A 143303-nucleotide genomic window follows, 5' to 3' on the forward strand; every position below is an offset into this window, starting at 1 on the left:
CTTCCAAAAACGAACTACGGTAATTTCAAAGACAAAAGTGAATGGAAATTCAAATATTTCTGTAGGATATTCATATTCATAAATTCTCTGTATGTTTTAGTCAACATTGTTTTGCACAAAATCAATTAACTTGTCAAAATTTACATATTGTTGTTCAATCGCTAAAACTGCTGATCTCTTTAAATGATTTTGAGAAATAGTACAACATAATTAATTTTTGACTCTTTTAAGGGTGTTGAACTATCACTGATTGCATTTAGTATGGGTTTCTTTAAAAAATTGTCTCTACATTCGGAAATATAGCACTCGAAGCCTCAATAATGAGCTTGTAAAGTTCAGTGGGAGACTTTCATAATATATCTGTAGGTGTGTTTCAAAGGTGTGCTTTCAGTTAATGATGTGTACTGTACTAATAATTCAGGGGCCCTACTTCTGCGCATCCATTGCTGTATAGGTAATGTATTTGCCTGGTGGGAGGCAATTCACAGGCTGTGAATTCCACATGGAAGGAGATTAATCTTGTCAGGTACTACTTAAGCCTTGTTCTCCTGCACACCATCCCACTCCTGGTACTTAAATAAGTTGTTGGTATATTTGGTGCAATTGTTCTCACATTTGTATCGTATCACCTTTCTAGCTCCTTTTCTCTATGGCAAAATAATATGAGACTCAGCCCACTGCTTTCTCTCTAGTTCTTGGGAGTTCTTCCAACAAAAAACTTTAAAAAGATCTTCCAAGGATCAGGGGGCTTCAATGAATAACCCTCTTTCGGAGCTAATTTCATTATGTATGGGCTTTTGGGACAGCCTATGTGATACACACACACACAAATCAATAAATGCATGATAAAAATGAGACAACCTAATTCTGAACAAATCAACTTTAATTGCCACAGTGTAAACAGAAATTGGCATCACAGCCACCTACCCACCCTAAGTAAGCATGTTACACATGAGAAGAAGGGCAGAGGGATGACACTGTTGTTCTTGGTGCTAAGATGATGGAAAGACCAGTTGGTTGCAATACTAATGATTAGGCCAGGTTTGGGGAAACTGAACCTCCGGATGCTGCCAAACTAACTCCCACCAGCCCCAACAAACATGGTCAATGGCCAGAGATGATGGGAGTTGTAGTTCAGAAAAATCTGGAGGGCCAATGATTCCCCACTCATGGATATGGTCATTTGTCCTTCTGGAAAGATCAGGAGCAAATTGCATGACTGAATTGGATAAGTTCATGGAAAACAGGTCTATCTACTGCTGTTAACCACAATAGGTAAATGAAATGTAACAAAGCAATCTATTTCAAGCCCCATTTGTGAAGTTCTAGGCCAGGGGAAGCTAACATGGTGCCCTACTGGTGTTATTGGACTACAACTCCTATCATCTCTGACCACTGGCCATGCTTGCAGGGGCCAATGGGAGTTGCAGTCAAGAAGTCTCTGAAGGGCACTACATCGGCTATTCCTGTTCTCATCTCTAGTAGAGTTGTCCAGTGTGATGCCCTCTAGATGTGGTTGAAATTGCAAATCCCATAATCCCTGCTCATTGGTCATGGATGCCAATGGTGATGGAAGTTGGCATCCAACAACAGCTGGAGGGCACCACCTTGGCTTGGCTTCATTTGGAGCACTCTTCGCCAACCTTGTGCCATAGAAATGGTGAGAGTTGGGATCCAACAACATTTGAAGGGTCCTAGATTGCAGGAGACTGATCCAGAGACACTTGGCTGGCAACTCTTGGAAGACTGGTCTAGTTGTGATTTGGGGCCTGTTTCAACAAGGACATACTTAGGTTGTCCAACTTGGCATTCACTGCCAACACGGTGCCTTCCAGATGTTGTTGGACTACTTTAATCTCATGTTAGTTGGGGATGGTGGGAGTTGTAATCCAACAACACCTAGGGGGCACCTTGCAGGTGATCATCCTGACTTGGGAGCTGAGGCTGGAAAGCCAGATGATATTGAGGGCAGGCCCAGTGGCGCAGCCCTACTTCGCTTTTGGTAAGTGGATTCCCTTCATGTGAGCATCATGGAAAGACGATATTGACTCTCTGTTGGGATGGCCTGGGGTTCGGACTCAGAGGCTGAACCTGAGGAATCCCAGCTGAGCCGGGGCATGAGAACCAGCTGAGCCGGGGCATGAGCCTGAAGGGTCCTCACCTGTGCTGGATCCTCAGGTGCAGGCACCAGCTGAGTCTGCTCTGGCCCCTGAGGTGATGGAGGTGAGGCCCCTGAGGTGAGGCCCCATTGCCTGCAGGTGCTCCACTCTCAGCCCCATCAGATGAAGCTGAGGTTGCCTCTGGGTCCGGTAACCCTCCAGCCTCTCCTGAGCTGCAGAGGCTCAGGGCAGAGAGGCGGAGGGAACTAAGTTCCTGCAGGAGGAGTGCTCGCCTCCAGGACAGGAGAGGCAAGTCACCAGAGGATTGGGGCCGTCCTATGCCTCAGGGCAGATAAATCCAGTCAGCCACAGTCCCAGGTTGCGGGAGCAACGTTGTGGCTAGCCTGTTCCTGCCTGCACCCTGTCCTGCCCTTCTGCCAGAGTTCCTGACCCCACCCGATTCCCTGCTTTGGACCCAGCTACAGCTTTGACGGACAGCCTCCATCCTGCACCTTCAACCTCAGACTGGACTCGGACCTCCCCTCTCAGTTAGCCTCCGGGACCAGCACATTTGTATTCGGCAATCAAATGGGTGAATTGGGCAGTGGCCTTCATGCCACAATGTGGATCAAGTGTCACAACCCAGTCTTTGGCTTGCTGCATGTTTGGTGAATAGATGGAACATGAAGCGTTCTCAAGGGCTTGGCCAGAATGGGCTGATGCAGAGCCAGTTTGGGGTCCGTGTGAAAGTACACGAAGAGGCTCACCTTACATTCATATGAAGAGCAGGCCTGTGTTCTTTTATTTTCTTTTTTCCCTATCAGAGTGAAAAAGCTGGGTGATAAAGGGGGAAAGGAATCTATAATTTACTTTTAAAGGAAACTAGATAGCAGTGGACACTGGCCAGCCCAGCTACAGTATTACACTGCACTCCAAACGTAATGACTTTCGGCCCTGGTCCTGCATTACCTTATACCTGAGATCTCTTTTAACGTCCCCTTTGAGCGTTACCCTATCCATGCAATACCTTTCGCTTAACTGTAAATACTGCATCTGGTGGCATTACTGGAAAGGGAGAGAAGAGTGGGAAATAAAATGCAACCACATCAGTTTCCTGAACATGAAACCTTGAAAACTTTCTCAGCAGTGCGAATGGGCAAGTTTCCGAGTAGAAGGTGAGATGGAAGTCAGCCTCAGATGGTAAGACACAAAGGAACCGGGGGCTTATCTTTCATTAATAGATGCCGGGCTTTCCAAAAATCATACGGCTATAAATAACTCTGAATAACAAAGCACCCTCTTCTTTTGCAGTTTGGAGACTGATTTATGTCAGGAAGGCAGCTACTTTAACCCAAGACGAAATGGACAGCTGTGGCAAAGGCTGCGATATTTCACAGACAAATTCCAAACAGATTGTGGGGCTTTCAGAATCTCATTCTGTATCAGCACGCACCTCACTATGGAACCTATCCTTACAAGCCAGTGACAGAAATCATGCGCATATTTCTCCCAGATACCTATCTCTAGATAACTAGAAAAGTAATTCTGTTGCTGGGCACAATTCTGCTCTCTCCAGCACACTGAAAGCTGTGTGTATTTATCCAAAAGCCAGCTATATACTGTAATCCCCAAGCTGGCCCTTGGCTGAGTGTCTGTTATTAATATAAGTAATATAATTATTAAATTTGTATACTTGCCCTTCACCTGAAGATCTCAGGGCTGTTCACAGCATAAAAATACAAAATGAGAACACGAAATACACTATAAAACTACAATAAAACAAACCCAATAACCCCTCCTCCCACAAGGTCATAGAATGTTCCATCAGCCTAAGGCCTGATTATAAAAAACATTTTCATCTGACACCTAAAAATATGTAATGGAGGCACCAGGTGAGCTTCCCTGGGGAGAGCATTCCATAAGTGGGGAGCCACTGCAGAAAAGACCCGTTTACATGTTGCTGTCCTCCGGGCCTCAGAGTGTCTCAGAGGATGATTGCAGTGTTCGGGTTGGTTCATATGGAGAGAGGAGGTCCTTGAGGTCCTTTATAGGTAAAAAATCAGCACTTTGAATTGGACCTGGCAACTAACTGGCAGCCAGTGTAGTTGGGCCAGGGTCAGTATGTAATGTGCTCAAACCACCTTACTCCAGTGAGCAACCTGGCCTCTGAATTCTGCACCAGCTGAAGTTTCCAAACCATCTTCAGAGGCAGCCCCATGTATAACGTGTTGCAGTAATCTAACCTAATCAACTGGTGGGTTTGGCCTGGGGAGGGGTCTGGCCTAGGTAGAGTCCTGAGGACCACCCTTGGAGGCTGCATTCTGTCCCCAGGATTGAGTTCCCCCACCCCTGATGTAGATGGTCCTGAGGTGGCTAGGCCAATGGTCTCGTTCAGTACAAGGCAGCTTTCTAGATTCTTAAACCGCACTTGCTGTTGCTTACTGTAATCTCCACTCACCTAGCAGCTAATGGTCACATAACACACCCAGGGCTGAAGCCTGGGGTGGTGTTTATGGCTGCTCAAGCTCATAAACAGCAAACTGCAAAAACAATCCTGCTGACTTTGCAGTAGGGACTCTAGAAAATAATTAGCTCTAATAGCCCTGTCCAGACGGACACTTTATACTGACATGTTAAAGAGCAAACTACCTACCAGCAAAAGCACACATTATACCTAAGAGAGGGGGGTTGTATTCTGTACTCCCGCACACACATACTGTGCATTGTACTCAGTGGGAAGCTATTATCATTCTTTAATTGCATTCTTTAATTTTGTTTTTTCCTTTGAAAAAAAACCACAATGCAAAATCTCTCACACGGTGCTTAGACGAGCTCTATTTCTAGAATTTAATTACAAAAGGAAACCAGTGCACAAAATGTCAGATTTGGTCCAGGAAGATATTGTTCCAGGCATGGTCTCACTGGGTGACCATGGGCCAATCACTGTTGACCTGAGTTCTCCATTCATAAAATGGAGATGAAAATGACCATACTGGTACCATGTTGTAAGGAGATATTAAAGATATGGGGGGGGGGGGCTTGTCAGGATTATTTTCTTTCTGTATAAGAACAAGCATAAAAGAGGCCTCTTAGCCCTCTCACAGGTCTTTTATAAGACCAGTGATAATAGCTGACCCTGGAAAATATTAACCACTCTCAATTTTACCCATGGACTGCCATCTGTCCAGATTTTAATTTGCTCTGAACTAATTTTAAGATGTATTTTAATTAATTGTTTGCCTGTTTTTATGTTCTCATGTTCTTTGTATACTGTGTTAGTTTTATGATGTTAGCTGCCCTGAGCCCAGCTCTGGCCAGGGAGGGCAGGTTACAAATCATCATCATCATCATCATCATCATCATTATCATCTAAGCAGCCCAGGATGTCCATATACACTGCCCAGGCTTGCGCCCAGGGGAGGTCACTTCAGTGCTGTTAATGCAGTGGTTTGGCTTGACTCCCGAGGCACACTCCATTGTCTCTTGAAACAGACGGATGCCAACGGTGGGCCACAGAGTTCGATCAACCATTCTGGGGCTTCAGAATTCATAGGGGCACTCAAGATTTTAGATAGCCCTCTCTCCCTTCGTGCAATGGCTGCTGAGAGCCAGCAGAGGAGCCTCCTCAAGCTGCCCTGAGGATAAAGACCCAGCAACGAACTTGCTGAAAATTATCACAAAGCAACGGCTCATGTATGGAGCCTGCTTTGGGCATTCCCAACGTTGTACTTTGTCTAGTGTACCTTCAGTACTGTGGCTGATCTGCTTGGCAAGAAATGAAGTCACCTGAGTATCCTAGTTCAAAGAGGCTTGAGGCTCAAGCCATGCCTACGTATTAATATCAAATGTAGCACCAAAGAGTTGGTTTGTGGCTGGCTGTCAGTGCCTTGCTGAATATATGCCTGAGAACTGTGTATCATATTGATGATGATTAATCATTCCCCTCACTTTGAGGTGAACTCAAAGCAACTTACAAAAACAAATATCAATAACAAGTATAAAAACAGGGGTATAAACAACCTAAAATGTAGCATCATAAACCCACCTATATATCAGACTAAATTTGCCTTGCCTGAAGTGCTGTTTTTATGTCCTAATGTTTTACTCATGGTTTGGTGAACATTCAGTGATAATGTTTCTGGTGGGCAGTAATGGATTAATGGTTAAGAGCCAGTGGAATAGATGATCTTTAAGTCTCTCCTAGCCTTGTGAATTACAGAACTCCTCTGGCTTCATGGAAACAAAAATGTATATGTGCCCTTATATAAAAATAAGAGTAAATGTTAAGCCAAATATAAAATAGCTTTCTGTGGGAGTTATAAACAGCTATAAGTAGGACACAGCTTGTCTGTCACAATGCTGCCTTGACTAGGAAAAAGAAGGTGTGGGGTGTTTTTCTGTTTTTGCTTTTGGATTTCGCTGGTTAGATCATTAACTTCAGCTTGAAATTCAGTTGCTGCCTGAGAAATCTGGTGTGTTTTCACACCTTCACCAGTAACAGAAGCCTAAAGTGACTTAGGGGCATCATTTCCAAAGCCCTTTCAGAGCTCTTTAAATGACTGTGGCTAAGCTAGATCTAACCACCTGGAGGCTAAGCATGCAGCCTCTGCTTTCCTCTCCCTAACCAGAATACTAACCCCTGTGTTTGGGGGTTGGGGGAGAAGCACAACCAAGTTACAATGTGTGTGAATGTCAGAGGCTTGCTCTATAAATGCAGCAGCGAGGGGGGAGGAATTCTGAGGGGGTGATACCATTCCAAACTACAGAAAGAGAATGGAGTGCATGGGGGGAAAACAACAACTTCTTGCAAGTAAAAAATGAATACCTGGTAGCAGTGGCAGAGCAAGCCGATCGGGCCCCTGGGGCGGCGCGCGTGCCCTGCACCCAGGGGTGGGGCCAGCTGCCCGCAGGACAGGGTGAGCCAGAACAGGACACTCTATGGGCCCCCCAAGGAGTCTGCCTGCCTGCTCCCACTCAGCCACCCTACAAATGGGGGGAGGGCTAGTGAGCAGACCATTTAGGGCATTGTGGAGCCTGCAGGCGCCCAAGCCACTGTGTCACTCCCAGGAGAGATGCATGGCTTGGGCACACTGCAGGCCCCACAGTGAGTGCCGCCTGGCATTTTGTCACCCCTCTCAGTGGTGACACCCGGGCGCCCCACCCCCACCCCCTTCCTCCACCCCTGCCCGGTAGCGAGGTTCTACTCCATCTCATTGCCTATTGTTCTTGTTCCCTATGCGAAATATTCCCTACATACAGAGGAGCACAGTTTGTATTAACAAAGGCCTGACTGGCCTCAGTGAAAAGTTGCATGTCACCTATGGATCTGGCACATTATAGATGTGTGGGCCATTTGTGTGCCCTATTTAATTCATTTTTTTTTCTTCCTGACAGTCAAGCAGCCATTTCTCTTGTTTCTAAATCCAGCAGCTTCCTTACAGAAAAAATGAAGCCCCTGCTTTTATTGCATCCAGCACCTGACCCAATATGTAGTTGTTTGATAGCAGCTTAAGGCTGTGGTGCACCCACACCAACCCCCAGTAGATCTTCTACTGCTGCATTTTTTGCTCCCAGTTGCCATGGTCAGGGCCTCAAAGAGGGTGTTCTGAGGGCAGGGCAGGGCTGGTCTTCAATCTGCTGATGTAGTTAACGTGTTTCAATAAGGGGTGGCTTTTGACAGGCAGAGATCCACTGTACAGTCAAACCTCGGCTCCTGAACGGCTCCATTTTCGAACGATTTGGCTCCCAAATGCTGAAAACCTGGAAATAAATGCTCCGGTTTTCGAATGTTTTTCAGAAGCCGAATGTCCAACGTGGCTTCTGCTGAGTGCAGGAAGCTTTTACAACCAATCGGAAGCCATGATTCGGTTGTCAAACGTTTCGGAAGCCGAGTGGGCTTCTGGAACACATTACATTCGACAACCAAGGTTTGATGGTACAATAAAAAGGGGAAACATTGTTGTAGTCCTCACATCTCCTGCCATGGCAGGCCAGCAGGGCTTTCGAAGGAACAAGGGCTTTGGAAATAGCCTCTTCAACCCCATTTGGGATTGGTCTGCACACCAAGGAATAAAGTGCACTCAAGTTCCTCCCAGAGTAAATATGCATATGTGAAAATATTAAGGTGCGAACTTGCCCTTAAATGTACCGTTTGGTTCTGGGAGGTGCCATATTACCAGAACGCAAGTCACAATTGATCTCTAAAATAACATGTTAAGAGATCCAATTGCAATTAGTTTTCCGAGACCTCCTGATGAGCTGCTTCTTATAAGTGAACATTCAGAAATGATCAAAGCTGCTAATTGATTGCATTTCGCTCCAGAGGTGTCCTGCCCTCCTTTTCCTTCCCACACCCTAGCAGGGCAGCTACTGTAAAACTCAGGCGTATGACACAGAAAACAAGAACTGAAGAACTTGCAATCTTATTAAGTCTTTCAAGGAGAGATAGGAGTGCCTTGGATTCATGCCAAGATGACCCAATTAACCTCACCCTGAAGCGGCTGTGCTGATAACCTGAACATTAAATGCAAACATCGAAGATCCCCCGAAAGTGGAGCTCAGTCCATCATGCTTCCCCCAGTGCCCACATTTTAGGGCTTGCAAAACTGGCGGTGCATACACTGATTTTTAATGCCAGCTCTGCTGTTTCAACCTTATTATAAATGACCACGTCTCAACAATCTTTCCAAGCAGTCAGCAAGGCATAGGTCAAAATCGCTCTTAATCAGAATTAGAGTTGACTGCTGAATATAAATGGCAATGGCATCTACCTAACCTAAATAATATATTTTTTTCAATTAAAAGAGTGACCGTTGTTATCTCTTAATGAGCAGCAGCTGTGCATCAAAAGCTTAGAAGGCATACACGTACTGTAGTGTTTGAATGATTAGATGGAAGGATTTCAGTTGTTTCCAATCCACACTTTACTTGCTGATGTTACCCAGTCAATATTCCATAATACAGGAGTGGCCAAAATGGTACCCTCTGGATGCACTAGAACTTCCATCACCCTCAAGCCAACATGGCCAGGAATTATGGGAGATGGAGTCTGTAATGTCTTGCGGGCACCATGTTGGCTACTGCTGCCATAAGATAACCTTAGATCCGTTTCTTAACATATCATTAATAGAAGGAAAAGTTATTGAAGCTAAATTGGCTCCAGTTGTAAAACTGCAACAAAGTCTAATGCCTGTCTACACTGCACTTCCATATATATTGTTGTGAGAGTTGTTTTTATTTTTTTATGGGGGGTATACTGTATGCCCGAGCCCCTTCTAATGCCTTAATCCAGAAAGGATTCAGTTGTTGGAACAGCCAGACCAGCTTGTAAGTATGAGATGTCATGGTAACAAAGGCTTTGCGCCAGGGGGCAAAGGGCACATTTCCCTCAACTGGCTGGTATTGAGAAAGACAGAAGTCACAGCTGATTGTGTGTGAACGAGGCTAGAAGCAAGCGGAAGCCAGAGAGTGAGGGACACACTGTGACAAGGGGAGAAGCAAGAGCTTATGTGGTTTTAATGCCGCGAACCCCTCCATCCTAGGCTCAGATTGTATATATGTGTAAATAAACCATAAATCATAAAGACACCTGAGTCCCTCATTCCGAGGAAACCACACTATGGTATCTCATACCGCTTAGAGGTTGGGATGGTGTGCAACAATATTACTTATTGTGAGAAAGTGTTAAAGTTTAGTAGTCCAACAATCCTGTTGATAATTAAAAAAATAAACAAATCAGCATTGGAAATCAGTCTGTTCCTCTTCTGGTGGCTCAGCACTGCAGAGCTGAGGGAATAATGAAAAATCCAAAGGCAATGGGTGCCACTCACACTGTCTTCTGCATGGCAGGTACCTCTTATTCTTGCACAAGAAAAATCAAATAGTATTTTCCACACATGCAAACTTGTTCCAGATAGTTCATAGTGCACACTGCTTGTGCAGGGCTTGAACATCTGCACACAGACCTGGGTGAGTAATATTTTACTTCTTCCATTTCTGTGTCCAGTTCTGGGCACCACAGTTCAAGAAGGACACTGACAAACTGGAACGTGTCCAGAGGAGGGCAACCAAAATGGTCAAAGGCCTGGAAACGATGCCTTATGAGGAACGGCTAAGGGAGCTGGGCATGTTTAGCCTGGAGAAGAGGAGGTTAAGGGGTGATATGATAGCCATGTTCAAATATATAAAAGGATGTCACATAGAGGAGGGAGAAAGGTTGTTTTCTGCTGCTCCAGAGCAGCGAACGCGGAGCAATGGATCCAAACTACAAGAAAGAAGATTCCACCTAAACATTAGGAAGAACTTCCTGACAGTAAGAGCTGTTCGACAGTGGAATTTGCTGCCAAGGAGTGTGGTGGAGTCTCCTTCTTTGGAGGTCTTTAAGCAGAGGCTTGACAACCATATGTCAGGAGTGCTCTGATGGTGTTTCCTGCTTGGCAGGGGGTTGGACTCGATGGCCCTTGTGGTCTCTTCCAACTCTATGATTCTATGATTCTATGCTTGTGTTTATAGCCCAAAGATAAGTAGCTTTTTGTAGTTTTAAGTAGTCACCCAGCTAGCCATTCAGCCTGGCAAAGCAATCCATCTGTAACATTGATGTGTTTTTAAAAAATGGCAGATTGACACTCGTAACTCTTTGGCACAGAAATACACTTAGAACTCTAATAAATTGCAAGCAGCACATTCAAGTGCAAGGAGGTTTTTATTTTACTTTATATTTATCTTAGTATCTCTGTCTTATTGAGCTCTCTCAGGCAAGTTTCAACTCATTAGCAAAACTCATTTCTGTGAGGAACGCTTATATAACTTTAAAATAAATACACTAACACAAGAGTGTTTGATTAATCTGCTCTTCATTAATTTGTATGGAAATGAGCAGTGTCAAACCCAGCTGCATTTTCTAGAATTGAGAGTTCTGACAACATTTAATTATCCACTGACAAATGCTCCTTATTTGTTTACATTGAGTCTACTCCCGGCTAAACACGATAATTGCCGTAGATATACACAGTCCTCTGGAAATGGGCAATTTGAATAAAAGAACATGTCAGGCTAAGGCCAAGAGAAATATTCATTGGGTGGTTATTAAAAGTTTGAACAACTTCACAGTGGATAAGGACGGAAACCATTTTTGGATGACTACTTCTCACAGTGGAGATTTGAAATGTCAGGAATAGATCTTCCAGAACCAATAGAGAACTTTCATAGTGAAACTGAAGATGGTGAAGCTCTCCTGGTTTCTAACATCATTAAAAAACCTGAGACTGGCGATACATACTGAATAATTCACACTCGCTGTTGAACATGTACTGAGTATTTAAAAACAACAAACAAACAAGTGTCTTAATGCTAAATTGTCCCTTTGATTTCTTTTTGAAAGAGAGAGAAAAAACTTTTGAGTTACAACTATGAATGGTCAGAGATGAGGTTTTTTATTTTGAACCAATGTGTTTTAAGTTATCTCTGAGGCTGGAATTTATGTAAATCTTTTGAATTGCTTTCTAACTATAAGTTTGCTCCACTGCCATGTATGCAGGGAGCAAATTTGCCCCATTCTCCTACTTGCCCACCCTTACCAGAAAGGAATTAAAATGGAAAGAGTATTACTGATAGAGCACGTGTACTCAATGCTTAAAAGATCTGTAATAACAGCTGGGGTAGCAAAGAAAACCACAAACCTAAAAATGTGGCTGTTTCAGAGCGCTTAGGCTGATTCACCTGCTTCTTGGGAGAAAAGCAATGACAAACCTAGACAGCATCTTAAAAAGCAGAGACATCACCTTGCTGACAAAAGTCCGTATAGTTAAAGCTATGGTTTTCCATAGTGATGTACGGAAGTGAGAGCTGGACCATAAAAGAAGGCTGATTGCCAAAGAACTGATGCTTTTGAATTATGGTGCTGGAGGAGACTCTTGAGAGTCCCATGGACTGCAAGAAGATCAAACCTATCCATTCTTAAGGAAATCAGCCCTGAGTGCTCACTGGAAGGACAGATCCTGAAGCTGAGACTCCATTACTTTGGCCACCTCATGAGAAAAGAAGACTCCCTGGAAAAGCCCCTGATGTTGGGAAAGATGGAGGGCACAAGGAGAAGGGGACAACAGAGGACGAGATGGTTGGACAGTGTTCTTGAAGCTACTAAAATGTGTTTAACCAAACTACGGGAGGCAGTGGATTCAAGCACTCTCCTCTCCTGTGGTTTCCAGCAAGCAGTATTCAGAATTATTGCTGCCTCAAACTATGAAGGCAGAGCATAGCCGTCATGACTAGTAGTCATTGATAGCATGTGCTTAACTTCCCCCAATGCAACCAGTGGGATTTAACAGGGCTCAACTATGGGCTTAAGCGTGTTCCTATTTTTTCATCTGTGAGTTCTCATGAGCTGAATGTCGAAGTGGGTGTATATGTGTGTGTGCACTCACATTCACATGCTGTTCCTTTTTTCTGCTTTTTTAGTTGCTATGAGACCAGACTGTGCGGGTAGCTCCTCAAGACAGCATGACATTGCCTTTATGTGACAGTGACAATTTAAGAGAGTGACAGAAGCATTTGATCAAATTTACATACTTCTTTACACAAAGTATGATTCCAGCAGGCCGGCATGCAAACAGGTCGTCTTGTGTATTCCCCCCCCCCCCACTCAATTTACCTCAGAAGCATTGCACAGAGGAAGTGTTTCCATAGCAATGTCCTGTGGATGTTTGCACTTAGCTCCATTTGCTCCCCATTTTTCAATGCTAGCAAGCATAATGCGGCAAAATCAGGACTTGAAAATGGCAGAGATCAAGTCTTGACACGTGATGCTATTAAGGTCATGTAATAAATTGCAGGAAAACTCAAATGAAATCACCTTAAGCCCTTGGGAGCATAGACATACAATGCCATAAAAATGAATGGATTTTACTTAGCTAGCCATCTTTTGCATAGACGAGTGATTGGTTAATCCCAAATATATGAAGAGTAATTAACAGCCCAGTCTGTTAACAGCCATAAATGACTCACCAATGCCACCAGCATAGCTGTCAACATTTCCCTTTTTTAAATGGAAATTCCCTTATTCCGAATAGGATTCTTTGCAAGAAAAGGGAAAAGTTGACAGCTATGGCCAACAGTAACCCAGCAGTAAAACTGCTTTCGGTATTACTGATTCAGGGGTGTCAGGCTGTGCATCCTACTGACTGTAGCAGAAATGGTGTAAGGGAATACAGAAGTGCTGTATCTCCAACCTTGTTAAAAGTTGCCAAGAATGATACACATGTGAGGGGTAAACTACAATTCCCAGGATTCTTGGGGAGGGGGAAGCCATGTGCTTTAAATGCTCAGTGTGAATAAAGCATGTGTATTTCTTTTCTGTTTGTTATGCAGATATTCAAGGCCTCAGCACATCTGTCAAGGAAATCTAGCAACCCTAGATTATTCAGGCTGTGCTATCTGGCTAGAATTCTCAATGATATACACCAGTTTATCTACTTAATATAGAGCGGGGCATGTCCTATGTTTATTTGATGAATAGAAATCAATAGATGTGTGTTAAGAAGAAGGTGCATAGTCCTCTCCTGGATCTCTTTAGTAGAGTAATGAGGGAGGCTGGCTGTTTGAAGATCCAGCCTAAAGGGAAAATTATACCCAAGGTGAATTCTGAAACAACTGTGTCAAACAGAAACTGATCCTTCAATGATCCTTATCTGCAAACTATGGGATATTTGTTCCATTGAACGTCACAAGGATAAAATCAGTCTAAAGTCTCAAGTTAGCTATCGGCAATGGCGTAAAGCCAATAAACCTGGGGAAAAGCTTTATTGCTCCTAAAAAGTCAACAGAACTTTTGCGGCTACATATGCAGCAAAATCCTGCTACGTGAATGTTGTTAGAGGTTTTAAATTCTACCTAATGTACAGTTTAGCTGTTTTCAGTATGGGCACTACTACTTACTCTCAGGCCCCTCCTTGCAAATTTTATACCAGCAACGTATCAAGGAAATTCAAATTCTACTATAGACGTGTGACAGCTGATTCATATATTTGAAAAGGGCAAACAGTACATACTTCATGGAACTCAGAATCTTTATGGGGCATCAGCTTAAGTTCATTAAACATTTCTGTTTACTGATCTTCAGCAGTGGGTTCCCACAGAAAAAGCTGTCAGCAATTTTGAACGGCAGTGGCTTTGGCTAAACCTTGTCAATAAGAAAAATGCTTTGCTTTAACTAAAGGGTTGCAATGTTTTGTATTGCATACTCTTGAGTACCCTCAGAAAAAAACCACTTCTCAATCACATTTGCTCTACAACCTGGGTTTGGTGGTTTTATTCTTATGTTATGCCATAGGATGTGGCACAAAAGTTTGAATTACTACAAGCATGCAGATGGTTCTAGTACCAAAGACTAAAATACATAAAGGGCATTCATGTATGCAGGAATTGTAAGTGAGCCTATTAAAAACAAGGCAGATTTCAAATGTCTGTCAGATATTTAGATCAGGATTAAGAAGCGAGGGAACACGCTTAATAGCATTAATAAATAAATTTCAGCCTCTTAAATGCACAGAGCCTAGGGCTTGCCGATCAGAAGGTCGGCGGTTTGAATCCCCGCGACGGGTGAGCTCCCGTTGCTCGGTCCAAACTCCTGCCCACCTAGCAGTTCGAAAGCACGTCAAGTGCAAGTAGATAAATAGGTGGGAAGGTAAACGGCGTTTCTGTGTGCTGCTCTGGTTCGCCAGAAATGGCTTAGTCATGCTGGCCACATGACCCGGAAGCTGTCTGCGGACAAACGCCGGCTCCCTCGGCCTATAGAGCGAGATGAGCGCCGCAACCCCAGAGTTGTCCGCGACTGGATCTAATGGTCAGGGGTACCTTTACATTTACCTTTTATGTGGTTGTCGTATGTTGCCATGCAGGACTGGATATTACCGTGTTTATTTAACAGTATTTGGGGAGTGGGCTGAATGCCCACTGAAACAAAGAATCATCTGCACCCACTTGAGAGCGCAACACCACAGTCACACAGTCACACAGTCACATAGTCTGGAAAAGTTTTCCTTCTGGAAACTCTATTTACTTTGAAGAGCCTTATTGTGACAGAGGAATGAAATGCTAGAGCAGGGCTGGGGAACCTGTGACCCTGCAGAAAATAAACTCCCAGCTTCCCTCATCCCATGAGTTCCAGCTCATGAACCTCAACAAGAATATAGCTCATGGAATTCTCGAATTTGCTCTCTATACCAGTACTGAATTACTCCTTAGGTCAATTCTTTAGCCACTTGTCTGCATTTATCAGAACACCCAGAGAAGTAGATATACAATTCACAGCACACTCGTGCACATCTCTGTAAACTCTATTAAATGTAATGCAGGGCAGGAGTGTAGCCTTTATAGCAGTACTACTGGAGTACCATGTTTTGATTTGACCAAGTACTTCCTTGTCACTGCTAAAGGATGGGAATTAAAGCCATATTAAAGCCATGTTAGAGATTCTGTCAATAGTCTGGTGCTTTTGTTTTTTCCATAATGCTAAATATAGAAATGCTACCCTAATTAAAACGTTAATTGCATTTATTAGTTCCGAATAAGCTTTCATTTTAAAGAGGGAGCTTTTTCTCTCTTTAATTATAAGGAAGAACAAAGAGGAATCTTTGCCTGTTTGTGCTCAATACGTGTAACTACAAGGCCGACTCATACCTTTCATAAAGCCCATGATTGGGAAAGGACAAATTTAAACTTAATGTGGCTTAGTGCACGCTGAGATTTTTTACTACAATGTTCATTTCAGGCATTTTCTTTTAAAGAGCTGGGTCATCTTCAGTCTTTTAATTTCAAACACGGTTTTGGATCCTATTTACGGTAAGTTTTCTTAAACCATTGATTTGTAAACAATGGCTTTAAATCCTGCTTGTAGAATATGAGAGCATGGGCAAGAGATCTCCCAGACTGCCAGCAGTTGGGGCTAAGAACGCACATATTTTTAACTATGAAGTATGAAACAAGTGACAATGGAATAAAAGACAAAATAAACCAAAAAAACCCAAGGATTAGGTGCAATAGAGGCTCCTGCACAAGGGCTACAGAGACACAGCTCTCCCAGTGAGGATGTCAAGCAATTTTTCACAGCCCTCCAACCCCAGCCCCACCACACAAACTCTTTCCAATCCCACACATATTTCACTTCTCTGAATTTAGGGAGGATAATGGAGGCATTTCTGTCCATCTCCCGTTCTCTGGCCAATCAGTTCTCTGCACCGCTTAGCCAATGCTAAAAGTACAGCTATGGCAAAGATTCACCATAAAATATAAACATAATATAACACATGCTAATCTCTTCATCGTACTGTGCATACATAGAAAAAGTTCTTTTGGAGGAGATCTGTCGATAATTTTGCACAGTGGGGGAAAGCCCTTGCTCACCAAGAAAAGGAATGTATATTTAGGTTCCATTAATTCATGCTTGGTTAATCTGTGGGCAGCGGCCAAGAGAGCAACTGGTGTTAACCAGCCTGCTGGTGCATTGCCTGTAGCGCTGCTAACTTGTTAATCTGACCTTAAAAATAGATCTTGCATGATAAGTGAAGTTAACTATATCTGACCGGGCTAGTTTTAGCTGTTCATCTCGGCCTCTCTGTTTTTAGTAGAGGACAGCACAGGAGGCTGCAAACAGCCACAGTTTGATCACGTGCTCATGGACTGGTTGGCCATGAATCACGGTGTTGCAGACTCATTGATTTATTGTAGAGAATGTTGTGAAGTGGCCAGTAAGAGTGTGGCTCCCACCAAATCAGCAGAGCTGGTACCAAACATTTTGCCACCTGAGGAGGAGGAGAAGATGGTGACATCAACTTCATGTATAGAAGCTGATTCAACTACCAGTTCAATCTTGTTTTGATGCTGAAGATGGGCTAGTGTTCTTCATGAGGACAGCTTGGCTGGGGTGGGTGCAGGATAGGCTATCGTCCGACACCTCCTTGTGGCTCACTGTCCTCTCCAGCACCTGAACCAATGGATTCAAAGCTGAGCCAATGAATTCAAATTACAAGAAAGTAGATTCCAGCTAAACATCAGGAGGAACTTTCTGATGGGAAGAGTTTTTTGACAGTAGAACAGACTATCTCGGAAGGTGGTGGACTCTCCTTCACTGTAGGTTTTTAAACAGAGGTTGGATGGCCACCTGACAGGGATTCTTCAGCTGTGATTCCTGCATTGCAGGGGCTTGAACTATATAACCCATGGAGTCCTTTCCAACTGTACAATTATTCCATCTCCCTCACTCTGCCCAATAGTAAACCAACCTGTATAACGTGCTGAAAATACCAGCCATGCTCTGTAGTCCATCAGTTGTTTGATAATGCCTCTGCTTTTTCAGTCTTACCAAACTCCCCCCCCAAAAAAACAACAACTTGAGTTGAGTGAACCTTTGATGGGCTTTGTCTATACGCGGCCAGTGGGCTATGTTGATCAAAAGTTGTGAACATGTGCATTCAACGGAGGATGTGTCATTGTATTTTAGACAGCTCATTCCTGAAATTTGCTGAGTCGAGTTAACTAGCTGTGTGGCTTTGCATATGGAGGATGTTGCTGTCTGCAAAACTGCGGAGCTTCACGCAGCTCAGCACATTGCGAGGAGGAACTGTCTCAGATATCGTGACATTTCCGCAGTTTAGTGCAGGCTTGCAAAATTTCTGAAAATCCCAGCTAAAACTGCTGCTGGATAATATTCACATATGATCACTACTCCACCAGAGATGTCCAGTGTCTTTTTATAGTCTGCAGATGGAGGCTGCCAACCCACGCGATAAATGGCAGCCCTGGATGGCTGCCTGTTCACATTTGCAGAAATGCAGGTTTAGGACGAAAATGCATGTGATGCGGATCATATACTTTGCCCTTGAATGCAGGATTTCTCTTGCGGAAATAGCCAGTATTTTTTTGGGGGGGGGGGGTTTACTTCAAATTCAGATAAGCATGGGGCTAGGGGACTTTAATCCTTTGTGCCCTACTGCAGTCCCAGTCAGGATCAGTACTCCCTGCTCCCCAATGCTCTCAATTTTCATGGGAGGTGAAAGCATAGGAGTGAATGGGAGCTTTCACCCTAAAACCAGATGCCTCAGGACCAGTTGCTTGGCTTCCTGGCTGGTTCTCACAGCCACCACCTCCAGGGACACAGGAAAAGAGGAGTAAGGCAGCAAGACACAGGAACTTCAAGGTACTTGTCTAATATCTATAGCATGGGTAGATGAACTAAGACCTGTGGGCTGGATGCAGCCCAATCGCAGGCCCAGGAGGACTCCCCTGAGTGAGTGCTTGAGGGCCCTGCTCTTGCCACTTACCATCTGGCCTGGGGCGGGGCCTGAAGCCTCACAAGGACTGCATGCTGCTTGCTGCCTGCTGCCTGCTGCCCAGGAGGACTCCCCTGAGTGAGTCCTTGAGGGCCCTGCTCTTGCCACTTACCATCTGGCCTGGGGCGGGTCCTGAAGCCTCACAAGGACTGCTTGGTGCTTGCTGCCTGCTGCCCAGGAGGACTCCCCTGAGTGAGTGCCTGAGGGCCCTGCTCCTTCCTGCCACTTACCATCTGGCCTGGGGCGGGGCCTGAAGCCTCATAAGGACTCCGTGCTGCTTGCTGCCTGCTGCCCAGGAGGACTCCCCTGAGTGAGTGCCTGAGGGCCCTGCTCCTTCCTGCCACTTACCATCTGGCCTGGGGCAGGGCCTGAAGCCTCACAAGGACTGCGTGCTGCTTGCTGCCTGCTGCCCAGGAGGACTCCCCTGAGTGAGTGCCTGAGGGCCCTGCTCTTGCCACTTACCACCTGGCCCAGGGCGGGGCCTGACAGGCCTCACTAGGACAGTGTTACTGCAGGAGGGGCACAGAGTGTTTTTAAAATGCTTTAAAAAAATTTCTTTTGGATTTTTTGTATGTGGGGGTGGGATGGATGTTTGGTGGGGTTTGGGGAATTTTTTTTATTTTTATTTTGATGTTTTTGTAATTTTTACATTTTTTTTGTTTGTATTGTTTTATTGGTTTTGTTTGTTTGTATAAGTTGTTATTTTGTTCTTAGGGGGAGGGGTCAGGGCTGCCGGGGAGTGGGCCCCAGCCCACAAAATGGCTGGGGCATGTTCCACAGGGGGGAATGCACTGGGACAACCGATCTCAGTGATCACGGGTAGGAGGAGGAGTTACGCTAAGACCAGACCATGTCATTACAGAGGAGGCAGGTTAGTCGTTGTCTGAGGACTATTCCTGCCTCCGGGTCTGGTCCTGACCGGATGGATACTAGAATCAGCAAGGGATACCCACATGACCTGAAGGTGCTGCTGTGCAATGCCAGGTCAATGATTCATAAGACCACTGCCATCCATGACTTGATCATGGATGGAGGACTTGACCTGGCACGTGTAACAGAGACTTGGTTGGATGGAGCAGATGGGCCTGTCCTTGCCGCTGCTTGTCCACCAGGTTTCTCTTACGCACAGCAACCCAGGTCATGTGGGCGGGGAGGGGGGGTGCAGTGATTTTTAGAAAGTTATTAGTTTGCACCAGGCGTCCTATTGGGAAGACCCAGTTTTCTGAGTGCATGTTCTGGAAGCTGGGCAATAGGGGCAGTACAGGATTCCTTTTGGTGTACCGACCTCCCCGCTGCACCAAGGATTCCCTGCCCGAGCTGCTTCAGGTCGTGGCGGATGTTCTCCTGGAGACACCTAGCTTGGTCGTCCTAGGGGATTTTAACATCCATGCCGACACGACCTTACAAGGGGCAGCTTGGGACTTCGTGGAAAGCATGGCCTCCATGGGGCTGTCCCTGAATAAGTCTGGCCCAACCCATAGCCGCGGACATGCCTTGGACCTGGTGTTTACCTCTATGGATGTTGGTGATCTGACACTAAGTAAAAGTGAAACAAAAGAAGTGCCATGGTCAGATCACTTCCTGGTGCAACTGGACTTCTCTGTGACCCATCCCCTCTGCAGGGAGGTGGGACCGCCCCCGCCACTTAATGGATCCAAATGGTTTCCAGAGAGTGGTAGGGGATGCTTTATCCCATGTTGATGGCCTTTCAGCTGATTCCCTGGTGGCCCGCTGGAATGCGGAGTTAACCAGGGCTATTGACTGTTTGGCTCCGAAGCGCCCTCTCCGATTGCATGGAGCCCGGAGAGCCCCATGGTTTTCCACAGATCTGAGGGCAATGAAACAATCGTTGAGACGGCTAGAGCGCCAGTGGCGGATAACTCATTCCGAATCTGACCGGACACAGGTTAGAGCTCAACGTCGAGCCTACCAAGTGGCGATAGCAACGGCGAAGAAGAATTTCTTCACCACCTCTATTCCATCTGCAGAAAACAGCAGCAGGGGACTTTTTCAAGTGGTTCACAATTTAGCGGAACCACCTGTAACATCGGGGCCCAGTACGGGCCACATATTCTCCTGCAATGATTTTGCAAAGTTTTTTGCAGATAAAATCGCTCAGATTCGGGAAGAAGTAGACTCTACCGTGGGAGCAGGGCCGGGGCGGGAGAGTGCTAGAGTTCTGTCTAGTCAAGTTGAGTGGGATCAATTCCAATCTGTTACCTCCGAGGATGTGGACAGGCTGCTTGGACGAGTGAAACCAACCACCTGTCTCCTGGATCCTTGCCCATCCTGGCTTATAAAAGCTAGCCGGAAAGGACTGGGCGATGGGCTTCGTGGGGTGGTGAATGCTTCCCTCCGTGAGGGAGCCTTCCCAGACCCACTGAAAGAGGCGGTTATTAAACTGCTTCTTAAAAAACCATCTTTAGATGCGGCCACAATGGCCAACTATCGCCCAGTCTCAAATCTTCCATTCTTGGGCAAGGTGATAGAGCGAGCGGTTGCCGAACAACTCCAGGCAGAGTGGTGCATGCTCTGGTTATCTCCCGCTTGAACTACTGCAATGCACTCTACGTGGGGCTACCTTTGAAGGTGACTCGGAAACTACAACTAATCCAGAATGCGGCAGCTAGACTGGTGACTGGGAGCGGCCGCCGAGACCATATAACACCGGTCTTGAAAGACCTACATTGGCTCCCAGTATGTTTCCGAGCACAATTCAAAGTGTTGGTGCTGACCTTTAAAGCCCTAAACGGCCTCGGTCCAGTATACCTGAAGGAGCGTCTCCACCCCCATCATTCTGCCCGGACGCTGAGGTCCAGCGCCGAGGGCCTTCTGGCGGTTCCCTCATTGCAAGAAGCAAAGCTACAGGGAACCAGGCAGAGGGCCTTCTCGGTAGTGGCGCCCGCCCTGTGGAACGCCCTTCCAGCAGATGTCAAAGCGATAAACAACTACCTGACATTCAGAAGACATCTTAAGGCAGCCCTGTTCAGGGAAGTTTTTAATATGTAATGCTGTACTGTTTTTAACACTGATTGGGAGCCGCCCAGAGTGGCTGGGGAAACTCAGCCAGATGGGCGGGGTATAAATAATAAATTATTATTATTATTATTATTATTATTATTATTATTATTATTATTATTATTATTTGCCTTGTAAATCCGGCCCGCGGACAGTCTAGGAATCAGTGTGTTTTTACATGAGTAGAATGTGTCCTTTTATTTCAAATGCACCTCTGGGTTATTTGTGGGGCCTGACTGGTGTTTTTACATGAGTAAAACTTTTATTTAAAATGCTTTTATTTAAAATGCATCTCTGGGTTATTTGTGGGGCATAGGAATTCATTCATTCCCTCCCCCCAAATATAGTCTGCCCCCCCCATAAGGTCTGAGGGACAGTGGACCGGCCCCCTGCTGAAAAAGTTTGCTGACCCCTGATCTATAGGCAAGGTGTTCCACAGAGTAGGTGCTACCACACTAAAAGATCTGTTTCTTGCAAGTATGAAAGAAGCATTATGTGGCCCTTGTAGAAGTGCCAGCTGCACAGAATGAAGTGGTCCACTGGGCACATATGGAGTAAGGCTACACTTCAAGTAAACTAAACCATTAAGGGCTTTATATACTAACAGTAATGCCTTGAATTTGACCCAGTAGCAAAATGACAGGGAGCATGCACTTGTGCACAGATTCTCAGGCTAAATGTGAAAGTTGCTACCATACCTTGTGGTAGTTCCTGCCTGGATTGGGGCGAGTGTGTGAGTGTGCATGCATAGGATCTGGTGCCCTGCATGAAATATTCCCATTAGCCATTGACAATACTGTAGCAATAAAATACACCGCAGCACGGTTAAATTTGTGATGCGATGGATGGTAGGGCCATTAGAAACAGCACTGCAGGAATAATATAGCAATCCAGATATAATAGGCAATAAAGATAAACTTCCCATGAGTATGAATACTGAATCTTTGGGACTGCACCAGTAGCCAGATAACACTTTGCCACTGTGCTAGAGCATTGACGGAACTTTCTCATCACCTTCTGTTTGTTTAAACTTGCTACTTACATTTTCCATTCCAAGAATGTTGTAAAGGTCACTCTTTTCCATTAGCACACAGGGCTGTGTCTTGATCCTTGCTCTCAAAGGATCCAGTTCTGCCACTACATGTGTACCTGTGACCTCTTCATTTCTTTCTTTAAAAAAACAACATAAGTTTCTCTATATTTGGGGACATTTATCTGCTGCAGAAAAGACACAAAGTCATGAACTCCAGCATAGCTAAGGAAATGAAATCAGATTAAAGATTCAATGGTTTCAGATTCAGAACAGGGGCGCCACCAGGATTGTGGATGCCCACCGCCATAACGCGGCTGTGCACATGCACACTTCTGCACATAGTGCGTGTGACCTTGTGTTGTGTTTTGGGAGGGGGGTGATGGTTCTTCTTCCTCCTTCTCTCCACAGCCAGCGAGGCACCCTTCTCCATGGGGAGGGGCTCAGACTGGGAGGCAGAGAGACTCTGCCTCCACTTCCAAGCTTGGCCCCCCAAAAAGGGTGACTTGCTGGCTGGCTGGAGAAGATGGAGATGAACTGCCTCGGAGAAAGTGCCACAGAAGCTGGCTGGCTGCCACTCTCTGGCTTTGCTCGTTGACTTTGTGGGTGCCTGGCCCCCACAATTATATTATTGTGGGTTCCAAGCACCCATGGCTAAGACCCAGGAGTTGGCTCCTGCAATTGGGAAACAAAATGAATCGAGCCTTTGCAACTCTTAGAGTGCAATCCTAATATCCCCATGTTGATGGCTACTCAAGGTTTAGGATGGCTTGTAGTTGTCAAATTAAGTTAAAGTGTCTCTCACATCATGGATCAGTTGTCTCCCGGAAGCGGTTCCAGTGGGTCTCAGTATGGCTAGGATAATGAGCAGAGCCGACTGCTGGACTTAGAACCTGCTCATTATCCTGTCATATTGAGACCATCAGAAACGACATCTGTAGGGCAGCTGATCCAGGATGCGACGCACACTTTGCTTAACTGATACCTGATTGACATTTTATGCACAAAGCGGCCTTTTCACTGAACCACAGGAAAAGTATAGGAAAGTTACATTGATGGAAATATATTCCAGTTATTTCCAGTTTATATCCATGTCTGTCACGGGCCAGGAGTTGGCTTCACCTGCTGAGCAGCAGCCTGAAGGAGCAGAAGGCAAAGTAACTCCACCTGTTGCTGATCAGCCTTCCTGCTCCTGATGAGAACCAGCTGGCTCCAGCTTTCTTAAGCAGGGTTTTCAGTCTCAGTCATTAGTTGGAAACAACATTTGTTGTTCCTGGCCAGACTTTGCTGCTTCTTGCAACCATGGACCCTTGGCTTTCTTGACGCCTGAATATCTGACTATGTGAACTGAGACATTAGGACTGGACTGAACCTTGTATATGAACTCTGCCTCCAGGAAAGTACCCCTCCTGAGACTTGACTGGTTCACTGGCTTCTCCCTCCACTGAGCTCTACTGTGGCTGGCAGCATAGGGCTACGACAATGGCCCTGTGACCTACTATGGTTCCCTGTGAAAGGTATCAGCAAATATTCTGCACAGAAGATGCTTTGCTTTTTCTGCTCAGTTCCTGTTCACTTTGACTTGATCTCTCTGAAACGGACCACACTCACATCAACTTGCCCTCTTTTCATTGGATGCTGGGACTGCACACCCACCATTGCTTGTGTTTTGAGCAAAGGCAATTCTGGTTTTAAACGCAGTATAAGGAGTCTCTATAGGAGTACATTGTATTTTAAAATGGGGTTTCTGAGTTTTTAGGGGGGTTTGAATGTCTTATGTAGATTTTTCAATTTCATGGTTCTGTATGGGACATTGACAATAAAGATATCGTATTGTATTGTATCGAAGAGATGCCAAGAGTTTTTCTCTGTGAGCTAGCATGGTAGTGGCTGATGTAGCTGCTCCCCACCATTGATGAGAGGGCAGATGAGGAGGGCATGTCTGTACCATTTCATAGCTCTGCCCCCTTTCCCCATGTATTATCTACACCAGGGATCACAAATGCCTCTTCCTCCAGCTTTTGTTATAGTCCAACTTCCATCAGCCTTAGCTGATAGTCAATGGGTAGGGATGCTAGTCAGAAACTTGGTCTATGTGGACCGGCAGCAACTGTCCAATGGGATCTTTCCAGCCACATCTGGGGACTGAACCTTCTGCATAGAAACAGGAATGCAGCCAATGTTGGGAGCCTTTGGCCCAAAAGATGTTGCTGAAATACAACACCCACCAGCCCCAGCAAGCATGGCCAATGGCCAAAGATGATGGGAGCTGTAGTTCAGCAACACCTGGAGGACCAAAAGTTTCCTCACCTGAAGTATGGGAATACTTGCCCACCTAGACTAGCATTGCCAACACTGACTGGCAGCAGCTCTCCAGGCATTTCAGGCAGAAGTCTTTCCTAGCCTTACCTAGACTTGCTTGGGAGTGCACCTGGGACCTTTGGCTTGCAAGGCCGTTGCTCTGCCACTGAGATGGGGCCTTTGTTATACCGTAATTTCCAGCCAGGGTAGCCAATGCTCATAGATGATGGGAATTATAGTCCAACAACTTATGGGGACTGAAAGCTTGGGAAGGCAGCTTTAGAATGAGCTTACACATAGAAAAAGACCCTAGTTTCTAGAAAAGGATTAAAACTGATACGTTAAATAGTGAAAAGTAAAGACTGAAAATGGTATATTACATCTCTTGCCAGAAACCTGGGGCTGGGGCTGCATACACACCATACGTTTAAAGGACATGCCCCCCCCCAAAAAAAGAATAATGGGAAATGGTTACTTACGGTGCTGGGAATTGTAGCTCTGTGGGGTAAACTACAGTTCCCAGGATTTGGGGGTGGTCCATGTGCTTTAAATGTATGGGGTAGTATTCAACTAGTAGAAGTATTTCCACTTGTGCAATGGGTCTTTCTCCATCTCCTCCCCCCATGCTTGCTCCTTCCCCCCAGATCTTCTCCAGAAGGTTCAGGGAACCCCTAGAACACATTTTAGGCATGCACAGGGGGGAGAATGTCCCTCTGTGCAAGCAGAAAACTTTGCGCTGCTGGACAATTCATGTACCACTATGCTGGATACAACCCAAAGAGGGCAAGCAGCCTTCAAGTCAAGTTCATAGTAGTAACACTCGGCATGGCAGCAGATAACGACACTTCTCCTAGCACACAGGGTTGTGGGACTTTGCTTTCACACACACTGTCAGTGTCTTTGGTTTATGGATGGTGGGGTGGGGTTGCAGTGGCAACCAGAAATATCCATTTGCTTGAGTTCCCTCATGTTTAAAATGCAGGGACACAGAAGCTATGTTCTTGCAAATTTCAGCTGCTGAACCATGGGTGAAGTTCTTTGATGACTTTAATAGCTGCACCTTGAAGCTGTCACACAAGTTTCCATCACTGCAAGCAACCCAGTTTGCTGGGAAGTAGCACTTTGAGTCTAAAGAGACTTTTATGATTGCTGGCAGCACTTAAGATATTGTGCTGAGTAAGTTGTAAGTTCAGCCGTGTTATGAGATGAACCTATTCACCCATGCAGATTGTTTGCCTTCATTATTGGTTTTTCCATATTACGCTTTACTGAGACTTTAGTCAAGCAATTCCACTCCTAAGTCACACAGGGCTGACCTGTAATAAAGGAATTTGGGGTGAGATAAACCACTTTCCCCTCCCCATTACATTTGGAGGGCTTGGAATATCTATTAAAATACAGTCTTGCTTTTTAACAGTGCTTGAATGTGTGCTTTCCCAACCAATAATTATGCCCAACCTGATTCACACAGTACAGGGATTGTCTAGGACTGTATCACACTGGTAAGAGTACCGCATATATTCTTTGTTTGTAGCAATTTTAAAAAAGTCTATGGGTGAGAGCCAATGGTAGCCATACTTAAATTAAACCTATTAAAATAAATGGACATTGGTCTATTGATTTCAGTGGGTTTACTCTGAGAATAAGTCCAAGACTCAGGCCAGATATTGTCTTAGGGTAAACCCACAGTGAGAACCCAGTTCATAAATCTCACAGCGAACCCCCCCCCCATACCAATACAGCAGTACCTCGGGTTAAGAACTTAGTTCATTCTGGAGGTCCGTTCTTAACCTGAAACTGTTCTTAACTTGAGGCACCACTTTAGCTGCTGCCGCCGTGCGATTTCTGTTCTCATCCTGAAGCAAAGTTCTTAACCCGAGGTACTATTTCTGGGTTAGCGGAGTCTGTATCCTGAAGCGTCTGTAACCTGAAGCGTCTGTAACCCAGGGCACCACTGTATGTACATAATATGGTCTTCCAAGGAGCTTAGGGGAGTATACAGAAAGTCCCTTTACTGCATTTTATCCTCACAACAACCCTGCAAGAAAGAACAGAGTTTGTTCTGTAGCCTGGTGCTATGAAAAAATCAATGGTACAGATGCACATGTTGGAATATAGCCAAAGTGGAAGTGTAAGCTCTGGTTATCCTCTATTTGCAGCCTTGGCTCAGTTAGTTGCGTCTTAGTGGAAAGGGTGCAGGGAGAGAGCCTTGCATAATACGATGCATTTAAAAAGAGGAGCAGGATTCAGACAGCAATGTCAACATACAACTGATAGGCAGTTCTGCACCATCAGCTTTCTTTTTGACACCGACCATATTCCGTTAATACAACTGCAGAGTGCAATTAACTGTGCTCCATTCAAACTCCCTGCTCCCTGCTGATGCCAGTAGCCATGCTTTGTAATAAAAGATTCATTTCTCCAAATCCCTGGAAGGCAATTGGGTTATTCAGTCACCTAGGATACTCTTCCTGGCCTTGTGCTTGCAGTTCCATGTTCAAGCAGACTGCTTTCTTTAGACTAATGCTGGTTATGCAGCATTTCTAGCTGGTTCATTCCTGGCTCTTCCTGTTGGCCATATAAAACCTCAACAAAATTAGACCATATCTACTCAGTTTTCTGTTCTTAACAGCCAGATGCCTTCAGGATTCCCCACCCCAAATCTCAGTTTGACTCCAGGAGAGGGGTGAGGAAACTGTCTCCTCCCCAGGTGTTGCTGTACCATAATCCCTGACCATTGGACATGCTGGCTGGAGCCAGTGGTGTGCGTGGGAGAGACCACGGGGGCAGTGGCACCAGGTGCAAAATTCTTAGGGGGTGCAAAATTTCAACACTTGGTGCTGCCTCAATACAGCTGCTCACTTCCATAGCTGGGCTCCGTTGAAGATGGCTTCTCCATGTGAACTAGGACATGACCTCTCCAGACAATGGAACGACTCGTCTTTTCTTATCTCTGCAACTGTGACCACCTGGGTGACACGGACACCGTTAGGCAGTTGAATGTGCATGTGTACTCTGTCTGTTTCTGTCCCTTTCACTCACCCCCTCTGTGTGGCCCCGGGTGCTGGCAATGCATGCTATACCACTGGCTGGATCCAATGAGAGCTGGTGTCCAACAACATGGGGGGGGGAGTAGGTTTCCTACCCCAGTCTAGGATTCGGATCACCACCATTTTTCCCCCAGCTGTTCATGTGCTGATCAATGAAATTAGTGAACTAGGGAACTCAATGAAGTTAGCAGAAAGCGTTTATTGCTTGGAACATCTTGTGGATTTTCCTGATAGTAAGGTACCAGGCGAATGCTAAGCACATCTGGCTGTCCTCTGCCTCACCATCTGATAAGTGTCAACATGTCACCACTAAAAACCACTATAATTACTATATATATGGTAGGAGGTAGTAAGGTAAAGATAAAAAAAGGTAAAGGACCCCTGGACGGTTAAGTCCAGTTAAAGGCGACTATGGGATTGCGGCGCTCATCTCGCTTTTAGGCCAAGGCAGCCGGCTTTTGCCCACAGACAGCTTTCTGGGTCTTGTGGCCAGCATGACTAAACCGCTTCTGGTGCAATGGGACACCTTGATGGAAGCCAGAGTGCACGGAAACGCCATTTACCTTCCTGCCGCAGTGGTACCTATTTATCTACTTGCACTGGTGTGCTTTCAAACTACTAGGTTGGCAGGAGCTGGGACGGAGCGATGGGAGCTCACCCCATCATGGGGATTCGAACTGTCAGCCTTCTGATTGGCAATCCAAGAGGCTCAGTGGTTTTGACCCCTTTTCATTTTAATGCATTTCTTACAGAGCTGCAAAAAGTCCATTTTAAAAGTTGATTTATTGCACTTTAATTGCACATGCCTAAAGTTTCAGCTTGCATTTGAAACCCTTCCACAAAATACTGACAGCCTGGAGATGCCCTTATACATTTTGTTGTTATGCATTTTTATTTTTGTGGTGTCAGCTTTAAAGAGAAAGGCACGGTATACATTTGAGAGGAAAGCAAGTGTATCACTTTTTATCTCTGAAGCCATGTTGCTAGTACAATTTGAATTCAATTTGCCCTGCTCATGCATCACTAGGAGAGGTAAGAGACATACTCTAGTTGCTTAGCAATCACAGGACACACTCCCTATCCACTCAGAAACTTTATTGGAAGTCTGTTCAAAAAACCCTCTACCATCATTTATTCTTCGTGCACAAGAAACTGCAAAAACCACAAAGAAAACAGCAAAAAGCACTCTTTTCCTTGTATCAATGCCACTGCAAAATTACTGGTACTTTGGACAGTTAAAACTGTGATAGAAAAAATGTTTGTATTTAGTTAATTAAAAAGCATTTGTAAACTGCTTCGATGCTTAGCATTTCTAAGCAGCGTGCATGAAAGCACAAACATAAAAACAGTAAAACAGTATCAGAAAAAGAGATAAAAAAACCAAATCTAATAACAGGATCCAGTCTTACAGATCAAGGAAAGCCTGGAGGAAAAGATAAGTATTGTAATTAAGGCTGCAGTCCAATGATCCCTGGGCTGTAGGATTCTCAGGGTTGCACTTTCCAAGGCTGCATACACACTATACCTTTAAATCACATCCCTGCCTCCCAAGCATCCTGGGAACAGCAGTTTGGTAAGGGTGCTGGGAATTGTAGCTCTATGAAGTGTAAACTACAGTTCCCAAAATTCTTGGGGCTTGTGTGTGTATGTGCTTTAAATGTGTGGCATGGGTGAAGTCCAATAGAGAGGCGCCCAGCCTTGGAGAGGCAGAACCAGCTTCATACATTTCCTCTGTGAAGCTGAGTTGGTGCCCCTCCAACGCTATTGGGTTCTGATGTTGAGAGGGCAAAACAAAGCATTCTGGGAGCATGATGGGAGAGAGCTGCTGAATCTGGCAGTTTCTTCCCCCTCTACACAAACGCCCCAAAATGCATTCCCCCACTTTCTGTCTTGCTGGTGTGAGCCTTCTGTTCTCTCCCCCATCACACTCTGCGCGTAGATCACCCTGTAAGCGATTGTTAACCAAAGAATTAATGACAGAGGATAAATTTAGACGGAAACAGCTAATGCAGAGGATCAAAGCACAACTTTCTTAAGCATTCAGCCTTGAATTGGAAGCTATGCTGTACGACACAGTTATAGTTAAAGACTTTTTCAGAAGGTGACAATCTTTTACCAAGTCAGGTCATCCCAATATTATTCACTGCCTTTTTGAATTTCTTCTCTTACCTACGAGATTCATTCTAGAAACTGGTTTTCAAACTCAGCTCCAGTACTACAGATGTTTTATGTACGCACTCAGCTTCAATAATATGAAGCCCACATGGAAATCCACCAGGTATTCAAAGAAAAGACAGACTTTGATTAAAATTTAGGACTTTTCTCTTCATAAGCTGATTTCTAGAGGTATGAGAGATGTCACACAGCCCAGCTGTATAGTTGTTTACTCAGACATGAGTCTTGCTGTGCTCAGTGGGACTTACTCCCTAGTAAGTGGTTTGTTTGTTTGTTTGTTTGTTTGTTTTTTAGGACTGCAGCCGAAGTAACTTCTGAAAAGTTTTCTATAGTCATTTGTATACTATGAGTGGTACCCAACTAATTTATCCAACTAAGTCATATTCAGAGAAGACCCATTGAAACCAGTGGATTTACCTTAGTCAGGACTAACTTAAACCTATTGATTTCAGTGGGATTACTCTGAATATGATTTAGATGGATGACCTGTTGTAACTTTCCAAATTTTGTAGGACTAACTCCCATCACCCCTTTCCATTTGCCATGATGATGGAGTTTGATGGGGGTGAGTCCAGCATCTAGAGAGTCAGAGGTTCTCCATCAATGATCTATAGATAAGGTGAATCAAGGTCTTTTTATTTTCCTTAAAAGAAGGTCTGTATTGCCTTCGTTGTTTTTGAGGTTGTGCTGTTGCCTTAAAATGATTATATTGCGGAGGCTTACACTTGCCTTTCACAGTGGAAAAAAGCAATTAGAACTAGCCCTGTTTGCTAAAGCAGGCAAGGTGCCAGGTATCTCGAAGAAGGTTAGAATTCAGTTTGCTAACAAACAAAGCAGCTTAAGTTATGACTTTCAACCTCCAATAATGTCATTTTGCAGAAAAGATAATGGCATATATAAATTTTGTAGATGCTCTAGAGACTCAGTTAATCTGCAGTTCTATACTTAGGGATAAGTCCCACTCAACGTGAGGCTTTCTGATTAACAAGGTTGCACTAAGTGAGAAATAGTTGCCAGCACCCATTGACAATGAAGTTACAAACTTTATTGTGTTGTGCAACGAAGCACTTTCTTCTGTGCCTGCTGATCCTACTACCTATCATTTTTTTTATAGGACAACACCTGAAGTTCTACTATTTTCAGACATAATAGCTGTGGAACATGTTTTTGTGCCTTCAGTTGCATCTATACTATACATTTGATGATAAATGAATATGGGTGAATTACAGTTCCCAAAGAAACATAGGAACTGTAGTTCACCTCTCACAGAGCTATAGTCCCCAGCACCCTTAAACTACAGTTGTGGGATTCTTTGGTGGAAGTCATGTGCTTTTAAATGCATGGTGTGGATGTAACATTCATTGTGTTCTTTGGTATAAGATTGGGTTTCTTTGTGATAGCATCATACACTATTGATTTCACATATGTGCAGATACTACCACAGCATCTTCCAGTATGTACCAAAAAGCAAACTACAGTCATACCTCAGATTAAATGTGCTTCAGGTTGAGCATTTTCAGGTTACGCTCTGCGGCGACCCGGAAGTAACGGAGCGTGTGCATGGGCGGAAGCGGTAAATCGCAACCCGCAGGCGCAGGTTGCTTTTGCTTCAGGATGCGAATGGGGAATGGATCCCGTTCGCATCTGGAGGTACCACTGTATTCTCATTTAGCCCTATAATGCCAGCTCCCAAGAGACTGCGATCTACTTTCAGAATTAAAAACTGGCAGTGATCTACCAGCTCAAAGTTGTTGACCTTTTTGGGGGAAGGAAAGCCCCATTTTGCGTTTTGGAAGGGTTCATTTCAAACCCCCATTTTTTAGGGGTTAAAGAAAAAGCTTTTGGGAGAAGAGAGGGTGGAAGAAGACTGGAAGAAATTTAAGATTTATCTACAAAAATACTGTAATTTGGCTGAATGTTAAGAAGGATGCTAGATCATAAATAATTGACCACCACTAATTTAGATTTAAATTTGATGTTAAATGAGATTAAGGATAATATAAACTTATTGGAGAAGTGTTAGATTATATTTAAATGAGCGGATACAAGAATGTAAAGAAGATGATAATTTGTTTGAAAAAAATTCTCTTTAACAATGTAAGTGGGAGCGGGAGACGTGAGGGAGTCCAAAGAAGTTATGAAATTTTGTTACGACACAAGTAATGTTGCTTATTGCTTATGCTTTATTTTTTTAAAAAATTAATAAATATTTTATATATTAAAAAAAGAAAAAGCTTTTGGGGGGAGTTCTGTTTTTTTTTTTTTTTGGAGGGGTCACTCACAAAAAGATCAATATGGATGAAAACAGCAGCACAGAGAAAGCTCCGTCTTCCCTTCCAGAGATCAAACAACATTGGAGGGCTGGGTGAGGGGGTGGAGCAGGAGTCAGTTTTACCAATGCTAAGGAAAGGGAGCCAGAGATCGACCGTGATCTACCAAAACCTCATGGGGATCTACCAGTAGATTGCGATTGACCTGTTGTACATCCCTTACTTATAGGAACCTGCAGAGTGGTACAGTTTGTACTGAGTAATCTGCACCATCTCCTACGTTGTGGTTCCAGTCCAAATTGGACCCATCCTGTGGTTGCTTTTAGCCACATACTCACAAAAGTTGGGCGATGCATTCATATATCTTTGGTGTCATATATAGCTTGGCCCTTAAGAATACTGCATTTGTTTCTTTAGAGCTGGGGGACTTGATTAGGACCCTTGGCACACTTGCAAACTGGAGAAACTATTGTGAGCACCCATCCTCCTACCAATTCTATTTGCTATACCATAATAGGCCTAATTTCAAAGGGGAGAGGGGACCCTGTGGGTACCAGGGGAGTTTTCTCCATGCCCATCTGCATTTACAGGCCTCATGCTGGCGACTGCTGCCTTGGAATGACAGAAGCTGGGAGTGAGGCATGAGGAAGATTTACTATATGTATTTTCTCTTTTATATCTGTTTAGCAATCTTTCCGATGTTTGACCTCTACAAGCAGGGTTAACTTGCACTATATATGGAATGCACTTCAAAATTCATTAAGCATGAAAAAGATGTGGACCACAGCTTAGGTACAGAAGTGATTATTTTTCTAAGTGACTGTTTTTTATGCCTTCGTAAAAAAATAAGTAAGCTGGTGTCAGCCCAGCCCTAGTGAACTTGTTCACCTCTTTTTCTGGTTATACAAGGAACATGATTTCATTACACAGTAGAAAAGGTATAATGGCAATGTAAGACTTGCAATTTCCATTCTTAACCATTCTGGGGTAGATTTAAAGAGGAGGCCTGGAAAGATAAAGCGAAAAGAAGGTGTTGGAAGGTGAGGCAGGAGGGCAATAAAAGGTAGCATGAGAGCTGTGATAGGATGGTCCCAATTTTCCTTTACATTTAACAAGACAGTGATTCAACTCTGCCTCATGATAGGAACCTTTATTATCTCCCTGCCACAACAGTTTTGTTCCAGCACATTGTATACAGGCAATGTGTCAGTTAATTGAGGATTTTTGTTGTTGAATAATCTGCCTATTAAACCAAACACAACTCTAGTTGCATTCTAAATTGCAACCAAAGCATATGTAAAATGGGGTGTTTTCCTTCATTTCTTCAACCTTAAGCAAAAACCAAGCAACCCAGAATCATCTAGAATGATCGCAGTTATTACCCATGACAGATAAAGCATTCAGTTCAGTATAACTATGATTAGGAGTAATAGATTTGAAGTGACCCAGCTTTTCCTGTGTTACAAATCAGAGTTCAAGGGAAGACAACGCATTCACTGTTGTCATTTCAGAACAGTGTGCCGCCAGTAGTTGTACCAATGTCAACAACAAGTAAGATGACAGTAGAAACTGGTTCAGTGCTGATTTTCCACTAGGACATGCTGCTAGAAGATGAAATTCTGCACTGTACTGGGAAATTCAATATACTTGGCTGATATAAAAGGTCACCTCACTGGAAGGGGCCTGTTTCATACAAAAATGATGGAAATGCCAACTCTGTCATTCTTTCTCACCTTCCAGTACCTTCTTTCACCCCTCTAACTTTTCGCTGTCTTTTAGGCACACTGATTGGTCCCAGAAAGCCTGCTGCCAAACTCAATTCTATTCTTGCATTGCAGGTGTCCTTCTCTTGGGCACTTGGAGCAGATGATTGTTATACTACCCTTCCTCCCCGCTCCTCTATGAGATTTAACATACTTTTAAGCCAGTAAACATGTGGCGAGACATCCTTAAGCCAGCTATGGACTCAAACCCTTACCCACCAGCCTTTTCCTTATGGTTTTATTATCACATGCCCGAAAGTGGCCAGGAGAATTTCCTGTGCTGAGGGAACTTTGCAATTAATAGAAATATGCATTCCTTAGCACAGTGCAGTACCAGCATGAAACCTTTCAGAGACATTGCTTTAGGCTTACGCTGAAGGAGATGGTGGAGAGCGTTGTGTTGGTGTCAAACAAAATTACTTGCAGATTCTTTGTGACTGCAGCCAACAGTGAAGCTTCAGTTACTGCTTTTAACAATGTGCTGTGTGCTTTATGGTACACAGAAGTACCAGCCTTGAGTTCTTCTTCAGAAATTAGACTTGAGGGTGCACACATGAGATCATGAACCTTCTGTATTGATGAATTCAGTATAACTGCTCCTTCCTGGTTCTACATCAGGGGTCTCCAATATGACACCCATGGGCATTACGGTGCCCTTGAGCCCTTACCCGGTGTCTGTTAAGTCTCTGAGCCATGGCACATCTCCTTGGTCATGAAGTGGTGAGAGTCATTCACTTTTTATCTTTGAACAGTATATAGAGTCTGCAGGAGGAAGTTGAAAGAGTGACCTTCTTCTCCACACTCTCTTTCAGTTGTATGTGCTTTTAGATTCTCAGATTCCTGGATCTAATTTTTACCCAGATTCCCTGTAAAAATGAAGTATGTGTGCCCCTTTTCTCTTTCTGACTCAGGATCGGGGGGAGTGTGACTCAAATGTGCCCACAAGCCTTGCGGGGGTGGGGAGGCAAACTCTGTTCTACATATACGACCAGTAACACCAGTTATAATCCCTTATCTGTTCATAGAAGAGTAGCAAGAAATCAAATCCACCTTTCATTGCTTTAATTATGAGTACCCCAAAGTGGTTTAGATGTGTTAAAAGGTAGTTAATATGCGCTCAGCTGTTTCAAGTAGGCACCCTAATTTTATACAGGCATTAGTCAGAACTGCTAAATATAATGGGAAATAAAAAAGCTATGAGATGCAGGCATGCGATGCACAAAGCTCTGAGACAGAATTCAATAATCACTTATCAATTGTGCAGATGGTTTTCTCCAGTATGTCAACATCCTAGCCACAAAAGCCATCAAGGTGTTTTCCAAAACAAACTGCCCCTTTGAATTAATATTGCCTTCTCATATTCTCCAGAGCCCTTTTCATTAGCCAGTGCCTGCCTACTTCTAATTTCATCCATTTTTGTGATATCAGATGTTTCAATGAATGTTGTGGACAGCTGCTATTATTATTATTATTATTATTATTATTATTATTATTATTATTTGCAACAGTTTGAACAGTTGTCTAAATCTACCAGAGAGATGAAAAAATAAAAGATTCTGTTTCACATGCTATCAGAAGTTGTCTAACAGGGTAACCTTCCTTTGAAAGGACTAATGGATGTGTAAGTCATAAAAGATTTTTGAGGAGACAAAAAGCATGTACACCAACCAAGACAGAACATGCCCACCAGTGAAGATGGTAGGCAAGAACACAATGTTTATTAGATGCATAGCTCACCTACTCATCAAGGTTTGGTGTGGATAAAGGTTTGGTGCAGATATACTTTTCGTTCACCTTCATAACAGCTCTGTACTGTGGGCCACTGTTACTCCAGATTCACAGGTAAGTAGTTGAGGCGGACAGTTGGTCTCCCTAAGAATTTACAGAGTCCTCAAGTGTACATGATTTGGATGTCTTCAAAAGATGCCTTTGCAGAGAGGAAGTCTATCAATGGCTATTGGCCATAGCGGCTATACAGAACCTCCAAGTTCAGTGGCAATATACCACAGGCTTCCTCTTCCTGGGGTGCAGAATAGGAAGGCTGTTTTTCTATTCTGCTGGTGGTCATCTCACTAGTTAACACAGCAAACAGGATGCTGGTCCAGATCAGAGGTAGCCAACGTGGTGCCCTTCAGATACTAACCGAAACCCCCATCATCCTTGACCGGTGGCTGTGCTGGCTAAGACTGATGGAGTCAGAGTCCAACAACACCGGACAACACTGCATTGGCTACCCTGGTCTAGCTGGACCTTTGGCCTAGACCAGAACTGGTAAGCAAAGAGGAAGGGAAAAACTGAATTGGGCCATCCTTATCACTTTCCACCCAACACCTCCATGATGTCACCGGTGTAATTATTAACACTTTTGGGTCCCTAGTGGTGTGGGGGGGGAGGGGCAGGCTGCCTCCTCTCCTTTTGTGAACGGGGAAGAGCAACCGAGGTGGAAGAATGCGAGGAGATAGCAAGGGGGAGGGAGCGCTCCGGAGGCGTGGCTCGGCGACTGGATAAATAGAGCGCGCTCAGCGGAGATCGCCCAGGAGTGACTAGCCCGGGCGGAGAGTCAGCACCGCGGACAGCGACATCTCCAGCAGCTGCAGCAGCACCGCCACCACCAGTCGCCGCCTTTTCTCCTTCCTCCACCCAAAGGTGCACGCCATGGCCGCGGAGACTTACCTACAAGGCGTGGAGATCTCAGCAAGCCAGTTTTTCGAGATCTGGCGTCATTACGACGCTGATGGTGACTACAACCCCCCCACCCCACCCCTTCTTCTTAACCTGTCCCACCTTGGCACCCAAGAGCGGGTGGAGAGGGGCTCCGAGGGCTCTGCTGGGCAGGGGACACAGAGGCCCCCGGGGGGAAGAGGACTTTCCTCGCCACTCCTCTGCCGCGCGCAGGAAAACTTTGCCCCGCGCGCGCGCCAGAACTTTTGCCTGCGAGCTGCAACGACCGGGAAGCGTTTGCGAAGACTTAACTGCACCGTTCGTCTCCCTCTCTGTCTCCCTCCCTTTCTCTGTCTGTCTGTCTCTGGGTGCCTTGGGAGCGGACCCTCTTGGGAGCAGGGTTCCTCGTTTTCCTCTCTGGAGGCACCTCGAAAGTTCAAGCGCACCCACTCAATAAAGAATGCATAGCCTTAGAAGTTACCTGGCGATGTTGCTTTTCTTGGGGACAGAGAGAGATGAAAGTTCTGTAAACACGTTGAAAGGCACCGCTGTTTTTCAACGCGCAAATGCCCCCCCTTCCCCCACCTTTTCCAGCTGGTAAGGGAGAGTGAGCTAAACCTCCGCAGCTGTAACGAGCGATGCTCTCCCTTTTCTTTGTGTTGCAGGCAATGGGTACATGGATGGAAAGGAGCTGCAGTGTTTTATCCAGGAATTGCAGCAGGCGCGAAAGAAAGCGGGCTTGGTAGGTTAAGATTTCTCCCCCCCCCCCCCATTGCTTTATCTCATCTTCATTAAAGTAGAGGAACTATCCTCAGGTGAACTCCAGCAATGAGGCGGCACCCGTTCTGGGTGCATACCTCTCGTGTAAAGTGCAGGTGAATATGACCTAGCAATTATCAAAGGAAAAGTGACTTTGGGAAATCTGGGTGAGATGGAAACTAGATAAGAAAGTTTCTTGGGTCCTTCTACAAGAGCAATCCAGGTGATGCTGGAGTTCTTAAAGTGATGTAGAAAAATTTGTTCTCTTGCTTCCTCAGTTTGACCCACCCCAGTGGTTAAGAAGAAATTCAGAATTAGCTGGGTGCATTGTTAATACTTTGGCTGAAATACATTTCTGCCCCTTGGTGGCCAATAAACAGATCTGCAGATTAGTTGTAACTAGAACTAACTAGATATTAGATAATAGTTTGGTTTTAGGATAGTGGAATATTAGCACAAAACAGGGCTATCTGACTGTTGTAGGTGATGAAAAAAAGTTTTTAAATAATGCAAAGCATATTAACTGCTATCCCTATTTGAAATAAGAAACTATCTCTTATCGGAAAAGGAAATGGGGGAAATAGGCTTGCTAGTTAATGAATATATCATTCAGAGAAATAAGAAAAATGAAGTATTGAGAGTCAGGCTTAAGATTATGTGCCAAATACAATGAAAATCCAATTAAGAGACCTCAGCTCTGAAAGATAGTCAGTGTCCCTTGAAATAAAGCTGAAGTTATCCAGTGATATCTGACCAAGTCACACTTGGAATAGACTGACTGAAATAAATGAATTTAAGATCATTGAATTCAACTGATCAGTGTACTTCAAATTTGACTGATGTTGTATATTACCAATGACGTGTATTTGTAAAATATTTACACAGTTCCTGTAAGATTATTCCAACATTAAAATACATTTGAGCTGTCCTTTAATGACTGCGAGTTGACTGCATAAGTGAAAGTTTGAGTCTATCTACAAGTTTACAATTTATGTGCGTACAGTTGAGGCTGCCCACAAAAATTGTAATCAAGCATTATAAAATACATATTTATGATTGCTATCAAGGACCTGAAGATGTGATGCAAAAATGGATTTGTAATCACTTCAATTATTTTTCAAATGAAGTGATGGCTGGTCCCTATCACATGCTTTTTTATTTTTGAGGTTTCTGCACTGTTTTCACTTCTGGCTTTGCAATATGAGTCATTGTCTACATCTCCATAAGAGAAAAATAGATTCATAATTTATTTTCCGAAGCAATCACTATTAAATCTACTCTCTGTTTAATAAGTTCTTCATTCAACTGAAAATATTGCATTTTTTATAAGGCATTCATCCCATTTCCCCCCAGGTTTGAAAATGGTGTCAGACTCCTATTAACAAATTCAAGTGCTCTCAAAGTGATCTATAAAATCTCTGTAGGCACTTTCTTTTGTGCCACCCACAGTGTTATATTTCCCTGTTTATGCCTGCTTTGAAAGTGCTCAGGTGTTCTTGTTAAGTTTTCCATTGACATTGCTTCTGGACAAGACTATTTCTGGAATTTTCTGAAAAGAACAGCACCAAAAGTTCAGTTCACTCATTGGATCATTCTTAGCTTCTTGATCCTTGAAGCTTTTCTTTTTTTTCTGGACTAATGCATGTGAGACTATCGGTGGTTTCAAATCTAAGTTGATTCTTGGATTTAAAAGGCTTGTTTTGCAGATATTTCTTTAGTTCACACATCTTGTTTCACTGGATACAATTTCAAGCAGCTTTTGAGTTTCATGTCCCTTCTCAAAAGCGATGTGTGGCAAAATTAATGTATGTTCTAAGCAATTTTTGTGGTTTTACCATTCTTTTCATACACACGCAACAAAAACTTCGATTTTGCTTGCATTTCAGAAAGCTATTCTTCCTTTCCCTTAACAACAGCAATTAATGTATTTTTTTACCACTTCAATTTAAATCTTTTTCACCTTGCATATCTTGTCTATATTTCCAGTTTTTTGTTTGTTTGTTTAAAAAAGACTGCTTAATTCTCTTTCCTCCCAATATTTATGACTTGTAATATATTTGTCTTAATTATGTTTTGGCATAGACTTGGTGGGTAGGATTAATGGGTGAAAATGAATACTCCCCTGTAGGATATGCAGCATATATTCTGTAGGTCTGCCAAAGTCGCCTCCCCCCCCCCCGCCCCATGGAGAACTTCTTTCCTTCTGCAATTCTTAACCCCTAATAAATTAAAGAAAATAAGGCTTCTACAATCCTATGTATGTTTGCTTGTGAGTAAGTCTCACAGAGTTTGGTGAGTCTTAAGTATTTATAACAGTCATAGGACTGGACTGTATGCATAATAAAGGAAGATGTTTCAGAAGCTTCAAAAATCTATATAGTTAATCTTCCATACTTCAAATTTACCTCATCAATAAATTCTGAAAATGCATTGCTTTGTGCATCATCTTGCTGCCCAGAAACAATTCCCAAAGACATCTGGGGAAGATTTGTCTTAAGATCTGCTTTCAGTTGTGCTTTATGCCTGACTGACAAGTGCCCAGTACAATGAAGTGTGCACACAGCTGCTTAGTAACAACTTGATGCTTAATCATTAACTAGTTGTTGCTTGGATATAATAATCATTATGTTTCTCTTAAGCCCTGCTTGGGCATTCAAAGAATGTATGGAGGAATAAAGCATGGAGTATTGGGGTGGCAGCTCCTCAGGGGCTCCTCTTTAACCTCTCAACATTGAACAGGAAGGCCTGAAGGAAGGGATCTTCATGCATTCATGAACTCCCTTAGAATCCTCCCTGAAATCATGGTTCTGATTGCTTAGAGTCCCTGATCTGGGAGGCGATTCCAAGCATGTTCAAATGTACACATGAAGAATCTTTCCTTCAGACGTTTGGCCTCACTATGTGGACATCAGGGAGGAGGTGGAGATGGAGATGTTGGAGCTGACCCATTGGCCTTTCTGGGCTTTAATGCCTCTGTGGTATAGGTCCCTAAACTCCATGTGGAACATTCCATTCCTCCCAAATAATATGAAAAGTGGTAGAGGTCCCCTTGCTGAGTTACCCACCTTTCTGTACTTGCTTGACTTTTCAGTACAATGCATGCAAGGATACAAACACATCTTTCTTATGGGGGTGGGACACACACATTAAAAACTCAAACTGCTCACCACAGAATTGGGAAATAGACCATAGCGAAGTGTGTATTGTTCAGGGATCTATTATTCATGGCAAATAAGATCTAAGAAAATATTTCAGCAGCGCCTGTAGATACCTTCCATAGTTGTGCTAATTTTATACCTGCCAGTAGCAATCTTTTTCACTTCAGTATCTTTGAGAATACAACGTTATATGTTTTCACTGCACATTTGAAATAACTAGTGTGGATTTCTGGTAGGAAAATGGAAGTGAATTCAACGGTGCAGGGCATCTAGCAGCTTGGTCCTATGCAAGTTTCTCAAGAGGAAGTGCCCCTGATTTCAGTGGGACTGACTTCCAAAAAAAGCATCCTTAGGCTCTGAGTCCAAAGGCTGCAGTCTCATGCACAGTTGCTTGGGAAGAGGTCCCTGTGAATTTAGTGGGACTCACTTTTGAGTCCATACACAGGCTCAGACTATACAGACATTGACACTCAGCTGACAATGAACCACTGTCTCATATATGTGATTCATCTTAGATATGTGATTCATCTCATAGCCAGGTAGTGGAACTGTGGAAGGGAGGTTTTTGTTTATTAAACTGAAGAAAACACTGATGGTTATTGTGAACAAACTCCTTTTGAATGAAATTTGTAGTGATGATGAGAGACAGTGTATGCTACTGTGAGTGTCCACAATTTGATCAATGTTAACAGTGACAAGTGAACGTGGACAAGCCCAGACAAATTTCATAAACGTCAAAAGACTCAGAGATACATATGTCAGAGTTGACAGTCGGTTCAATGTGATTGTCAACATTCACTGCTATATGTTCATAAAATGGCATTCTACATACATTTATTAAATTTGTCTGAGGTGGTCAGAATTCATGCATGAATGTACAATCAGGACAAATTTTGGACATTGACTGTAACATAAAATGAATTATACTGATGTTGTTTTATGAGTTAAGAAACTTAATGCTCTAGAAACTTAATAGTTTTTATACATTTACTTGCTTGGAAATAGTTTTAACCATCTCTGTGTTAGCAGGGTGGAGAGAGAGAGAGAGAGAGCAATTGCATGTTTAAATTGGGCTGAATTTTTGTGAGGTTGAATTTTTGTAAGGAAAAGCAGCTGTTCTAAGGCAAGTGAAACTGTGAATGGAAAACCTCTACCTTTTCCTCTTTTGCACATTTCCTCCAGCCTGTTTGTGTCCTTTGTGTTCTTTGTCAGCTAGTGCTGATTTTTGTTTTTACTGGAAAAGTCCTCTTCATTGCGTGATTCTTGTCTTGGAGATACTGTCAAGAACATGGTGGCATCATGGGGCTATGTAGCCAATCAGATTTTACTGTGTGACAATATCACTGAGTGCAAATGGAACCCTCCCACTGCCCACACTCTCAATGGGGAAGGAAGAGGGACCCTACCCACATTGCCCATCTGGGGTAGAATGAATGATAGAGATGCATATTCAGATGAGGATGTATTCTGTACTGACTGCATCATTTCCAAAGGAATATTCATTTGGATATGAATCCAAATGCACATGTCGGTCCATATCCTGTCCCAACTAGTCAAGTAGGAAGGACTGAAGGAGTGCTCACCTGGTTGCCTCAGCAACATGGGTGTGGCCCATTTTTCACAGCTTTTGCAAAGTGATGCAAATATCACCAAGAAAGGGGAAGAGACTTTAAATGGCAGGAAAGCACAACAGTCAATGTTTTTGCATTCATTGCTGGATAAAAAAAAATTATATGCCACTGTGTATAACTTTACATTTAACAACATTCTGGAAAATCTGAAAGAAGAAATTCTGCAGCTTAGTGTTTAATTTTGGAGCAGCTAAAGCCCTTAAGGCACATGGTTTTAGGCTCAGGATATTACTAGACGTGGCAGAACCAGCAGGATACGTTCTTAATTAATTACATGACTCCTTAGTTTTAAGAAACTGCATAGGGTACAACCTACTGGGAAGCTCCTTTAGCACCATTCATTTCTGTGGAAATTGTGCAGGAGACATTCCTGCAATGGATTGTGTCTTTGGCTTTCTTTTAAGTAATAATCATTGTATTGCACTTTTATAGGACCTGACCCCAGAAATGAAAAAATTTGTGGACCAGTTTTCAAGTTCTGATGGAAAGATAGGAATTGTAGAGGTAAGCTAACTGGTTTACTTACTGCCATTTAATGAATTTGTTTATTCATGTTGGTCATAGCTCTGCAGTGATATAAGCCTGTCTGCAAATATTTGTATTATTTGCTTTTGATGTTTTCTGGAAAATGGTTTTCTTCATTTTATTATCTTTTATTATGAAATTTATGAACTTATATTTTATTACGAAAACATTTCAGTGTTTTCATTCTGGTTATCCATGTAAACAACAACAACCCAGTTCTTGATGGCATTTAATCTTGAGACTGTTTTGCATAACAACAACAACAACAACAGAAATGCAAAATCAAGCATAAAAAAAATCATCACAGAAAACAGGTTAGAAATATCAAAGTAGAGACAAAAAGGGGGCATCTCTTTTTAAGAAATTCAAATTGCCAAACATGTTTAGCTGCTTGAATAATATTTTTTTAGGCTGACATTTTCTAAAACTGCTTTTCAATGGAAACCTCAAAGCAAAAACCTTTCTGGTCTGGACTTAATTTGAGTAAACAACGATATGAAGAATGATATTGTTTCATTTTTGGAGTTTGCTGTATATTGCTCAGTGAGGCCAAAACATGCTTAGGTATGCCTAGATCATGCCCAGTGTGTTGGTTATGGTTTTGTATAGCAGCTTCAGCCATTGACTGGTTATATAATGCCCTTTTTAAATGTTCATTGAAACTGAAGTATAGAAAACAGTAGATCTTGCTTTGCAAACCAGCTTAGCTTGATCCTGAAATTTGCTCCTGTTGTTTAAAATAACTGTAAAAATACAATCTTCACTCAAGAAAGATGTCAGTCATTGTGATAATAGGGAAGAAATGAGAGTTCTTGTTTCAAATTTTGATCCAATACCTTATCACTGGACACTGGTAAAACCATACAAGGTTGATTCTCGAACGATGTGATTATCTCACTTGTGAATGCTCTCAATAGCCATTGCTGTCAGTAAGAAAGGTTAATAGGGACCAAGAATCTGATTGCTGATATAAATCTGAATATTAGAATAGCCATTCATTGAGAACTAAGATGTAGACTGTAAATAAATGTGAACTTTTGTCCAAGTAGACGTGCATAGAATGAAGCTTTACAAGAGTTGTGCATGTGAAGTCCTATAAATACATTAATAGAGTGATGTATTTACTTTTATTGATTCAACAGTGAATTATGAATCCAAAAGTTCAAGGCAGATTCAATAGCTTATGGTATAGATATTTAAAAAGACAGCTCTAGTTGCAAAGCCTCATCCTTTGAAAAAGGACGGAGGGAACTGGAGAGTCAAAGGGAAGAGATCCTATGAAAGATGGAGGAAATGAATCTTCAGGCAAAAAGAACCACCCCATCAGAACTACTAAAAACAATGTCTGAAGAAGATTAATTTAAAGAAAACCATACAGCAGGATGAAAGCAGTAAATAGCATTAAGAATCACTTCTTTAGGAGTAAGACCACTTTAGGAGTAAGACTTACCTCAATGGGACTTACCTCTGAGAAAAGATAATGATGTAGAATTATGTAATCTTTAGTACAACCATCATTCTTGATTAGTAAATAGAAAATGAGACTGGCATAATTTATTTCCTAGCATAAATCACTTAAATGCAGTTTTAGGAGGGTTATTTTTGGTGTGGGTTGTAGTTTGTTTTGTTTTGTTTTAATTTAAAGGAGCATTTAAGAATGCAGGCTGGCTCACCCCTCGCTTTCTGTGATTTTTCTCCTCCTCCAAGGTGGCCCAAGATACCTTCCAAAATGTTTTCTTGTGAGACAATATTTAAGCTCGTTAAAAGGCAAGCTGAATAGTTTAAGACTTCAGGAGCCTGCATTAAGTGTGGTTCCTCCCTGAGCTTTTATCCATTGCCCTCAGGCTAATGTGTAGAATTTGACAAGCCACTTGTTCTTCTAAAAGGCTCCCCCTCCCAGCACTCCAGCTTATTTGTTCAAGTCACTGCCTGCACCAAGATGAGGTTTCAAAAGCCCATCTTTTAACATTATCAGCCTGCAATCATTCCATGTTTGAATGATTCAATAGCTTTTTTTCTGCTAGGGAAAGGTGGTTGGGTGGTAGGAGGAAGGGGTGTAATGTTGGAAATACACCTTTTCCTTGTTTTGCTTTTCTTTTCTTTTTAAAAGTGTGTACACAAACACTATTTATCTATCTAATCATTTCACGACAGAACAGAATGCAAACTAGAGGTTCATTTAGTGATCCACATAAGAAGTAATTTTAAAAAACTGTTTCACTACAGAACAGAATGAATTCCTCTCTAGAAATAACATTTTTTTCATAGCACTTTCACTCCTAAAGGCAGACCTGTATAATTCGTAGCCCATTAGTCATCTATGGTACCTATGTGGTGCTTGGAAACCCTGTCATTTTTCAGATACAGCCAAACGGCAAAGCCATGAGATTTACTGATTCCCTACTAGGCTGCCATGTGGCTAGTTGATTGCGTATGGCTTGGTGTGGGTCATAAGGCGCTAATAATCAGTGTCCTGATTTTTTTCTGGGACTGCAGAAATGAGTGGTAATTTGTTGATCTGTAATACATGTGTTGGTGGAAGAACTGTTCTACCAAGTGTACCCTTCTATAATATAGGAAGTTGGGTTGTTGTTTTTGTTTTAAACCAGTTCTGTTTATCCATCTCGCGTAATATTCTGAGTGGCAGCATCTCTCCAGCTCTCAGATGCCTTTCCAGTTGCCAAAATACAGAATCCTATAGACTGGGTATACTGTAGCTCAGTATACCCTGTAGCTCAGTAGAATACCTGTTTTGCAGCAGAATTTTGCAGAAATACCTGTTTTGCAGCAGAATACCAGTAGAATACCAGTTTTGCATTGCTTTCAATCCCTGGCACCTCCAGCAGGGCTGGGAAAGAATCATGCCTGAAACTCTGGAGAGCTGCTGGCAATCAGCGTAGACAATATTGTGTTAGATGGGCCAATGGCCTGATTTGGTATGAGGCAGCTTACTAGGTTCCTATGTAATGAGGATTGAACCAGAAACCTCCTCCATGTGAAATACGTGCTATGATCCACGCCCAGTAATTGATTGGCCCAGTTCTCTGCATTAGAATCTTAATTCTGTTGTTCCCTCCTTCTTTCCTTACTAGTCACCAGTTTGAATCTAGGCTGGGATGCAGCTATTTCCTTAGCAGATCCAGGACTCAACCGGTTTTGGAACTTTGGAGTAATAGCACAGTAACTGAGAATATAATACCCGGAGGCACAACAGGCAACAATATATTGGTGGTGTTTTGGAGACTTTGAAGGCATACTGTAGTTCCATTTGGTTCCCTATCTTCCCCAGTGGCATTCGGGCTAGTCTCAGTGCCAGCCCTACCATTGGACAGAGTGAGGCAGCTGGTGCTAAGGAGTGGACAGAGCTGGGAGCGCAACTCTGTGCTAGCCTGCTGCTCTCTGGTGCAGTGTAGGATGCTGCGCCATTGGCAATGTACAAATAAGATTCAAATGTACATCTTCTGTACATTGGATGTGCATGGATGTGCATGAGTGTGGCATTTTCCTGTATTTGACTTGGGCAACACACTGTCTTGAGAGGACCTGGCCAGCTTGTGTCCAGAGCGGCAAAGGGGTGTTGTTACTCAGAAGATTCAGGCTGTACAAAGCGTAATTAACTTCCTGTCACACTGCAATCTGAGAGACAAATTAAAATGCTGAAAGTAAGAGATACACAAGACTGCATTGGCAGCAGTTTATTTCCAGTTATACTAAGGTAGATTCTCTGAATTATTGCTATTATATTTCAGCTGGAGTTTTGCACTGCAGCTTGGTAAATGGGGGTGGGCAAAATCCTGTAATCTCCAGTAAAAGGTAGAGACTGTTTCTTAAAAGTAATCTGGCCTGCTGGATCCATTTTTCTCAAGCAGAATTCCAAGAAAGACTGTATAAAGAGCAATTTTTAAAAGTCATATCCATACCGATTTCTAAAGCTGCTTCCTTACTGATGGCAAAATTGCTGCAGTTGCTGCATTTTCATATATACGTAATCACTGTTGCAGGCTGTGAGAGACGTAAAGACAGATGACTTAATTAGCATGGTTTGTCATCTATATTCATATATTACTGAACTCTGTGCAGCTTCTGTGCAAAAACACATACACAGCAGTGGACTGTTTGGATTGCAGTCACTTGCAGTAGCACAGAAGCCCCAATAAACTTTGCAAGATGTCGGTCTCTCCATCTATTTCAGAAACAATATTGAATAAGTAAACCAAAGGAACATTCATTTCTTTAAAACAGGTGTGGGGAATCTTTAGCCACCCAAAAATGCTGAACCACAACTCCCTTCATCCCCTCTTGGGCTGGTGGGAGTTGGAGTTCAGTAATATCTGGGTGGCGAAAGGCTCCCCACACCTGATTTTAAACCTCCAGAACTGTGAGGGGTGGGTGCATTTGGATGTTGTCTTGCGCTTCTGTGCTAGTTCCAGATTTTGTGGGACCTTTGCTTCGGGGAGCCACCCTCCTCCTTTCCTGTGTTGCCACTGGCCATTTGCTTGCTTCTCCATGGGGGCCCAATGGGGGCCACCTCCCAGAGAGAGAACCATGTGTGCAGAGGTTGCTGCTCCTTCTCCTCGCTCCTTTCACTATTTGCTCAGAAAGGGCAGGTGAACATGAAGAAATCACATGGTGGAGCAGCAACAGGGCCAAGAGGCTCCATGGGCTGGCAGCAGGGCAGCCGACTTCAGGGATGGGGAATGTGACAGATGCCCATCATCCTTGGTCATTGGCCAGGCTAGCTGGGATTGAAGTAGAACTGGAATTCAGAAACGTTGGAAGGTCCACGGATTCCCCATCCCTACTGGGTGAGGGGCTCAGCAGGTGCCCAATGATGCCAAGCTCTGGTAGCTTTGGTGGGGTTTCCTCTGTTCTCGTTAATTGAATAGAAGGAGAAAACAGGTCTTTTCAGCGACATCTCTCCAATTGTGAAATGCTCTCCCTGTGGAAGTTCAACCAGCACCAACAATGTCAACTTTTAATCACCAGGCAAAGACATTTCCTGTTCTCCCAGGTTTTTAAGATTGTTATATGAGATTATTTATGGCCTGTTTTGGTGCTCATCTTTTAGTAGGGTGGGGAATGATACTTCTCTACGTTGGTGGATGAGCACTTTTAGCATTTCTATGTTTTTATTGTTTTGTGTGTGTATGTGTATACTTTGTTATTTTTGTATTTTCAATATTTTTGTCAACCCCCCCCCCCCAAGAAAAGGTGGAAAAAAGATTGCTATCTCATTGCCAAGCAGCATTCTTTAAAAATACAGATAGAAAGTTGGGCCTTGATATCAACCACTGAAAATGTTCTTAATATATTTCAATATATTTGAAGGAAAATCATTAGATAAAGTGACATGTTGATTTGGAAGTATCCCGAGTTAGCTTATGCATTGATTTTACTAAAACATTGGTTCACCAGTCTAATTTGAAGCAGAAAATTAAATATTTTGAATTCCAGTGTGGCATTAGAAGGTTGTCAGCTGCCAGAATGTTCGTTTGCCTGAGTGTTTAGTTCTCTCAAACCTCATGTGAAAAGTCAGCATCCATTTCAAGTATTCTTTTATGTGAAATAAAACCCTGAGTTTACTTTTTTTAAAAAAAATAATCTAAATACCAAACATTGCAATTCAATACTTGGCTTTCAGTGTTTCCCATTGGTCTGGGCAACCTGAATAGTTCCTTTCTGAAATACTTAGAAAAGCATGAGGATATTGAGGTTATGCTTTGAGAACTGTGCTTATAAGAAACCCTTTGCAAAGACAACCCTCCAGACAAAGGCATTCTATTTCTAGCTCATCTAAATGTGTTAAAGCAAGAGCCTGTGGATTAGGAGACGGGAGCTGGGGACAGCTAAGGTCCCAGTGTACTGCAGCCATGAAGCTCAAGTAAAGGCAATAAGCGAGGAACTGAACTTGGGGTTGGGACAAGGGAGAAGGTCAAAAGTGACATAATTTTAAGTCCAAATCTCAGAAGTCACTGAAGGACAGTTTTGGACATGGCATTGATGTGAGGGAGGAAGGAACAGGAAGCACGGCGGTCTTGTACTTCCTGTTCCCTTTCATGTCCATCCTGTCTGAAATAGAACATTCACACCCTGCAGTCCTGGTGATGCAGAAAGGAGCTCTCGATTTAGGAACAGTTTGCTGGATGTGACATGTGAACATTATGTTTATGAGACAGCAGTGGAAGAATTACAAGGTACTTCCTTTTCCTCCATATCTGTATCCCATCAAAAACTGAAGAAGTGTGCATGCACACGAAAGCTCATGAAGAAGTGTGCATGCACACGAAAGCTCATACCAAGCTCATACCAAGAACTAACTTAGTTGGTCTTTAAGGTGCTACTGGAAGGAAACTGTAATTTAAAGGGATTCTTGGAATGCAGTGAAGATTCTCCCAAATATCACTTTGATATGGATATCTGAAGCTGGTTGAAACCATTAGACCATTTCAAAAGAAAGTTTTTGATCAGGGCTGGCCCACTCCTGAGGCAAGGCGAGGCAACTGCCTCAGGCAGCAGGATCCATGGGGCAACAGATCCCAATGTAGATATTTATTTCTCCCCCACCTTTTTCCTGATATAGATCTTCATTCGCCCCTTCTTCCCTGGAGGCACCATTTTGTGGGTCCTCTTCAAATACAAAAATGTTTTGGGCTGGCCTTGTTTTTGATTGTGCATCAAACACCATCCCCGCCCCTGCATAATTCAATGCAAACTATATTTTTTATGCCTTTTCAGCCATGAAAATTATATAGCTCTGAACAGAAGTTACAGGGGGTCAACAGCAGAAGGGGCCTATTGCATTCATGTCCTGCTTGTGGGTTTCTTCTAGATATTTGGCTGGTCACTGGGGGAGCAAAACGTTAGACTAGATATATTCTTCATATACTCTTACATTATTTGAAAAAAAAATATGAATATTGTGACAAAATTCAGGTTTATTAAAGGAAAACATGCAGCAGTTTTAAAGTTCTGCAGCAGCTGGGAGCCAAAAGTGGGATGGAAGCACGTCTTCCACTGAAGACTCTGTCCGCAAATATTATAGATTGAACTTCTGCTTCCTTCCTTTGGCAGCATAATTACATAGAATATTTCAAAGTTTCAGTTTATCGTGCCACAGTTTGTTTCAATGTGGTATGCACAGAAAATCCTGGTGGATTGTACTTGGTATTTACAGACCATTGATAAATATGCAAGTTATTTGAATTTTCAAAACATTTTTCTCTCTCCTAAAGTCTTAGTATGTATTACATTTATTTGACAAACAATTGATTTAATTCGGTCTTAAATCTTTTACAGCTTGCTCAGATATTACCAACAGAAGAAAACTTCCTCTTATTCTTTAGGTGCCAGCAGCTGAAATCAAGTGAAGACTTCATGCAGGTAATCTATATAAATTTTTGCATTTTGTAAAATTAAATTGCCAGGTTGAAAGAAGTGTTTTTGGTTGTGCTTGATTTAGTTTTAATGGCTAACTTCTCAATTCCAGACATGGAGAAAATATGATAGTGACCACAGTGGCTATATTGATGCTGAAGAACTTAAGGTAAGAAGCTATCTATGTTTATTTATTAATATGCATTTCCTGCCGCTACTCCAAATGCTTTTTTCCTGGGGTGGCAGCAGAATAAATTGCAAGAACAGAAAGGCATAGCAAAACATACAATATATTAAAGAAATTTGGTGTGGTTTTTTAAAAGCCATTTGCTGACTTAACTGTTGAGCCCCTCAAAATTGCCTGGCTGTTTTGCAGTGTTCCTTAAGGCGCTCAGGGTCTGGGCAGTTCTGCAGAGAGTTCAAGTTCCCTTATTGTGGTGATTGTGGTGGGGAACCAAAAAGCATGTATCTTTGCTGTTGTAACGTGATGTATGGCTGGTGTCATTAATAAGAGGCACTATCAGAGGATCTGAAAGATGCCTGGGAAGAAGCTGTCTCCAAGGCATTTTGGGTTGAAGCTATTCAAATTAGAGGGCAACTGTGAATGTTTAAAGATGACAGGAATCTTCAGTGTTGCAAAACAATAACTCACATACCTCTGTATCATTTTTTTTAAAGCATTGTGGTTTTTGTCAATTTACTCCCTTCCTCCTGGTATCCAGAGCTGTCTTTCCTATTGGGTTTACTGGTGCGTTGCGCCATGGCTCTGGCCTCTCAGGGGTGCCCCAGTGAGTGGGGGAGCTGCACGGCTTTGCTGGCAGCCTCCCCTTTCCCTCCTGCATGCCCGCCAGCTGCGCCCCGTCAACCATATGGCTGGTGGGCATGCAGCTTGCCTCCCAAACCTCCGCGGGAGAGCAACCCCCGCAGAGGCTTAGGATGGAAGCTGTGCCCCGCCAACTATATGGCTGGCGGACATGCAGCTTCCTTCCCAAATCCCCATAGGAGGAGAGCAAACCCTGCAGAGGCTTAGGAAAAGGTTGACAACTCTGGGAAACAGGGGGTGGGGTGCCAGAGGAATCTTTGCACCACTGCGCCAGATATGCTTAAGACGGCCCTGCTGGTATCATCATCATTAACTGTTCTGGACTATCCCACTGTAGACCACAGATGGGGATTATATGATTGAGTAGTCACGACTGCAGAGGTGGATGGGTAGTATTTACTGGTAACTAGAAAACTAAACACTAAACTAATCCTTCTCTTTGCCTGGCTAGTTTCTATGCATAGGGAAATCATTCAATCATGTCATATGACAAATTAGGGATGTGGGTGGCATCTAAACCACTGAGCCTCTTGGGCTTGCCAATCAGAACGTCAGCGGTTTGAATCTGCACAACAGGGTGAGCTCCTGTTGCTCTGTCCCAGCTCCTGCTTAACCTAGCAGTTCGAAAGCACGCCAGTGCAAGTAGATAAATAGGTACCCCTGTGGCGGGAAGGTAAATGGCATTTCCGTGCACTCTGGCTTCTGTCATGGTGTTCTGTTGCATCAGAAGCAGTTTAGTCATGCTGGCCACATGACCCAGAAAGCTGTGTCTGGATAAATGCCGGCTCCCTTGGCCTGAAAGCGAGATGAGTGCCACAGCCCTATAGTTGTCTTTGACTGGACTTAACTGTCCAGGGTTCCTTTACCTTTACCTTATCTATAACGACAAATTGACAAAATGATTCCTTTAGCTAGCAGGACCATTGGCCAGGGATGATGGGAGTTGTAGTGAAAAACATCTGGGGACCCAAGGTTGAGAAAGGCTGATCTAGAGAATGCCTTGAATTACAAGCTGGCCGGCTGGCTGTCCAATATTTGGAAAGTTATTCACTGATGGTCTAGGAAAATCCCTGTTGATTATCCCAGAGTTTTCTGGATATTTTGATACAAACCAAAGTGGATTGCATAGTTGTCAGAAGAAGGTGGCAAAGGCCTATAGCACTATGAAGCACCTGCTGTGTGTGTGTGTGTGTGTGTGTGTGTACAAGGTCCCTGGCAACTCCAGTTGAAAGTCTCTTGGGAAGCAGTGCTAAGGGCTTGAGATGTGGGAAGTGCTGCTGTAAGGCCAACAGTCTTGGACTAATAGTTAAGCTTGACCAAGGGAAACTTCATATATCTGCCAAGGTTGCCTACAGGCTGCTTGGTGCGGCTTAAGGCCTGGGAAACTACTCTGGCTTGGTGCCAGTGTGGGCTTAATACTTCCCCAACCAGCTACTCTTGAGATGTTTTGAGCTATAGCCACCTCTGCCCATTGTCTATGTCCCTGGGAGCTGACATATAAACCATCTGGAAGACTGCAGGTTGGGGAACGCTGGCACAAAATTTCGAAAGGGCAGTTGCCAGAAGAGCACAAATCAGCTGTTCGATGGGTAAATTCTGCACTGACTGAATGCTCTTCAAGCTCTAGGTTTAAATCTACCTGCCCCGCCTCCACTGAGTGGCCTGGTTTTAAAACTGTTATTAGACTGTCTGCTCTTTTTCTCTTGTGAAGAAGAAAGCAGCTGGAACATGGCAGTGAAGCAAATCCACGCTGACAAGCCTTTCTTGAGAAATGGCTTTGTGGGAATCACTGCTTACTTGTTCCACCAGCTTTGTGCTACAACATGGACCTTGTACCCCCCCCCCCCCAACCAATCAATCTCTGCTCCATTTAGTGCAAAACTCTCCACCCCCAACTATCAGAACAAGCAGAAGATCTGGTCTGAAATAGGGAAAGTAGCAATACTCCAAAGAATAATATTAAGAGGTTAGAACAGGTGTGTGTGCTTGAGAGAGAGATGCTTCCAGGCAGTAGGCATTTGCAATTCCCCAGCTCTCTAGACTTCTTGCTTAATAAGGATTTTAAATGTCATTATGAACTAGGACAATTGACTGGTCTCCTGGGAAAACAAGTGTCGTTTCCTAGATGAAAAACAGTATTTTTTCAAAGGTCAGCAAAGCAACTTACTGCCTTCCTTTGGTTTTATTGTCTTTTTTTACACTTACCACTCGTGTTTGTTTTCTTTCAGAGTTTTTTGAAAGACCTATTGCAGAAAGCAAACAAGCAGATTGAGGATACAAAGCTGTCAGAATATACAGACATCATGGTAAGAGGAGGAAGCTATTTCGTTCAGGGAACTTAGCTCCCTGTCAACATATGAAGGCATATCTGTTCCAGAAGCTAGGATCTTCTTTCATTACTGTATTTTCCCCGTCCCTTATTTGAATTGTGAACTAGCTTGCTGCATAGGCTTCATAGATACCAAGTAGCAAAAGGAGACTCTGATAGATATACCATAATTCGAAGGAACATAGCAGGTATGGCTGTAATGTAGCCTTAATTCATTTCAATGAAGTGTGTGCAAGTTCTCATACACAAAATCACAATACTTCTCTTGCTATGGAAAACCAGTGCATGTGAATGCCTGGCTGGTTTTGTTACAAGGACAAAAAAGGGCAAATTTAATAGATTTATTAAATTGGCAAATTATTGTTTGACTGTGATATTTATGATATTTGTCCCTTCTTTTATTGCATATGAAATGTTTTGACATGTGCTTAAGGTGTCTCAGTTTTTTAAAAAATGGTGAGACAACGAAGATGGACTATTCCAAATCAAAATACAGTGGACCCTCCAGATACGATCTTAATTTGTTCTGGGGGTCCGAATGCAACCTGAAAAGTCCATATCTGGAGGTGCTGCTTCTGCGCACGGCGCAATAAAGCGCTTCTGCGAATGCACATGCAGTGAAATCCGGAAGTATACACTTCCGGGTTTGCCGCGTTCGCAACCCTAAGTTTATGTATCCAGAGGGATACGTAAGTAGAGGTACAACTGTAATAGATTGGATCCAAAAGTGCCCTTCTGTGGACCAAATGGCTTTGGATGCAGCAGAGGCTTCCATTAATGGTGGAGGGGAAACATAGGAAATCTGTTGGTATACCAAGTCAGATCATTGGTCCATCCAGCTCAGTATTGTCTACAATGATTGGTAGTGGCTCTCCAATGAGCTACAATCCTTCCCCAGATAGTAAATAGCTGCCACTTCCTTTTGTTGCTCACTCCACCATCTTCCATGCTTTTCTGGAGGACTCATCAACCTTTCAAAACAGATTTTTCAGGGACAAAGGCAGAAGCCAAGAGCAGAGCTTTACTCAATGAACTTTGGATCCAGCCCAATGAAAAGAGTTACAAAAGCAGCCATAGGGTGAAAGCACATTTGAGGAACCCTAACTGTAAAATGACCACAGAAACAAGGCCTTTTTAAAAACGCCCACCTGTCTCTTAGAGGCCAATTCACTTGCACTAAACAGGCATTAAGAGACAGGTGAGTATGTGAACTGTTTTTGGTTGTTGTTTATTGCTGTTATTGGAAAGACAAAAATGTTCACACAACCCCTCCCTTTTCAGCTCAAGATGTTTGATGAAAACAATGATGGGAAACTGGAACTGACTGAAATGGCCAGGTATGTATTCTTCTAAGAGGGTGAGGGAATGAAAGGAGCACCAATCAGCAGATGAAACATGAGAGGGGAAAATGGCCACATGCGGCTGAGAAAGTGTTTCTATGAACTGCAAAAATTTGGGCTAGAAACCTCTCTTCTTCTCAGTGTTCTTCTTCTTTGATTACAAAGACGAATCCTGTATTGTAGAAAGAAAATGTGCTGAATATATATATATTTATTGTATGTTGCTTATAAGAGCAGTTTACAAAGCATATTGCACCCCCTCCCTTAAAATACAACCCACAAGTGAATTAAATAAATAAAATTTAAGGGAAAGTTTGAATGGGACAAGCACCCTACAAAGAAGGATTTTACAGTGGTACCTCAGGTTAAGTACTTAATTTGTTCCGGAGGTCCGTTCTTAACCTGAAACTGTTCTTAACCTGAAGCACCACTTTAGCTAATGGGGCCTCCTGCTGCCGCTGTGCCACCAGAGCCCGATTTCTGTTCTTATCCTGAAGCAAAGTTCTTAACCTGAAGCACCATTTCTGGGTTAGCGGAGTCTGTAACCTGAAGCGTATGTAACCCGAGGTACCACTGTACATGAAAAAATGTACTGGGGTTTTGCAGCTCATTTTAGTAAACCATTTCCCAGTCAGCTGTCAAGGTCATCTCCTCTCTCGTTTCTTGAAAAGGTTTGCCTTTATACATTTTCCAGATATGCAGTTCAAGTTCCTACTGTAACCACTCAGCAATTGTTCTGACTTCTGCTTGTGTTTTTCTCCAAAGATTACTCCCAGTACAGGAAAACTTTCTCCTTAAATTTCAGGTATGTAACACGATACTCCTAAAAGTTTGAACATGCATAATATAAATTATATGTGTGAGTAGTGATCCAAACCACTACTATTCTAATACCTGTTTTCTTTTTTAAAATTAGGGTGTCAAAATGTGTGGGAAGGAATTTAATAAAGCCTTTGATACATTTGATTCAGTAAGTAGACTACCTACAATATTTATAACTCATTTTTATTTTTAAAAGATCTCTGACCTTACATGTTCTGCAAGAAAAAACAATGTAGCTGAAAGCAGCTGAAAGCAAAGTTATAATTGTCTTTTGTTTTCAGGATGGGAACGGCTACATAGATGAACAAGAATTAGATGCTTTGCTGAAAGATCTCTGTGAAAAGAACAAAACGGTAATTCTAATTTTATTTCCATTAAAAGTGCACTTAAACTCTGCCCTCCCCCATCTAGTCAGTTAAGGTAGTTGCTCTGAATTCAATATATTTCAGTTTTTGGATACAACAGGAAGATAGGGTTGCCATATTTCAAAAAGATAAAACCAGGAAAACCCCAAGTCATTGAGAAATCAAGAAAACATGATTTTTCAATTAGCTTGTCTAAAATTCAGGACAAAGCGCCACCTTTCAGAGACACCCCGCCCCCCATATCAATTCCCCCTTTGAAATTCTGGTAATATCCTGGAAAATCCAGACGTATGGCAGTCCTACAGGAAGGTGTACAGATAACTCTAATTTCACTTACCTGCCATGTGCTCTGGAAAAAAATGCACTTTCTGTTTTTTTGGCACAAGATCAAGGCAGCCATTTTGAGGGCCACGCAAGATCTCACCCTGAAAAAAATGTTTGGGGGGGTGAGAGCGAGGCGTGGGTCATGTGACTCACCCAGGGTTTCAAAAGTTGGATGGTATGATATCATAGGAAGCTACTTTCTGCTGAGTCAGGCCATTAGCTCAGCCTTGCATACACTTACTAGCTATGGCTTCCCAGGATCTCAGCCATACCTGGAGACACCAACAACTGGCTGGGACCTTATGGATGCAAAACAGATGCTCTATCTCTGAGTTACAGCCCTTTCTCCTATCAAACAGCAGTAGTTTTACTCCCAAGTTATTTCCCATTTCTGTATAGTTCATACTACCACTTCAGTGGGCAAGTGTTGTCAATTCTCTGACCTTTGTCTGCAGGCGGAGTAGAAAAACACTACTTATCTTATGCCTTTCTTTGTATTAAGTGGCCACTGATGATACTGCTTCAAAAAAAAAGGGACACTTTACTACCTGGTTTTGCTCAGTACAGAATTAGTTCCCCTTCTCCCAAACTACTGGCACCATCTCTTTCAAACAGCCCAAAGGATACAGCACATGAGCGGATTACTGTATAGCAACGAACAAGCTTACAGTTCAAGTATTTTCAGGCAGCGTGATGCAGTCCTTAACGGCAGGACTCCAAGTTGATCTTCACACCTGCATGCTTACAGAGGAGCAGATTTTCCAGAGTGCGACTCCACAGTGCTGTGGAGCGATACCTCAGCCATATGGATTGGGGCTCCTGTATGGGATTTCCCCCCTTGATTGGCACTTTGCTGAAAGAAAGGACACCAGTTGCAGGAGGCGGGGAGGCAGATACCATTGGCCCTGCATAGGCGGTTGCATAATTTACTCATGTGTACAGATCATCCGTGGAACTGTCTAGCCAACACTCTCAAAACCATTTTTGTTCTCAACCATACTGAAAGTGCATGTGCTTGGGCTCGGCTGTCTTTTCTCGTGTAGCAATAACACTTTGTGTACCCATGTTAGTAACTGAACTGGGTTATAAAGCATTCTCTCTCTCTCTCTCTCTCTCTCTCTCTCTCTCTCTCTCTCTCAAACCCCTCACAGGAATTAGACATTAACCACATTGCAACATACAAGAAAAACATCATGGCCTTGTCCGACGGAGGAAAGCTTTACCGAACAGAACTTGCTCTCATTCTCTCTGCTGATGGGAATTAGAGCCCTCTGATTATTTCCACTTAACTAGTGATATATTATATCTTTAAAAAAATGACAACAACAACCCAACAACAATAACTGTGCACTATAAGAGGGTAGGCTTTACTTTCTTTTATATCTTGTAAATTTAACACTGCATATAGATAATTAGCCAGGATATGTGGCACATTCTTTTCAGCTTGTTTCTATACTGTTTGTAATGTACAGTTTTTTGTAACTACAAGATTGATAAAGAGGATGTCTATGTTTGGGCCAGTCCGATTCATTTAAAGTAATAATAATAATAATAATAATGACTCTTAAGACAGAGAAGAGTGGGAGATTTCAACACTCAGATTTCACGGAGACTGTTTTTGGCTTGTTATGTACTTTGACATTTGAGGCTGCAGCAGCAATAATGATCTCCATTCATGAAATGGTTCTTCTCACTATGGTGGAGAGAAACTCTGGGGTGGGAAAACTAAAAGTTGTCGGATTGCAACTCCCACCAGCTCCAGCCAGCATGAGTAGGCATGAAGGGAGTTGTAGTTCAAAAACATCTAGAGGACTACAGGTGCCCCACCTGTGGCTTATACTCATACCCACCTCTCCAGAGCTGCCCTGCTGCCTGTCAGCTCAAGTCAGTGGACCATAGGGAAAACTACTCTTAAGACGTGGAAGGGCTACTTATTATAAGCTGTCCTGGAGTGGCAATCATGCCCACTTCAGACTTGTCCCGTGGCACACTTGCTGAAAAGTTTGGCCCTGACTTTGGAGTTACTGGAAGCTATAAAGAAATGATCAAGAAAGCAAGTCTGTTACTTGCAAACGATGCTAGACACAGTGTTTCAACTGGGGGGTGGGGGGAGGTCCGAGGCTCCTGGCAAACAAGCATTGATATTAGAGAATGTAGCAGCGCTGTAGTTAATTGTGTTAATTCCCAACGAGTCTTGCAGCTTTCCATTTCCCCCTGACTTTGGATCCCAAGGCCACAAGTACCTTGGGACACTGAGGAATTTAACTTCATGAGAAGCCTTTAAGCTACCTTGGTAGCCTAACAGGTACAACGATGTCTTATTGTGTAAACTGCAAGCTTGGCAAGAAAAGTGTACAACAGAGGAAAGGCAGGCAGAAAAAGTACCACAAGCCGGCCTCTTTATAACTTTTAACGTTTAATGATTGCTGCTGTGTCAGAGAATATAACAATCCATTTTCTAAAAACTATTTCCACTTGCAGAATATTATAATTCTAGCAAACTGCTGTTTTTACATCATTCTGTGTAATCTATAATTAAATTTAATATACTAAGACTGCTGGTGTCTAGTCTGTCTACTTCCTATGTTCTGTTACTTTGGCAGGTGATAAAGAAATAACTTGCGCTTTTGTACAGTTAGGATCCACAACACGGTTAAGCTTGCATTTTGCCCAGGTTAATTTCAGTCGCCACAATCTAGCCCAAACCCTTGTTTCCATGAGAGACATAATCAGGGATAGTCCTTTCATTTCAGCAATGCATGGCACCATTCCACTGAAATTCATAGGCCTTACTAAGTTATGAAAATCCTATGCATCTTTATATGAGCACAGCTAATTTTGTTCATGAGCTGGGCATCCCATTCAGTTATCAGCACTGGAACTTAAAACACCTTTCATTTTTTTTCTGGATTATGTCCATTGGCTGCAAAAGGAGATACAATGGCTGATATCAAAGTATTATTGCCCTGAACGTTTTGAAAAAGTGCCTCCTGTAAGATTTCTGGACTACGTTAACAATTGTATGAGCATTTAAAATTGCATTACTTCTAGAACTCCCATGTGTGCAATGCGTTCAGTTCTTTGGTTTAAAACGTGGGCCCAATTTTAGAAAGTTAAAGAGGCGGTGGCTGTACATCCCAGTTAAATCTATGTAATTTCTCCAGAAATCTAGACACTACAATTCTTTGAAAGCTAGAAGTCATTTCGCAAAGATACAAAATGGCCTCCAATGAGCAAGTGCCTTGTTTCATTTCTGAAAATATGTACTAAATTAGGAGTGTCTCTAGGTGAAAAAAAGGCTTAACGCATTAAGAGGCTTAGTTAAGTTCGGTGGCCTATTTTGACAATTCCGCTACAAGCCGAGTGAGCTAATTCTTCACCTTCTCACTCACCTCTAACTTCTCTATGCAATGTAAAATATGACTGTATTCTGAAAGAGATACAATGATTTGAATATCTGCCTAGAGGCATGATTATGAATGGCAAAATGATTAAACTTAGATTGACAATTAAACCATCGATTTGTCTTTTCATGCTCAACTGAAAAGGGAAAACCTGTGAATGTGTATGACGCAAGACCAATCAGAGCAGTGCTGGGCTTAACTTTTTCCCAAATGAAAAGCATTGGAAATAGGATTTCATCTTTCTTTGCAAAGGATATTTTGGACCCCACTGTCTCCCTGGGATATAAAAAACTATTAGGGTGCTACCTTATTATGCCAAAAGCAAAGTATTGCAAATAGACGTCACCGTAAGAAAACACGAGAAGTCTGAACATGGAAGAAAGTGTGCAAGACACCCACCTTATTTTTGTTGATGACTCTGGCTCCTTTTAAGGATCATGGTCTATAAAGTTAGCCTAGGCTTCCAGAGGCTGACTCTTATTGTGACTGTATTAAGGCAGAAAGGTGTTGGTGGTGGGGAAGATCTGAATTATCACCCCAAATAATTGCCCCCAAAATTAAGGGCTTCAGTCTTCAATTTGTTCTTTGATGTCCTTCAAGCACTGACCAGTGGCAGTTAGCTCAGTTAGCTTCAGTTAGCTTCAGTCTTCAATTTGTTCTTTGATGTCCTTCAAGCACTGACCAGTGGCAGTTAGCTCAGTTGGTTGAATTGTGGTGCTGATAATGCCAAGGTTGTGGGTTCTATCCCAGTATGGGCTAGCTGCATATTCCTGCCATGAAGAGAGTTGGACTCTATTATCCTTGGGGTGAAGGGACACGGGTGGTGCTGTCGGTTAAACCACAGAGCCTAGGACTTTCTGATCAGAAGGTTGGCGGTTCGAATCCCCGTGACGGGGTGAGCTCCCGTTGCTCAGTCCCTGCTCCTGCCAACCTAGCAGTTCGAAAGCACGTCAAAGTGCAAGTAGATAAATAGGTACCGCTCTGGCAGGAAGGTAAACGGCATTTCCGTGCGCTGCTCTGGTTCGCCAGAAGCGGCTTAGTCATGCTGGCCACATGACCCGGAAGCTGTACTCCGGCTCCCTTGGCTAATAAAGCAAGATGAGCGCCGCAACCCCAGTTGGCCACGACTGGACCTAATGGTCAGGGGCCCCTTTACCCTTTACCTATGCTTGGCCTCCCTTCCAACTCTACAATTCTAATTCTTGGGCTGCATAGCCTGCCAGCCAGAGCAGATAGTATTTGGCTTAATGAAACAATAGTCTGAAAGCAGCTCAGTGTGTTCACCCAGCTGTTGGAGCTGCATAATGGGAGTAGACCAGGCTTTCACAACCTCGGCCCTCCAGATGTTTTGAGACTACAATACCTATCATCCCTGACCACTGGTCCTGCTAGCTAGGGATCATGGGAGTTGTAGGCCAAAAACATCTGGAGGGCCAAGGTTGAGGAAGCTTGGAGTAAACCAACATCTGGAGAGCCACAGGTCCCCCACTGCTGCAGATGGCCTGGTATCTTAACAGTCTCTGCTTAAATGCTTCCAGCAAACGTCCATCATATGTCTATGGTGAAACTTTTCTGCTGGCTGATAAATTACACAAAACATAAGCAAGAAGACTGAAAAGCTGCGTGTGCGGATGTCATTGGGTGAAGCAAAATCTCGCTTGCATTTTCATCACCTGCGCTATTAAAAAATTATATATTGCCATCTAACATTTAGCGATCACAACCGGCATCAATATTCATGCCGATCAGAACTATCAGTTCTAGATGAGCAACATGTTGCTCAGCAATCCATAATTAAGCACCTAAATATAAGTGTCCCATTTTTCCCAGCTGCTGCGTGGCTGCAAATCCCACCGGCATCAAATGGGAGCAGCCAATGCTGTGAATCTCTGTAAATCAGGCCAAGGCACATCATTTACCATTTTCTTTTACTGCATTTTATGGCTACAAGTTAAACTATAAGGATGCAAGTCACACTACGCTTAGTAGTTAAGTCCAACTTACATTCATACAAAAAGTAGAAATTCCACAAGAACTCAGAAAGCCATCCCCTCCTCATTTGAAACATCAAATGAAGTTTTTCTTTTGTCCAATCCAGGAAAATAGGGTTTCACTTACCCACACTGATGTGGTGGGTAGTTGCAAGCCCCATATAACCCCAGTGTGTCAGTTGCCTCCGGTCAATTTCATTCCATTTATCTTGACTCTTGGTAGCTCTCAACTATATCAAAAGTTTGCCCCTTCCTGCATAGCCGTTAAAGTACACATTGGCCACTGCAAGGTACGAACTGTGCCTCATCTCCCAGTTGCCAACCTGGAGGCAATAGGAGTAAATGAACATTGTGGTGACAATGGGACTTACTGGCTGTTTTCTTTTCTAGAAGGGAGGTTTAGCTTTTCAAAGTGGTCCTCCCATATATCTAACTGCTGGACAACACATTTAAGTGCCTGTTTTGTGTTTCTACGAGGGTTTTTTTTTATTTTAAAAAATCTCATTTCAAATATTCTACACATTTTCAGTACCATGGAATTATGCTGGTGCCAGCTCAAGATGCCACCTACGTTTTACTGGGCTCATTTCCCTACAGCAATTCAGCTTGCATAGGTAGGGAGGCTGAAAATCGCACAGGTTGTGTAAGACCTTTATGAGTTTTCATAACCTGAAATCTGCTTCTGGAGGTTTTCCTTCCTGTCTTATGGTTCCACCTAGTGGCCACTTTTGACTCAGAAGACCAAGAAGAAATCCTTAGCATCTCTGGTTCAAAAGACTGTCTTAAGAAAAACAGAACTGGGAAAAGCTTGAGTTTATGGGAAGCTACTGTCAGAGCGGACAATCCTGGGTCTAGAATGACCAATGGCCTCAACTGTAAATAAAAGAAGTTTCATATGAATAGGGCTGGTCCCAAAGAAGAACAATCCCTACCAATATCTAGGGCAGAGGAGGGAAACCCGTTTCAGCTGAAGGTGCATATTCCCTGTGGAAAACACATACCTTGTGGGTAGGCATAGCCACGGACAAAAGCAGGAGCAGCAATGCATGTAAAATGTACCTTAGTGCAGTAGGCTAGTTTCTACATACATCCCTCTATATCAGGCATAGGCAAACTCTGCCCTCCAGATGTTTTGGGACTACAACTCCCATCATCTCTAGCTAACAGGGCCAGTGGTCAGGGATGATGGGAATGGTAGTCTCGAAACATCTGGAGGGCAGAGTTTGCCTATCCCTGCTCTATATCCTCTCTCCAGGAAAGCAAGGGGCATTGTCACAGTTCAAACATACATTCTGCAATAAAGCTGCTAGGCATATTTGCAAAGCTAAGCAGGGTCCAGTACAGTTTCACAGTGGATGGGGGAACACGTATTGGGATTCCTTCATTGCAAGGGGGGTGGATTGGATGACCCTCAGGGTCCCTTCCGATTCCACGATTTGAGAAGAGTGCAAAAGCAGGACTGGTGAGGGTTGTGACCCAGGAAGATTTCTGAAGGGCAAATACGGAGATCTGGAGGGTTGTGTTTGGCTCCTGCCCATCTGTCAAATTTTGTGGAAAGATTAAGGATCTGGTCTGCCAACTAGAAAAGGTTCCACATCCTTGTTCTATTGGTATAGCTGCTCCAGCTCTTGTGTGAGTTTCCCCCCAATCAAATTCACCTTAAACTTTTTTTTCACAGAAGCTGTGTGGTTTTGTCAACATTTGATTACGGATGCAGTCACCTCAACAATCGTTCCATGATATCACTGCATCTCAGGGTCACAGATCAGATGATGACCATATTCTCACAATATTGCCATATTGCCACAAATATAAAGAGTTGGGGAGGGATGAAGTGCTGACTCTCTCCTACTCATATACGTAGTTGACTGATAATAACTGAAGTTTCTCCTGAGATGCAGAACTGCTTGACATAAATGCTTGATTTCAAACTCTAAAACCAAAACTCAGGCAAAATACGAGGCCTCATTCTAAACTGGCATGCTAAACAAAGTTGTTTTTTTTTTAATATCACATACCAAACCAGCCCCCCAAATGAAACCACACATTACTGATCAATTTCTGTTATGATGCTTATTTAAAAAGCATTTAATATTGTGCTGTATGTAAATTAAAATTGTTCAGCCTTGAAAATGAATAAAAGTCAGTCAATTAATACCAACATTAGTGCTTGAATTTGTATATAAAAATATAGTTTGAAAGAAAGTTATGAGCCTTTTGTTTTCCTTATCATTTCTTCCATCTTATTCCATTCTTCACTGGTAACCTAGCATAGAAAATAAAACATTTTAGATGAGATACTAACTTCAGGTTTTTCCGTCTTTGAGTTTTATGCAGACATAATAGGCACAATCAAGCATCTTTCCCCATTGTAATGAATGTGATTAAAAGCTTACTTTTGGCGGGATTGAACCCTAAACATATAATTTTCTACATTTCTGATGTTCAGGTGTGAGTGCCAGTGCTTACATTGCCAAAACAACATTATCCATGCACAAGAGGGAGGTATTAGAAGGGTGGGGGGCTTACAAACTTCGTTAAACGGGGGGGGGGGGGATAGTGAAGACATAAACACCCTGAAAAAAACTGCCCAATGAAAACTGAGCATTGTTTGGTGACATTGGAAGACAGAGTGACAATTTCAAAAAGGCACAGAGCATGCTGCAACATTTTTTTTGCCGATCCGACTTGCAAATTATTACCTTGGTTAGGTGATTAAACTCTCCAGCCATAGAGACATATTCACCACCATCCATTCTAATGACCTGCAAGATTAAAGGACATTTTCCCCCATTAAGCCACTCCCAACAATAATTTGAACTGGTTTCAGTTGAACCAATATGCTAAGGAAACCTAGTACGGCCAAATAAAGTACTTTTAAGTCATTAATGTTTTCTATTTAGTAAAAACATAATGGAAAGCATCATTCAACAGAACTAGTTATGCTAGAATATCCACAAACTGCTTTTTCCATCAACTAAAGCCGCAAATAATTTTAAAGAAGTCAAATTCCCAATGAATTTGCACGGAGCTTGTCTAGCCCCAAAGAAAGCATTTAGCCCCCTCTAATGGGACCAGGTGGAAATGGCTTCTGGATCACAATATTCTAGCATCAGTAGCAATGAGATTCGGGCACCCCTAGCAACTAGAATGATAACTTACTGCTCCGTTAATCCAACTTGCATAATCACTACAGAGGTAGGTGGCAAGATTTGCAATCTCTTCTATTGTTCCCAGACGCCCACAAGGAATTCTCTTGAGCATTTCTTTCTCAAACACACCTTCTGGGTCCAAACGGCTGAAAGCTCCCTGAAGAAAATTATCGAGAGAAACTATTGCTTTCGGAACTCTGCTAGAGGCCATCTGAAAAAGTTTTATACTTAACAATCGTGGGTAAAAGTAAACTGACTGTGTAGCGCAGATCAAGCAAGTGTCAACTGGGGAAATAATGTGGGTAACTCTAGTAGACTTGTATCTACTGAAACACTAAATGTCATACATTTCACCCAGGCAACCATATCACACAGAAAACTATTCCTTAATGAGCCAGAAAAACAACAACACAAAAAACCTATGTTAGATATGTATAACGTGTAAGTTAGATAATAACTGGTGTAAGTAGATAATAATTTATGCCATGAGATTATCTATGTTAATAAGTATTTATTATTATAAATTGCATCTATAGGATAATTTTATTTTTTGAATTGTAAATATGTTATATTACTTATTGACATATATTGTTTATTATGTTCTATTTCGGGATGTGGGTGCCGCTGTGGTCTAAACCACTGAGCCTCTTGGGCTTTCTGATCAAATCCCCGCGACGGGGTGAGCTCCCATTGCTTTGCACCAACTCCTGACAACTTAGCAGTTCAAAAGCACACCAGTGCAAGTAGATAAACAGGTACCACTGTGGTGGGAAGGTAAATAGCGTTTCCGTGTACACTGGTTTCCGTCATGGTGTTCTGTTGCGCCAGAAGCAGTTTAGTCATGCTGGCCACATGACCCAGAAAGCTGTCTGTGGACAAATGCCGGCTCCCTCGGCCTGAAAGCGAGATGAGCGCTGCAACCCCATAGTCACCTTTGACTGGACTTAACCGTCCATGGGTCCTTTACCTTTTTTTTAACCTATTATGTTTTATTTATTATGCTACATTGTAAACTGTCCTGTGGCCTTTGATGAAGTGGTATATAATTTTACAAAGTTGTTTTTTTAAAGAGAGAATGAAGGTGGATAATGATTATATGTGCTTCCAAGTTCTATTTAAACCAGTATTTATTTGCACCCCTCCTTTTCACAAAATGGTCTCAAGGCAGCTATGAGATCTGTCTCAAGCAGAACTTAAATCAGGCTCAGAGACCCAGTCACTAAAGTCAATCTGATGTCTCGGCCAATTCTTTAATGGCTACAAAACATGATCATGTACCTTAGTCTTTATTGGGCCTGGTTGAATCACATTGAATCTCATGCCATATTTACCCCATTCCGCTGCAAGAGACCTAGAAATTCATTAAGAGACTTTGTAAGTATTCGGCATATAAAGAGAAGTAAAAATAAAAATGCATCTGGGCTTACAGGTTTTCTGTTCATAGGTCCCTTCCCAATGGAGAAGAACTACACACAGAGGGAGAAAACACTTTCCCAAAAATCGGGGGGAAATAAGGAGGAAGTGAATAGGAAAGAAGGAACTCTGATGGGATAGACAAATGAAGCAGCTTCAGCAGGTGTTGGGCTAACATGAAGTGAGGTTGCCCCTAGGGCAAAGGTTGCCCTTCTGTGCTGTAACCCTACCCTGTTTGTGGGCCACGTCCACTGAGGATAATGCAGGAATTCCTGTAGGTTATGAATCACGTGGATCTGTTTTAATCATAGTTCAAGCAGAGGCAGATTTAGGACTGGTTCTGCTACTGGCTGCTGAGCCTAAGGGGCGCTGCTGGGCAACACAGCTATGGTCTGGTGAACTGAGCAGAACAGAAGGCAAGAGGCAGGGGAACCGAATTTTGTTCTTGCACAGGGCACTGAAAGGCCGAAGTCCACCTCTGATTCAAGCACAGTTTGGGGAATGCATTCGACAGCTGGAATGCGACTCTGGTCATTTGGCTGCTTTTGATACCTTTGATCAAGTATCCTCTTGGACTTCCTAGGCAGAATGGGTATTGGGGTTAATATTTTATCCTGCCCTACCTACGGGGCCATGCCCGGAAAGCAACAATGGGAGACTGTTGCAGCACCACGGTCCTTGTACTATGGTCTACAGCAGGATACAATCTTGTCCACAATGCTGTTTAACATCTATATGAAGTCATTCGGATTTGAACTTCCGGCACCTGCTGAATAATTTGTTTACTCCAGCAGGCATTTTAACTGAAGCCTGATTTTATAGTTCTAACCACTGTTAGCCTTTTTTGTATTGTATTCCTTGTAAAACATTTTGAGGCTACTGTGGTTAAATGGTATATGATTTGTTAAAATAAAATAAAAACCCAATGAAAATGAATTTGTTGAACCCACCACCATGGCAAACACCCGCTTCTCACTCCAATTCTAAGCTGTCTCTTTTGGGTTGGTCTATTTCAGCCTTAAGAGGGAGTGTTTAAAAAAAATAAAAATAAAAAAATGAGGGGGACGGTTGCTGAAAGATTACTTACTTGCACAGGCCTTCAACGCCGGCTTTGGCAGAAGCGCTTGGCGACACAAACCCTGACCCACTTTCTGCATAAATTGTGGTGATGGCTAGAAAGGCTGCTCCTGGAAGATGCAAGATTTTAAAAAATAATAATTATATGTATTGCTCTCCTTTCCAAATTATCAGTTTCCTAAAACAGGTCAAATCAACGAAGGAGAGAGACAGAGAGACAGTGGAGGCTGGACTCTACAATTTTATAATTCTATGAAAATAAATCTTGAGGTTTTCAGGGTTCAAAGAAGGCTCCACGCCCCCAAAAAAACTATTTCTTGCCCAAAATGGTATTCAGTAAGAAAAGGACAAGCTCTGTCAATTTCAATTTACCTTTTCGTGCTTTAATCAGTTCTTTTCCAATTCCCAGAGTTATATAGGCAGTACCGTTAAGAACAATATCTGTGATTGTCCTCCACGCATTTGGGGAAAGACGTTCAGAAGGAGATACAAAATTTCCAGCTGCATTATTTATTATAACCTGAAAGGGAGAAAGAAAGCTTAAATATTTGCCGAAATCGGTCTTCTGCACATTTAAGATAGATAGTGGTGGTTTCAGAAATTCCAGGAGAATTTTTACAGAAAAACAGAGTGGCCCAGTTCACACATGGTTTAGCGCAAATAACAAGAGTGCAGGTTCCTGGAGGGAAGACCAGAGCCATACTGCTCATACCCTGGTCCTGCTGCCACCCCACTGCTTGGGGCTAAGGCATGGTTTGCCTCTGGCTAGAACTGAACCAGGGCTCGTGGTTTGTCTGGAGCAAGACAAACTACAAGCCTGGGTTCAGACGTAATGCTAATCCAAATTGTGGCTTAACATCAGCTAGGGAGGCAGCAGCAGGACAGTGTTTCAGGTGACAATTTCAGTCCAGGAAACCACATCTTAGTTCATGTGTGCTGAGCCATGGTTTGGCTTAAAGGTACACACACTCTGAGTCAGTATAACCTACCAGCACCTTTTGCAACAGCAAAAGATCAGCAGCGCAGAGAAAAACCAAGTAACCATTTTGGTTTTAAAAGCTTTTGCATCAATTCCAGTATGCGTTCCAACCAAGCAAGCAACGCCAGTCAACCACACTTGTCCTCTTGAGTTTAACTCACAAGACACAAACATAGAGATGGTGACTTTATCTAACTGCCTTTTGGCCAGTAAAAAGTATCTGAGAGCAGTGGAACCCTCCATTAACAAAAAAATAAATCTCCTATCCACAGCTTTCAAAACTTTTAACAAGCTAATTCCGACAGGTTTGTGATGCAAGTTGGAGCTGCAGCAAAATGTTGAAGCCGTGAGTGCTCTCATGTGGAGCTTCAGGCAATCAGCCATACCTTCTTCCAGGATAGTCCAATCTATTTGCCTTCACAACTGTCAGTAAGCACTGTGTGGCCACTGAGCATGCTCAGTCCTCACTGGGATGTGGGAGAAGCTGGGGGTTCATGTGTACACACTGGTGCCCATCCCAGTTACATCAAGGTCATGTCGACACCAGGCAGTTAAAGTCCACAGCTTCCTCAAAATACTGCTGTGACCTATTCCCATGGATTTTGTTCTATGGGTAGATTCAACTGAACATTACTTTTGAAAATATTAAAATCTTTCAGAATCCTTTTCAATTCATTAGCTTGCTTACATTTAGAAGGTTGTGGTTTTTTTAAATGCACACTGAGTTGAAATAGGATACTCACACTTGGATGTCCAGCCACTTCAATTAATTGAGAAATTGCACTGCTAACAGATGCTGGATCTCTCACATCGCACTGAACTGCGTGGACCTGTGTAATAAACTATTATCAATATATCCACTACCAATAGCAGAAGAGAAAAAGAAATAATTAAATATATTCTTACATACATAAAATCCCATAACTGAATATACCATTAATAACATTTGTTATTTAACAATACCTTATTTCCTGTTTTAGAAGAAATTTCTTCTGCGGTTTGTTTCAATACATCAAGTTTCCTATAAATAATTACACGTTACGGTTGAGTTTCCATTACAGCCATATACTGTACATCAAACTTCTGGGGTTTCTCTCTTAGCATTTTGGTAAAAGCTTAGCAGTGATTCCATGTGTGATGTGGCAGACTGACAATGAAGAGCTTTGTCCAATGCTTGTCCCATTCACAGCAGATTGACTGAGATTAATAGATCTAAGTTATTAATGTTCATTCATTTCAGTGGGTTTACTCTGTGTAGGACTAGCATTGGACACAACGCAGTAAGTTCTGTTTCAGACTGAAGTTGCTGTTGTGGAAACATCTTATTAAATACAAACAGGTTTCTCATTGGGGAGGCAGATATTCTTAGTGCTTGCTCATTTATTTCTGAGGCTCAAAATTCATGTCCCCACTCCCCCTGCTCAATTTAAACCCCATAGGATGTGTTACACTTTGGGCAGAATATTACCTGCACCCTTAAAGGAGTAAAAAGTTACTTACATTCCACTATATCCCAGGAGCATTTAACATCTATGAAGATTTTACGATTTTCAAAATAATTTTTATTCCTTTTTGTTCCTTCAAATAAAAGTTCGTGTTTGGACGAAGATGAGTGTTTTGCCTCTCTCAATATTATACCATTAAACAGAAACAAAAAGTATTGTTTAATAATATTTTCCTATACAGTGGTACCTCAGATTACATATGCTTCAGGTTACAGACTCCGCTAACCCAGAAATATTACCTTGGGTTAAGAACTTTGCTTCAGGATAAGAACAGAAATCGGGCTCCGGCGGCGCGGTGGCAGCTGGAGGCCCCATTAGCTAAAGTGATGCTTCAGGTTAAGAACAGTTTCAGGTTAAGAACGGACCTCCAGAACGAATTACTTAACCCGAGGTACCACTGTACATATAAAAATGTAAGGATGTCATTGCACAGCCCTTATCGGAGGATTTGCATTGCCTAATGGATTTGTATGAAGTTAGAGTGGGAACCAAAGAGAAGGCAGGTTGCACAATCAAGGAGGGATGGGCACTGAGAGGGGAAAAGTGGTAGTTTAAAACGATGGCATGAATTTGAATCAAGCAGGGATGGAGATAACAGAGAGGAAAATGGTGGTTTCAAACAACAGCAGAGGATTCAGTAAACTAGCTTCAAACAATGGAATATCTGAGGGCTTTGCATCCTTTATCTCTCTCACATGAGGCAGCTGAGGAACGGAAGAGAGAGACAAGTTTGACCAAAGCAAGAATGGAAAAACATTGAAAGCGGAAAAGTGGGTGTTTAAAAACAACAGCAGAAATTTGAGTAAAGCACACTGAGAGGAAAATTTTCAGTTTTGAACAACATAAGAAGATGCAGGTCACCATGGGGTGGGGTGGGGTTGTGGCACAAAAAGAGAGGGGAGGAAGCGTTGATATGGGGGTGAAGGTTAAAACAGGGGAGAAAAATGGAGCTAACTCATTCTTATGAATTTAGTTCAGTCGTGTTTTTGGGCACAGTCACACTTATTTAGGTAAACAAACGGCGCCCCCAAAAGGACCCCACAGAACAAAAATCCGCTACTGAGTGTTGGTGTGGTTGTCTGAATGGTCCTTCAGTGTCAATTCACAACACACTGCTCAGTGAACTTGGATTTCTCAAATATTGCCTGACTGCTTAAAAAAACCAGAAGAATCCATTGTGCAATCCTAGGGTTGCATCCCACGAAGTTAAAATGAATGTGCCTAAGTTACCTTAGCGTCATTGAGTAGGACTAACATGTCTACCCTAAATGTGTTTGCTTCCTCCCTGTGCTCAGCGGGTCTTAGTGCCAAGTAAGTGTGCAGAGGACTCCATACTGAGAAGTGTACTCTCCATTTTAAAAGACTACATCATGCAAAATGGAATAGACGCTCTTACCGGCTTGCTATAACACACTCTGCTCCCAAAGCAGAAAGAGCAGCTGTCATCCCTTTTCCAATGCCGGTGCCACCTCCTGTGATAAAGGCCACTTTGCCATGAAAAGTATCTGATGGCAGCATCACTTTCTGAAGCGGTGCGAAGGCACGATCAGCTTGATACATTACTTTTGTTCCATGACTTAAATGCTGAAAAAGGGAAAGAAGATAATTTACTATGTTTTACAGGTTAATAAAACCTAGATAATTCTCAGCTATAAAGCTACTGTGGATATAGTTATTTTTTAAAAAAACACTATTGCTGTGAATACCAATAGCAATACTTAACATCTGTGTATAGCACTTACAAGTTGAAAACTTTATGTCACGGGTAGGCAAACTAGGGCCCAGGGGCCGGATCTGGCCCAATCGCCTTCTAAATACGGCCCGCGGACAGTCCGGGAATCAGTGTGTTTTTACATGAGTAGAATGTGTGCTTTTATTTAAAAGCATCTCTGAGTTATTTGTGTGGCATGGGATAAGTTTGAAGTAAGGAAGCCTGGGGGGGGGGTTTAATTAGTGTTGTGGTGCAGAGATTCTCCACAACTACACTATATCACCTCTGTAAAGTAAATCTGATTTATTTATAAGAGCCCTTCTGAATCAGGCCTAAGGCCCATCTGTTCTCACAGTGGTCAATCGGCCCATGAGAAGCTCACAAGCAGAAACTGAGCACAACAGCACTCGCCCTACCAGCAATTCCCCATCCTGTGGGAGGGGGAGAATTGACCTGAGAGTTGCTTGCCTAATGAACTTCTCTCTTAACCATATACCAACTCTCTATGAACAAAGACAAAAAATCGAACCCAGCCCGTTTGAGTGAGTGCTCATGCCATCTCACATTTGATAATTGCTTAAGAAAACAACTTTTTAAAGAAAACTGTCATTCTCAAACACTGGGTTCAAAGTTCACATTCCTGCAGCCTGATCTTATCTCCATTTAGAGCACAGGCTTCAAACAAATAGCTCTGGATTGGCCTCTGAGCCTCTGAACTGAGCTCAGTAAACTGATCAAATGCTGTGGACTTCAGTATTGATACAATTCCCACTGAAACCAATGGAGATCATTAAAATGAGCTCCAGACTCTGGAAAAGTACTGAGCAAATGCCAGTTAAGGAACCTCTTATTTACACACAACGCGGGGGGAGGGGGGAGTGTCCCAAAAAGCTGCTTCAGCCTGCATAAGGAGCTTTTTCTACTTTGGAATTTTGGAATGAAAATCTGAGCAGCTGATACCCCACCCCATAAACACTGCAGAATGGCAGTGGTGGTGTTAGATTCTCTGCTGCTGGTACATCTGCTGATAAGTGGATTAATCTTGGCATGATCCTGCGAATGAACATATTTTTCAGCACCTTTAAAGGCTGTCCTATTTTATGCTGTCCTACCCGGGGTTTTTTTACATTTCACCTTTAGTTAAATAATTAAGATAGATATATAGATATATGCACACACATAGGGGTCAATTCCTAGGGGCAGAAATCTGAGAGTAATTCCTATTTAATGGGTGTGTGTGTGTGTTTGTGTATTTGTGTATAATGTCATGTGATTGATCATGGGGGTGGGGCTTACCTGCCCCCTGCCGCCCCCCATTTTATTGAAGTTGGCACCCCTGCATATACACACACACAGCGCCTTGCAAACAGAAAACTAGCAGAGCCAGGGAGAGGAGTGGTCTTTCTATGTACGGGGAAGATTTGCTCCTCCACTCGATACATAAACAAATTTATACATAGCTTAAAGGCAGATGTTTCGCAAATTTACACCACTTATTCCCGTCGGGAGGTGCGGCAAATTTCCAGCGTATGCATATCCAGGCGGAGCACATAGCACCTTACCCGTACAGGTGAAGGAAGCAGCCGCGGGACTAGCCTGGCCCGCACTCCGCACGACACACACAGCGCCGCAGCCAACGCCATCTTTCCCTACTTCTGAGTCCTCTGCGAACAGGGAGTTCCTCTAAGCCCCGCCCCTCCTGCCCCGCCCCCCTCAAAGTCCAATCAGAGATAGAAGGAGAAGCTGAAGGGCGGGGCTCGATGGAACGCGCACGCTTCGGCCACGCCCCACCTCTCGGAAAACTTGAATGACCACTGCGCCGATGTATTCATTGCCTGCAGATTTATCAATGAGCTTGAACTGATCTAGAGCTGCCAGTCCCCGAGTCAGCAATCCAACCTTTTCAAGCAAGCAGGCGCAGAAGTGGAGTCATATGGAGAGCAGGAGTGCCTTTGACCACGTGCGGAAAGCTGTCTTTCTTGGCCGCTGAGTAACCTTCATCTGCCTGCGTTGCCACCTGTCCTGTATTCATCCAGGATTGTCCCGTATTTCAATGTAAAATGTTACATCCTGTAATGATACAGTTCTGTTTTGTATTTCAGGTCCTCCCTCTCTCTCTCTCTCTCTCTCTCTCTCTCTGCCAAGTTAGGGATCCTCTCCAAATGCACGTGTTTGAAAGAGTGTGTGAAAGGTCATGTATTTAAGGTAGCCAAGCACAGACAGATTTACAAATTCATGTGTACGCGTGTGCGCGACAAATGTCAGAGGGGCCATCCTGTTAGGCTGCAATAAATTGAAGTGGATTGCTTTGAAGTCACTTCACTACCAAATGGGGGGGAAAATCGTCCACCAACCGCCCTGCCCTTACCCCCCCTCCCCCGCTTAGCTATCCCATATCTAGGGATAGACTTGCAATATTTCAGATTGAGACACAGGTCTGGTTACAACATTCCGGGAAAACGAAGGGAATCGGGAAACCGCGTCCCAACTATTTTCCTACTTCTGTTTCCTTAAGAACTAGCCTACTACTAAACTTGCTTTAAAAAAATAAATAGAGAAAAGGTCGCGCATGCGCTCAATTGTCGGAGAGCTTCCCTCCGCTCTCTGTAGGAGGCGCTGTTCTCTCAGTCTGGGCTGTTCTCTCAGTCTGGGCTCTCGCGATGTCGTCGCTGTGCCAGCCTCCTCGAAAGGCGCATGCGCGGTGTGCAGAGAAGAGGTGCGTCGCCTCGGGCAGCTGCTCTGAGGTGGAGAAGAGGGGCTGGGGAAGCTGGGGAAGATACAAAGGCGAGGCGAGACGAGACGGGCCGGGCCGGGCCTTCCGGCTTCTTTCCGGCTCAGGATGTGGAAGCTGAGCCCAGCTGACGAGTCCGGGCCAGGTGAGGAGCGGAGCCTGAGGGGGAGGAGGCGTGTCCTGGGCAACTGGTCTCACTCCGGTTTGACGCCTGTTGGTTATACCGCCTTCCGGCTTCTGCGTGTTGATTGGTTGGTTCAGCCTGTCCTGGCTCGCCGCGTTTGGGCGGGTTGGAGAAGCGGCAGTTAGCCAATTAGCCGATGTTTACTTTGGAAAACTTGGGGGGGAGGGGGGGTGGGCTTCGCATTGAGAGCAGGTGTGGGGAGCTATTGCTGAAGCACGACTCCCATCAGCCCCAGCAAGCATCGCCAAGAGCAAGGAATGATGGGAGTTGTAGTCCAGCAAAACATGGGGGGGGGGCAAGTTTTCCACATCCTTGCTGTAAGGTGGAAGGGGTGGCTAAAGTCCTGTCTCCAACTCTCCATCCACATGAATAAAGATTAAAATCAGCGTTATACCATCAGAGGTTAATTAAAATTTGGTTGTGTTTTTCCCATTTCAGGACAGTCATACCACCTTTTAGTTGGTGTTGAGTATGTTGTCGGACGTAAAAATTGTGCCATTTTAATTCAAACGGATCAGTCCATCAGCCGAAGCCATGCAGTCCTTTCAGTTAGTCACCCTCAAGTGAACCTTGTAAGTACCAAATGTACAGCATTATGAATAGGGGAGTGGTTTGGGGGTCAACCACACCCATCATGCAATTTTTATTGTACTTTATGCAGTTATAGAATGTACCTCATCTAACAAGATTATGTTTTGAATGTGTTTTACTCAATATGTTTACCAAGTAAAAAATGTAGCTACGAGATATAGGAGCCTTCATTAGCTTGGCATCCTCCTGGTATTTGGGGCTAAGACTCCTGTGCTGGCTGTCACTTAGGAAAACTATAGTCCAAAACACCTGTAGGGCACCAGGTTGAGGAAGGCTGAGATAGAGGGTTAATGCTAGAAACAAAAAACACAATGACCCAGTTTGCATATCACAATAAACTATAGATAATTGTTTGCCATCAACCCCTCTGTCTGAGTGAAACATAGGGGAAACATTTGATCCCTTGCTTAGTGTTACATCCAAACCAATAATTGTGTTTTGGTTTGCTTCAACAAACCACAATCAGTAAGCCAAGAGTAAATATTGCCTATAGATTGTTACACTCCTAACAAACCATGATGTGTGGTTTGGCTAAAATGAACTCAGTTGCTATTGTTGGTACCTGAAATGTTATTTTTATTTTCAGAGTCAGTCTTCTACATTTCCTGTGTTAACTTTAAAAGACACTTCTAAATATGGTACCTTTGTTAATGATGAAAAACTAGCAAATGGTACTACTAGAACTTTGAGGTCCGGTGACAGAGTCACTTTCGGAGTCTTTGGAAGCAAGTATAGGTAAGATCAATTTGTTCTCATCTTAAAATGTTCATGGCTATACAGTGGTACCTTGGGTTACATACACTTCAGGTTACAGACTCTGCTAACCCAGAAATATTACCTTGGGTTAAGAACTTTGCTACAGGATGAGAACAGAAATTGTGCAGCGGCAGCAGGAGGCCCCATTAGCTAAAGTGGTGCTTCAGGCTAAGAACAGTTTCAGGTTAAGAACAGACCTCCAGAACAGATTAAGTTCTTAACCAGAGGTACTACTGTACTTTTTTGAAAGTCATGGAATATGTCTGAGGACTAATTAGAAATGGACAAAAATAGTCATTCTCAGCTGTGAATCTTACAAAGGGTGTGAGATCCCTTGCAAATGTCTCTACTCTTAGATTATGATACATTCCTGCCATAATCTTTGCTTCTGTAGCTCTGCCTCCCTCCACTGTCTGAAGGCCTTCTGTTCCTTCAAATATTCCACCTTAGCTCTTCTGTACTGTTAGAACTGCCTCCTAGAACACTGCCATGGTGCCAACTCTTACTTCTTTCAAAATCCACCTTTTCTATGAGACCTTTGCCACAGCCCCTTAGATGGTATTCTTCACTGTAGCTGAACCTGTAATTGAGCTTAAGTACATGCAACTGAGGGATGCAGGTGGCGCTGTGGGTTAAACCACAGAGCCTAGGGCTTGCTGATCAGAAGGTCAGCGGTTCGAATCCCTGTGATGGGGTGAGCTCCCGTTGCTCGGTCCCTGCTCCTGCCAACCTAGCAGTTCAAAAGCATGTCAGAGTGCAAGTAGATAAATAGGCACCACTCTGGCAGGAAGGTAAACGGCATTTCTGTGCACTGCTCTGGTTCGCCGGAAGCTGTACGCCGGCTCCTTCGGCCAATAAAGCGAGATGAGTGCTGCAACCCCAGAGTCGGTCACGACTGGACCTAATGGTCAGAGGTCCCTTTACCTTTTACATGCATGTGAAACCACTGTGTTGCTTCCCCTGTGTCAAATTTAGATTGATAAGCTCCTCAGGGCAGGGACATCTCCCTGTAAAGGACCACACACAGTTGCTATTATTTAACTAAATAAAGTAATAATATTGTGTGTTTCTTTTAACACTGCTTTCCAGAATATTCTATGAGCCTTTGGTAGTGTGCTCTTCATGCTTAGCTGTTTCACAGAAAAATGCTTTAAGTAAAAATATTCTACAGCTGGGCGGCCATGTAGTGAATGAGTGGAAAGAAGGATGTACTCATCTTGTTATGGACTCAGTCAAACTTACAGTTAAGGTGAGTTGTGACTTTTCAAGTGCATCTGATATGCAAGCGTAATACTGATTTTTCTGAACTGTGCATTGCAGTAAAATGGTCTGTAGTCCTATATGCTGCAAACCGTTCTTTCGTATTCCCTTTCCTGTCAATTCACTTTAATATTTCATTGGAAAATTGAGACTTCCTGGCAGCAGGCACAGGAGCGTTGTGACATTTTTTGTGAGGCATCTTTGTATATGAAAGATGCTTTAACAATGCAGTCATGCACATAATTACTTGGAAGTCCCAATATGTTCCATGGGGTTTACTCTTATATGTGTGTAGTGCATTACAAATAGCCATTATGGAGTCAAATAAGAGGGAGTGTATTTTTGGCATTCCAGAAGATGTGGAGCTGACACTGATGGCCATGCAATGAACAATTTAATAGAAAGATAATCACAATGAAGTTAGGATATAGGAGGGTGTGGATTTGGCATAAATCTTTGGATTTGAGTGCAGGAGTGAGAAGAGAAGTTGAATTGTAGAGAGTTAGCAAGAAAGCTTCTGTAAAGCATATGAGTAAAGGAGATGAGTGATTTAGAGGTACTTAGAAGTTGAGTGTAATTCAGGCTTCCTCAACCTCGGCCCTTCAGATGCTTTTTTCAGACTACAATTCCCATCATCCCTGACCACTGGTCCTGCTAGCTAGGGATCATGGGAGTTGTAGGCCAAAAACAAGTAGAGGACCGAGGTTGAGGAAGCCTGGTATAATTTATGGGGCTCAGTTTGGTAGTGATGTGTTTGGGAGTGATGGGAAGCTAACTATCCTGGCAGAGTTCGTTGTTATATGGGAAGCATTAAGATCTGTTGCTGGGAGTAATTGAGAAGGCAGTGAGAATGGTGTCCACAGACAATGGCAGCAAAAGGGTTGTAGTTTTCTGTTTTAAAAGAGTACCACTAACCAGAGGGTACCACTAACCAGTGGATTGCGAGACTGGGGTGGAGAGATGTGAGTGAAAGGCTGGGAATGAGGACAGGCTAGAGAGAGCGTGTAGTGTTTTTGTACTATTGTAAATTATGGTAGTGATGATCTGCTTTATCTTTAGGCAATATGTGCCTTGATCTGTGGTCGACCGATTGTGAAGCCAGAGTATTTTGATGAATTAATCAAAGCAATTCAGGCGAAGCAGCAGTTACCAACACCTGAAAGGTAATAAGTTATAATACACGCCCTAGATTTAAAAAGGATTTGATAATTATAATTTGAACTATTATGTTCTACTATGTAGCACTTGGCTTTAAAAACTCCTGGAGTATGCCCTGCTTAGATATAACCAGTGCTTTTTTCTGGGGGTACGCAGGGGTATGCATACCCCTAAACATTTTGTGCATCTAAGTTTGGCCTCATTGAGGGGCAGTATTCCAATACTGTATGAGTAGGAAAATGAGAGTACCCTTTAACATTTTTTTTTAGAAAAAAAAGCACTAGATATAACCATATTCAAGTCATGTACGCTCATGAATTGAATATGATGCATAACATACATGCTATAGTTATCTATGCCATAGTGTAATTTTATACGTCATCAGATTAAATCTCATGTTTACACACATTTGAAATTATATGGAACATTTATGTTCTTGAAGTATAGCAGAAACATTTGTGGCCCACTGTTGTCTACTGACTGGCAGCAATTCTTCATGCATCTGTATACTTCTTTAAGTAGAGAGTATCCAGAATAGACACTTTCACAACTTCTTAGACCCATGTAGAACTCCACAAGAAAGCTCCCATAACAAATAATAGCATAGACTTGTGTGGAACTCAATAAGGAAAAATATCTGTCTCCCAGCACCACCTTCTGTAATCTTCTAGTGGAGAAGTAGGGGATCATTGGCTTTCCACATGTTGCTGTACTCCAGGCATGGCCAAACCTGGCCCTCCAGCTGTTTTGGGACTACAACTCCCATCATCCCTAGCTAACAGATCAGTCATCAGGGATGATGGGAATTGTAGTCCCAAAACAGCTGGAGGGCCAAGTTTGGCCATGCCTGCTGTACTTCAACTCTCACCATGCTATTTCTGGTTATATGTGCAAATCATTTTGAAAGTGATTGTATTGTGCAAATCTTTTATATATGCCATTTTGAGAGCCTTTTGGTGGAATGCAAGTATTCTAATCACATAAATAAAATACCACCCTGGGGTATCTGGAGCTGCTTGGGCAATTCCTATTTATTTGTCTAGGAAAGGAGGATTCTGTACTGGTTTGTAACTTCCCAATTCATGTCGATCCAGTGAAGACTTCCTCACCTATGGTCTTTACTATTTCCTCTTTCAGACTAGGTGAAGCAAAGTCTTTCCACGGTGAGGAAGATTAAGTATAATTATATTTAATTGGCAAAGTGTTGTACTGCTGACTCGTTGCTATGAGCTCTTGGGGAAATGACAGGATATTTTTGGATGTTATGCGAGTTGAATCGTCTTCATTTTCACAGGTTGCTATAGAGATATCTTTGGTAATATCTTTTGAAGTGGTGCAAATGCTCTTGGGAATATGAACATTAACAAAACATTGCTTTAAAAATAAATTATATAGTTAATAATTGCCTTGGTAAAATACATCTCAATTCACAATCTGAGATCAGGTTCATGTTAAATTATTTTTGCTGATGAATAAGATTAACAGTTTAGTGATGCTTTGATCTTCAATTAAAGCTAAAATTTATATTGCCTTTAGAGAGGACCTACTGTCCATATAAACTGTATGGAACAGCTTTTATTTTTTATGTAATTTGAATTCACAACTTTTATTTAAACCTTTGAACTTTTTTGCAGACAGGTTATACAGTGGGCATGTCATAAAAACGTGCCTGTGGAGTTTTCAGATTTTTGTTAATCAAATAGGTAATCAAATATTAGGGTGCATGGTTGTGGTCTTTGCCTTTGTCCAAGATCGACTTCAAGATTGCGTTCAGCAAAGGGGGGGGGGGCTGGATAGAGAAAAAAATGAACATGTGTTCAGTGATTCCTGGGCTCTAGGACTACATGCTACATGGGTGCAGAAGAAGCAGACCTTTATTGATGAGCCTGTGTGCAAATGGATCATGCCTCAAGATTACTGTGTGCAAGATTGTGTACAACATAGTAAACCAGCTAGATGTTGGATAGAAAAACAGATGTACTCAAACTAGGTAAGCAATGTAGAAATGAATGACAGTTAATAGTAGTGTAAAATGTAAGCTACATTTTTACAATCATTTCTTCCATTCACAGATTTTACCCTCCTATTGATGAGCTGAGTGTTAAGAATAACAAATTAGATCTGGCAACCTCTCCCATAAGAAGAACAATATTCAAAGGAAAAACGTTTGTGTTTCTAACTGCTAAGCAGGTAACTGGCACTGTTCAAAGCTTGACAAAAGTAATTTAAAATACTTTTATCTACAGAGATTATGTTAATAGCACAGGTTTTGTGTACTCATTAGCCCTCCTTAAATGTTGTACACATGCAATAATAAGAAGAAGGTTTGCACTGCTTGGCCTACTGATGGCCTTCTCAGTATTGGCTGTGGAACACCCTCCCTTCAGATGTCAAGGAAATAAACAACTCTCTGACTTTTAGAAGACACCTGAAGGCAGGTTTTAATGTTTGATGTTTTAGTACGTTCTGATATATGCTGTGAGCTGCCCAGAGTGGCTGGGAAACCCAGCCAGATGGGTGGGGTATATATAATAAAATTATTATTATTATTCATGACATCCATGGACATCGAGTGTGTGAATGCACACAGGGATCTCCATTCACATGGATTACATATGCATGCCCAGCTACTCTTTCATAGGTGCCGTTTTGCAGATGTCCATGCTCAGTGTGCAGATGTTGAGATTATGTCCCTGGGGGTTGTGATGTTGTGAGTGGAGCCACTGATGTGTCCATACTTTTTCTTATAAAAACCTGAGCCCCTACTATTTATTTGTCCAAAAATTTTTTTCACTCAAGTGCCTCAAAGTAACTTGAGCAGTGAAAAATAAAAGTAACAAAGATTAGATTATTTAAATTATTTAGATTTATTTAGATTATTTAGATTTATTTAAATTAGATTATTCGATATATGAACATTTGTAACCCAAGTTAAGGACTTTTGTACTCATTGGAACTCAGAACTTGACTTTTCAGTCAATTTTCTACTTGTCTTTATTCAGAGTCATCTATTGAGCTGCATTCATGTTAACAAAAGGCACATTGAACATGCAGCTTTTAAAAGTGAGCAGAGAACTGGCTGAAAGACCACCAAGGGCTTGTTCTCTGATTGGAAGAAGGTCTTGGGCTTGCCCACTTCCTCCCATGTCTTCGCCCATTGCATTGCATGCACCCACATGCATTACTGTGTGTACAATGTAGTGTCCAAAATGGGTACTCTGGCATTTTTTAAGAATGCAGAACCTGCCTGACTCTTTACTATCTTGCTAAAGGAACTCAAGTTGTATGATATAAATCAGGGATGGGGAACCTGTCACTTTCCAGATGTTGCTGAACTGTAATTTCCATCAACCCCAGCTAGCAATAGCCAGCAGCATTTGTAGTCCAGCGACATTTGGAGGATCACAGGTTGCATATTGCAGTTGATAGTCTTTGTAGACAAGGTAATATGATAAAATGGTAATAAAGAAGAAACCTTTGAAATAGTAATAAACACACCTGTAACATTCTCTGTATATACCATTGCATTTATTGTCACTTGTAGAGTCCTCATATTGGTTACATTACTTCTTAAGTTATGAAATGGTATGCTTATTATAGAAATGTGTCATATTAATGTGAGCTCTGTTCTTTGAACCTTTGGGCTTTGTATTTAATTTTAGTTTGCAAAACTGAGTGCAGCAATTAAACTTGGAGGAGGAGAAGCGAAACTGATAACGGAGGAAGCAGAGATTGTTTCTTCTTTGGTAGCACCTGATATTTGTGTCATTGAAGTTGGGTTGACAAACTCTCAAGGATCCATTTCTGACTTGGACAGGAAATGGATGGATAGAATCACAGCTGTCTTCCAAAGGTAGGATTGCTGAAATATTAGTAATTGAGTACTGAGGTTGTTTTCTTGTTGTTGGAGGGGCATTAAAACCATAACGGATACAAATAGGGTCTGTAAAATATGTGTGCATATCTAATGTTAAAGTAAGTCCATAGATTTCTATCACATGCAAGAAACGATTGTAGCTGAATTAGAATAAAAAAAAAAAGCTCAACAACTTTGGTTGGCCCCCACGGCCCTTCACTTCATCAAATCTGGCCCTCTTTGGAAAAAGTTTGGACACCACTGGACGGTAGTCCTCCAGATGATGTGAATTACAGCTCCTATTGCCACTAGCGCTTATGCTGGGGTTTGATGGCAAACTGGGTTCAGTCACCTTGAGATGCTTCAATAAAATGCAGTATATACATAGTGATTATAAATTAACAACATCTGGAGTGTCTTCCAGACTTGTTATACACGTGCAGTCTGAATATGAATGAGTGTAGGCAGGAAACTGCAGGTTAATAGAATTAAATGTTTCACTGACAATTTCCCTTGGCCATTTTATTTATTTAAAATATTGTTAGCTCACCCTTCATTATAACCCAGCCCAGAGTCTTGTTACAATGCCATTTATTTTTTAAACAAACACTGATATCCATCCCTTGCCAATTCACAGGTTGCATCCTGCATGATAGTCTGTTCCTTTGTTGTAATGTTTTAGCATTATTTTCCAAGGATGTTATTTGGTGAATGACTTCCAGTTGTTTTTCTGACAGTGTGTTTTATTTCTAATAGGAAGCAATGGAGGGCAATAGCTGAGGCAGAAATTGGTCTAGCAGTTATTTTTTCATCCACAAAAACATACTGTAATCCTCAAACTCCACTAGATGCAGGTAATTTTTAAAATCTATTTTAAAAAATCTTTGTGCAGCATTTTTTACTTTTAAGGAACTGAATTCAGCAGACAGCTTGAAAGAGGGAGCATATTATTTAAGAGTGCTTTGTTTTAGGATTACAGATAGCCTTATGTTACTGATGACCCTACATTTTTTTGCTTGCAGATTTAACAGATTTTAGATAGCTTTCAATTGGAAAAGTAAAAAGCACCAGTTTTAGTATCCAGTTTTGATAGCAAATAAGCTGAATCTCACTTTCATTCACTTCCATTTTTTCTGCAGCATAACTCTGTAACTTCTTTTTCTAATTAATTTGCTTATATGGGAGAGGCCAGAGACTTGCTCCCAATTCATTAGGTATGGTTGACCACTGGATAGTATTAGTTCTGGATTAGCCCTTAGTTTTAGGATGCTCAGACGCCTCATGCAATAGAATTTTAAGTAAGAGGATATACTAGATTTTAGGTTTTGGTATTAAATAGTCAGGTCAAGTTTTTAAATTATATGACTTGTTTAATGTCTTCAGTTTGAACTTTTTTTTTGGCATGGGATTTGATGAAAATATAACTTGATGCTGAATGTGTTCATGGTGATCTTAATGACAATATGCTTGTATTTTTTTTTTTTATAGCAACAATAAAAAGCCAGAACCTGCATAGAAAACCAAAGGTTTTTAAGTTACATTGTAAAAATACTAGTATGGTGGAACCTCAGTTGTTGAACGTAATCCATTCTGGAAGACCATTCAATGTCTGAAATGTTCGACAACCGATGTGCAATGGGCGGTTGGAGAATTCAATTGAAAAAAATGAGAAATGCGCCTCAGAAGCTGTTTGACTTCCGAGGCATGTTTGAAAACAAAAGCAGTTACTTCTAGGTTTTTGGCGTTCAGGTTCCGAAATGTTTGGCTTCTGAGACACTCGAAAACCGAGGTTCCAGTGTATCGAAGAAGCAAGATGGGGAGATAAATGGACACTTCTTAATAGGAAGAGTTGCACAAAAATATATTTTTGAATAATATTTGTCTGAAATGGCATGATTTATATAGTTTTAAAATGTTAATATTTATTCTTCTTTGCTGCTTTTAAACTGCAGGTGTAAAACCCACATCAGCATCACTTGTTACAGGACCAAACCTTTCTCAAAGTGTAGTAGATGAAACAGTAATGCCCACCATTGCAGCATACGTAGCTGACAATGAAATGGACCAACTGATGGACGCATGGTAATGTACCAGCAGGAGCTCTTTTGATTTGCTCTTTCTAAATATGGCTTCATGATGAAGCCACAGTTAGTCTGACTGTGATGCTTTTATTTTCACTTGAAAATTTTCATCATATGCCAATCTACTGCATAGGTAGATTCTTGAGTTTCTAATCTTCTGAAGTTACAAAAGAAGGGACTCCTAGTTTATGGAGTGTAACTTTCAGTACTGCATCTGTATTTTGGAAAAAAAAGAAGAAAAAAAGCCTGCTGGAGTTTTTAAGGCAGGAAAAAACCTGCAACATTTCATGTAAACACACTTCAGTCATTTTATTTGTATACTGCTTTTCTGTGTACATGCACTCAACAAACCAGTGTTATTTATTTCATTCATATTCCACCTTCTTCCAAACAGTTCAGAGGAGTGCAGCCCACACTCTAGCCACTGTCCAAGGCCAGCCCAGGGTCTTGTCCAGTCAAGTGTTAGTGGAACCCTTGACATATAACTTCAGGGTATATTATGTACACACAATTGGGAAATAGAGCAAGACTATCACTAGCCACATTGTGCAAAATGTGGTATGTTTATTATAGATGAAATGTGGGTGAGGGGAGAATTGCAGATGGTGGGAAAATCAGAACCAAAGGTAGCCATTACTCAGCATTACAGAATTAAAACAATCCTATGCGTTTGCTCAGAAATGCATCCTGTTGTATTTACTTGCTGCTACATAAGTACAGGGACGCGGGTGGCGCTGTGGGTTAAAGCCTCAGCGCCTAGGGCTTGCCGATCGAAAGGTCGGCGGTTCGAATCCCCGCGGCGGGGTGCGCTCCTGTTGCTCGGTCCCAGCGCCTGCCAACCTAGCAGTTCGAAAGCACCTCCGGGTGCAAGTAGATAAATAGGGACCGCTTACTGGCGGGAAGGTAAACGGCGTTTCCGTGTGCAGCTCTGGCTCGCCAGAGCAGCGATGTCACGCTGGCCACGTGACCCGGAAGTGTCTTCGGACAGCGCTGGCCCCTGGCCTCTTGAGTGAGATGGGCGCACAACCCCAGAGTCTGTCAAGACTGGCCCGTACGGGCAGGGGTACCTTTACCTTTACCTTTACATAAGTACAGTGGTATCTCGGTTCTTGAATGTAATGAATTCCGGAAGACCATTCGAGTTCCAAAATGTTCAAAAACCGAGGCAAAAAGGCTGTTGGCAAATTCAGTTGAGAAAATTGAAAAATACACAGCGGAAGCCATTTGACTTCTGAGGTGTGTTAGAAAACGGAAGCATTTACTTCCGGGTTTTTCGCGTTCGGGTTCCGAAATGTTCGTCAATGGAGACGTTCGAGAACCGAGGTACCACTGTATGCATATTTAGTGATTGTGGCCTATATCTGCTGAAATCCTTGACATCAATGAGAATGCATGCTAAAATAATAATAACAGTATAATCTTATGCATGTTTACTCAGAAGTCACACTGAATTCAGTGAGCCTACCCTTAGTAAATGCATTTAGGGCTGCATTTTAGATTTAGAATATTTAGGCTGCATTCCTACATACACTTATCTAGCAGTAACCTCTATTGAACTCAGTGAGGCTTCACTTTGAGTAAGCATTTATAGCATTGCACTATAAATCCAGGAAGATTTACAAGTGATATGGAAGCTGCTTTGGTGACAGAACTGTTTGCATCTTCCAAACAATGAACAAAGGAATGTTTCTGATGACTGAAGAGTGGCAAATTAGGATCTTATTTCTGCTCTTTAAAAAAGTCAGCTAAAGTCGCAACAAACTTACAGGAGGCATCTTGATAGGGATCAACATGCAGAGGCAGTGTTGAACTCTCTGTAGTCAGCTGTAGCTTTGGAATCTTGCCTCTGCACCATTTAGGAACTAATAGCTTGCTGATCAGAAGGTGGAATTTGCTGATGCATTTGAGCCCTGATACCTCTCTCTTACCTCCCAAAATTAAGCAGGGTGTTCTGTACAGACTGTTATTGGTGAGGTCCTCAAGTGCTCAAGCTGCAGTCCTAATTCCACTTACCGGGGAGCGCTGCTGTGTTGACATGGTTAGGACTGCAGCTTTAGTCACAGTGATACTAGCATTTCCTAGACCACATAGGATTTACTGAGTTCCAGTTATTATTGACACAGCCAGCTGTTTTCAAAAAAGAAGAGAGTCATTGAAGCTGCTGCTGGAGGGGAGCGTAGGAAGCTCGAGGGAGGAGAAAGGTGGGCAGAGGGACAGGTGGAGAAAAGCAAGAAAGTGCAAAAAGGGTAGAAAGGAAGCAATCAATCAATAAATCAGAAGGAAAGCTAACTAGTTGGTATGTACCAGATGGAAGAAAAAAATAGTGTCTGGAAGCATTACTAGAGTGTTTGCATGTGTGTGCTGCTGCGCTTTTGAATTTGTTCCAGCAACCCCAACCGATACTGGTGGGTAACACCTATTTAGCAAGAGAGCAGATTTTTCTTCCTCAGGCCCTGCCCTTCTCCTGCAATTTTGCCTTGCTGCTGTGAGTTCGGTGGGCAAGTGAGGAATAGGGTGGACAAAAGCAAGCAAACAATGGAAAGGAAAGAAATGGTTTTCCTTTTCCTTTCACTTGCTAAGTGTGTGTAACCCACCCAGGATTAGCAGAGCAAACTCGTAGACATGCAGCACCAGTGACCATTCCCTTTGTTTGCAAGCATACTTACTAGTGCTTTGTACCCAAGTCCCTTTAAGGAACTAACAAAGATGCATGTGCCCATGCAGGGGAGCTCAGCAGCTGCCATTCTAAAATGCAGTTACTACTATGCCTCCATTTCAGGGTCCTGGTAGGGAGGAGGGTAGCTGAGTGAGGATGAGATCACTGAAGAGCCCATCTGAGCTCATGGACCCTCAGCCAATGCCTGATTATATTAATTGCTGCCATCAGGCCTGTTGCTACTCCTATAGCAGATGATGGTAGAGAAATTTCAAATTCCTGATAGCTGGCAAAAAAGAAGAAGAAATTCTTTTGCTTCAATCTAGCAAGAAATTCTCATCTTTAGGTGCAACCCATGCATGGACCTTACAGATAGCTCACATTTCTAGGGATCAGCAGAATAATCAGAAATTTGAGAAACGGATTATAGATCATGTAATGTATGGTACAGGCTTTGGTCATTGACTTAGTATTTCCTGCTCTGACCTGTTACTTTTTTCCTTGTTTACACAGCATGGAAGTGTCAGGAGAGAACAGAAAGAGAGCAACAACTCCTATCAGGGAACAAAGGAAAAAACCTTACCCAGTGGATATAACTACTGTTAATGAGACTCCAGCAGGAACTGGCACTGTGAATGTTGGGGCTACAGTACCCAGGTTGAATGCAAGGACCGAGACTAACCAGAGTAGCCTTTCGCCCTCTCCCTCTAAAATGTCAGGGAATAGGAGAAACAAAGAGGGCGATTCACAGCAACAATTGAATTCAATTAAAAACTACTTCCAGACAGTTACCAAAAAAAGGTATGTTCACATAAATCTCTTGCAGTCAGGCTAGTTCTAATATTTATTCCCTAATTTTTGGTCTTTACTTAGCTTTCAAAGATCTCAGATGTTTCAGTTCCATAGTTAACTGAAAATATGTGAAATCCTCACAAACAATGCATATTGATAACATGCTGGCTCCAAGAAGCTTTGCCTGAATAATGCTAATCAGTGCTACATTTTAATTTTAAGTTTGCTTATGAGTAAGATACCTTTCGCTGATTGCTCCTAAGGATGCCATCATGATGAGTCCCATTTGAAATTAGTGACACTACAGTGGACAGTTAAATGCTTGCTATGATTATTACAAGTGCCATCTGAGTTGTACTTGATTGGATTCAGTCTGTCTGGGTTCATATCTAATCATCATAAAGATGAGAACAAGTGTGTGTTTGTGATCTGTCTGTGTATATCCATTTGTGATGTTCTACTTGTGCAAATAGGAACTAAGTGTCCCTTTCCTCCCTCCTTTGCACCAGCAACATTTGCTCTAGAGGGTTGGGAGACCAATCATGTTCACTGGCACAATGTTAGGTTCTCCCTCAATCTGAAGAGAAAGTCTAAAATGCTTTTTTTTTCTATTCAAGGGAAAGGGATGAGGTTGAAGAAACATCACAGTCTAAATATGCAAAGATAGAGGAGAAGTCATCACTGGCTTCTAGTCATACTCAGCCTGTAACTTCTTGGCTGTGGGAAAGCAAGGCAGGAGGATCTCAAAAAGGGCCATGTACCTTGGACCAGAACACAAACAAGTCCTGTATAGGTGGAAGTAGAAAGTCTATTGCGGAGACTAGCCAGTTAGAAAATAATAATAATGAAAGCATTGTTGCATCAAAAAAGAGAAAAGAATTGGAAGACTCAATAGAAGACGAAGCATCATTAGAACTTGTCTTTGCAAGCCAAGAACTGGATTGGGAAGACGATATAGGAAATCATGGTGAAGGCAGTACCCAAGGTGCAAAGAAGAAAAGGAAATTGGAAATGAAAGAAGAGAATTCAGATATGGAGACTGGGAGACTTCAGGTAGTGACATTTTTTTCTGTCTCATACACACACAAACACACACACACACAGAGAGAGATGCCATAAACCACAATTTTAGGCTATTAGCATAAAGATAAAATTATTTTGAATTTGTATCAATAAAAGAAGGAAGAATATAAATGCTTTATATCATTTTACAGGAGGGATAAAAAGGTGGGTATAGATTGTACTCAGACTTCTGGAATTTTAGAGGGTGGGCTTCATAGAACTACTCTTCAGATCTGCCAAAGTGGGGGGAGATTTAGAACAGGGCCAAGCCACTGATGGATTAAAAATATATTTGGTAAAGTGATTAGCTAAATATTCTGTAACATGGTAAAATATTTAAATCATTGATTTAGAGCATCGGGCAGTATCAGTAAATATCCCCTTCAGGTTGAGATTCCTTTTTGTTGCTTTCACCATTTTTTGTGTAGTTCGCATTTCTTCCTCCCCAGCCCCCAAATGTGTGCATATCCATTCTAGCATACTCAGATTTCCCCATGTGCTTCATTTGAGGGGCAGCTTCATGTACTTCATGTTTTTGCACACGCTTTCTTGTTGTAAGGATGGAAGCCACTGGGCACAGAAACTCCATGTGCTCATTGAACATGAAACAGATTTTTCGATGCAATGTGCCTGTTTCTGCTAGTGTTGGCATTTGGTATACTCACACTCACAGTGGAGAGAGAGGTTTGTTTTCCTTTAAAGCTTTTGTTTTCCTTTACAACTTTTACATGGAAGAACTGTGGTCGCCTACTACACCTAAGGTTCAAAAACAAAACTAGTCACAATCCACTGCACAATTAAAAGCATTTATGTCCCATTGAAACCACAGGTTTATGTATGTTGAAGTCTATATTGAATTATGCTGGAAATCACAAGTGTGGAGAACACAGTTGCCCTCAAGTCCTGCTTGCAGGACCTCCCATAGGAATCTAGTTGATCACTGTGATAACTAGATTGTGGACTGTATGAGCCCCTGGCATGATCCAGCTGGGTTTTTCTGGGTTTTACTATCTAAAATAGCTTTTATCCAATTTTTTTTTAATGACCTCTTGTGAAAACCTACATTTGTTGGGTCGGAATTGTTTTCCTGAATAACTTCACACTATTCTCCTAGAGATTTTTTTGTGAGTATGTACTGACTCTTTTACATCCATCTTTTATTGTGCTGCCACAGTAAATCAGCCACACTGCTCTGCACAACAGCAATTTTAAAGTTCCTCATTAATGAAAGCGATTATTTCTTCTTTTATACTTTAAAGCTGTGAAAGTATTTCACTTGGAAACCCAAGAACTAGGTAACGAGTCAAGTTCTGTTTTTGCAAGCTGTGACCATAAATAAATTCTGCTGAATAGAAGGCTTCTTTAGCTTGGGAGAAACCATGCTGAAGAACTCTTTCATTCAGAGTAATTTATTTCAGCTCTCTCGTGTGGGAGCTACCACACACTTTGACAGAAGAACCATTTGTTATTTCCTCTCTTTGAGGAGTAGTCAAAGACAGATGAGTTCAGCATTTGCTAGCTAAAGTTCAAGCAAGTAGCTTTCAACCTACAGTTTTCAGCCTCGTTCTACTGTAGTGGTATAGAGTATATGTTAGACACTTAACAATACCTTTTGTTAAACAGCAAGAAAAGAAGCAGTTGCTTCCAGTTTTAAACCAGAAAGAAGAGAAAGAAGAATCACCAAGCTCTGCAAAGAATGACTCCAATGTAAGGAATATCTTCATGTTAATGTTTTTTAATGTGTATTTAATTTTTGCAATAGGTAATGTGGTAGGAAATGCATTCTTTTAAATTAAAAAGATATTCCAACATTGAGGCTAGTGACATTTAGTTTTTTGAAAATCTATCTAAAAAAATAGCATCAAGTAACTTGTAAAGTTGTCTTTAAACTATTTTGTTAGCATTCTATTTGTTCCCTTCCCTCCCAGTTATTAATTGAAACTATCAAACTTTCACTGTTTTGCCGGTGAACTAGGAAATAGACCCATTTTCCTGTCCTATTTTGTAGGAGGAACAGGCAATTTTGTTGTCCTGTAGAAAATGAGTGAAAGGTGTGAAGATATTGAATGTATAAATTGATGCAGATATTTCATAGTTCATTAAATGGCTATAAGGGAGATTTTGGTTTTCCTTGAAGATACTGATTTAGTTAGAAAAAGTTTGGAAATGTTTTCAAATACCATCTCAGAAAATAGATGACTAAGTACAGTACCTACAATCTTATGATGAAGAATAAATGTTTATTGTAATAAACAATCTTGATTAGAATAACCTCAGTGATTGCTCTAATTCTTTTTCCCCTCCTAAATAAGAATCCTGATAGATGTGCGAATGACTCTAGCAATCTGCCCAGCAGGCTCCTACTGACTGAATTCAGATCATTGGTTGTTAGTCAGCCAAGGAAAGATGGTCGCTGCACTGCAAAAAATGATTATGGACATCTGAACAACTTTAAAAAGTTCAAAAAGGTTGGTACATGCTTTTAAACTCACAAGAAGATATTACTTAGAACATACAGAAAAGGTGTAAAAATACAGTCGTACCTCGGCTCCCGAATGCCTTGGGAACTGAATGTTCCAGTTTTGGAACATTTTTTTGGAAACCGAATGTCTGGTGCAGCTTCTGCTATTGTTTCCAGCATGCCTGTGCAATCAGGAGTCGCGCCTTCGTTTCCAAACTTTTTGGAAGTCAAATGGACTTCCGGAACAGATTCCGTTCGAAATTCAAGGTATGTCTGTATTAGCTAAATCTGACCATCTTCTGGTTTTGGTTGGTTGGGTGTGTCTTTTAATCTAGAGGTTTGCAGTACAGTGTGGGGGAATAGAGGACTGAATTAAATGTAGTCCTAAAAGCGATTGCAAGGGTATCTTGAAGCAGAATGCTTCTATGTTTAAATTATATTGCACTCTTTGGGAATGATCAGAAATTGGTATTGTTATTGTAAAAGGACAAACTTAGAGCAGATCAGTCAGAATCCATTTGTAATGTTGTTAAGCTTGAATAGAAACATTAAAGATATACACTTTTAAGTGGATAATTGTATTTATAACTGTATTATATTATTCCTGTAATGTATCTGAAACTTGCATAGATTGTATAGTGCCTCCTGCTCTACAGCCCAAACCTAGAATGAAAGACTAATATTCAACAACTGTATTTAATGTATTCTGAGTTTTCTTCAAATGATAGAATGCAATAATGACAAAGGGCATCCTTGTCTGCTTCTTTGCAGCTGAATTGAGTAAGTAGCTGTCTCGGATTCCATCTTTGCATAGTGAGACTTGTAAATGCATTGAAGCCCCAGTTTGAAACCTGAGTTAAATAGAGTTGAGATTAATACATCTTTCCATTTGACAGGTAGCTTATCCTGGAGCAGGACAACTTCCATACATTATTGGGGGATCGGATCTGATAGCTCATCATGCTAGAAAGAATTCTGAGATGGAAGAATGGTTGAGGCAAGAAATGGAGGTGAGGAGCATGAAGTAGTTAAAAGCAAATAACCTGCAACCTTGGCACTATCAGCACCATGCTCTAACCCAACTGAGCTATCACGGTCATGATCATGAGCTGTAGGTCAGTGTTTTCATACACTGGCTGGGTGAGGGGCTGTATTGAGAGTGGAAGATCATGGAAAGTTGGCTGGAGACCACTTGCAAGTGGCCTCTTCCCACTTTCCCCACTCCCACTGCAACCCCACCGTCCTCCCATCCCTGGCCTTTTTGTAGGATCTTCAGAAAAGACATTTTGGCACAGGGCAGGCAGTATGCAGGGGGGCGGAGACGGTAGGGAATATCCCTTGTTTCCTTGTGCTCATGCAGTATTGGATTCCACCCATTGTATTTATGTGTAAATGCCTGACTGCACCCAAATCATGCTGGTTCAGAGCAGTTCATATTTGGCAGAAGTTCTCAAAGAATCATTTATTTTTCTAGGAACAGAGTCGCCAAGCAAAGGAAGATTCGCTTGCAGATGATCTCTTCAGGTGAGGGTCCCCCTCCTCCCCATAATGGACTCAAGGGTGGAATCTACACACATACAAAAATGTTCTGAAAATCCTTTTTTTAAAAATGTTTTTAAAAACACATTGGATTTTCCATAAGGCTCTCCATTGCCATCTAGTGTCACATTGTCTTGTATATTGCACTTAAAACGTTTTATTTGCAGCTATATAGCTGAGTCCAAGGACTCATTGTATGTTGGCTCAAACTGCATGTGACTGTCTGTTCTTCCCTCCAAACAAATAAACTATGGAATGGACATAGCTAGCTTTTCACTATATAAATAAATACACCAAATCAATACTTGGTTCATCAGAGCAGACCAAAATCAGAATTAAGAAGCAAGGACAACCTTCTGCCCTATTTATGCTTCTGGAAGGAAAACCCAAAGATGAGAATTTTTAATTAACATTTTTTTAGTGACAAATTTGATAAGTGACAATAATTTTTGCTGCCAGTTGAAACTGCTCTTGCTGTTGGGTGATAATAGGCAGGAAGCCTCTGATCATATGGTGAAAACTTCTACACTTGGTCTATTGGAAATCTGAAGAAGCAGTGTGCATGATAATGCACAGCTCACTGTGCAGCAATAGACTGCCCAGAAACTATCGAAGTAAAGTAAAATGTTAATTCACCCTGGATTAGTCTGTTTCCATTTGTGTGTTCCTTGGCAAAGGCCACTCTGCTTGGGGAATATGTCATATCATAAGTATTTAGAGACCCTTGGGTCAGTCAGTCCTAAATTCCCGCTCGGCATGTCGGCACCCATTTTGGGTCTGAGACTTAATGACAGAAGAAATGTCTCTGATACAATCTGCACATGTGCTCACATCACCATCAGAGACCCTGTTCTGTGTTCTGCCATCAGAGGTATGTGGGCCTTTTTGGTCAGTCTGATACTTAAGCTGTAGACTGTCCTCCCACACTGGCCCCATGTGGCCTCATCACTGCTTAATATTCAACAAGAAATATGACTGTTTCAGCAGTGGGTTGCATTGTTGCTAATGGATTTGAGATTCAACTGCTCCTTAATGGTTTTATGTATTTATGTTCCAGCTTCCTTCCAAGCTCAGGTTGTTGTGACCCTGCAACAACCCTATGAGGCAGGTTGGGCCAAGAAGCAATGACTGGTCTATTGACTCAGTCAGCTTCATGGACAAGTTGCAGGTCATGTGACTGTGTTTTCAGTTTTACTGGATTTCAGAACCAGGCATTTATGCATTTTTTTTGTTCCATTTAGATATGATCCCCATGTAAAAAGAAGATAAGGTGTGCCTTGAATCAGACCTACAGCAGAAGAAAAGGTTGCCTGGCCCGCTGGAAATAAATTGCAACATCAGAGTTAATTTTACGCTGATCATACTTCCTGAAAACCTGCTTTTCATATTGAAGAAAGGATGCAAGACTTTGAACGGTTCTTCAAACATGTTACAGCTAGTGGTGGATCTATGCATTATCTGCCCACAGCGTGAAAGACTGGTCTAGGCCTACTTTGTAATGCTCAATACAAAGATAGCATTAAAATTCAAACTAGAGTAGAACTGAAGCCATTTAACCCCCTCCTAGGTTTTGCTGCTCTGGCAGTGAATAAAAGAAGTATCTCTTCCATCCCTGACACTACAGTGGCTTCATGCTTTAATGGCTATTGACTCATGTTAGCAACACTTGGGAATTGACATTATTCAATAGTACTTCTGGCATTCAGCCTTAGCAGCATGCCAGATATTAGGAAGCTGAGAGAAGAGAGACCTCCCTCACTTGTCCTGCCATCACTGCCCCTGTTGGAGCAGCAACAAAGACAAGTGTAGGGGACAGAAAGATGGGAGGACACAGAAAGGTGGTTGAAGGAGCATTGGATATCATTGGGAAAGTTGCAGGAAGGATCAAACCTTGTTGTACTACCAATGAAATCAAGACCAAATAGGCTCAGAACTGGATTTGAAAGGGCCCAAGTTATTTTAAGAGTTTGAGAGGTAGGGTGCAGAGACTTACTAAGGGGAGTTTGCCCATCGATAGTTATAGCACACAAAGCCTTTGAAATTATTTTTCAACTTGCATTCTCTATCCAAAATTTTGTTTTTATCAAAGCAAATAGGTTTCTTTTTTTAAAAAAAACCACACATTTGTTTTAACCTATTTTTTGCATGGTATGATGACTATCAGAATTGTCAAATGGCAACACGGGATTTGTAACATGAGTATTGCTCAATTCTGTACCGTTTTGCATCTCTCAAACTGGCTTTGATCCTTTTAGTAAATTATTAGTCTTCGTATTGATGGGAAATCTTTTCTTTGCTTCTCAGAATTTTGATGCTTACAAAGACTTGTGCCTATTGCAGATAGGAATAAGAGCAGCTGTCTTCAAATTAGTTTATTTTGCCGAAGTGGTGTTACATCTGTTTGGTGCCTTACATGAGACAGGGTGCTATAGGCCAAAATCTGCCATACTTCTGTTAAATCAGAGGAAAGTAAAACGGATACTTCTCCTCAGATGTGTCCCATAAACTCCTTAGATTTAGGAAAATTAAGTATCAGTTTGACCATCTCTAGCATATACTGCATGTCTGCTCCCATGCATGGCTTAGCCAAGCTGGTTGAAACAGGTAATGCCTTTTAAGAGTCTAAAGCAGGCATCTCTCCACCCAATGCTGTCCAGATGTTTTGGATTACTATACCTATCTGCCTCAGCCAGCATGGCCAATGGTCTGGAATGATGGAAGTTGAAGTCTGAAGCATCTAGCAGGCAGCAGGTTGGGGAAGGCTCTTCTGAAGAATGCTTATGAAGACTAAACATTTGCTCCATGCTTCCAGTCAGTCCATGCGTGCAGTCTAAGCAGTAAGCCTTTTCTGGGGATAATTTTTGTGCTTAAGTACCCATACAGAGCACTTTCCCTTGAATCGAAAATAGAGAAATCTATTTGGGTTGCAGCTGCTTGGTGATTTCCCTTAAGAATAACTCTTCTCAGAAACACAGGTAAGAATGACTGGTAAATGCTAATAAAGTATTCTGTACACACATAATTGCTTGGTTTGCAGACTATATACCAACCCGTAGAAAAAGATATACGGCTGCTAATGATGTCAAAATATTTATTCAATTTATTTAGTCAATTTCTTTCATAATCATGAACTTTGAGCCCCCCCTTCTGATTGGCAAGCCCTAGGGCTCTGTGGTTTAGACTGTGGTTTAGACCACAGTGCCACCTACATCCGGGTAACTCTTAGCAGCACCCTTAAAGTGGCTACCAAATTTTGTACAAGTAGATCAAGTCTGTAGCCATAGACCCATTTGAAAAGAACTGGGTTTATCAATCTATATTTCTCTAGCCTTAAAATAATAACTGATAGTTTCCCAGATCCTGTGCATGCAAATTTTTGTATGTAGTAAAATCTATTAAAAATAAATACAGTGGTACCTCTGGATATGGGGGACGCAGGTGGCGCTGTGGGTTAAAGCCTCAGCGCCTAGGACTTGTCGATCGAAAGGTCGGCGGTTCGAATCCCTGCGGCGGGGTGCGCTCCCGCTGCTCGGTCCCAGCGCCTGCCAACCTAGCAGTTCGAAAGCACCTCCGGGTGCAAGTAGATAAATAGGGACCGCTTACCAGCGGGAAGGTAAACGGCGTTTCCGTGTGCGGCTCTGGCTCGCCAGAGCAGCGATGTCACGCTGGCCACGTGACCCGGAAGTGTCTCCGGACAGCGCTGGCCCCTGGCCTCTTGAGTGAGATGGGCGCACAACCCCAGAGTCTGGCAAGACTGGCCCGTATGGGCAGGGGTACCTTTAGCTTTACCTTTTTACCTCTGGATATGAATGGCATATGTTCTGTTACTGTAGATAAATTTCAACGTCTAGCCCTTGCTTTGGAGATAACCTGAAATACACACACAGTATAGGCACTGGCAATAACAATTATAGTTGCTAAGCACTGGAGTTCAATGTTTACCACCCCCTCCCTATTGCCTTTAGAAATATTACACCACCCCAATTTCTACCACACCCCTTGGCAGCCATTATCTCACTTGCCACCATTGTACAAAACAAGGGAGATTAGTTTAATGAGTTGCCTATTTTATTAGCACAGCATTCCTTGCAGGTGTGGCTAAATCACTTCCAATTGACCAACACTGAATTGTGGCCAGCACACTGTGCAAGTTGCTAGCCTTAATAACCCAAGTGTAGAAAGGCTACATTTGCCAGTTTAAATGACTAGGCCAATTCCAAAATATTGTGGCAGCTAGCACATTTAAACATTTGGAAAATAAATTATTAAAAGCAGATCTCAGCAACAGAAAACCCACAGCCAGCTATCCAACTTGTCAGAGTCTATTTGACCAGGAGGTATATGACAGTCCTCTCTGTAACTGTGTACACTTCCTGTATGCTGGACTTGGTTCTTGCTAGCTCAAATGCTTACACATTTACCTACTCCATTTTAGTATGTCCCCTCAAATTACTGAGTAAGTCCCTGTAATTGATTGGTGAAAGCAAAGTACTATTGTGTGTACTGACACATTAGAATTTTCCACTAAGCATGTTATGTCTAGATTTTGTTTTGCAAGATGTCTAAATTTATTAACCTGTAACTAAAATGTGCGTTTTTTCTGCTTTAGCAACAAGTCTATTTTGAAATAAGTTGATCTAAAGTTCTGTCATCATGCCTCTTATATTTGAATTAGAACTGCCACTAATAGCTGGAAAGAGGATTCCATCTTTTTAATCAGATCAAACCATTATAGTGAAATTACTTCCGCCACCTCTACACAAAATCTGTAGAACAGTGAACTAGAAAATTAGAACAGTATTGAGGATGCTGTTCTTGGTGTTGAGCCTAACTCAAACTGACACTTAAGCAGGTGCAAAAGAAAGTCTTCCCTCATTCCTGGGTGAAAATAGGCCATTTGGTGGTATTCTACTGTGTGGGAGAAAGTGCTGATCATTGACTCAGTTCTGAGAGACCTGTATGTCCAATTTCAGAAACTGTTCCTACACTACTGATGTGGGGGATTCTTGAACTAGTACACACATGGATGGGAAATACTATGTTCTGTAAAAAAAGAAGCAAATTACATACAACCATGATACATTTTGAGTTAGATATCCTTTAAATGCTCTGTTAAAAGAAGTAAGTGGAATAACCTTCATTACCAGAGACATGTAGCTTTCCGTTCACAATTCTCTGACCTAGGGAGTTTAAAGATGTCATGTCCTTCTACATTAATTGGGTCTTGAGTCACACATGTGACTTCCATTATTACAATTTTACAATTATAAATTATTGCCTCCAAGGATTTAAAATAAGGACTGTCAATTTACAAAACCAAATCCTTCTAAAAATATCAGCAACTGACAGCTTTTCCTGCCCTACGTTAATTTCCACTTACATAAAAGCACTTGCTTTCTTGGTATCACCTCAGTCAATTAAAAAAAAAATATCACAACCTAGAGGCTTATTTTGAAAATTACCACCAATTTAACAACCTGCAATCCGTATTTAATTTCATAGCAAAGCACCTTTGCAAAGAGAAGCTTAACATTAGTATCTGGGTGGTTGAGAACTATCGACTTAAGAGGCTAACAAGACTCATGTAACTTGTTCAGCTGCGTCATGTGTTGCAAAACAGCACATGCTTGGTTGTTTATATTGCTTTCATTAGTGAATCTTACCCTTTTCATTCCACTTGTGGTTTTATCAAAGAGCCCTGCTCTTCCTGGCAATAATAAACTGAGAACACTACAGTGTGAGTGCAACACCACAGACAATATTACACCAATATTATAGGGAGATTGTCATGGGCACAGCCAGGATTTATGGGGGGGGGGGGCAGGCTTTATTCCAGGGGGCAGAACCTCATTTAAGTATTTTTATTGGTTTATTTGATTTAGAAACATTTGCAAGATCCTAAAACTTTCTGCACTACCAAAGGCTTGGAAGAGGGAATATTAGCTGGTATAATGCTGTATTCTGACAGAACAGCGAGCAGATAAAAGTACTCCAATGAATTAGCTTTGGGTAGTCCTTATTCTTTTGCATTTATTGAATTATTTCACAATTGTTTTCAAAGGTAGTTTGTAGCAAAATACACAGCAGCTATCATTCAGATGCATAAATGCATTTGGGTTTATTGGCCCATTTTCCCTTGATCATGAGACAAAAAACTACCAAATCTCCACTCTGCTTTTTAAACTGCCCAGGCTTAAAAAGTGATTTGCTGCTCAGAAAGGGATCTCTACAGAAAACAAAATGCCCCCCATTTATCCCAGTATAATCACAAGCTCTATCAAGAACAGTGTGTGTTGCCTCTTTGGCTTACAATAACTTGTATGTGCCTCTGAGGCCTCAGAGCTTGAGTTCCAAGTCCAAGTGCTAGTAGGCTTTGTGTAAGAGAGAAAAGGCAGCTTAGTTTTTTTTTAAAAAAAACAAAACCCAAAAACCCTGAAGTTCTCCATATGCATTTGGATTTTAGTTTACTGTTCAACTCCCAAAATGGTAAACTGGCAGATTTGCAAAAAAGGAAAAGGAAATTTGAACTTAATTTTGTACAACAGTTTAGGCTTCTCATGAAACATGAACCCAGAAATACTATCGTATACTGCAGAGCACATAAGAGAATAATCTGAATTACTGCAAGTGTTTTCCCTTGCTAGGAGTGATTGTGGTAGAGCAATCCTTGTCCCCAAAATTAAACACATTACTGTTAAATTATATTTTGATCACATTTTGTCAAATGTGAGCAAACATAGGTTTAAAAGTTCTCTTTAATGAATCAAACCCCAACAGTTAAACAGTCTGCATGGGGAAGCTGACTAAGGAAACTACTGAAGACAGGCAGGTGTGATTTGTGTGTTGAAGGTGAGGAAAAACTGCTTACATGCAGAACTGACACATATACACAGGGAATGCAGCTAGCAGGCAAATCCAAAGAAAGTATGCTTAATACCCTTTGAAATCAAAGTTTTAGAACTTAAGGTATTCATAATTCACATCATTTAGTAGTGTGTAAGGAACCACATCCTTTTTCTTGTGGTTTTTATTGCTGCAGTTCTTTTAATCAAGCTACATTTATTTCATCATTGTTGATCTGCAGTAATGAAAACTACAGGTGTTTCCCTGTCTTTACATACAACATTGGAACATGATGTGCATGGTAAAAAGCAATTTCAAAGGGACCTAAAGGTGAGTTTAGTCATCTCTGGACTGGGCTGTGTGCGTCCAATCAACACTAAGTTACAGATAGGTAGCCGTGTTGGTCTGCCATAGTCAAAACAAAAAAAATTCCTTCTAGTAGCACCTTAAAGACCAACTAAGTCAGTTCTTGGTATGAGCTTTCGTGTGCATGCACACTTCTTCAGATATCTGAAGAAGTGTGCATGCACACGAAAGCTCATACCAAGAACTGACTTAGTAGGTCTTTAAGGTGCTACTGGAAGCAATCAACACTAAGTTATGTTTGAGATCTGAGAGATCAGGCACATCTTGAATGTTGAGAATCCTGTGATGCTCAAACTGAACAAGACTTCCATGCTGAGCTGTTCTGAAAATACCTTTTACAAATAAAATTCCTGTGACAGAGCAGGTTATTCATATAAAACACTTTGTTTCCAAGGCATTAATGTTTTTACTACAGCAGTAAATCCATTACGTGATCCCTCATAATGATGTTACATAAGCAGTACTTCATTTTACACCACTGTAGAAGAGGCTAGTGTGCTACATTTCATATGACATGCCTGCATACTTATGACAACTGCTTCCAACTACCAACTGTGCTGGAATATCAATCTGGAGTATCATTTAACTGTTTCCGTTCGCAACGATCTTTATTTTACAGGCCATTTTAAAAGTTATAAATACTTCCCACAACAACCAAGGGTAAAATAAAGTACTTGCTGCAAATCAACTCCTGAATATTTTTTTTGCTTTGTCTTAAAGAAAAGCTTCTATATTTCAACCATGGTCTAGTTTTATATAGCAAAACTATTAGTTCATGAGCAGAAACCATTTTTCTCTAGAGTGGTAAATATTTTCTCATCAGCGTACAAAACCAAATAAAATCTGCACGACTTATAATCGTTTACTGTTTCTTTTAACTGGAAGCAATTCCAGTAAAAACAATTTTTGTACAGGCTGGAATACTGTAGTCTCATTCTCTACAAGGCAATGAAAGTATGAAGAACACTTATGGATAACAAAAACAAGGCTGCCAATGACTAGATGTTATGGGTCAGTTATTAGCATATGCCTGTAGTTCCTTAGATGATGTCTATGGCTGTTTGGTTTAGGGAACTCCATCTCCTTCTCTTTCAGCTATGAGTTGATGCTTCTGCTTCGTGACCAAATGCCGTGTAATGCCCAGTGCCCCCCCTTTTAAAAAACGTACAAAATTGTCTCCAATCAGTGGACCTACTGCAAAAAGATTGGGTTCCTTTGTGCACTCATATGTATATGGATCAATTTCAATAGGGTTACCCTTGCACGTAATTGGTTCATTTGGGTTATGGCCTATACCCTGGCCTTGTCCCTTCAGGAAGCATAGGTTAGGATGAGAACCTATTAACACTAAGGCTACAGAGAACTTTAAGATCTTCTTCAATCCAGAGGCACTCTGCAGGACACATTTCATATCTGGCTGAAATGAAAGGACCCGATGTTCTGGAAAACTGGTATAAGCATGGTGCAAATTATAGTCTGTAGTGACTGACTGAGTGCACATCATATGGTAGACCTTATGGTATTCGGGGTAAAGCTTTTTAGGCAACTGTTTGAAAATCAAACTTGGATCAGTAACCCTCCTACGGAATGCATGAATTACAGGGATGTTGTTGTTATAAGCACACAGAACTGCATCAGCCGCTGTAAGTCCACCACCTATTATCAAGACTGGATCTGCTTTCCCACATAATATTCCTTTGTCGACAGCAGCACCAAACTCAGATATGGAATGCAGAACGAAAGGAAAGTCTTCACCTTCTACTTGGAGTCTGCCAGGAGAATCAAAAGTTCCAGTGGCAAGAACAACATTCTCAGCAAACAAACAGAATGGCACATGAGAGCCATCCGCTGCTCTCTGATAACCTCTGATTTCCCAGTTTCTCTTGATCAGTATAGTCTGTCCACCTTGCTCTTCCAGTTGCAAATGCTGTGGCAAAACATCTTCACTCACTTCACTTTCATCTTCATCGTCCTGTTCTCGGTAAAGCCTTGAGACAGACGTTATGTACGTGTTTTCCCTGAAGTTTTTTTGAAGGCCCATGACTTTAACATAGTGCTTGTAATAGCTAGCAATTTGCTCTGGCAGAACTCTGTCACACTTTATATTTCTGAAAAAGATAAAGATAAAATCTGATTATTCACATTTAGTTTACTGTTCACCACCTCCTTAAACTTGTAATGTGACTGTACGGCCATATTCAGGTCAGATTGCTACAGAAAGAATTTTCATCTTTTGTATTAGATCAGTACATTTGTTCTTTCTTTTTGGCATGATTTATTTTTTTAAATGTTTTCACTGCTTAAACTGGATTTGTTTTGCCCCAACAAGCCAGGATGATTAACCAGCATTAATGTATGCTTTGTTGTTGAGATATGAATCCTGGCTTTTTATGGCAAAATAAACCTATGAACACGAGTTTGGACATAATGCTAAGCTATCACCTTGTTTCCCTGCTCACACAGGGGAGATGTGAAGCAGAAGAAATGGTGGCCCTGCATCCATCTTCAGTCTAGTATAGTATGGGTTGTTAAGCAAAGATACTTGGCTTTCTGTTATATGCAGATGCAGACAGTGGCTCTCAAAGCATGACGTTCCAAGCAAGACACAGACATTTGTGAGTGATGGCTCAAACTCTTTTCTGACTTTTGCATATGCACCTGTCAACCCCATATTGCAATTAAATAAAATAGTATTTACATTTCCAGCCCCTGTATTGAATGGAAGAGCTGTAGATCATATGGAATACAGTGGTACCTCGGGTTACATACGCTTCAGGTTACATATGCTTCAGGTTACAGACTCTGCTAACCCAGAAATAGTGCTTCAGGTTAAGAACTCTGCTTCAGGATGAGAACCGAAATCGTCCTCCGGCAGCACGGTGGCAGCAGGAGGCCCCATTAGCTAAAGTGGTGCTTTAGGTTAAGAACAGTTTCAGGTTAAGTACAGACCTCCAGAACAAATTAAGTACTTAACCTGAGGTACCACTGTATATATAACAATGTGAGGCCATATACCTGAGGTCCTACCCCAGGAACCCCAAAAAGCTAGTTTATTATTTTTACTTAGCTCTTTAAACATACAAGTCTGAAAACCACTGGCAGTACACTCAATCTAGCTATGAATGCAAGCATCAAACATATTTAAAGAATTCTGTAGTAACAGAAGATTTGGTCTCAGGGAAATTATGATATACCAGTAGTTTTCCCAGAAAAAAAAACAAATGAGTCTATAGAACAACAAAGAAAAAAAATTCCTAAATTTGCTGCCCAAGAGGGAATTTTTAAATAATGAGCAGCTAAGTTCAGCTTTAAATTCTGAAATCATGGATTTTTACCACGTTCAGTGGGATTTACCCACTGACACTCCTTTGCTCACAGCTACGAGAAGTACTTAAATTGAACCAAAACATGCTAGGCTAAGTTGATCACTGAATTCTCAAAAACACAGAGGTCAATGCCGAGACTATGTGAGCTTTTCAAAAATAGGGGAGTTAGAAAATTTGGCAGTTGGTTCTTTTGTGTCCTATCTCATCCAGCAGCCCTGGTTATCTAATTTATGAATTAAATTAAATCAAATTAAATCAAATCAAATGTCTTAAGCTTAAGTGTCAGAATGGTAGACCATTGTTTATAAGTTGCTAGCATTATTAAATTACATGTATAAGAGCTTCTTGTACTTTTGAAAAATAGATCACAGAAACATTGAAACTTTTGATTCTCCATCCACTGACAGAAGCAATTTCCCCTCCATCAGTCATTACAAGAATGTTACAGTCCTCACCTTCGCTTGGTAGCAGTCCAGTCTTTAAATGTGTATCCAGGTAATTCCATCCAATCTCCAAAACTGATAGTCAGCATGGAACCTTCCATATTCTATGGAAAAGAAAATAATACCAGGACAAAATATTTAAATTTTGCTTAAGGTCATCTCATTCCACCTACCTAGGAGCAAAGTTAAATTGTTAGGCTTCATTTCATAACAAACAGAAAAAAGATCCCATGAATCATGTTCTAAAGGACCAGTCTATGTGCTATATTATCTGCTTTGCAAAAAGCTTCAACTTGGCAACTCTTCTTATTCCAGTTGTAATGTTTGGGACAGCTTGCCATGCACATCTTCAGGACAGCATGGTGTTTCAACTCCCAACATCTGCTGCTGGTATGAGAACTCCCCGAGTGATCCAGAGGATCCCGACAGCAAATTACACTAGACATTACAGCTAAGGAAATAAAGTCAGGAGGAAATCTCCTATAGCAGGTAGCCTACAGCCTTTGGCCTCATTTCTAGCCTTCCATGGTCTATTTTGCCAACTATGCAGCCCCACAATATTCACAAAAAAATATTACTAAAAATGCCCTCAGTTAATTGTGCAGGATGATAGTTCTTGGGGGGTGGGGGTGGGAAGGTGATAAATGGTCTGTGCTATGTTATCATTGTATTGGCCCAAATAATCAAGTGATGTAACTTCACTCTTAGGGTGTAACTGTTGATCCTTTTAGAAACATATATACCTCCATAAAATCTAGTACAAGGAATGTAACGCATACCTAGTTTTCTACAAAAGGCAAGCACAAAAATGTAAGCCTTTGGAAGTGAGAACAAAGATCATTTGCAAAATAGGTATGTAGTATGTGAAGCTTTTGGGAATTCTTTACACATTGGTTTATTCATTTAAAATATTAAGACATTCCCCATGATGCAGCGCCAAAACATGAACCTCTTGAAATGGGTACATGCCACAGGACTTACAACCAAACAGGAACAATGTGTGGTAGGTACCCATTGTTCCCATAGCCAACATGTAAGCTGAAGTTCTCTGATCAAGTGTGGTTCCAACAGCAAAATGGAAAAAGTTCTCACATGCCAAGCACCGCCAGGTGGTCCTTTGCCAAGCACCATATGAGGGATATAGTGCTCTGGTTCCAGTTTCCAGTCAAGAACAGGTGGATAGTTAAATCCAAAGTCAGCATCAGGATGAAGCAGTGTGTCAAAGAGAACTGCAACAGGATTCGAAGAGCGTCCTTCTAGACCTTCCGCCAAGTACTCCAACTCCTAATGTGAGAAGACAGTTTTAAATGGCAATGTAACTTTCCCTTAGAATGTAAAATAATGGGCAGTAAAAGAGCTTTAGCTCTCTACACCATGTTTCTCAGGCCTGGCTAAATATAGATATCAGATCTACCAAACTTGTACTAGTTGTTTGCTTTTATCCCTTGGTTTCCTGATCACAATGAGTGAAAACAAGCTTCATTATGTCAACTGGCTTCTCCCCACGGATTACACACTTAAACCCTTGGGAATGATTTTAATGGAATCAAGTTTGACCTGCAATTGATACAAGGAATTGATAGAATGTTTTCTGTATGTCATATGATTAGTCTCTTTTTAGCTGATGAAAAGAGACTAATCATTTTGGGAAGTCCAAATGGGCTTCATGATGCCTAAAACCATTTTCAGCAATAGCTCATCTCTGTCATATCACTCATTAGAGTGATGTATACTGAACCCCATCAGCTAAGTTCACAACCTGTGGCCTTGCAGGTGTTATTGGACTCTTGTCAGAGTTCAATTGGCATGGCCAATTGTCAGGGATGATGGGAGCTGTAGTCCGGCAACACCTGGAGGGTCACAGATCTCCCTTTTCTGGGCTCCTGCAAAAATAAATCTGTTAGTCTTTAAGGTGGTACAAGTCTGTTGTTCATGGAACACAGGTATATTAATGGTTATTTGACACAATGCCTAAACACTGGACCTCTGTATGTGGATATAGTACATTTCTCATTACCAGGTTTGGTAATGAGAATTTCCTTAGAACATTTGCTGCCGGAGGCAGCGTGCCAAACAAGATATATTTTGGAGGCAGTTCTAATATACACAGGATTGTCATAAAAATAAATAAATGGCATTTTGGATCCCCAAGTCCTATTTGACATTGAAAAACCTGAGAAAAGCAGAATACTTTGCTTCTACCATGATGCACAACAGAAATGTGAACTAATTTTTCCAAGCTAAGGGTATGTAATTGTATATTATATATATAATGCACTTTTCTTCCAGTCCTGATATGCAATTAAATGTGTAATTTTATAAGTGGTAGCTTACCTGATCAACAATAGAAAGATGACTAGATTCTTTTAATTTATTATGCAAAATAGGATTTGGATGTTCTGTTGCAGGAGACAAATATGGCCTGTATCCAGACAGCATGTATGAGAGGCAAATTCCCGATGGTCCATTACCTAATGGTATTTTAAAAATGATATAAGATTTACTAAAGTTTAAAATTATATCTTGTAATCTGGACCAAGATAATGACTTCAAGCCATGAAAGTCAAGGACATGCTTATCTCACCCTCATAGTGATCAAGGAATTTAAAAGAGCTCAGCTTTTGCTATAGGACTCCTAGTATTTTTGCAGATATAGTCTAGAATATTATTTGCCAAGTATATTACCTCAATTCTGATCACTGAATTTCTGACTATATCAACACTGATCTGCTTATTGGTTGCGAACTTTCTGAATAGTGGCAAAAGAGCTAAATGTCCCTTGGGTCCACACATATTTAGCTAGATAATCAGACATGTAAAATAAAATTTTACTTTTACTGTTAAAGTGGAGCCAGATTACTTTTTCATTTAATGTGAAGTTTCTTGGTTTTGACAGCTTTTTGTGCTGATATACAAATTTATTTCACAATATAATATAGTTTTAATTAGTTTATAGGTAATTAGTTGTTGATAATGTAATTGCTTTGAACCTGTATTTGATTACAAATCTGTGTTACTATTTATTTTGTTACTTTTTACAAAACAAGTTTGTTGCTATTGTAAATTGAAAAAGTGTTATGGGTGGATGGGGAAGACTCTTTTCCTAGCAATGAGATACCTTGTGTTGTGAAAAGGCAGAAAAACCATCTGCAGCACTTTGGAACAATATTTGCATAGCACCATGTTACCAAAACTGATCCTAGGGCAGCATAGAGCCTCAGGTATCGTAAAATAGTAGTACTTCCTCCTTCAACAGTATAATCCAAACCACTTTCACTTCTAGGTTAACATCTAATATAAAACTTTCAACATCTTTGCAGGCTACATATTTTATTCCAATTACTGTATAGCAAGGATTTTGTTTCACTGTTTCATGGTTTTAATAAGTCCCAATTACAGATATTCTCCCAGTCACCAAATATGGAGACAAAGCTATTTTGCCATTCAAAAACTGGCCTCCCAAGTTGTTCCCTCCCTGACCCGAAGTAGGAGGGGCAGCCAAATGGAAACAGAAAAACAGCTAAGGATGAAACACTCTACTCTCCCTAAAAAGTGGAGGTGCTTGAGTCCTCTCATTTTGATTACATGAGTTTCTATCTTCTTGTTGTTAGATACTTTTTAAAAAGTGCTTAATTTTTGTTGAAGTGCTGTTCAGATACAAAAAGATAAAGCACAGGTAAAGGTAAAGGACCCCTGGACAGTTAAGTCCAGTCAAAGGCGACTATGGGGTTGTGGCGCTCATCTCGCTTTCAGGCCGGGGGAGCTGGCATTTGTCCGCAGACAGCTTTCCGGATCATGTGGCCAGCATGACTACACTGCTTCTGGCAGAACGTGACAGAAACCAGAGCACACGGAAACACTGTTTACCTTCCTGCCACAGGAGTACCTATTTATCTACTTGCACTGGCGTGCTTTTGAACTGCTAGACTCATAATCAAATAGACATGATACAAAAGGAAAAGGAAAAGGAAATGGGGAGGGGAGGGGAGGGGAGAGGAAAGTGAGCATTAGAGCAGCTGCTCCTTTACAGACATGACCAGGTTGCATGTAACGGGTATATAGGGCCCCAAAGAGCTAGATTCAGTGACAAGGAGGTACACTTTGGCAATCCCTATTCTACTATACAACATTATCTTTTTGTCAATTATGGAGGAAACCATTATAGCTCAAATATTTTTCCAACAGCATCAAATCACAATATACCTGTACAATAGGATAACTAGAACTCTCAATTATATCACAACTTAATAAGCAGTACATGATAAGGCAAGGTTGTTAAATAATAACTAATAAATTTCAAACACATTCAATATTTTAGATTCTTATTCATATACTGAAATTCTGAGAATAACTCACCTATTACTACCACTGGCAAACTCAGTGGTGGGTCCACAGGTAGAGTAGCTTCTTCTAGTAAGGGCATTGTTTTAACATTTGTCCCAAAGCTGTCACCAAAATACTGCACTAAGGAATTCAAAAAGTGTCCTTCGGTTTCAGGGCTACAGTAGTTTCTATTTAAAAGGAAATAAATCAGTTCATCACTACAACACATTAATAAAATAAACTTAAGTTAATATAAAGTCATTGGCCTGATGATATATAAGCAAAAGAAAGTCTGTCAGCATTTAGGAAAATTTCAGAGTTGCAAATCCACTTTTCCTTTTCTTAAACTGATACTGCTATTTTGGAATCCTATAAGGAAAAAGTAGGGGTTTTTACCCATATATGTTTACAAAAGGACAGACGAGTGTGCATGTTGAGTGACACAGATTTCTTTTACAATAAACTGTCTGATACAATTTCTATAACTAATAATCAGAGGTCATACGAAGCTATATTAATTTTTTGATATATTAACTAATGTTTGTGACTTGGATCCTTACTTTCTCTTCTACAGAAGGCTCCTTCTATTTGTGTTTTGAACCCAGAGGACACATCCACTGGTAGAAGGGAGGAGGTGTTTTTTGTTGACTTCCCCTCCCCCCCCCCACCTTCCAGATGGTTCCTGAATCCTCCAGGGCACATTTTGGTGGGGCACCTGCAAGGGGAATCAGCAAAAAATTGCCTTCTCCCTTCCACCAGAGAGTATCCCATGAACTGAGTGCCACTCAAAGGATCTTTGGATCAAAACCAAAATATTTATTAAGAAGAATGTATGAATTGGTTCCAAAATAGCTTCTAAGAATAAGTCATTGCATAATCTAAGTGCAATGCAAGCGCTTCCTCAAGAATTTGAATGGAAATGTAGAGTTCTGCAGTTGGTTCCCTCCCTCCTCCTACAATCCAGGAATCTGCCAACTCTGACACTAATTGTATTTCCCATCAAATCCACCTCTAAGCTAATATTTAAGTAGGCACTGCTGGCTCTAGGGCTGCTTTTGCACAGTCCTACAGTCGGTACATGTCAGCCTCAAGCATTTTCCTTTCCTGGGTAAAGCTCATGTACTGTAACCTCATCCAGAATACAGTTGTCTGCCTCCCTGCAACCAAAAATCACACAGGACATTCATGCATGCAAATATACAGTGGTGCCTCGCAAGACGAAATTAATTCGTTCCGCAAGTTTTTTCTTCTTGCGAGTTTTTCGTCTTGCGAAGCACGGTTTCCCATAGAAATGCATTGAAAATCAATCAATGCGTTCCTATGGAAACCACCTTCAGACCAGGTCCAGGGACATCGCTGCCGCCTGCCAGCATTTTAAAATCGCCCCAGGACAGCGGAGGACTTCTCCGCTGTCCCGGGGCGATTTAAAAGCCCCCGGGAAGGCAGGCAGGGGGGACAGACTTTTGCCCCCCGCCCGCCTTCAGAAGAGGTCCAGGACCTCTTCTGAAGGCGGGCGGGGGGCAAAAGTCTTTGCTCCCCCCCGCCTGCCTTCAAAGCGCTTCCCTGCTATCCCGGACTGCTTTTAAAATGCTGGCGGTGGGGAGCAAAGCCTTTCGGCCCCCGCCGGCCTTCCTGGACCTCTTCTGAAGGCCGGAGGGGGGGAAAGGCTTTGCTCCCCACCGCCAGCATTTAAAAGAGGTCCCCGGAGATTTCCCTATGGGCTTGCTTTTTGCGAAGCAACTCGCAAACGGAAAACCCTTTCGTCTTGCAGGTTTTCCGTCTTGCGAGGCATTCGTCTTGTGGGGCACCACTGTACTTATATGCAGCTAAAGATACAGATTAAGCTTAGGACAAACCCTGCTGTGCCACACGTGGCAAATTCATGGTTAAAATAATAGAAACCATGGATAATTGGAACCAATTCAATGCTTGCTGTCAACCATCAGGTCATTTAAATGGCTTAAATATAGGCACCTATGGTACTCTACTGCAGAATATATCTCAATAAAGCTTAATAGGTTCCCCACATCTCTGTTGTGGCTACAAACTAAAGGAAGCTATGTTGTTTTGCAAAACCACAATGTCTGCACGCTGACAAGTGTACCTTTTACTGCTGTCCTCCCTTGTAATCTATGGAGTTTTACATAAAGGCTAAAGGAAAAAAGTATTTATGGGCTTTTTACAGGCATCTGTGGACAAAAGGATGCACAACTCCAAAAAAAAACAAAAGGATGCACAACTAGATGGGCCCCAGGTCTGCTCCAGCAGGACTCTCATTCTGTTCTTACACCAGTAAAAACCAGCATCAATAACACCTTTTCTACACTATACCAGTCTATTACAGTCATCTTCACAGGAAATATGTTCAGATATTTAAAATACAGGATATGACATAATACAACATCTGTTTAAAAGAGTTTGTTAAATATATGGCAGTTAAGTTATGCTTGCTTATGCCAAGAAAACAATTAGCATGATAGCACTAGCAAATATTCCCGCCAGCCACCTTACACCAAACACCACCAGAAATTACAGCAGAAACTAAAATGCAAATGCTGCACTGTAACCCACAAAGCAAATGACTGCAATACCCTTTTTTGGGTGGTGTCAGCTACTATAAGTAACAGATCCCTATGAAATTTGTCAAAAATCTGAAAACCATGATGAGGTATTCAACACCCTTTCAGAGTTGACCTACTATTTACCTATCAATTTAAATTTCCCGAGATACAGGCTATGAGTTATGGGCATTGGGTAAAATTATTTATGGCTCTACAATAGTCTGGGTCTTGAAATCTAGGATAGCCTAACTTTCTGAAGACATTCTTTTACCAGTTGACTACCAGAAAGTATCATTTTGCTCCATTCTATATCCATAAATTTAGCCTGCAACTGTAATATTTAATCAAAATCCAAAATCAAAAGTGAAGCAGCAATGGGGATGATCAGTGCCTAAACAATGGTAGACCTGCAAAGAATCTTACCTACAACTAGTTTCATCATGGAAGAATCTCCAGAAGTGAAGCGTACCTTCGTCTCTAAAAGCTTACACCATACTGAACATGTTAAGTCTTTTTAAGTGCCCCAAGCCTCTTTTGCTGTTTTATTCATGGAAGAAAGATAGAATACAAATATACTATATACACAAACAAGTGAGGTGGTGTATGTGTGTTTATATAAAGGACCCCTGGACGGTTAAGTCCAGTCAAAGGCGACTATGGGGTTGCGGCGCTCATCTCGCTTTCAGGCTGAGGGAGCCGGCGTTTGTCCACAGACAGCTTTCTGGGTCATGTGGCCAGCATGACTAAACCACTTCTGGCACAACGGGACACCATGACGAGTGCCAGAGCACACGGAAACACCATTTACCTTCCCACCACTGCGCTACCTATTTATCTACTTGCACTGGTGTGCTTTTGAACTGCTAGGATGGCAGGAGCTGGGACAGAGCAGCGGGAGTTCACCCTGTCATGTGGATTCGAACCACCGACCTTCCGACTGGCAAGCCCAAAAGGTTCAGTGGTTTAGACCACAGCGCCACCCACATCCCCCTATGTGTACACACACACACAAAACCACGTGTGCACATAAATGCCATGTGTGTTGCAGAGAGGCGATTTCCAAGCCTACCTGCTTGTCATGCAACAACATTTCAAATCACGACCCATCTTGGCCATTCAGAAATCTTCCACCGCTGCCGCCATCATCATCATCTATGGAAAGTCGATGTTCCTTTTCATGTGGCTCATTTGGGTGGGCCTTTGCTTTTCCTCCTCCCTTCCCTCTGTCCTTAGCATCATCAGCCAGCAACACACCTTACCTTGCACACCTTCGCCTCTCCCTCCCTCCCTCCTCAGCACCACCACCCAAGTCCCCGCGCGCCTCCAGGATGCTCTTCAAAGCACCTCACCTTCTCCCTTCCTCCGCTTACAGAGTGCGGGCACGCGCGCGCGCCCCCGGCCGACTCCGTGACCTTCCTCCTTCGCTCCTCCATCTCCTCCTCAGTGAAGTGCAGGCCAGCCGGCCGGCCGGCTGAGGAGGAGCAGCAAGCAGCGGGCAGGAAGGCATCCCGCACGGACTCCCACATCGCGTCAACCGCCGGCTCTGAGAGGAGAGGGAGGAGCCGGAAGAGAAAGAGGAGGATGGAAGGAGCCTTTTCTTTCTCTCTCTCTACCCCCCCCCCGCCGTTCTCGCTCCCCCCCCCCCGACCCACAAACCTATTTCCCTCGGCCGGCCTGGCGAATAAGCGTTACCTGAAGTGACCGGCCAGGGAACACCGGCAGCACCAAACCGTCATGAGGGATTAACGGGGGTTGGGAGGGGGAGGGGGAAGAGAAGAAGCGTCGGTTGCTGCTGCTGCTGCTCTTCCTCCGCCGCCTCTTGTTCTCCCACCCGCCGCCGCCGCGCCGCCGCCGCACTGGGGGCCGCTGTCGGCCGGGCGCCTCTCCTCCTCCTCCTCCTCCTCCTCCCTCCCGCCTTCTTGCCTCACATGCGGCACTAGGCCAGTCACACGGGAGCGAGGGAGGAGCCTCCGCCTGGCACCGGCGGCGGCGGCGGAGGAAGGGGAGGGAGGCGCCTCAGCCCCCCGCCAACGCCTTCCTCACGGTCCTCCGCGGAGGAGCCGCTACTCCGAGGGGGGCGGGGAAAGGAGCACCGCTGTCCCCAACAACGACCGCTGCTGCTGCTGCTTGACGGCGACACCATGTGATAAGAGATGAAAGTCGGCTGCGAGCGGGAAATGATGGGGGTTGCGCAGTAGATACGCCGCGCACATAACGAGGTCATCGAAAGTTGGGGGGGGGGGATGAATCGGAGTTTATCGACGCCTCGTTGGTGGCCATAAGTGGCACAGTTTCCTTAGCTTCTGTCCCTCCCAAAATAAACTCGACCGGATGTCACCGTCTCTCTACACGCTTTTCAGCACCCTCTTTCCCATTTCCGAACAACATTCTCACGTGTAGCCACGCGGAGCCTGAGGGAGCCGGTGCAAATACTGCTGCTGCTATAGTTTTACAGCTGAAATGGTGGTCCTTATTATTTATGATTTTCAGTTTCATACATGTCAATAATTTTACAGTCATTTTGACATTTCAAAACTCGACTTTCTTCCCCCTCTTTCTGCGGTTACTTAATTACTCATTTATTCATTTGCTTTAAATGTATACTCTTATAAAAACTGCAGGTTATTACAATAATCCTGCCAATGTTCTTTTCTGTTTACAATTTATTTGTAAACATTCAATAAACCATTTCCATTCTATAAAAAGTTTGTTATCTTGATTTCTCATTTTTCCGGTAAGTTTGGTCATTTCTGCATATTCCATAAGCTTTTTGTATCCATTCTTCTTTCACTGGGACTTTCCATTTTGGGGCAAGTAAAATTCTTGCTGCTGTAGTCACGTACATGAATAAATTTATATACTGTTTGAGTAGTGCTGTCCCTATACTGTAATTCCCCAAAGGATCTTTTTAAGCACCTTTATCTCTTTCGCATTGTCCTGTGCAGGTGAATGCCTCCATGAGGTATCTGAAGAAGTGTGCATGCACACGAAAGCTCATACCAAGAACTGACTTAGTTGGTCTTTAAGGTGCTACTGGAAGGAATTTTTTTTGCCTCCATGAGAGAGCACCTGGGCTTCTGGGTCCTGAATGTCCCCTGCCTGACATCTTGTGCCTCATTCCCAGCTATTAAGTGCTGGGGTGGGGGGTGGACATCAGCTGAAGTATCATTAACAGATAACAGTCAAAACAAAAAAATTCCTTCCAGTAGCACCTTAAAGACCAACTAAGTCAGTTCTTGGTATGAGCTTTCGTGTGCATGTATCTGAAGAAGTGTGCATGCACACGAAAGCTCATACCAAGAACTGACTTAGTTGGTCTTTAAGGTGCTACTGGAAGGAATTTTTTTGTTTTGACTATGGCAGACCAACACGGCTACCTATCTGTAACTAGATAACAGTCAGTGCTTTTCCACTAAGTAATTTGGGTTGTCAGTGGGGCTTCGTCCCACATGTGTCAGATGATACTTAGTGGAACCTTTGAGAGAGGAAACAGCATTTAAGGTGAAGGTTGTGTTCCCCACCAACTCTCACCATTTCTGACTCCACCACTTCCTGCAGGATGTGTGGGTCAAAGACACTGGGCTGCTGCGAGTTCCTCAGCTGTCTTGCACGTATTAGTGCAGAGATAATCACAAAAGTATACCCATTACAGAAGCTTTAACTATTCTGCCAAATGCCAAACCAATGATCAGAGAACTTCTAGAACATCCCACTGCTGGTAATGGCTCCCCCCCAAAATTTTTAATCCTGATCTCCCTAACTTCTTTCCTTCTTGGAGCGATGCAATCACCCAATCACAAGGTGGTTGTGTAAAATTTAGCATTGATTGTGAGCTTTTTAAATAAATTGTATCCTAGTGGGAAAAAATCTGTTAGATGCACAATTATTTAGGAACCAGCACCAGTTCTTGACCAAAACTATTAACACCACAGAAGAATATCACATTTGCATCTTCCCTGGATCATCTGGATATCAGTGACAAAATAACGAAACAATTGTATTAGCATTTTACAAGCAAGAGGGTAGCCCTGCCTAACAAAGCATCTCAGATGTCATGGACTGGTTGGATGCAGAGGAATGGTGGGAGGAACCAGCTGAGGAACCTCCAAGGGAAGAAGGCTCAAAGCCTAGGGAGTGGTGGTGGGATGGCAATGAGCGATCAGAGGAAGAAGACAGGGAAGAAGGTGTCGGAAGCTGAAGAGGTAACTGAGCTGGGAAAGTCTTGTGTTAGAGAGAAGTCCAGAAGAAGCAGGGGAGGAGTGAGGCCAAGAGGTAGAGATAAGTCAGGCTGGTATAGAAGCACACATCTCCGCCTCCTGTAACATGCTCCCCTCCTCCCCCAGTCTCCTAGGACCAAGAGAGGCATGAAGTGAAAGGAGCAAAGGCACACAGGCGCAGTCTCAGATTGCTTGGGGAAAATCCTGGAGAGGGGGGGACTTAGGCAGAGTTGCTGTGCTCATTAGGCCTGGCACCCCTGTGTAGATCCTGTTTTTTCTCTCATAAAGAGCTGACTTCATTTATTCTGATTACTGCTGGCTCACTCCTGACATCAGCTGCAGTGGCAAATAAGGTAAAAAGCAAGTTAGGCAGTTGTGTGATTTCGGCAGCAGGGCAAGGAGGTCAAGGTAACCAAAATTTGTATGTTGTAGTGACCAGCATAGGAGGGTAGCTGAATGAACCACAGCTGCACAATGGAAATGACCATAACCTGTTTTATTTTAAAAAAATAAAGATTGATGGAATTAAAAGAGTTTTTACAAACCTATATTCAGGAAGATTAAATGCAAATAAGTCATGGGAATATAAATGCTTCCCTGGTGAAGAATAACTCCATTCTACTATCCCTTGTAGTACAGTTTATCCTTTTTTCTAAAATTCTCTGTGTATTTGATTTCCTGGCACATGTACTGGGGGATTATTAGATTCAATGTCTAATTGTTCCTTTCCCAATGCTGTAAACAGAACAGCAGTGTTTTAGTCTGCCATGCAAGTTCCTGAGGGATATGCTGTGTTCAGTGAATTCCTCTGCATTTGTTCATCTTTATATCACACGGAATATAAGCGACAAAGCAATGGGACTTAAAAGTATTAAGATTAGGGCATTAAAAAAAACAACCTAAAGGGCTATGAACGTTATCCATTACTGTTTTTCAGTAAAATTTGTAGCCTACTCTTTAAACACAAATGCTAGCACAAATAGTCAAATACTATGGTTGATCAGTCCTAAAAAACAGAACCTTTAACATATTTTCTTGTAAGTTTTGTTTCAAGATAATAAGTTGGATTGAATGAATCCTAATGGAATCTTAACTGAGCAATTTATGAAAAATAAGGACTTACTAGTTTGCTCTTACAGCCTCCTGTTCAAGTCTAAGGGTTAATAGGGTCATCTTCACACATATTTTAGATTGGCGAACAGGGTTCAACAAGTTGGACCCATAATAAAATGTTCATTTTCCAGGCATTCTAATCTATCCCCTATTTCCTGGCCTCTTCCTTCTCTCCAATCGTGAGCCAACATTCTGTTTTGGCTACCAATGTTTTGGCTCTGGGAGAATACATTTGATAGCCAGCATAGAGGACTGGCTCTTTGCACTGGACTTTTGGATCGGGCTAATGTTTAAATAACTTGGCTTCAAGGCTCCCTCCTCCCAAGTGGGAAGCCAGACCCAATATGGGTAGTTCAAAAGTGATGCAGAGGTTGTATTACATTAAATAATGTAAAAAGTGACTGATACCAATGTGAAAAATAAATTAAGTAGTCTAGGCTCTTCTGCAATAGATTGGTTTGTTGAGTAGAGATTGCACAATAACATAGTATTGTAGATTCGCTGCTGAGGAAAGGTGTTAATACTTATATCTTGCACTAACAAAGCAGATTTATTGTGTAAATCATATGGTTGTGTGGCAAGGCTTCATGTTTAATTAAAAATAAATAAGCAATTGCAGGAATTGGCCCTTTAGTTACATAAAAACAAGCAGCCTGGTTAAAAATAGAAATGAACACTGTCTGTCATTCCATAAACAAATCCCTTCCACTACAGACGAGACATTTTTCTAGCTCCAACAATAGATGCCTTTATTTACTATTCAATAACAGTAGAAAGGTCAAAACCATTGCTTTCTTTCCATGGACACTATTTTTAATTGGTAAGCACTTTTGATTTTTTCCCCAAAGGATCATTTTCTATTAAATTGATTAACACAATATAAATGGCTGAATAACTGCATCTTCCTAAGGATCAAAGGTCTGTTCATAGAAAACCACCGTGAGCGAAAACCTATGCAGCTAAGCCTGCAGTCCCAAACACATTTACTTAGGGAGTAAGCTTCACTGAACAGCTTCTAGTGGGTTCAGCTTCTAGAACACCACTTGCATTATTGTGCGTTGGTTTTGTGTTTGCGTTGCTCCAAGCCAGGCAAGGATTCAGCGGCGCTTGCATAAATCACTGCCACTTCCTTTCCTTCAATTTTCCTTTTCCCAACGATGGAGGGAAACCTCTAATATACTAATAGAGGCTTGTGTTAATAATATCTGGAGTATTGCTCTATCAGAACGCCACACATACCATTGGCAACTAATTAAGCGCATCTCCAAAAAAGATAGTTTTGATACTATCTGGTCTCCTCTTTTTTATTGAAGAACAAGAGGATATTTTAATACCGTCATCATCACAGAGGTGTCTGTGGAGGGGATATATTCACTGAAAATTTTAGCTGTGCCCCCTTTTCTTATTCAAAAAAGGAACCTACCTGTTTGTTAAGTCTGGCACCAGAGGTCCTTCTCTAAATATCCCTGCCACTCTGTAGGCTTTCTTAATAATAATGACTATTATTTACAAGCTGCTATGTGACTGGGTTGCCCAGAGAGCCACATTTTAGACATTTTTTTTTTAAATCCCCATGATTTTATATCTACTGTTTTTTGTATTTTTACTGTTGCTATGATAATTGCCATTGTTTCTGATGTTTTTGATCTGTTTCATATTTGTTTTATGGTTCTCTTTTGCAGGTTATCTTGAAAATCTAGATTAATAAAATTCTGGAAGAAGAAGAAGGAGGAGGAGGAGGAGGAGAAGAATTTCTCCACCTAGCAATTACTTCTGCTGCTGAAGAGGTTTCCCCAAACTCAAAATACAGAATACTCCTTTGGCATCACACATTTTTTATAAGCAATATGAAAGCTTTCTGCAAGAGATAAAGGACAGCTCATAAAAACATAATATGCATTTCCCCCTAATAAAAGTTGTTTCATTCCAGTGGTGGCAGGTTTTATTCCAATAGCAGTTTGAACTTGTATGCCCTGTTGCTAGGTTTTCATCCACCGACACCATTAGAAGAAGCAAATTGGTGATCTGGCCCCCTAAATATAGCAAAGAACATTTATGGGCATCAAAGGGTGTTTAATAGGTTGCAATAAAAAGAAATTCAACCTTGATTGGTTTTTTTTAACTGCTATTTTCTGTCTGCAGCTACCCAACTAGAATAGTAGATAGTCGTCTTTTGCAAATGGACTTTTTATTACAAGCGGGAAATGGGTGGTAATGGATAATAAGACATTTTCACACCTCTCCTGTCCTGGACCTGTTGTTGTTCAACGTCTTGATAAATGACTTGGATGAAGGAATTGAGAGGATGCTCATCAAATCTGCAGATGATACCAAGCTAGGAGGGGTAGCTAATGCTGCAGAAGGCAGAATTGGGATTCAATATGACCTTAACAGTTTGGAGAACTGGGCCCAAGCTAATTTAAATAGGAACAAATGTCAGGTTTTGCACTTAGGTATGAAGAACAAGGGACGCGGGTGGCGCTGTGGGTAAAACCTCAGCACCTAGGACTTGCCGATCGCATTGTCGGCAGTTTGAATCCCCGCGGCGGGGTGCGCTCCCATCGTTCGGTTCCAGCGCCTGCCAACCTAGCAGTTCGAAAGCACCCCCGGGTGCAAGTAGATAAATAGGGACCGCTTACCAGCGGGAAGGTAAATGGCGTTATGTGTGCTGCGCTGGCTCGCCAGATGCAGCTTGTAACGCTGGCCCCGTGACCCGGAAATGTCTGCGGACAGCTCTGGCTCCCGGCCTATAGAGTGAGATGAGCGCACAACCCTAGAGTCTGGCAAGACTGGCCCGTACTGGCAGGGGTAGCTTTACCTTTACCTATGAAGAACAAGCAGCACAAATATAAGATGGGGGGCACCTGGCTTGCTAGTAGTATATGTGAAAAGGATCTAGGAGTCTTAGTAGACCATAAGCTTACCATGAGTCAATAGTGTGATGCAGCACCAAAAAAGGCTAATGCTATTCTAGGCTGCATCCACAGAAGTATAGTGCCCTGATCAAGGGAAGTAATAGTACCACTCTATTCTGCCTTGGTCAGACTACTCCTGGAATACTGTGTCCAGTTCTGGGCACCACAGTTTAAGGATATTGACAAGCTGGAACATGTGCAGAGGAGGGTGACCAAGATGATCAAGGGTCTGGAAACCAAGCCCTGTGAGGAATGGTTGAGTGAGCTGGGTTTGTTTAACCTGGTAAAGAGAATAGCTATCTTCAAATACTGTATCTAAAAGGCTGTCACGTGGAAGATGGAGCAAGCTTGATTTCTCCTGCTGTAAAAGATTGGACCCATACCAATGACTTACTTCAAGTTAAAAGAAAGGAGATTCCAACTAAACATCAGTAAGAGCTGTTTGACAGTGGAACTGATTCCCTTGGAAGGTAGTGGACTCTCCTTTTAAGCTCATATTGCACATATGCAATCAATCAATCAATCTTAGAATGCTAACTATATTTTGTGTAAGTACTAATATATAATTGTTTGCCAGTCAGTCACCATTGGATGCAAGCCATTTCTGAACCCTCTTTTTTGCAGCAAAATGATCTCCCAGTTCTACTCCACAATGTCACTAATCTGAACTTGTGCCGCTCTGCCACTGTCTTGGCTGCCACTGTTAGTTATTACCCTGCCAACATTTGCCTTTCATCTTTTCCCAAAAGTCAACTTCTATTACAAAGGAAATGAAATGTTCTCCTTGCTTGCCAACATTCTGAGAGAACGCTTTCTCTCAGAATGACTCAAAGTTCCCTATTCCCACACCCTGGTGTTACTCTGAGAACAACTAAAGTATAAACTTTTCAGCAGCGGTTATTTGTTTTAACACCTTCCCCCATTGTAAAATGTTTGGCACTAGGTAAAGATCAACAGTGCTAATTTTATCTAGATTTCACATATCCCCTGGCCACATAAGCAGGGCCTATTTGTTCTTTAAAACCTGAGGACAAAAAACATGATGCTGTGTCAACCTTTCTCTCCCTCATCCTCTGCCAGAGGAAAAAGTGTGGAGTTAAGTAGCTTCAGGGCATTCAGACAGTACAAGAATAATGGGGGGTGGGGGCTGAAGTAGCTTCAAGGGGGGATATTTTTTTTGGGGGGGGAAGCAGTGAGCTTTCTTAAGAAGTCAGTCAAATATGCTATTAGATGAGGACTAATCTGGAGTCCAGGGTAAAACCTCAGTGCCTAGGACTTGCTGATCGCATGGTCGGCAGTTCGAATCCCCGCGGCGGGGTGAGCTCCCGTCGTTCGGCCCCAGCTCCTGCCCACCTAGCAGTTTGAAAGCACCCTTAAGTGCAAGTAGATAAATAGGTACCGCTTTATAGCGGGAAGGTAAACGGCGTTTCTGTGTGCTGCGCTGGTGCTGGCTTGCCAGCTGCAGCTTCGTCACGCTAGCCACGTGACCCGGAAGTGTCTTCGGATGGCGCCGGCTCACGGCCTCTTGAGCGAGATGAGCACATAACCCTAGAGTCGGACACTGTGGGAGTCATAAAGCCATGGCAGAGGTTTGTAAATGCTGCAGGGTACCTCTGGACCTCGTGACCAGCACTCTGAGCTTTACAATGTATTGGAATGTAATGACCCTATATGGCGATGGGGTGCAATAAAAGCTTGGCCGGATGTAGGTAACATGAGATTGGCAAACGGCCATGTGGCTGGTCAGAACAAAGGAGAATAAATCGGAGAAGGGCAGACAGAGGGGCTGCTCTCTCTTATCATGGAAATATTACTGGCTTTCTGCGTCTTTATTTTACCCTAAAGAAGTGCCACTTGTAACGGCAGGCTCCAACAAGTGGTGCCCTCTCTGAGGCTCAATTAAAAGAAGAGAAAAACTTAAAAGAAAGCAGTGTGAGACAGACTTCAAAGAGAACCATGAGAAGCAACTTAAAGGAAACAGTCTGAGGCAGACTAAGAGGATTTTAAAAGACACTGTGAGAGGACTTTCGATCCAAGCAGTGGATATCATCGGCTCACCACGTCCGGCAAGGATTTCAAAGCGCTTATACATCTTTAAAAAAAGATCCCTGGTGAGTTTGATCCCTTTTATATTGATTTTAGAAACATGGGCACCTCTTTGACTACTCCCCAACATAAATTTTTAAGAGACTTAAAATTTCTCCTCTCCTCCAACAAATTGGAAGTCCCTGATGGCGATTTGATACAGCTCATTCAAGCCATCGATGAGCACTGCCCCTGGCTTGCTGCAAATGGGACATGGGAACTAAAACAATGGGATAAGATTGGAGCACATTTTCATGGACACCCCAGTTTCAGTGTTCGAATTTTAAATGCTTGGTGTAAGATTCGTTATGCTATGGGCTCTTTATCACCAAAAAATATCTCCATGGCTGCATTGCCAAAACAACCTTCAACTTCTTTAATTCAGCATGCTGTTCTGCCATGTGTTCCAGCACTTGCTTTGCCAGCAGCCCCAGACCCCAAGCCTCCAGACTACAGTTCCTCACCAGAGGACCCAATCCTGCAAAAATACAGTGGTCTGGCTGGAAATGACCCTGCTCTTTCAGCAGCAGAATCAGCTACCCCTTTTCAACGTGCAGTACTTGCCTGCTCCTTATCTCAGGATACCATGGCATTCCCTGTTATTGTGCCCCCTGCTGGTGCTCCAGCAGGAACTCAAGCCCAGCACCAACCTTTTGATTTTAAAATCTTGAAAGAGCTGCAGCAGTCAGTAAAAGTCAAGGAACAAATACAGCAAATGGGAACTTTACAACCTGGCATGGCAAATCCAAATATGCTCCCACGAGAATATCAGTTGGCAGTGATTGATTTAAAGGACTGTTTTTTTTCTATCCCATTGGATCCAGCAGACAGGGAACGGTTTGCTTTTACATTGCCAGTATATAACAATTCTCAGCCCACCCAGCGATATCAGTGGATTGTCCTGGCTCAAGGCATGTGGAACTCCCCTACACTTTGTCAACATTTTGTGGATGAAGCATTGAAACCTTTCCGCATGCGCCACCTAGAGGACAAGCCTTTGTGGGTTCCAGCTCGATGCGTGCATCCATGGCGAGTCCCTTCAATTGCGGAAGTGCCTTCCCCACCATCTGCCTTGCCATCCTTTGCTGCACCGTTATACAAGGAAGAGAAGCAGACGACCCAGTCCAGTTGAAACCACCATATTTCACCTTATCAGCTGGCAAGCCGCTGTCATCAGAATCCTACTCTGGCTGGCAGCATCCATGGCTCAGCCACTCTCGAACTATAAGAACAGCTTTGTTGAATAAGACTTTTAGGGGAGAAAATTATCATAAGATATGGAGGAATAATATTTTTGTGCAAGATATGATTAGGTTTTATTGCATGCTTCTAAATGTTGGGTGTGTATGCCTGCCCCCATTTGTTTTCAAATTAGAGAGGGGAAAGAATCATGGGGCATATTTCCACACTGTTAATATACATTGAAATTCATGTTTAATAGCTCTTGTTCTCTTTACAGGAACATACAGTGACCAATCTCAGTGCTATAGAAGCAACACCAGTGCATGGCTGTAAATTAGAAAGGAAGCCTACCATGCAGCTTGGAATCAGAATTCTTATATTCTTGGCTTCCGGATGGAAGTTGGCTTCGACATTTATTAATTTTAGTGATTATTATAGTAGTTATTTGCATTATTTTGTGTTGCTATATACAATGTATTCCTTCTTTAATTTCTATGTGTACTGCATGGTTCTCCAGTCCGCGGCCCGCTTCCGGTTTCACAAGAGTCGCTTATCGCACTCAATATAACCATAGTGGAACGGACATTTATGACTGATTAATAAAATAAAGAAAGAGGGCATGTGGGAGTCATAAAGCCATGGCAGAGGTTTGTAAATGCTGCAGGGTACCTCTGGACCTCGTGACCAGCACTCTGAGCTTTACAATGTATTGGAATGTAATGACCCTATATGGCGATGGGGTGCAATAAAAGCTTGGCCGGATGTAGGTAACATGAGATTGGCAAACGGCCATGCGGCTGGTCAGAACAAAGGAGAATAAATCGGAGAAGGGCAGACAGAGGGGCTGCTCTCTCTTATCATGGAAATATTACTGGCTTTCTGCGTCTTTATTTTACCCTAAAGAAGTGCCACTTGTAACGGCAGGCTCCAACAGGACACGACTGGTCCGTACGGGCAGGGGTACCTTTACCTTTACCTTTACTCTGGAGTCCAGTCTATATTGTTCCCACAAAGACTGACAGTATATCTAGTAGTGATTGTTTTAAGTAGGTTCCTGCTGTGACTGGTTTAGCTGCTGTGGGACTCCATACTCTACTGATTTATTTTAGCCTCTGGTTGGGAGACACAGAAGCAATTGGCTTAGAAGGATTGCACCATTCATTATGAACCCGAGGCACTGAAATTCTCTTTGATCTAACCTGATCTATGAACCGCAGGTACCAAAGTACCCTTCTGAAGCAGGGTTAGTGGACGAGCTAGGATTACATACATATCAAATATGACTGGATGTCATATTGATGTCAAATAGCAAATATTCTCTGAACATGCAGGTATTCAAGGAACATTCATCAACATAGTTATAATTTTGAAGTGAGTTGGGGTTATTGTGTTTTTGGTGGGATGCGGAAAGAAATTACTTTTAGTTACAATTTTTGATTCTTTAAGAAAAAAAGATACAACACAAAGATTGCACGTGCTTTGGCACAACTATTTCTGACATCTCTAGACAACATTCACATCATTTTTTAACCCAAGTTTATTCAAAACAGAAGCATATTTAACAGGCAGTCACCCTCTGCTGCAAATACCACATGCGTTGCTTGTAATATAAAATGCTTTGGCTGGAAGGGGGGGAGGAGTTGATCAGTTTATGCTTTGTGTTCATTCTATTCAGTCAATTGCATATTCAGAAGGAAAAAGCAGTAGTTGTTCGGCACTGATAATTATCACTGGCAGCACAATTTGCTCCTTTAGCTGTGGTAGTATAGAGACATCTAGCAAAAGAAGAATCCTAAGCATGGCATGTGGGATAAAGACATCAAGCTCAGCTCAGCCACACTCAGAATAAACAAAATGTCAAGGAGGATTATAAATCCTGAGTACAGAATTGTATCCATAACAGAACACCTGTGCTTCTCCAACAATGCTTTGCATTCTGCTGAAGACACTGCCAGGATCGTCGCTGAACATGCCTTCCTTTGTAGCACAATGGTGTCCTGCAAGGGGTTAAGGCAGAAGTCACCAGTGTGGTGGCCTCCATTCGTTGCCTGACGAGAGCCCTGACCATGGGCCATAAGGGATGTGGGGCTGATGGGACTTGATGGGGGCCACCACATTGGCTACTGCTGCAGTAAGGCAAAGTACTGGGTGCAACACAGCCAATGGCAGGTGCTGCACTGGTGCTGAACCTGAAGATCAGTTCAAGAGCACAGGGCAACTCCTTGCTGTATCATTGATAGCCTTCCACCGATTTTGATAGTCCATTGCCGCAATGCAGTCCCCCACAGATTCAGACTGAAGTTACTACTTTGATTTAACCAGCACTGAATGAAATGCATTTGCATGTTCTCTGTGTAAAAGCCTTACAGCAAAATCCTGTGCAGGTCTGTTCAGAAGTCCCATTGAGTTCAGTTGGGTTCCTGGGCATTGGTTTACAGCCCTGCAGCACCTTAGAACTAAAAAATTAATACATGGATGATTTTTCCTATGCCCTTTTGGGGAAAAGGTTGAGGTTGGAAATGCATTTATTTTTAGTTCCTCCTCTTCACATCATTTTACGTTTTCCTTCCCAGATCTCTACTTTCAATTGGCAACCTGAAGACATCTATAATGAGCTCCTTAAAGAAATCCTAGCACTTATTGCTTGTTCCTATATAGTGTACCTTCTATTTTTCAAATAGTGTATAATTACCAGCTATTGAATCAGCATGGAGAAATCCTCATGAACTGGTAATCAGACAAAGGAAAGACTAAGAGTGCAGCACAGATTAAGGAACATCAAAATGATGTGCAATACAGTTGTGCATGGCTTGGCACAGCCCAGGAAGACAAAGGGAACATGTCCCAGTGACGCCGGAGTCTTCAGGTGGAGAAAACAGTCCAATTTGTTCTACTTGGCTTTGGTTTCCGATGTCTCCGTTTCAATATCCAGGTCAGTCAGACAGCAACAAAACAGCATCTGGGCATACTTAGTGGCTGTAGCTACAAGATAAAACAATTATATGAAATTAAGAACTTCACTGATGTAGGGTGTTTCTGCGTAATATCAAAAACCTAGTGAGCATGGCAGTCCTTCCTGTCATTAGGCCATTGCAAAGGGGGCTGCGATATTGCAGGGATAGCCAATGTAGTGCACTCCAGATACTGTTGAACTACAACTCCCATCATTCTTGACCATTGACCATGTTGGCTGGATCATATGGGAACTGCAGTCCAAATGCATCAGGAGAAAACCAGGTCTGCTACCCCTGGGATAATGAGTGATATGACTATTAGATAACAGTTGACATAAATACTTTAAAATCCACTAAAAGCCATAATGTATTGCTGCCTAAATAGCAGTTCAGCATGCATTGAAGTACTTCCAGACAGAAATTACATAACAAAACTGCCATTTTAAATACAATAAACATTTCTTACCTGAAAGCCTTCGCAGGTACCAAGGTCTCTTTTCTACGGGTAAATAGACTCCCAAAAAGTAAGCGGGAATTCCAGAGAGTGCTATACCAATTCCAATAATGGAATTGATTGTGTCGCTGAAGAGTGGGACTATGACTAGGAAAAGGGTGCACAGGCAATACACAATGGGGAAGAAGAGGCTGAGCTGCAGGTACAAAAAGAGGAATGCAAGTTATAGGAAAGGCTGTGGGGCAATTGCAGCATGACACCACATCATATAATAACATCACCTAGTTCAGCCTCCTGTTCTCACAGTGGCCAACCAGATGCCTGTAATCCTGCAAGCTGGATGACTGCAACAGCACTCTCTCTGCCAGTGATTGCCAGCAACAACCCCGCCATTTTATGTAAGCATTTCTATAGCTGCTAACATTGCAATATACTAGGTGTTAGAATTCCTGCTCTATGACTGCAGTCATAGGATTGTTGTCTTTCACATGACAGTATATGCTTTGACTCCACAGAGTGGGAAGTGACGGAGACAGGATGTTTGTGTTACTGTGTTCTGTGAAATGGAGCTATTGTCCTTTGACCTTTTTCTCTTTGCTGCCTGATGCTAGAGAGAGAGGGAGCCATGTTGCAGTGCTCCATGTGTGTTTATATGTAAATAAAGTAGATTAGCCAAAATGCTGAGTTCTGTCACGTGAAATGTGCAAACTGCGGATCCCTAAGTGTGCTGGTGTCAGCTGTGTGATGTTTGGGCTGAAGAAAGCTTATGAAGCTCTCGATTGACCAGGAGGGAGGGAACATGCCAGTCGTGCATGTGTCTCTGCCAGAGTCCTACTCGAGGGTAGGCTGAACTCCTGACACTAAGTTCTAGTATACACATGAAATACTGTTAAGTTAAGGATACAGCTGTCTAGAGCGACCTTCCTCAGCCTAATGTTTGGGACTATGGCTTCCATCAGCTTCCCCCAGTACATAGGGAACCAGGTTGAGGGAGGCTGTCCTGGGATATGAATACTAAAAATAACTAAAAATGGAATCTCCATAGCATGCCTGATCACAACTGTGTCACTGCTGAACATAAGAAGAGCCTGCTGGATCAGGCCAATGGTTCTTCTTGCCCAGCATCCTGTTTTCACAATAGCCAACTAGATGCCAGAGGGAATCCTGCAAGCAGAAGAGCGAAAGAGCATTCTCCCCTCCTACCATTTCTAGTCACTGGTATTCAGAAGCACTTTTGCCTCTGATAGTGGAAGTAGACTGTAGCCATCATGCCTAGAAGCCATCAGTAGCCTTTTCCTCCATGAGATGCTGGCAGCACTATTTTCAGAGCAGCTTCCAAAAGATAAATAACTGTACTTGATGTTCAGAATATTTCTAGGTCATGGTCTGACCAGGAATTTTTTCTCTCACCTCAATGCTATCAGGAGAAGATGGGTATCAAGGACCAATTTAGTTTGCACCACAGTTTAAAGGGGTTTTAAGCAGGAGAAAATGTGATTCTACACGTTCTTGATAGCAAAGCTGCAACACACTCACACCTATGCGCACATTTTGAAGCTTCTGCGCTGCTATTTACTTACTTTAATGGGTCTTGGCCTGTCTGGCTGGGTATATCTTAAGTATATTAACCCTGCAATGGATAACCCAACAAAGAACCAATAGCTGAAGCAATAGTAATTAATCAGCAGAAAGACATCTTCCACAAGGAGATAAATCAAAGTCATTAAACCCTACAAAGAGATAACAAAAAGAAAAGAGAGAGAGATATAATTTCCTAAACACCACATTCTAAACACAGACTTGATAGCACACTACACACAATGTTCTTTGCTTAAAGCCTGACAAAAACATTTTGCATCCTTTTTGAGATTTTGGGAATCTTCTGCAAAAGCACATGCAGTTTCTTAAATCCTTCCAAGGGTTTGTCCTTGATTATTATTTTTTTTAATCCTTTGACAGTTTGTTTTCTTTTTCTATGGTTGCATGATATTTTGTGATGTGGGCAGTGCTTTTTTCTGGGGGGGGGGGGGACGCAGGGGGACGCATACCACTAAACAATTTGTGAATCTTTGTACTTTTGTCCATTTACTGTATTTATTTTCCCCGATTTGAACTATAAAATGGTGATTTTCTTGAGTCAAAATGAGAGTACCTCTAAACATTTTTTTTAGAAAACAAACACTGGAAATGGCCACAGGTGCCCCTGATCCAACAAGATCAGAGTCCTCCTGCACATCTGATCACTGCATAAACACATCCCTTGGCCAGATTCTTGCATCCATCAATCAAGACTGCATGCAGAGTGATCAGGATCTGCATATACAACTGATGATGTGGTCCCTTTTGGAATTGTATAATAGGGATGGGAATATCCAAAAGTCACTGTACTTAGCTATTACCATGAGTGTGTTCTTAGTTGTGAGGATGACAACAAGGAACTGGCCTGGTAAGAACAGAGTGAGTTTGCTCGGCTGAGTTCATGCAGTACCGGTAGGATTGAGAATGCACTGAATGTAGAATTCAGAACAAAACAAATATACAGTGCTACCTTGGTTTTCAAACATAATCCACTCCAGATGACCATTCGACTTCCAGAATGTTCAAAAACTGAGGTGCAAAGGGCGGTCTGCAAATTTCATTGAGAAAATTGAGAAACATGCAAAGAAAGCCATTTGACTTCTGGGGCGTGTTGAAAAACTGAAATGTTCAGCAACAGAGATGTCTGAAAACTGAGGTACCACTGTAAATGAAAATGAGCTTTTCTTTCTTACACTTTGTAATCACTTACATTAAAAACGAGGGCAGGAACAGGTGTGAAACATTTTATATGAATCAAGCTCAGGCTATCTGGGAGGTGTCCTTCTCTGGCTCCAACGTAGAAAAGCCTGCCGCAAGGTTTAAAAAAGTCTTATCAGTGCACAGCCCTATTATATTCTAAGGTGACACGTGACATGGCTCTCTAAAGAAATATTAAAAAAACAGTATTACATGATATTTGGAACAGTTCAAAATAAAATTTACAGAAGTGAGGTGGGTTCTAAAAATATACATCTCGATAAAGAGGCGCATCTTCAGCATTTGCCAAAAGCTGTGTGATGAAGCAGTGGCAGACTTTGGGCTCTCAAATTTCAGCAGTGCCCCATGCAACGCTAAAATCTGTCCCCTCACCTCTCATGCTCCGGTCTATAGCATTGTTGTGGTGTCCCCTGCAGCATGGGGACCCAGTGCCACCGCACCGGCTGTGCCACCCTAAAACTGCCTCTGGTGCCATATACTTTCCTCTGGTGGAAAGTGGTTACTCCACAATTGCTGTGCTAAGGTGAGAGATCCATGTCATCCGTTCCATGTAATTCCTGTTACTGGACTCAGTCATAGGGAAATGACAACTTCACCAGACTCGCAACTTCTGAATCAGCCCATAGTCACTGCTATCTGCAAGTAATGGCTAAATGCGCCCTCAAAATCAGTGTAGGATCTTATTGCACCAGTGTAACATGGGCAGGGTAAAGGAATAAGGGTACATGTTCATGTGTCTCAGTCCAGGCCGGCCCTGCTGTTAGACTGTAGGAGGCGGAAAATGCAGAGGGCAGGAATTGGTGGCAAGGTGTTGGATGGAAGACTTCTGTGTGTGCCATGCATGGCCTGTCCTACTCCCCCCTCCTCCCTGCTAAGCTGCTGCCCTCAGATGCGGCAGAGGGTGTTGCCCTGTTGGCAGTGTTGAAGGGAAATTCAGTTGCCCATCTCCAGGCAGAACTGGCCATCTTTTCCTTTGCTTCAGGCGGCAAAATGCCTTGCACCAGTCCTGGTATCAGTATTACAAGGCAGCTGTGAGGAACCCTTGGGCCTCCAGATGATGCTGGACTTCAACTCCTGTGAGCTGCAGCAAGCATGGTCAATGGCCAGGGATGATGGGAATTGTAGTTCAGAAAAGGGCCAAAGGTTCTCCATACCTGCTGCCAGGTGACAAGGGGGACTCGCATCCCACAGCTTGTTACGCCAGCAGAACTCTTTGCAGAACTCCTGAATTATTTGTCACAGAGAGTGATGAAAAGGCAAGAGTTTATACGGCTTATGAGAGAATATTTGCTTGGTGCTGTATGCTTGGCCTAAGTGGAATTAGGCATGGCAATACAGTGGTACCTCAGGTTAAGTACTTAATTCGTTCCAGAGATCCATTCATAACCTGAAACTGTTCTTAACCTGAAGCACCACTTTAGCTAATGGGGCCTCCCGCTGCTGCCACACTGCCGGAGCACAATTTCTGTTCTTATCCTGAAGCAAAGTTCTTAACCTGAAGCACTATTTCTGGGTTAGCGGAGTCTGTAACCTGAAGCGTATGTAACCCGAGATACCACTGTAAAAGGTTTCTGCATTCCTAAAGTAGACCACTAGGTGGCAGTGTGCTTTCGAGGTCCTTTTTAGTCTCATGTCATTTCCATGCTGCTGAGTTACCAGCGTATGCAGAATTACCATTAATTTGTATTTTTTTAAAAAATGCAATGAACAGTAGTCTAAGCTCTTCACCTTTCAGTGGAATGAGGATCTGGAGTTCTGAACAGCTTTTTAAAAAAAATTCACATAGGAAATTCAAAAAGAAAAACAGAATACACGTTGCTATGTATCCTCTTATAATTTATTATTGTGCAATTGAATTAAACCCAATTAATCCTTGTTATTAAATGCCTAAAACTGACTAGCTCTGCACAGCAGAATCTCAGATGTAAGAGCTGACTCTGTTAACTGACATTCAATTGTATTTTACAGCCGTTTTACTGATGGATTCTTCTTGGGGCGGGAGCAAAATCCATTTAGTTTATAAGAGAAAAAGTGACAGAAGCTTCACTAAGTTGTAGCAGTATGATACTCTATTCAGTAAAATGATTTCTGACATAATGCTACTGGCTCCATCTGCACAGTGCTAGTTTCTGAATTCCACATACCTGGAAGCTGCAATAATTGATGAGTTTAATCCTCCATAACAAGACATTGCCACTGCAATAGGGATGATCCACTTAGCATGGCTAAGAGTCTCATTACCAAAAGTCTGCAAAAGAAAAAGAAAGAAAGAAAAGAAAATAGGCTCACTCAGCTAGTTTCACAATGCCAGCCAACTGTCGCGGAAATTTACAGCTGAAGGACAAAGTCGGACGAACTCATTTTTGACAACAATGCGCCACCATAATCTTGGAACAGCTTTTTAAAAGCCACACTAATAATATTTCAGTTATCTGTCACACACAGCTAAATTGCCAGTGAGTGGATGGTTAAACAACATGAGAAAGTGAAACTAATATGTATTTAAAAGATTGATCACAACCCAGTGGTGGGATTTAATCGCCACTGTGGGATTTTGTGAACTCCTAAATTGTGTACAAGGGAGCAGAGGAGATTATTACATAAACTGTACATTCTGCAGTATGCTCTGCAATATACCGTATTTTTCGCTCTATAAGATGCACCAGACCACAAGACGCACCTAGTTTTTGGAGGAGGAAAACAAGAAAAAAAATATTCTGAATCTCAGAAGCCAGAACAGCAAGAGGGATCGCTGCGCAGTGAAAGCAGCAACTCCTCTTGCTGTTCTGGCTTCTGCGATAGGTGCGCAGCCTGCATTCGCTCCATAAGACGCACACACATTTCCCCTTACTTTTTAGGAGGGAAAAAGTGAGTCTTATAGAGCAAAAAATACGGTACTTATAAGATGCAAGGAAGGGTTCCTTCTTTACCCCTCTGGAAGCAGACAACAGGGAAAATCAGCTACACATGCATTCAGTCAACAAGTACAGATGTATGGGCCCAGATTTATTATTCTGCAACAGCCTTGCATATTAGGCTTGCTTGCAACCAAATCTTCATGTACCATACTTTCCATGTATAATTGCCTGAACGTTTTGAAGTCTCCCACTATTTCAAGAACTGGATATGAGCTGGTCACACAAGCCAGGATATTAGGATCTGATGGATCTGATGGATCAACAGTTATGGGTTTCAGACAACAGCTGAACACAAAAATATTGTTGAGTTGGCCCCCCTTAAATCCTATAGTAGTTTTAAGAAGTAGGCATAAAATGTACAGTAATCTAATTTGGTTAAGAGATGCTTTCCTAAAGCCTAGGACACTTGGAATGACAGTTTAATGCATATGCCAATGCATGCTTTCAAGATATGTAATTTGTGATTATAATTTTCAACTAAAATTGCCAGTTTGCACTAATGGAGTCAGTTATGCTAATAAGACATGTTTTCCTGGCTGCTGAAGTTTGAGTGCACAGGAGAGAGAATGATAGATAGATAGATAGATAGATAGATAGAGAAAGAAAGAAAGAAAGAAAGAAAGAAAGAAAGAAAGAAAGAAAGTAAGTTTGGGCAGAATTTGACATTTTTGACAGGTACTCGTGGACAGTGTGTCAGGAGTTTTCCCATTCTAATTAATTCAAGAGGGTTCTGAAAGCTTCTCTGTGTGAAAGAAACAGGCAGAAGGTTCCAGATGTTTGGGTTATTTCTTCAGAGAAGCTGAGTACAGCTGGCTTAAACTGGTTCTCTTATTTCTTTCTGTCATAGTCATGCTGACTATAATAATAGGCAAGGAGGAGTCTTGGATTCATTTTTTCTTTTCCTTCTGGTGTGGTGTTCTGTACATAGTATACTTAGTGTTAAGGTTTAGACTTATTATAAGTTATGGTAAGTTTAAGTTGGGAAATGCGGGTGGCACTGTGGTGTAAACCACTGAGCCTTGGGCTTGCTGATCAGAAGTTCGGTGGTTCGAATCCTCGTGACGGGGTGAGCTCCCGTTGCTCGGTCCCTGCTCCTGCCAACCTATCAGTTCAAAAGCACGTCAAAGTGCAAGTAGATAAATAGGTACCGCTCCGGCGGGAAGGTAAACATCATTTCCGTGCGCTGCTCTGGTTTCACCAGAAGTGGCTTAGTCATGCTGGCCACATGACCCGGAAAACCTGTCTGTGGACAAATGTCAGCTTCCTCAGCCAGTAAAGTGAGATGAGCGCTGCAACCCCAGAGTCGTTCACAACTGGACATAACCGTCAGGGGTCCTTTACCTTTTTAAAGTTTAAGTTTAGTCTGCTGCAACTGGATTTCTTATGGACAGTGCCAATCCTGAATGGATTTGTGACCATTATGCTCATTTGCTTTCAGTAGCAGTAAAGCTCTGCTGGATGGAACATTAATTGCCTCTGGTCCATTTTTGGGCAATTCCTGCAACGTGTTTAAGTTTTAACTCTGCTAACTATCCGTTGGAATCTGCTCCGGATCAATACTGAGTAGAATTACATGACACAGTGGAAGGCAAGAACCAGTCTTCCACAATCTGGACCCTGCAGATGATGTAAACTACAACTTCTTTGAGCCTTGAGCCCATGGTGGACTTTCTTTCATTAGAGGTTTTAAAGCAGAGGCTGGATGGCCACCTATCAAGGATGTTATAGCAGTGAATCTCCCATATTGGCAGGGCTGAACAAGATGTCCTTTGAGATCCCTTCCCGCTCTGTGGTTCTACAAACTCATGATTTGTGACGTACCACGGCCACAGCATCACTCCCTAACAGGGCAGGCATGTCCAGCACAACATAGTAGGCCACATTTGTCAGCAGGTAAATGATAGTCACGATGGGCATTGATATTGCAATGGAGAGGGGCAAGTTCCTGCAAAAGGAAACGAAACAGTTATTTGCAACCAACTGAAGGGTAAACCAAAGGGGAGGCACATTAGAAAAACAATAACAATGACCTGCTTGAAATAGGCATAAAACTTCAGCACCTAATGCAAGAATGGTATGACCCAAGACAGGCATGTATACCTTTCTGGGTTTTTCATTTCTTCCGTGACGAAATTCAGTGTATCCCATCCAGAGTAGGAGAAAAGAGCTGAGTAAAGGGCAAGTGCAATGAATCCTGCATCTGCTGTGGAGCCTTCAAATGGCTCCTTGAGGTTATCAGTTTCTCCTGTGGAAAGATCAGAAGCCTGTGGTTATTTACATCTACATGCCTACACACAACCAATATGTAGCTTATAGGAAACAGGGGCAGAATCAGAATGTTCCCTACATGAAAATGCTGAACGAAAGTAGCTTCATATCGCCTTTACCATGTGTCATGGCATCCACAAACCTGCCAGCATTGACTATAGGGTATGTCTGCGAATATTCCTGCTTCACGTAACAACTTCTCACTTGATACTTGAAAAAGAAGAAGAGTTTGGATTTGATATCCCGCTTTATCACTCTCCTTCAGGAGTCTCAAAGCGGCTAACATTCTCCTTTCCCTTCCTCCCCCACAACAAACACTCTGTGAGGTGAGTGAGGCTGAGAGACTTCAGAGAAGTGTGACTGGCCCAAGGTCACCCTTAGCTGCATGTGGAGGAGCGGAGACGCGAACCCAGTTCCCCAGATTACGAGTCTATCGCACCATACCACACTGGCTTTACTTGGGATAATAATGGCCCAGAATTAAAGTATGAGCTAGCCCAGAGTCTATATGCTGTTCAGTTTTGCTATCATATTTACACACAGAAAGTAAGTTCTTACCTTGGGTGATTTTATAAAGACCCACAGCTATTACCACAATAAGGGCCATGACTTTGGCATATGTGAAAAGGTCTTGCACTCTGGTTCCCCACTTCACATTGACACAGTTAATAAAGGTCAGGGAGCCTAATAAGAGAACAGGATACAAATTAGATAAACCCAGTTAGCTGTACTTCATTAGAATACTGATGACTTGGACATTTTTCAATTAACATAACGGCAGCAGAGATCAACTGGCTATGATAAGGACTTAAAGGGGGGGGGACCCAAAACAAACAGTCATTTGAATCAGGATCTGACCATGGGCTATGCTGGCTAGGCCAGATAGGAGTTAATACTTGGAGAGCCACCGATTAAGCACTGTAGCCTCCCAGATGGAAGGCAGGACTGGAGAGACATTGGAATGAAGTCAGTTTTTCAGTAAGGAAACAATGGATCTGCATATTATCTGTTTTATAGTGTTGCATTTTCTAAGCATGCCTCAACAGACTCAACAAGAATAGGGAGAAAAGAAAAATGAAAGAAAAGAAAAATAATAGAATCATAGAATTGTAGCGTTGGAAGGGACCCTGAGGTTCATCTAGTGTAACTAATGCAGGAATCTCAACTAGATAATACATGACATATGGCTATCCAACTTCTGCTTAAAAACTTTCAAGGACGGAAAGTCCACCACCTCTTCTGGGAGTCTGTTCCACTGCTGAACAGCTCTTACTGTCAGAAAGTTTTTCCTGATCTTTAGTCAGAATCTCCTTTCTTGTAACTTGAATCCATTGGTTTGGGTCCTACCCTCTGGAGAAGGAGAAAACAAGCTTGCTCCATCTTCCATGTGACAGCCCTTTAGATATTTGAAGATGGTCATCATATCTCCTCTTAGCCTCCTCTTTTCCAGGCTAAACATACCCAGCTCCTTCAACTGTTCCTCATAGGGCTTGTTTTCCAGAACCTTGATCATGCTGATTCTTCTAGATCTGCCAGCAGCCTTCGACATGGTCGATCACAAACTCCTGGACCACCGCCTTGCCGACGTGGGGATCCAGGGCACAGTCCTTCAATGGCTGCGCTCGTTTCTCTCTGGTCGGGGACAGAGGGTGGCGCTCGGGGGGGAATTGTCATCGCGCCACTCCTTGGTGTGTGGAGTGCCTCAGGGTGCGATTCTCTCCCCGATGCTTTTTAACATCTTTATGCGCCCCCTCGCCCAGCTTGTCCGGAGTTTTGGGCTGGGTTGCCATCAGTATGCCGATGACACCCAACTCCCATCCATCTGTTGATGGATGGCCATCCTGACTCGGCCCCCGATACACTGGCGAGATGTCTGGAAGCTGTGGCTGGATGGTTACGTGGGAGCCGGTTGAAGTTAAATCCTTCGAAGACAGAGGTCCTCTGGCTGGGGCGGGACGATATGGGATTGAGGGGGCAACTCCCATCTCTTGCGGGGGTACAATTAGTGCCAGCACCGTCCATTAAGAATTTGGGTGTAATCTTTGATACCTCCCTCTTTATGGAGGCGCAGATTACAGCTATAACAAAGGCGGCATTTTTTCATCTCCGCCAAGCTAAGCAGTTGGCCCCTTATCTCTTTCGCCCTGACCTAGCCACTGTGATCCATGCGACGGTCACCTCCAGACTGGATTATTGTAACTCGCTCTACGTGCGGCTGCCCTTAAGACTGACCCAGAAACTCCAGCGGGTGCAGAATGCCGCGGCGAGACTACTTATGGGGTCTTCGCTGCGAGATCACATTCATCCGGTACTATACCAGCTGCACTGGCTCCCGGTGGAGTACAGGATCAGGTTTAAGGTGCTGGTTTTAACCTTTAAAGCCCTATACGGCCTAGGACCCTCGTACCTACGGGACCGCCTCTCCTGGTATGCCCCACAGAGAAACTTACGGTCTGCAAATAATAACATCCTCAAGGTCCCAGGCCTCAGAGAGCTTAGGCTGGCCTCAACTAGAGCCAGGGCCTTTTCGGCTGCGGCTCCAATCTGGTGGAACGCTCTGTCACAAGAGACTAGGGCCCTGCGGGACCTGACATCCTTCCGCAGGGCCTGCAAGACAGAGTTGTTCCACCAGGCCTTTGGTCAGGGCGCAGCCTGACTCCCTCCTCTGGCAACCTGCTTAGAATCTTGCTTAATTAGTTGCCATTAATTTGATTTTAATTGATTTTTTATAATGAAATATTTTTTAGAATGTGTGAATATCTGATTGTTTGATTGTTGATTGTTGTTAGCCGCCCTGAGCCTGGCTTCGGCTGGGGAGGGCGGGATATAAATAAATTATTATTATTATTATTATTATTATTATTATTATTATTATTATTATTATTATTATCTTGGATTCCCTCCTGTGCCAGGATGTCAATGTACAGATACCCAGTACAGCTCCAGTTGATAGAACAGTGAGCATAGTGGAATTTTTTTGGGAATAAACATGAATAGGATTGTGCTTGCTGGGTTTAAGTCCTACCTGTGACACTGACTTGGTTTTGGTCAAGTCACTCAGCCTCAGTTCCCAATCTTTAAAATAGACATAATAAATGACCTACCTTAAAAGACTGTTATGAAGATGAACAAAGGGTTTATTCACATTTTTTAAAAAATGTATGCCTAAAAATATAAATTAAGGATACGACAAACAGGCATCTGAAAACCCCACATATTTTGTAGGTATACTCTTCAGAAAGCTAAGATTGATGCATGGTCAGTTTTTGGTTGGCAATCCAAGTAAAATCTTAAAACATCAAACAGTGCTGTCAATATGAGTGCAAAACAAATAACCCAAAACTGTTTTCAGGAGGGGGAGGGTGTTATTTTTACAACTCCAACTATTTCACTAACAAGATAAGAGCACGGTGAGAACATTCTTTTAGTGCCCTCTAGCATCCAGAGACGAAGTTGCAGTTTGCTATGAAAAATATACTGTATTGGCTTCTGGGGATATGCAGCTAGGGTTGCCCTGTTTCAAACAGTGAAAATCCAGACAGAAAAGTTGTTGAGCTTTTTACAGATTTCTGCCTGGACCCTGCTAGAGACAGCAGTAATCTGGATATGTCTGGGAAATTCCGGTCTCAGATTATGAGGGGTCTCTTAAAAAGCTTTTGAGAACAAAAGTTCAAGTTTTTCATAATTGGTAAAAGAATAAAAGGAACAAAGAAAACAGATTCCAAAACTGTCAAATCTGATGACAAAAAATATACCCTTTCCAAATAGCATTTTTGGGCTAATGCTATGGGAATTCTTCAACCTGAGTGCCTTAGCATGTCTTAGGGCCACATTCACATCATGTATTTAAAGAACTGTGATACCATTTTAAACAGCATGGCTTCTTCTGATGAATTCTGGGAGCTGTAGTTTTTTTAGGGTGCTGAGCTTTTTTTACAGGAGATCTTTATTCTCCTCCCAAAGCTGTAGTTCCCAGAGTAAGCAGTTAGACTACACACACAGTATGAGAATATCATCCTCCCAACATCACCTCAAAATGATGTCTTGCTGGATCACACTGCTGTCTGTCTCAGGGATGGGGAAACAGATGGTTTTGCTCCAGATGTCCTCAGCCCCAGCTAGCCTGGTCAGTGGGGTCAAGGATGATGGGAGTAGTTGTGGTCCACTAACATCTTGAGGGCCATAGGCTCCCCATTCCTGACTTCTCTATCCCAGCATTCTGTTATTAACAATAGATGTTCATTCCTCAGAAAAAGGTGGTGAATACAGTGGTACCTCGGGTTAAGTACTTAATTCATTCTGGAGGTCTGTTCTTAACCTGAAACTGTTCTTAACCTGAAGCACCACTTTAGCTAATAGGGCTCCCGCTGCCGCCGCCCCGCTGTTGTGCAATTTCTGTTCTCAACCTTAACCCGAGGTACTATTTCTGGGTTAGCGGAGTTTGTAACCTGAAGCGTATGTAATCTGAAGCGTATGTAACCCAAGGCACCACTGTACTGTTGTTTATCTCTAATATCTGAGAAGCACAAGAAAAACCCTGGAAAACTAGGAGCTTTCTGATCCATGCTGCCTACAATGTATGACTCTCCAGGGTCTTGGGTAAAAATCTTTGTTTCTTCATAGCTCTGTAATTAACAGATGGCTACTAAACTGCCTTAATATTTCACACACACACACACACACACACACACACACACATCCCATTTTCCTATCAAGTCTGTTGGAATCCAGACTTTTTCCTCTGATTCAGTGGCAAGAGTCTAGGTGTTTTGTACGCAACCTTCCCTCAGAAGACACATGAAACTGTCAGTTCGTGGCCTGAACTTGCATAATCAAAATAAATTGTTGCATTGATGGACTAGAATTTTACTTACAGATGCAGGCAGCTGCAATCAACCTAACTGCTCCATAGGGTGGCTCACAGAAGGGAAATATCGGCTGAACAATATAATTGGCAAAAGTGATGGCAATGACGGCCTGAGTTGTTGGCTCAATAATGAGCAAGGAAGACCATAGTCTGATAAAGGCTATAAAACCTCCGAAAGCTTCTAGAATGTAGGCATAGCTTGCTCCTGATTTAATAATGGATGTCCCCAGTTCAGCATAACACAGTGCTCCAAACAAGGAAAAGATTCCGCCAAGGGCCCAGAGTAGGAGCGAGAGTCCATATGAGCCACTGTACATCAAAACACCCTTGGGAGCCACAAAAATCCCCGAGCCGATCATGTTCCCTACTATCAAAGAAATGCCATTAAGCAAGGTGATCTCTTGTTTCATCTGCATTTTTTCCTTCTTGTTCTCTGCCACTGAATCCAATTCATGCAATCCATTCTTGGGTATGCTCTTTTTATTGCAACACGTCGTCCAGGAGCCTGTCATGGTCTTCAGTTAATCATTACCTGGAAGCGAGGAGAAGAAGAGAATGTTTTGTCTGCAAAGCTGGCAGGACAGAGAGAACCAGGAATCGTATTGTAGCCGTTTTAACTGCATAGTGGTGTAAGGGGAAATTTTATTTGAGTTGCATTTTAACGCGAACCGAAATACAACCGTTCTATCCAAATTTTGCGACGCAGTTCTCTACTCATATCGTGCACATAAAAAATGCATATATTTGGGGAAAGTTTGCAGGAAAACATATATAATATTAGTGAAATCAGCATACAGAAATGCTGTTGGTCGAAAAAGGCTGGCAACCCTGATCTAAAGAGTGCTTGGGCCAATGGGGCAGTGAGCCACCTACCTCAGTCTGCCCTCAAGCAGACCCCAAATGCCTTGCCTTCTTACTCAGCACCAGTTCAGAAGTCGTACTGCCTGTCAGCTTTCTCCTTCGCCTCACTATTGTCCTTCTCAAACAGAGCTGGAATGGGGATGGGAACAAAGCCAGAACTACTTGGCTCTGCCTCTCATTGGCTATGGTTCCTTGTGCTGTTTGAACTCCCTGCCTTCCGCCCCACCATTCCCAATGGCCACCAGCTACTACTGTTGACTTCATCGAATCCAGGGGTGAGAAAACTGTTTGAGGCCTGAAGGCCACATTCCCACCTGAACAGCCTTCTGAGGGCCACCTGCCTGTGGTGGATGGGGCCACAGGCAAATGTGGGCAAATCAACTAATGAAAAATTTACCATCGTACCATAAACTTAAGGGATGTGGGTGGCACTGTGGGTTAAACCACAGAGCCTAGGACTTGCCAATCAGAAGGTTGGCGGTTCAAATCCCCGCAACAGGGTGAGCTCCCATTGCTCGGTCCCTGCTCCTGCCAACCTAGCAGTTCGAAAGCACGTCAAAGTGCAAGTAAATAAATAGGTACCGCTCCAGCAGGAAGGTAAACGACATTTCCGTGCGCTGCTCTGGTTCGCCAGAAGCAGTTTAGTCATGCTGGCTACATGACCTGGAAGCTGTACGTCAGCTCCCTCAGCCAATAAAGCGAGATGAGCGCCGCAACCCCAGAGTCGGCCACGACTGGACCTAATGGTCAGGGGACCCTTTATCTTACCATAAACTAGTTTCTACACACATAACACTCCATCCTTGCTCCATGTGAACAATAGGCATTATCGGAGCTCCAGGATAAATTTCCTGTAAGGCAAAGCCACTCAAGGCAGGAAGCAAGACCAGTGAAGGGTGTGGTCTGGGGAGAGTTCTGAGGGCCAGGTATGGAGGCCTAGAGGGCCACATACAGTCCCTGTGCTCGAGGCTGCTCACCATAGCTATCAACATTTCCCTTTTCTTGCGAGGAATCCTATTCGGAATAAGGGAATTTCCCTTAAAGAAGGGAAACGTTGACAGCTATGTTGCTCACACCTAATTGAACACCTCCTCTTGGTGTTGCCTGCAACAGTGGGCTCTGCCTGGATAACATTTCAGCCATTGCAGAACCATATCGGCTAGATTTGTTCACTTACTATCTCACCCTCCCCTTTCTCCTGCAAAATCCTCCATTACTCCAGTTGGCGTGAATGTAACTGGAAAGTTGTGCAGCTGCCATCAACCACATCATAATTTAATACAGCCACATGGAGCAAGGAAAAAGACTATCCCCGATCCCAGAGTTTGTTTATAGCCATGTAAACTTAGGGGTGTTGTAGAGGAATGGCTCACTGACCAATCTGGTTACTGATCACTGTTCTATCTTGCATCAAAATATAATTTTGAAAGAAACTCAGTAGCACAATATTACATAGGGCTTGTTCACACAATCAGAGATGTTGTTTCCAGATGGTTGCCCCCGAGGTTGTTCATGTGAATCAGACTTGTTATTTCAACTGAACTGTCATGGATTGAACAGGGAGCAGTTTTCTGCTTCCACAAAAGTCTGCCAGACACGCTGTGTGCTTTCCGCAAATTGGCAGTGCCGAGCTTTAGTTCATCTGAGGTAACTGCTGCTTTCTCCACTTATAGCACATCCCTTACTTTAAGATCAAGGGAAGTTGAATCATCAACTAGGGATTCTTTCCACCTCATTCATGCCAATGACTGTGCATACAAAGCAAAAGAAAGTACTCTAGATTAACTTACCTTGGGTTTCTGGTTTTTGTTTTGTTTTCAATGCCCTTAATCATTGATGCAATACAGTAATTGATTGGTAAATGTTTGTTAAAAACAGCTGTTGTGAGCCAGGCATGGCGTCAGCCCTCGTGCTGGAAAGCCAGTTGTGCTTGCTTGTATCAAACTTCAAAACACAGCTACTGAGCATGTCCAAATGCAAGCTGGGAAGTGAAATGTTTCTTGTATGGACACAGGCCAAGATGGGAAGAAGCCAAGTGTGCAAAACAAGGCTTGGTGTCATAAAGAGATAACCCCCTCCCAAGACATATCATAAGCCGCCCATCCGGAAAGCACATTGCAGTCTGGACTTACATTTATTATCCAGTGTAAAAAGCTGAACACCCCCCTCCACAACTGGAAAATAAAAAGACCTGGTTTTCCAGCTTGTCTACAATTTTTAGAAGTAAACTGACACATGTTCTACCCTTCAAACGCCCCATCTCCCATATCAAAAGAGGGCAATTGTTCTGATCTACAGCTGGTAAATAAATATCAGAGGACGGTTAATGCTTACCCATGGATCACTGATGTCCTGCCCTGTTTAACAAGAAGATGGCTGTAACTTCAGGAACTTAAGAGTGAGCTAAGGCTGAAAGTAAGCAAGCAGCTGTCTAGCAGGAAGGGTAAGTGATATGAATATGAATGCCCCCTTCTCTGTGTGCTGCTATTTGTATCCCCACAGCAGGGTAACCAAAATCAGCAGCAGCAGTAGCAGCAGCAGCAGCAGCGTATCAAGGAAACTGCTTTCCCCCAAGCAGCTCAAGTTCGCTAATGAACAACAACTGCCAGGGCTACAGCCAAGTCCTTTCCCCCCGGAATTTCTAGGAAATTCACTGATGTTTGCTGAAGACAAAGGAAACTGCCAAGTCGATTATGTTTCCCCTCCTCTACATTCTTAGAATCTTTTTTCATGACCACCTTTGATGGTACTGTGGCTCATTGTATTTTGCAGAGGGTGCTAGTGTAAACATACATTTCCAGAGCAAGTGGAAGTAAGACTATGTGTGGGCAGGAGATAGAAAAGTGTTTGTGTGTCCTTACTTCAGACTCAAATCAGCAGAACTAGGTAGAGAGGCCAGGAATGGGCTAATTTTGTGGCACAGTAAACCAGGTTACAGTGGAAGTGTGACACTAATTCAAAATATATCACATGGAAAACCCCATTTAAATCAATGGGATTCAGTTCCGTGAAAGAATCATGATCCACTTTCAGAGCCACTTTCACATTCAAGTATACTTTCCAGCTGCTTTATTGATCTATAGGTGTCTATTCCATCACAAAGGAACATCCTGAAACTTCCTAAGGACAGCACACAGCCTAGGGAAAACAAAAGAACCTGAGATATATTGTGATGTCTTTGGGTGGGGGGTGACCACAGACACAGCTGCAGGCAAATTCAGGAGAAAAGAACTACATGACTTAAATCAGGGACAATATTCAAGAAAAATAAAGGAGAGGTCTAAAAGGAATGGGTCAAAACGAGTCACTTGAGAGATGATGAATGAAGAAAAGGATCTCACACCAAGCCTGAACAACATGTGTGAGAATGTCCCGACATGCTCATAACAACTTACTCAGCAAAAGGGTATATGCTTCTTTTACTCTGTACATTTTATATATTTAAGTCCAGCTGTACCAGGGTGGTGGAGGCTGGCAGAAGTCAGCCCATTCCAGAGCAGACTTGGAGCACTCCTGTGGACTCCAGGGAGATTACAATAAAGCCTGCTTCCCACTTAATTGTTTATAGTTAGCTAGAAGATGAGCACCCCCATCAATTGTGAATATGGTGCATAGGTTCAAGTGTCCATGTTCCCTTGCAATAAAAATAGAAATGGCAGTGGGCAAAATCTCTGTCCCCTCCACTTCAGTTATTATTGCAGGGAAATCCAGCCATTGAAATGTGCACAGGTACTTGGATATTTTCTTTCTAAGTCAGAGATCATAGAGTAAGGTTGTAATGGGTGTAAAACGTTCCAATTCCAGTGGAATTGCATGGGAATTCATACATATTTGGGTACTTTTTATCCCCCAAGTCCAAAAAAAGTAACACAAGACTTGGCCCTAGGATGGGTTAAATTGGTTGCTAGGTTGCTGGCGGCTGCATTGCTGAAAATGTTGTTCCCAGTAGGGAATCTAGGTTCAAATCCCTGCTCAAGTATGAAGCTTGCTCAGTAACCTTGGGAAAGTCAGTTTCACTCAGACTAATCTCCTTTAAAGGTTGAAAACATGGGGTTCCACAAAAGAGGGGCACAAAAGAAATTTAGCAAGAAGTGACAAATGGGGAAGCCCGCTCAATGTGACTAAATTAAGCTGGTGGAACCTCCCTCTTCTCTTGGGTCAATTTGATCTGCTGGTGTGGAACAGTGGTGGAATGGTCACTGCACCCACTTCCCAATGTTCACCGTGTCCTCTTCTGAAGACAAGCAGATGAGAGGAAAAAGTTGGGGCATTGGGAGAAGATCTCTATCCCCGGTTGGTCCACATAGATGATA

General features: G+C 42.5%; 5 protein-coding genes and 2 long non-coding RNA genes across 14 annotated transcripts in view; 3 read left to right on the plus strand and 4 right to left on the minus strand.

The window, feature by feature from the left end:
• Positions 1–36551: 36551 nt before the first annotated feature.
• On the plus strand, positions 36552–59306 carry CALB1 (calbindin 1). The gene is made up of 11 exons (XM_083748070.1): positions 36552–36765; positions 37355–37431; positions 42670–42741; positions 50059–50142; positions 50249–50305; positions 53188–53265; positions 54570–54625; positions 55394–55433; positions 55545–55598; positions 55732–55803; positions 57291–59306. Exons 1-11 carry the CDS (start codon positions 36684–36686, stop codon positions 57402–57404), a joined length of 786 nt encoding a protein of 261 aa, XP_083604196.1. The 5' UTR covers positions 36552–36683; the 3' UTR covers positions 57405–59306.
• LOC310848724 lies at positions 55618–57274 on the minus strand. Its single transcript, XR_014566544.1, has 2 exons — positions 56153–57274; positions 55618–55784 (listed from the first exon to the last, which is right to left on the minus strand). It is a non-coding gene; the product is annotated as an uncharacterized lncRNA (long non-coding RNA).
• A 4286-nt stretch (positions 59307–63592) lies between the features above and the next one.
• DECR1 (2,4-dienoyl-CoA reductase 1) lies at positions 63593–73886 on the minus strand. Its single transcript, XM_083747991.1, has 10 exons — positions 72934–73886; positions 71057–71244; positions 69119–69176; positions 68899–68985; positions 67549–67696; positions 67187–67286; positions 65965–66037; positions 64697–64843; positions 64237–64299; positions 63593–63800 (listed from the first exon to the last, which is right to left on the minus strand). Exons 1-10 carry the CDS (start codon positions 73012–73014, stop codon positions 63741–63743), a joined length of 1005 nt encoding a protein of 334 aa, XP_083604117.1. The 5' UTR covers positions 73015–73886; the 3' UTR covers positions 63593–63740.
• Positions 73887–74004: 118 nt separating this feature from the next.
• NBN (nibrin) lies at positions 74005–95520 on the plus strand. Its single transcript, XM_083747749.1, has 16 exons — positions 74005–74247; positions 74725–74858; positions 75464–75612; positions 76723–76882; positions 77953–78056; positions 80124–80241; positions 81714–81904; positions 82664–82761; positions 83860–83989; positions 87158–87445; positions 88054–88489; positions 90122–90205; positions 90811–90966; positions 91856–91969; positions 92434–92483; positions 93740–95520. Exons 1-16 carry the CDS (start codon positions 74211–74213, stop codon positions 93765–93767), a joined length of 2277 nt encoding a protein of 758 aa, XP_083603875.1. The 5' UTR covers positions 74005–74210; the 3' UTR covers positions 93768–95520.
• Positions 95521–98508: 2988 nt separating this feature from the next.
• OSGIN2 (oxidative stress induced growth inhibitor family member 2) lies at positions 98509–112576 on the minus strand. Of its 5 annotated transcripts, XM_083747817.1 has the most exons (8): positions 112454–112566; positions 112053–112423; positions 107833–107987; positions 105811–105947; positions 104569–104760; positions 103489–103580; positions 99936–101815; positions 98509–99717 (listed from the first exon to the last, which is right to left on the minus strand). In XM_083747817.1, the coding sequence occupies exons 2-7, from the start codon at positions 112094–112096 to the stop codon at positions 100774–100776; spliced, it is 1662 nt and encodes a 553-aa protein (XP_083603943.1). In that variant the 5' UTR covers positions 112097–112423; positions 112454–112566; the 3' UTR covers positions 98509–99717; positions 99936–100773. The 5 variants fall into 5 exon arrangements, with proteins under 5 accessions (XP_083603943.1, XP_083603942.1, XP_083603944.1 ...); XM_083747816.1 differs by having other exon boundaries at positions 112053–112576; XM_083747818.1 differs by lacking the exons at positions 112053–112423; positions 112454–112566 and adding an exon at positions 111710–111903.
• Positions 112577–113755: 1179 nt separating this feature from the next.
• LOC310848725 lies at positions 113756–117798 on the plus strand. The gene is made up of 2 exons (XR_014566545.1): positions 113756–114930; positions 117373–117798. It is a non-coding gene; the product is annotated as an uncharacterized lncRNA (long non-coding RNA).
• A 5501-nt stretch (positions 117799–123299) lies between these two features.
• Positions 123300–143303, minus strand: part of LOC310848588 (Y+L amino acid transporter 2-like) — a 21076-nt gene continuing 1072 nt past the window's right edge. The window contains exons 1-10 of one of the 4 annotated variants that reach the window (XM_083747857.1): positions 141325–141578; positions 138137–138661; positions 133821–133946; positions 133095–133239; positions 132816–132939; positions 130221–130324; positions 128069–128165; positions 126861–127010; positions 125293–125476; positions 123300–124854 (exon numbers count right to left, since the gene is read on the minus strand). In XM_083747857.1, coding sequence (XP_083603983.1) covers positions 124763–124854; positions 125293–125476; positions 126861–127010; positions 128069–128165; positions 130221–130324; positions 132816–132939; positions 133095–133239; positions 133821–133946; positions 138137–138641 — 1527 coding nt within the window. In that variant the 5' untranslated portion in view covers positions 138642–138661; positions 141325–141578 and the 3' untranslated portion in view covers positions 123300–124762. Of the gene's footprint in view, positions 124855–125292; positions 125477–126860; positions 127011–128068; positions 128166–130220; positions 130325–132815; positions 132940–133094; positions 133240–133820; positions 133947–138136; positions 138662–139002; positions 139107–140780; positions 140946–141324; positions 141579–143303 lie in introns of those variants that run through there. The other 3 variants (XM_083747859.1, XM_083747858.1, XM_083747860.1) reach the window with 3 other exon arrangements.

This window comes from Podarcis gaigeae, assembly GCF_964106915.1.
Source record: "Podarcis gaigeae genome assembly, chromosome: 7".
NCBI lineage: Eukaryota > Metazoa > Chordata > Lepidosauria > Squamata > Lacertidae > Podarcis > Podarcis gaigeae.

Excerpts from the sequence above, each read along its gene's own strand:
- NBN (XM_083747749.1), top strand. The coding sequence starts at position 74,211 with ATGTGGAAGCTGAGCCCAGCTGACGAGTCCGGGCCAG. Across the intron at positions 80,242-81,713 it reads TGTTTCTAACTGCTAAGCAG|TTTGCAAAACTGAGTGCAGC; the intron begins GTAACTGGCACT and ends ATTTAATTTTAG. Across the intron at positions 83,990-87,157 it reads GACCAACTGATGGACGCATG|CATGGAAGTGTCAGGAGAGA; the intron begins GTAATGTACCAG and ends TTGTTTACACAG.
- OSGIN2 (XM_083747815.1), bottom strand. The coding sequence starts at position 111,476 with ATGGCCAAGATGGGTCGTGATTTGAAATGTTGTTGCATGACAAGCAG. Across the intron at positions 107,988-111,429 it reads TGTTGTTGCATGACAAGCAG|AAACTACTGTAGCCCTGAAA; the intron begins GTAGGCTTGGAA and ends CCTTTTAAATAG. Across the intron at positions 101,816-103,488 it reads TGGACTGCTACCAAGCGAAG|AAATATAAAGTGTGACAGAG; the intron begins GTGAGGACTGTA and ends TATCTTTTTCAG.
- CALB1 (XM_083748070.1), top strand. The coding sequence starts at position 36,684 with ATGGCCGCGGAGACTTACCTACAAGGCGTGGAGATCTCAGCAAGCCAG. Across the intron at positions 36,766-37,354 it reads GCGTCATTACGACGCTGATG|GCAATGGGTACATGGATGGA; the intron begins GTGACTACAACC and ends TTTGTGTTGCAG. Across the intron at positions 42,742-50,058 it reads GAAAGATAGGAATTGTAGAG|CTTGCTCAGATATTACCAAC; the intron begins GTAAGCTAACTG and ends AATCTTTTACAG.
- DECR1 (XM_083747991.1), bottom strand. The coding sequence starts at position 73,014 with ATGGCGTTGGCTGCGGCGCTGTGTGTGTCGTGCGGAGTGCGGGCCAGG. Across the intron at positions 69,177-71,056 it reads GAGTGTGTTATAGCAAGCCG|GAAACTTGATGTATTGAAAC; the intron begins GTAAGAGCGTCT and ends AATTATTTATAG. Across the intron at positions 67,287-67,548 it reads ACTGATTAAAGCACGAAAAG|GAGCAGCCTTTCTAGCCATC; the intron begins GTAAATTGAAAT and ends TGCATCTTCCAG.